Genomic DNA, 144,179 nt, shown 5'->3' on the forward strand with positions numbered 1-144,179 from the left:
TAGACAAATCAACCATGAAGACCAAATTGATCTGAAGGGAAGTACAATATGTATATGAAATTCAGAAATGACTGAATTACTCTTGAAAACTCTGAAGTAACCGGGATAGACTTGATTGCTAAATGAATTAAGTAAACTTAATGACGGATAATTTAGTAAGTGATTGGATGAGTCTGGGAAGACCAATGAACTTGTATGATGTACGGTCTCTATGGGTTATGAACCAAGAATCAATTACATCATCAATTCTTGATATTGTTGTCATGTGGAAAGAAAGTAAAGATTATGGTGATACATGTTTGATTCCTTAAGGTATATTCAGTGATGATTCTGAAAATGGTCAATGGACAAGAATTGTTAGTATTAAAGAGTGGATACCCTGGAAGGGCATTGAATGGACTTGTTGATAAATCCGTAAAAATGTCATATTTGGGACCTTTTCACTTAAGTTATTGATTGTCTAAAAGCTCATATAGGATCATATAGATGCATTTAGGAGCATATAGTTACATGTAGTGGAATTCTGTTTGTCAAGGCATTTTTATTTTGTAATCAGTGCTGCTTTATGGGGAATGTGTTTTGTTTGATGATGTGCAGTATTTGGGAGCAATGATAAGAAAAAGGGAATTGCCATGACATAATGAGACTACTGAGAAAAATATGATTGCCGCGACAAATCGGACGACATTTCTGGGCAGAAAAATTCAAAGAAAATATTTTTAGTAAGAGCCAGCTGTCATGGCATAAAACATGATTTCTGCAATCAGTCATAAATGAGGGGCCAGTTACCATCTTTGCACCGACTCTCATATAAAAGGAATGAACTTTAGGGTACAAATGTAATTTTCACCCAAAACCCTAGGTTCATTCTCCCCTATAAATAGAAGATGAAGCCTAACTTTTTAAGGAGAATTGGAGATTTTTAGATAGCCGCCAAGAGCCTAAAAATTCGAAGAAAAAGTTCTCTATTTTTTTTCCGTCAATCGTTTTTGCCGTAGCATTCCTCCGTTGACAAGCTAGAGGGAGTGGCGAACTAGGCATCTGAGAGGAGCTAGATTGATGGGACAATTCGTGGTGGTTGAAGGAAGCTCCGAAAGTGCACGTCGAAGGCTTTTCCTCATTCCCTTTGCTCTTTGCTTTCATATTTATCTTTTGGGTTGTAACGAACGGATTAACTTGCTTTGTGCTTGCTTATTTCGAACCCCACCATGAACTAGTCCTATTTGGTGGGAGTTTATTTTGGATATTTAAGTTTTGCTTTAATGAATGGTTATTTTCTAAGTTATATTCTGTTTTGTTTATGAAGTTTAGCGCCTTAAGGTTGTAGGAGCTACGAGAGTAGTCGTTCCTTAGGAGATTACTTTGTGGTCGAGAGAATGTCTAGGTAGTACATCCTTAGTGTTCGAGAAAACTAGGGAGGAACCACATAAGCAAGGGGTTCTAGATAGTAACTAGGCCTAATCCACCTTAGAGATAAGGCTAGGATTTCATTCGACTAAAAAGAGTTGTGTATGAGCGATAGGTTAGATGTTAATGCTACCACAAAAAGGTATTGCCGAGACATATCCTGTTATCTGGACCAATAGGATCCCTGCAGTAGCTAACGCCAACTGATTTTGCCAAGGCATCTTCAATCTGTCGAGTTCCTTACTAGAGATAGCATAGGGTACCCTTAGTAAACTCTGCCGGGCAGAGAAGGCATATAAGTAAGACCATTCTGAGAAGTAGACTTAAATTTCCTAAGTAACTCCTATCACTCATTCCCATAGTAGCTTGTCGTGTGAGGAGTCTAAAGTCCTTATAAGCAAATCCAATATTTACAATTTATTTTGTCTTTACATTTTTATTTGTTTGCACTCAGCACAATTCAATTTTCCATAACATCTCAATCTGATACCATATTACCATCAGACAATTTCCACAACATCCATTCATTTTGTCACAACATTTTCATTTGCAAATAACATCACTAACTTTACTTAGTTTACATAATAAAGTGCTTTGATTGAACTTATCAATTTCCTCCAATCCCTGTGGAGACGATACTCACTCATTACTGTATTACTTGTTCGATTGTGTATACTTGCACATATTTCCATACCCATATATAGTACTCGCAAATAGCGAACAAGTTTTTAGCGTCGTTGCCAGGGATTGGCAACTAGAAGTTAATTTGTTTTGTCATAGCATTATTATTTTACTTTTTTATTTTTTTAGATAGTTTTACTTTTTATTTTCCTTATCTTTTTCAGGTTTTTCACGGTGTATGACCAGAAGAAATTCGGACGAGCCATTAGAACTGGTTGAACCTGAGATCGATAGGCTTTTTAGGCAAAGAAGACGTGCTCAACGTTCAAATATGTATCAAATCGGAAATCAAGGCATTGGTCATTAGGATGATCATAATGTCGAGGCAAATCTAAATGCTGGGAATGCAGCCCGACCTCGTGCCAGTCGTGATCACTTAAGCCCGATCTTAGATGGCTTAAATCCTGGAATTGTGGCACCAAAAATTCAGGCAACCCACTTCGAGCTCAAACCTGTCATGTTTAATATGCTGAACTCTATAGGGAAATTTGGGTGCATGCCAAATGAAGATGCCAGGCAGCACATTAGTAACTTCTTGGAGGTGTGCGATTCCTTTCGCCAACAAGGACTGCACGAAGATGTTTTGAGACTAAAGTTATTTCCTTATTCTCTACATGACCGAGCAAGGGCTTGGTTGAGTGGCATTCCAGTGGGTTCAATGGAGTCGTGGAATGTTTTGTGCAAAAAACATTTACTGCGGTATAATCTTCCGAACATGAACACCCAACTGAGGAACAACATTGATTATTTTCGTCAAGCTAATAATGAGTCGATGTATGAGTGTTGGGATCGATACAAAGGATTGCTCCGTAAATGTTCGAATCATGGTTTTCAAGATTAGGCGCAAGTGGTGATGTTCTACAATGGAGTTAATGCACCCACGAGGATGATGCTAGATGCCTCGGAAAATAGGACCTTACTTGACAAATCACCAGCAAAGGCATTTGACATTCTGGATAGGATTCCCACCAATGATTATCAGTTTCCATCCACAAGGCTTGGACTTGGGCGAAAATCACATGGAGGTTTCGAGCTAGACACTAAGGATTTGGTGTCCGCCCAACTTGCTGCTATCACCAATATGCTGAAGAATTTGCAAAGACCAAGCGAATGAGAGAAGTAAAGACAACCCATTCAGCATGTTTATTATGCCATGACAATCACAATGAGAATGACTGCCCGACCAATCAAGAATCCATTAATTATGTAGGCAACTTCAACCGAGGTAACAACAACCCCTATTCTAACACATATAATCTTGGATGGCGTCAACATCCAAACTTTTCGTGGGGAAACCAAGGAACCAACAATGCTCATCAACCAGTTTGGCAGCAGAATTTTAATGACTCCCAAGGTTTTCAATCGAATATTTCGTGGCATAATTCTAACAAGGGAGGGTCATCTTCATGCAACACCAATTTTTTAGAAGCCACGATGCAAGAGTTCATAGCAACAACGAAGACAATTATGCAAGACCATGCAACCTCCATCAAAAACCAAGGGGCTCTACTTTAGAGCCATAGTTTTTCGCTGAGGGCATTAGAGAATCAGGTTGGTCAAACTACCGCGACATTACAAGAACGATGACCAGGACATCTGCCGAGTGACACTGAAGTCACAAAACCTCATGGCAAAGAGCAATGTAGTGTGCTAACTCTATGAAGTGGTACACAAATTAATGTCGAAGATAAGTTTGGGGGAAGATCAAAGGATAATTCACCCCCAGAGACTGTACAAGCTGATCAAGAAGTGCTAGAAGAAGCACCAGAGGAAGAGGATAAGGATGAGAGTTCAACAAGTAAAGTGACTAAGAGAGCAAACAGAAATGCCAAGGAAAATTCTATTCCCACCCCGTCAGTATAGGAAGCAAGAGCCCCACCTCCTTTTCTGCAAAGTATAAAAAAACATAATTAGGATATTCAATTCAAAAAATTTGTTGAAATTCTGAGTCAACTTCTTTTCTAGAGGCTATGGAACAAATGCCTACATATGCTAAGTTCCTCAAGGAGATTATGACCAAGAAAAGAAATGCTAAGTAGTACGAGACAATTACCACGGCAAAAGAATTTTTCTCATCCTTAAGCAAGCTTCCACCGAAGAGACATGATCCGAGCAGTTTATCATCCCATGTTCGATGGGAGACAAATTTGTTGGGAAGGCACTATGTGACCTTGGCTCAAGCGTGAACTTGATGCCTAAGTCAATTTTTGTGAAGCTTGGGATAGGAAATGCAAGACCCACATCTGTCATCTTGCAATTAGTTGATCAATCACATGTGCGTCCTAAAGGGCAAATTGAAGATGTCATCGTACAGGTTGAGAAGTTCGTTTTTCCTGTTGATTTTCTGATTCTGGACTGTGAGGTCGATGCCACAGTACCCATCATCTTGGGGAGACCCTTCCTAGAAACTGGTCGTATTCTCATCGACTGCGAGAGGGGTGAGCTGACCATGAGAGTGGCCAATCAACATGTCACTGTGAATGTCTTTCGATCCCTCAAGTAAATAGATAATTCTGAAGAATGCCAAAGCATTTTAGAAGTGGATACAATAATCACGAAAGAAATAGATCAATTTTGCCAGGGCAACTTCATTCAGCTGGGACCTGACGAGGGGTTATTCGAAGACTTAAAGGCTGGAGAGACTAATAATTTTTCTATTGAGGAACAACATGCTAGCTTCCTCAAACCTAGCCCAGGTACGCATTTTGAACCTTTGAATTTTGAAGAGTTTGTTCCTCCTAAGCCCTCATTACAGCATACTCCTACCCTAGAACTTAAGAATTTGCCACAACATTTTAAATATACTTATCTGGGTAGTAATGAAACTTTGCCTGTGATTATTTTCTCTACCCTTACTCCTAACTAAGAATCTAGTTTGTTAAGTGTTTTGTCACAGCATAAGAGAGCGTTAGGATGGACGATAACAAATCTGAAGGAAATAAGTTCAACTATCTGCATGCACAAAATCCTGCTGGAAGAATGCCATGGCAAATCCATAGAGCCGCATCGAAGATTAAATCCAATCATGAATCAAGTCGTGAAGAAAGAGATTCTCAAATGGCTTGACACTGGAGTGATTTACCACATTTCGGATAGTTCTTGGGTGAGTCCCGTCCAATATGTGCCAAAGAAGGGGGGCACGACCGTGGTGGCAAGCGAAGACAACGAGTTGCTACCTACACACACAGTCACCGGGTGGCGAATCTGCATGGACTACCGCAAGCTCAATAAGGCCACCAAGAATGATCATTTCCCTTTACTGTTCATCGATCAAATACTGGATCGACTTGCTGTCAAGGCATTTTATTGTTTCTTGGATGGATACTCAGGGTATAATCAAGTTGCCATCGCACCAGAGAACCAAGAGAAGATAATGTTCACGTGTCCCTATGGAACTTATGCTTTTCGAAGAATGCCTTTTGGACTCTGTAATGCCCCGACAACTTTTCAGCGCTGCATGTAAGCCATATTTTCAGACATGGTTGAGGATTTTCTGGAAATTTTTATGGATGATTTTTCTGTTTCTGGCGACGACTTTCAAAAATGCCTCGGTAATTTGGAAAAGGTACTAAAGCGATGCGAGGAAGCCGATCTCGTGCTGAACTGGGAAAAATACCATTTCATGGTAACTGAAGGCATTGTTCTAGGCCATAAAATTTCTGCGAAGGGCATTGAGGTAGACAAAGCCAAGAGCAAGGTGATCGAGAAGCTACCCCCACCAACTTCTGTCAAGGCATTCCCTTGGACATGCCATCAAGACTTCTCCACAATATCCAAACCCTTGTGCACCCTACTTCAATAGAACCAACCGTTCGTGTTTGATCATAAATGCCATGGCGCATTCAAAGAGCTGAAGCAAAGACTTATCTCTGCACCAATCGTGGTTACCCCAGATTGGACGACACCATTTGAATTAATATGTGATGCAAGTGATTTTTCCATAGGACCGATGCTTGGGCAACGTATAGGTAAACTTTTTCATGTTATATATTATGCTAGTCGTACCTTGAATGAGGCAAAATTGAACTATACTACCACTGAGAAAGAATTACTTGTCGTGGTATTTGCATTTGATAAGTTTAGGCCGTACTTGATAGGAACCAAGGTCATAGTTCACACTGATCACTCAGTTATAAAATACTTAGTGAACAAGAAAGATGCCAAGCCTAGACTCATTAGGTGGATATTACTATTTCAAGAGTTCGACTTAAAGGTAGTTGATAGGAAAGGTACATAGAACCAAGTTGCAGACCATTTATTTAGGCTAGAAAACATTTCTGAATGCCATGACATTTTTGATGTTAAAGAAGAATTCCCCGATGAGAAAATTTTATATGCCACGATAATTCTGTGGTACGCTGACCTTGTTAAATTTCTTGTTAGTGGTGTTTTTCCTTATAAATTGAACAGCCAGGGCAAGAAGAAGTTTATGCATAAAGCCAAGTTCTATTTTTGGGATGAGCCGTACTTGTTTAAACAATGTATCTATCAAATGATTCAACGGTGTGTCCCCGAAGAGGAGCAACGCGATATCTTACACCATTGCCACATAGCACCCTGTGGAGGGAATTTTGGAGGTGCGAGGACTGCTGTCAAGGTCCTCCAATTAGGCTTCTACAGCCATCGCTATTTAAGGATGCCCACGAATTTTGCAAGGCCTACGACAGATGCCAGCGTACTGGGAACATTTCCAGACGACACGAAATGTCGTTGCAAAATATTTTGAAGATAGAGCTATTCGATGTTTGGGGCATCAATTTTATGGGACCGTTCTCATCTTCTTTTGGAAACTTATACATTTTACTCGCGGTGGACTACGTATCGAAGTGGGTTGAAGCGATTACAATACCAAGGAATGACTCGAAGACAGTTCTCAAGTTCCTTCACACGAACATTTTCACTCGATTTGGAGCACCAAGAGCCATTATCAGTGACGAGGGCACCCACTTTGACAACAAGCTAATTGCCAAGGCATTACAGAAATATGGAGTGCGACATAAAATTGCCACATCATATCACCCACAAAAAAATGGGCAAGCTGAAGTGTCCAACCATGAAGTCAAGCAGATTCTCGAGAAGGTGGTGAACCCCCGAAGGAAATGCTTATCCCCAAAACTCGATGAAGCACTCTAGGCATACCGGACGACATTTAAAACACCTTTGGGAATGTCGCCCTTCAAGATGGTATTTGGAAAAGCCTGCCACCATCCAGTTGAGCTAGAACATAAGGCATACTGGGCAATCAAGAAGCTGAACTTCGACACACAAACTAGCTGGGGAGAAACGTTTGATCGATCTGAATGAGATAGAAGAGTTTCAAGCACAAGCATATGAAAATGCGAAGCTCTACAAGGAAAAAATGAAGAAGTGGCATGACAAAATTATTTTGCCACGGCATTTTCATGTTGGACAGAAAGTGCTCCTGTTTAACTCTAGGCTCAAACTCTTCCCTAGCAAACTGAAGTCACGATAGTCGGGACCATTCTAAGTCCATCATGTTTACTCGTATGGCGCTGTGGATATCAAGAACATGGACGATGGGTCTGTCTTTAAAGTCAATGGCCAGCGCCTGAAGGCATACCAAGGAGTCCCACCATTGCGTGACAAGACTGCACTTTTCTTGCATGAAGTTGATACTGGCCCAACATCTTAAGGATGCCGTGACATTTTAGTTTTACTCCTGTGTATAAATAAATGGTTATTTTGTTAATATTTTTATTTAGTTTCCTTTTAATTTACTATTTTATTTTTATTTACAAGGTTAAGGTCTATCCAAATTTCAACCGTACCAGCATCGAATTCGGAACATTCTAGCCCCACACAATTATGAAAGCGCACATGTCGCACGACCGTCGCACCACCACAAACATGAAGTTGAGGTACCTTGCATTGCATTGCATTTCATAGCATGTAATCTAGTTTTAACTTAGTTTTTAGAAAGCATTGAGGACAATGCTTCTCTCAAGTTTGGGGGAGGTAGGGTTCCCCAAATCATTGCATGATAATATTAGTAGAATGAATATGCCATGACATTAGTAAGTGGTTGAATTGGTTTTCTGGAATAAATTAAGGATGCCCGATGATGATGAATTCTTGATGGCCAGGATTGAATGTACATGAATGTTGAGGATGATAGAACCAACTCTAGGACTTTCTTCTTTGAAACCTTTGAATACATGATTGTATGTTTTTCATGCTTAAGGAACTTAGAAATTTTTTATAAGAGAACTCTTGCATGTCTTGGCATAAACAATGAAAACCCCACTTTGTAAAAAAAATAAAGTTATGAATAAATGCTTCGACGTATCTGTATAGGGACACTCCGCTATGCTATAGCATTTCCTGGAAACTACAAATAAATAAATGAAAGCTATGGTATATGAGTGAATGAAAGTAGTCACGGGATGACTCTACCTTACTAGCTCAGGGGTGGAAGGTATGCTCCCTTTCACCTAGAGTATGGGATGGTATGTGTGATGGGCTTACTCCCCTCGTAGCAGTGTTTAAAAAATAAAAAAGGAAAAGAAAAAGAAAACAATGTGGGAGTAAAAATTGTAAATGTTGTGGCAAAACAAGAAAACTTGCATAGAAAATTTTTAGATTTGTTAAGCATGGACTGGATACAAACACGTACACACCCGCACAAAGAATATTGCCCTAGGGGACAGTACTTGATTTCTCAAACTAGTCTAGCATGTTGAAACCAAATGTTCTTAGGGCTGAAATTCTATCCCATATAATTATTCTGCTTCTGAACTTGCCATGATATTTTTATTTTGCTTAATATTATCCATTGCTTAAGGACAAGCAATAGCTTAAGTTTAGGGGTGTGATAACTCCGTAAAAATGTCATATTTGAGACCTTTTCACTTAAGTTATTGACTGTCTAAAAGCTCATATAGGATCATATAGATGCATTTAGGAGCATATAGTTGCATGTGGTGGAATTCTGTTTGCCGAGGCATTTTTGTTTTGTAATCAGTGCTGCTTTTTGGGGAAGGTGTTTTATTTGATGATGTGTAGGATTTGGGAGCAATGATAAGAAAAAGGGAATTGCCATGACATGATGAGACTACTGAGAAAAATATGATTGCCGCGTAACTCGGAAGACATTTTTGTGTAGAAAAAGTCGAAGAAGTTTTTTTTAGTAAGAGCTAGCTGTCATGGCATAAAACGTGATTTCTGCAATCAGCCATAAAGGAAGGGCCAGTTACCATCTTTGCACTGACTCTCACATAAAAGGGAACTTTAGGGTACTAATATAATTTTAACACAAAACCCTAGGTTCATTCTCCCCTATAAATAGAAGATGAAGCCTTACTTTTTAAGAAGACTTGGAGATTTTTAGACAGCTACCAAGAGCCTAAAATTTTGGAGAAAAAGTTCTCTCTTTTTTCCGTCAATCATTTTTGCCGTGGCATTCCTCCGTTGACAAGCTAGAGGGAGTGGCGAACTAGGCGTCCGAGAGGATCTAGATCGCTGGGACAATTCGTAGTGGCCGAGGGAAGCTCCGACAATGCACATCGAAGGCTTTTCCTCCTTCTCTTTGCTCTTTGCTTTTATATTTATCTTTTGGGTTGTAACGAACGGATTAACTTGCTTTGTGTTTTCTTATTTTGAACCCCACCATGAACTAATCCTATTTAGTGGGAGTTTATTTTGGATATTTAAGTTTTACTTTAATGAATGGTTATTTTTCTATGTTATATTTTGTTTTGTTTATGAAGCTTAGCACCTTAAGGTTGTAGGATCTACAAGAGTAACCATTCTTTAGGAGATTACTTAGTACTTGAGAGAATGTCTAGGTAGCAAATCCTTAGTGTTCGAGATAAACTAGGGAGGAACCACATAAGCAAGGGGTTCTAGATAGTAACTAGGCCTAATCTACCTTAGAGATTAGGCTAGGATTTTATTTGACTAAAAGGAATTGTGTATGAGAGATAGGTTAGATGTTAATGCTGCCGCAAAAAGGTATTGCCGAGACATATCCTGTTATCTATACCAATAGGATCCCTGCAGTAGCGAACGCCGACCGGTTTTGCCAAGACATCTTCAATCTATCGAGTTCCTTACTAGAGATATCATAGGATACCCTTAGTAAACTCTGTCAGGCAGAGAAGGCATAGAAGTAAGACCATTCTGAGAAGTAGACTTAAATTTCCTAAGTAACTCCTATCACTCATTCCCATAGTAGCTTGTCGTGTGAGGAGTCCAAAGTCCTTATAAGCAAATCCAATATTTACAGTTTATTTTGTCTTTACATTTTTATTTGTTTTCATTCATCACAATTCAATTTTCCATAACATCTCAATCTGCTACCATATTACCATCAGACAATTTCCACAACATCCATTCATTTTACCACAGCATTTTCATTTGCAAATAACATCACTAACTTTACTTAGGTGACATAGTAAAGCGCTTTGATTGAACTTATCAATTTCCTCCAATCCCTGTGGAGACGATACTCAATCATCACTGTATTACTTGTTCGATTGTGTATACTTGCACATATTTTCGCACCCATATATAGTACTCACAAATAGCGGACACTTGTCGACATGCATTAGTCTGGGAGTTGTGTAACTCAAGTAGTTTGATAATCCGATTGATCGACATAAATTGTAAATGTCTTGAATCTTCGTTTCTATATCTTCATCTCAAATCACTTCGGTCAGGTCTGAACACACAAGTAACGTTGAAGGATAAGATTCTGAATACCCCATTTGGTTCAATTAGACTAAAATCTTATGAATTCAAAGTATATTCCTGAATACCCGTGATTGTTTGGGTAATGGAATTACACTCAGTAAATCTGAATCTAGAATTATTATGTGTAAAGGTTCCTGAACGTTTTCCTGTTGCACATGAAAACATAGTGGAATTCTAAAGTATCAATCTGAAATGTGTGATTAGATCTGTTAGAAATCGATTCTTCAATAAGGTCTTGCTCTTGTAATTCGATCAAATTGCATAAGTTTTATGTTAACCATACTGATGACTATAAAATGTCTCTGAATAATACTTGGATTCTCTAGTGTGTTCCCTATATATTAATAAATTGTTTTATTGTTTTAACATGTGGTACACTAAAATCTATGGTTATTGTTTTATGGATGCACCGACTTAATGGTGATGGATTATGGATTTGTATCATGGTATAAATCATATCATGGAGATATTTATTTGTAAAGTACAACTCTGATCAAGCTGGAAAATTTTTATGGACCTAATGTGACTCTTAGGTAGGCTCTATAGCCCTGAGATCATTCTCGGGTAGGCCCTACGACCCTAAGATGTGTTCTTAGGTAGGCCCATGGCCCCGAACTTTCTTGGGTAGGCTCTCAGGCCCTGAGATGTTCCCTTAGGTTAACTCTTTATACGATGGTTTTAAACTATGAGTTTAAAAAGCTCTACTACAATATGATTTATGATATATACTGAACTATCATTTGATTAGTGTACCTATTATGATTTTATCGTATTGTTGGAACACACTAGACATCCTATTCGATCTTCTGAAAATGTGATACTATGAAATGTTTCTTATGAACTGAGATTCATGGCTTCTACTCAATGAACTACCAGTGGTACCCCAGCTTATCCCGACAATTGGTATACCTCTGATTCGATAAGGAAATTATATGGATTTCCATTTATCTACATGTCAAGTAGCATCATCTGGTAGTTTTGTATTACTGAGCTTTTCGAAGCTCACTCTGTTACTCACCATTGCAAGTTAAAAGAATCGTACCAGTGCATCTATCGACATCAGTAAAGAAGTTCTTATGGCGTTACTTGCAGAGTATGATACATGTGATTAGGGGGTATGTAATTGTATTTTGTTTTATATATGAGTCTGAAAATTTATTTTTTTAATACTGATAAATTTTATTTGGTACTCATAAATGATTTTATAAGTTTACATGTTTAAAGAAAAGTTTTAAATTTTTCGCTATTTTTACGGTGTGCTCCGGTGGCCCTAATATGATAACCCGGATCGGATCGGACTATCCGCATCGGTTACAATTTGACTCTTTAATGAATAATTGGCCTAAATATTTATGGAAGCTAGAACAAAAAATTAATTGAGGCCATTGGATTTAAGTGGGGGTTCCATCTTCATTTTGGGCCCTTGGATATATGGATAATAAGAGCTTTAGAATTAATGGAAAATATACATTATATGATGGTTTTAAATGAGGGAAAGATTAAAAAATGCTCATCTTCTTTCTCACCCCTACAAGTTATAACCAGTGGTGAGAGAAAGAGAGGTAAATCTCTCTTTATCTTTATTTTTCTCATATTTGAGTGGGATTTAGAGTTACCTTGTGAATGCAAAGTTGGTATTCTTCAAATTCTCTCTATGATAAGTACCTTGTTCAAGGTTTTATCTAGTGAGGGGAAATCCCTAGCAAGCTCCATATGGAATTCTAGAGAGAGTTTAGGGTTTAGAGTGAAAGCATTAAATAGAGTTTATACTAGTTAAGAAATTCATTCCCCTCTATTAATTTCAACTTAAATGTCGTTATTGTGTATATATGTATGTATATACGAATATATATACATATTTATGATATTGTTAGTGGTAAAGTGATTTACTGGTATATTGTGTATTGTGTATGTGTAATGCATTCATAGCTCCAAGAGAAGAAACGAATGTTGGAACCTCTAGAAACAAGAAGTAAGCTGAGAATTAAAAGTTATCTTTAGCCTTATTTTAGGTATTTTGGTATGTAAGTGTAAAGGTGAGTGCATTAGTTGTTTTGATATATGAATTGAGAAATTGGTGGGCTTGTGATAAGCCTTCCATGTATGTGAAATTACCACGGTGTTAAGGTATGAAAACCCATGTCTTTTGTGTTACGAATGAACCCTTGTGTAAAATGTGTTAAGCATGTGAAACCTCAAGTTCATGATCATAAAAGTATGATATTGAGATATTGTTACTTTTGTGGACTAATATGATGTTATTTAATATAAATTGCCCAAGTAAAATTATTAAAAGCATTAGAGTATAGTTGGCATATCAATGACTCTAGCAGTTGTATTGTGGTACATTCGTGTATATTATGGCACTTCAGTGCATTGTGGCACTTCGATGCATTTTGGCACTTCGATGCATTTTGTGGCACTTCAGTGCACCATGGGCATCCGTGTCATTTTCGACACATGTATCCTTGCTAGCTCTACTATGTTACTTCGGGCATTATATTGTGAATAAATCAAATTGAGAATATTAATCATGTTATTGCAAGCTAATGATAATAATGAATGATTATACAATATGGGCATGAGTTCTAACATATCTATGAAGTCGTTATCATATTTGATATATGTTCTTATATATCTTATTATTGTCTCACTAAGTGGACTTAACGTGTGTATGTTTCTTCACACGTAGGTATTTCAAAGGGGTCGTGATTAGTCTTAGATCACTACAATAGTGACAATGCAAATGGTCACTAAAAGCACTAAATTTAGAACTAAGATGCTTAGTGATAAAATTTTCAAGACGTCACTAATAACCCCGTCACTATTACATTAGTGACAATTATTATAAAAATTGTCAAAATTGTTCCTTTTTTTTACCATCTATTCAATAATTATAATAATTTTTTTGACACTAAAATATATTTTGTGACCATCAATATTGCCACACTAGGTATTTTTGTGACCAAATGTTTGATACTATTATCAATAGAAATTGTAATAAATTTATTCGACACTGAAAGTATATTTTGTGACCACCAATGTTATCACAATAAGTGTTTTTAGTGACTAAATGTTCGATACTATTAACAATAACTATGTCACTATTATATTATTAATGACTTTAATGAATTGTCACAATTACTTATATTTTTTTTTAATACGTTTTTTGACACATAAATATTAATAACAACGACGAAAAGTTAGACACTAATATCATCCTTATTAGTGACAAATATTTTATCACAACAACATAACTAAATTAATTAAAAAATTATTATGCAATCAATTATAGTAGATATTATATTTTTAGTTGTATCCATCTTCTTTAGGAATTTGCATTTCTATTATTGTCATCGATTATTTATTTTTCATTAACGATAGATGATGCGACATCTCCACATATTTATTTTTTGTATAATAATCGATATCTAATTTCAGATCAAGTACAACATGTATTGTATTATTTTTGTGATAAATTAACACAATACATGAGATAATCACACCTAAGACCTTCAGGGAAAGAGTGCAACGCCTAGCCACTGTGCTGAAAAAGAAATATATATTATTAACAAAAAAATAATATTTATGTTTCAAAATATTGTTGAAATTAATTTTATTTATTTTAATATATATATATAATATTAATTATTATTATAATAATTTAATTATTTTTATGATTTCTCATATAAAATACATTTGTGGAAGATAAATATAAAAAATAATTAGGTTTATTTTAAAATATAATCATATAAATATTAATATTTAAATTTAAAATAATACCAAACGTTCTTAAATTATATTTTTTTAAAAAAATAAAGTACTAATAATTAACTAGTATTTGCAAAATTCACATATATCTCTATAAAGATCATAAATTACATATAAAAATGCATCAATTATTTTGCAAAAAAACTAATCATAATTGAACATTAAATCACTCTATCAAAGCTTATAGTATCGTCGACCATTTATTTAGTTAATAAAAATAAAATTCATAATAATATAAAGCAATATATTTAAAAATGTTAAGATAATTTTGTTAATCATTTATTATTCATATAGTCATTGTACAATTTGGATTGTTATTGAAATTTAAAATTTTAAAATGTATACAATCTAAAATTGTTCAAATTAGAGCATAAGACTAACAACAAAATTTTACTATTTGACAAACTAGTTTATCTTAACAACAATTTTAATTATTATTGATGTCAATATTTATCACAACAAAAAGTAAAATATTAAATGAGAAACAACTTTATTGTCACAATAAATATCAAATAATATTGATCACTTTATATATCACCACTATCATATCATTTCTCACCAAGGAAATAATTGTGCCAATTTTCGTATTCTAATAGTGTCAAAAATTTTGTGACTTTGAAATTTGTATCACAATTATATACTTATAGGATAATTTAATTGTGAGAAAAATATAATCATTATAATTATTATTATAATAGTGACAAATAAATACATCACACTTATTTTTATTAACAGTTTCGTACAAAATTTTTGTCACTAAAAGTTTAATATTTATGACAAAATTACTAATAGTCACTATCAATTTGCCAGTAAAAACATTTACTCTTGTACTGATACTTGTGACGTAATTTAAGACTGTCACAAGTATGCCATTATAAAATGGTAAACTTACTAGTGAAAAAATTGTTATTGTCACAAGTATGAATAATAATAGTGGTCACTTACTATGTTTTAACTATTCCATCGTTTCTTGTTTAAAAAAAGTGGTGTCAATTCAAGCATTTTTTAATGACTAAATGAAAGTAGGACACAACTATTCACTTCAATAGTGATAAAAATTATTGTCGTAAATATAACAAAATATTTAAGTAATTTTAAGATTTTCTTTGAAAAACATTTTTGAGAATCGATTTTGTAAAATTACTCCCCCTTACTATAACACTTCTTCTCCCCCTTTTTGTTAAATCAAAAAGACACTAAAACATTTTTAAACAAGACTTTGAAAATTTAGCCAATTGATTTTAAATAAATATAGCTTAAGCTACGAAGATCACAATCAAGAGAAAGGTTATTCATAAATAAAGTGAAATAGTAAATTGGTCATATTTATCTAAAATGTAAATGATGCAAAAATTAATAAACCAATATAAATTCAATCAGAATATATAAATATAAGTATTTAAGTTCAAATATCCAAATCATCCAAAACAAGCTCAAACATCCAAAATAAAACAATCCAAAAGCATTCAAAATGTTTTAACAATGAGTCCTTAGTTGATCCAAGAAAACTAAAGCAAGGCAAGATCTAATCATCCAAGGGAGGATCAGGAGGAGGAGGATAATGTGCTCGCGTCTCAAGTGTGAGCTCATCGAAAGTTCGCGCGTCTCCCGTTGAAATTCCAATTGTTTAGCCCCCATAGCGGTTAAATGGGACTCTATGGATGCAAACCTTAGATCAAATGACTCCACAAACGATCGAAAGTAAGGAGACATTTGATCCTCTTTCTATGCTGGCTCGTCTTCAGGTATATGATCGTTGATATCTTGAAATAGCTATTGATGTTTTGGATCATTGTCTGCTGCCGGTGTCGGAGGAAGTGGAGCTCGTGAAGAACTAGCTCCCGGTGTTTGCTCAGTGGATCGAACCCAATGGTCACCTTTCTTTTTTCATCCCGGTTTCTTTAAGGAAGTGAGATTGATTTGGGTTTGGAGAGGGATGAGAATATCAAGCGAGACCTTAAGCCCGAGTTTGATAAACAAATTACTTAGGAGACAGCCGTAAACTAGAGTTTCTACATTTTTGGATGGGACAACGTTTACGATATCTATTAATTCACCAAAAATAATATGTGGCAAATTTATTTTCTTGTTATGTTGGATACAATGTATCCACCATAAATCTATAACTCTAAGAGAATATAACCTACCTTCTGATGGTCTAAACCACCAATAGATCATCAAGTGAAGAAAGCGCTCGTGATGAGTTCTTAGGGTACTTAAACTATCCTTAGATTTATAGGGTGTAGCCACGAATTCTTTTTCATTATCAAGACCCTCATTATCTAGTCCAAAATGGTGAGAGATAGTGTCAGAGTCAATAAAAATGAATTCACCTCAGATATAGGATTGAATTCCTACGGTTACGGTTTGATGCTCATTTTGGACATAGACCGTATTAGAGTAGAAGATACGACTAATTGGTGATAAACAATGAACTGAATTTGAAAATGTTTATCAAACTTCCAAGAACGAAGGATAGGAAGATATTCAAAGTTCATATCGATCATTGCTTGAATAGAGGGAATACGTTCTTCCCTAATTTTGTATAATTGAAAGGAATTAACGAACCTATGATAGAGTTCATCTCTACGACGACCAGGTTGGTTAAAGCAAGAGTTAAGAATGGTTAATTCGGGTTCGTTTAGATTTGGATTTTGTGGTGGATGAGGAATGGAGGTCGGTTTTACTTGAACGACTTGATGACGACCTAGGGCGTTTAGGATTACACATGTTCAAGAAATCGGAAAGATAAGGTAACCTGCAAATTTGAAACACATGTATGCAATATAATCAATCCCAAAACTCAAATGAGTCTGCAATATTCAAGGCTCTCTAAACCGAATCCTAAAGGGCAAAGTTTTGAAAACAATTTTTTTAAATCAATGTTTAAAAAAATTATAATATGTATAGTTTTCATAATATGATATAATTCAATCAAAAACAACAATTTTTTATTTCGAAAATTCTAAAACTTTTGAAAAAATTATGTGTTTTTGATGAAATTAGTTGTAAAATCTAGTTTTTAAACAGTATACAATCAATGCCCGATACTTAGTTCATCCTAGAACTAATCAAAACTAGTACTAAGTTCAAAGTCAATAAAACAGGGGTTTTAGAAAATATTACCTTGAAATTTCATATTGAGTGGAATGTAGTGATATTTTGCACGATTGAATGATCGCTAGCAGGTTTATGAGATGAAAGCTTGTTGAATTCTGACTTAAAACGTTGGATTTGAGAAATTTTTGAGAGTAGGGTGAGAGAGACAGGCGTACGATGTGAGAGAGTTTTGGTTAGGGGTTTTAAAATAAAGAAGAAATCAGGCATTTAAACCCAAAAACCCGATGGGTGTATCGATGCACAGCAGAGTGCATCGATGCACATTCAAGGAATACATCGGTGCATCTTCATGGTGTATCGATGCACATTCAAGGATGCATCGGTACACTCTTTAGTGTATTGATGCATTATGCAAAAAATGTCAAATCCATTTTTAAACACTTAAAATGCTAAATTAATTAGCTCTAGTGGTATTGGCAACTCATATATCAAAAATTAACTATGTTCAATCAAACAAATCTATCCTTAAACATTATTTGAACATATAATTAATTTTCACTAAGAATCATAAACTCCCCCTAACTAAATGCAAAGAATGGAATCAAAAGAGATATTTTTATAAGAATTTTTCAATTTTAATTAAAAGTGCTAAAATTATTTTAAACACTAAGTGAAGATAGGTCAGTTAAACCTAATTCTCTCCTAAGTGTCCAAAATCTTTCTTTATCTAAAGGTTTTGTAAAAATATCCGCTAATTGATGCAAAGTATAAACATATTCTAGAACTATATCTCCTTTAGTGACATGATCACTAATGAAATGATGTCTAATTTCAATGTGCTTAGTTCTAGAGTGTTGGATGGGATTTTTAGTGAGACAAATAGCACTAGTATTGCCACACTTGATAGGTATGGTACCTACTTCAATTCTATAATCTAAAAGTTGTTGTTTCATCCATAAAACTTGTTCACAACAACTACCGGCTGAAACATATTCTGCTACAGTGGTAGATAATGCAACACAATTTTGTTTCTTTGAAAACCATGAAATAAGCATATTTCCTAGGAATTGGCAAGTACTGGAGGTGCTTTTCCTATCTATTTTGCATCCTCCATAATCCGCATCAGAGAAGGCATGCAAGCTAAAGCTAGAGTCTCTAGGATACCAAAGTCCTAAACTAGGAGTGTCCTTAAGGTATCTAAAGATTCTCTTAAAAGATAGTAAATGTGATTCCTTAGGGCACGACTGAAATCTAGCACATAAGCAAACACTAAACATAATGTCCGGTCTACTTGCGGTTAGATAAAGCAACGAACCAATCATTGACCTATATAATTTAACATCAACACATTTACCTCATTTATCTTTGTCAAGATTTGTAGAATAGCTCATTGGAGTGACATGAGGCTTCCCATTTTCCAATCCAAATTTCTTGAGCATATCCTTGATGTATTTTGCTTGATTGATGAAGATGTCATCTTTTCTTTGCTTGATTTGGAGTCCCAAGAAAAATGAGAGCTCCCCCATCATGCTCATCTCAAATTCACTCTGCATTAGCTTAGAGAATTCTTGGCAAAGAGCATCATTAGTAGAACCAAATATTATATCATCAACATAAATTTGAACTACTAATAAATCTTTACCTTTTCTCTTTAAAAAAAAATGTAGTGTTAACATTCCCTTTTGAAAAACCTTTTTCAATTAAAAAATTTGACAATATTTCATACCAAGCTCTAGGAGTTTGTTTTAAACCATAAAGTGTTTTTGTCAGTTTAAAAACATGATCTGGAAATTTTGAATCTTCAAAACCTGGAGGTTGTTCCACATACACTTCTTCTTTTATAAAACCATTAAAAAATGCACTTTTAACTTCCATTTGATATAATTTAAATTCTTTTAAACATGCAAATGCTAATAACATTCTAATTGCTTCTATCCTAGCTACGGGAGCGTATATTTCATCAAAGTTTATTCCTTCTTCTTAAGTATAGCCTTGAGAAACAAGTCTAGCCTTGTTTCTCACTATATTACCACTTTCATCAAGCTTATTCCTAAATACCCATCTAGTACATACATTAAATTTATTACTAGGCCTTTCAACTAATGTTCATACTTCTCTCAAATTGATATAACTCTTCTTGCATAGCCATAATCCAATGTTCATCATTTAATGTTTCTTTAATATTCTTAGGCTCTATGCATGAGATAAATGCAACATAATTACATATATTTCTAAAGAAGATCGAGTTGTTACCCCTTTGGATAGATCACCTATAATCTCACCATCCTTGACATAGTTGTATTCTATTGGGTAAGAAACTTCCCTTTCTTCAATGGTTGGATTCTCGAGAACATCATGAGTTTCCTCATCTTTCACTTCTTCCTTTGATGATGGTTCTCCAACGTCATGTCTAACGTCATTTGTGTTTACAATACCTACATCATCATTCACACAAGAATCCTTCCTCGGAAGGGGATTATCATCAAAAACATGTATAGACTCTTTCACAACAAAAGTTCTTTTATTAAATACCTGATAAGCTTTAGAATTTAAGGAATAACCCAGAAAAATTCCTTTATCACTTTTAGCATCAAATTTGCCAAGATTTTCTTTATCGTTGTTTAAAAAAAATATTTACATCCAAAAGGATGAAAATAACTAATGTTAGGTTTTTTATTTTTGAAAAGTTCATATGGAGTTTTCTTCAAAATTGGCCTAATCATACTCGATTAATAACATAACAAGCGGTATTTGTAGCTTCAGCACAAAATTATTTTGGCAAATTATTTTCACAAAGCATGGTTCTAACCATTTCTTCTAAAGTTCGATTTTTCCTCTCAACAACTCCATTTTGTTGAGGGGTTCTAGGTGCTGAAAATTATGGCTAATACCATTAGAATTACAAAAATTAGTAAATCCAAGATTTTGAAATTCAGTACCATGATTACTCCTAACACTAGTTATGGAGTAACCTTTTTCGTTTTGGATTACTTTTGAAAACGTGATGAATTTTTGTTCGCTATTTGTGAGTATTATATATGGGTGCGAAAATATGTGCAAGTATACACAATTGAACAAGTAATACAGTGATGAGTGAGTATCGTCTCCACAGGGATTGGATGAAATTGATAAGTTCAATCAAAGCGTTTACTATGTCACCTAAATAAAGTTAATGATGTTATTTGCAAATGAAAATGTTGTGGCAAAATGAATGGGTGTTGTGGAAATTGTCTGATGGTAATATGATACCAGATTGGGATGTTATGGCAAATTGAATTGTGCTGAGTGCAAACAAATAAAAATGTAAAGGCAAAATAAATTGTAAATATTGGATTTGCTTATAAGGACTTTAGACTCCTCACACGATAAGCTACTATGAGAATGAGTAATAAGAGTTACTTAGGAAATTTAATTCTACTTCTTATAATGGTCTTACTTCTATGCCTTCTCTGCTCGACAGAGTGTACTAAGGGTGCCCTATGCTATCTCTAGTTAAGGGACTTGACAGATTGAAGATGCCTTGGCAAAACTGATTGGCGTTAGCTACTGCAGGGATCATATTAGCCCAGATAACAGGATATGTCTCGGCAATACCTTTTTTCGGTAGCATTAACAGCTAACCTATCGCTCATGCACAACTCCTTTTAGTCGAATGAAATCCTAGCCTTATCTCTAAGGTGGATTAGGCCTAGTTATTATCTATAACCTCTTTCTTATGTGGTTCCTCCCTAGTTTCTCTGGACTACTAAGGATATGCTACTTAGGCATTCTCTCGAACACTAAGTAATCACCTAAGGAATGGCTACTCTCATAGCTCCTACAACCTTAAGGCATTAAAATTCATAAGCAAAACAGATTATAACATAGAAAAACAATCATTCATTAGAGAAAATCTTAAATATCCAAAATAAACTCCCACCAAATAGGATTAGTTCATGGTGGGGTTCAAAATAAGCAAGCACAAAGCAAGTTAATTTGTTCCTTACAACCCAAAAGATAAACATGAAAGTGAAGAGCAAAGGGAAGGAGGAAAACCTTCGATGTGCAATGTCGAAGCTTCCCTCGGCCACCACGAACTGTCCCAGCGAACTAGCTCCTCTCGGACGTCTAGAACGCCACTCCCGCTAGCTTGTCAGCGGAGGAATGCCACAGCAAAAACGATTGACGGAAAAAAGAGAACTTTTTCTCTGAATTTTTAGGCTCTTGGCGGTTGTCTAAAAATCTCCAAGTCTCTTTAAAAAATCAGGCTTCATCTTCTATTTATAGGGGAGAATGAACCTAGGGTTTTGTGTTAAAATTACATTAGTACCCTAAAGTTTATTCCTTTTATGTGAGAATCGGTGCAAAGATGGTAATTGGCCCCTCCTTCATGGCTGATTGCAGAAATCATGTTTTATGCCATGACAGCTGGCTCTTACTAAAAATATTTTCTTTGACCTTTTCTGCCCAGAAATGTCGTCTGAGTTGTCACGGTAATCACATTTTTCTCAGTAGTCTCATCATGTCATGGAAAATCCCTTTTTCTTATCATTGCTCCCAAATCCTACACATCATCAAACAAAACACCTTCCCCATAAAGCATCACTGATTACAAAATAATCGTAGCAAACAGAATTTCACCACATACAACTATATACTCCTAAATGCATCTATATGAGTTCTTAGACAGTCAATAACTTAAGTGAAAAGTCCCAAATATGACATTTTTATGAAGTTATCACACCCCCAAACATAAGTTATTGGTTGTCCTCAAGCAATGGATAATATTAAGCAAAATAAAAATACCATGGTAAGTTCAGAAGCATAATAGTTACATGGGATAGAATTTCAACCCTCAGAACATTTGGCTTCAACATGCTAGACTAGTTTGAGAAATCAAGTATTGTCCCCTAGGGGAAGATTTTTTGTGTGGGTGTGTGCGTGTTTGTATCCAGTCCATGCGTAACAAACCTAAAATTTTTCTATGAAAGTTTACTTATTTTTCCACGACATTTACAATTTTTACTCCCGCATTGTTTTCGTTTCCTTTTTTCTTTTTTCTTTTTTTTAACACTGCTACGAGGGGAGTCAACCCATCACACCTACCATCCCACACTCTAGGTGAAAGGGAGCATACCTTCTACCCCCGAGCTAGTCAAGTAGAGTCATCCCGTGACTACTTTCATTCACTCATATACCATAGCTCCATTTATTTATTTGTAGTTTCCAGGAAATGCCATGACATAGCGGAGTGTCCCTCCACAGATATACCGAAGCATTTATTCATAACTTCATTTTTTTCTTTTTTTCCTTTTTTCTCTTTTTTTTACAAAGTGGGGTTTTCATCGTTTATGCCAAGACATGCAAGAGTTCTCTTATAAAAAATTTCTAAGTTCCTTAAGCATGAAAAACATACAATCGTGTATTCAAAGGTTTCAAAGAAGCAAGTCCAGAAAACCAATTCAACCACTTACTAATGTCATTGCATATTCATTCTACTAATACTATCATGCAATGATTTGGGAACCCTACCTCCCCCAAACTTGAGAGAAGCATTGTCCTCAATGCTTTCTAAAAACTAAGTTAAAACTAGATTACATGCTATGAAATGCAATGCAATGCAAGGTACCTCGACTTCATGTTTGTGGTGGTGCGGCGGTCGTGTGACATGTGCGTTTTCATAATTGTGTGGGGCTAGAATGTTCAGAATTCGATGTTGGTACGGTTGAAATCTGGATAGACACTAAATTTGTAAATAAAAAAATATTAAATTAAAAGGAAATTGAATAAAAACAGTAACAAAATAACCATTTATTTATGCACAGGAGTAAAACTAAAATGTCACGGCATCCTTAAGATGTTGGTCCAGTATCAACTTAATGCAAGAAAAGTGCAGTCTTGTCACGCAATGGTGGGACTCCTTGGTATGCCTTCAGGCGCTGGCCATTGACTTTAAAGATAGACCCATCGTCCATGTTCTTGATATTCACAGCGCCATATGGGTAAACATGGTGGACTTTGAATGGTCCCGACCATCGTGACTTCAGTTTTCCAGGGAAGAGTTTGAGCCTAGAGTTAAACAGGAGCACTTTCTGTCCAACATGAAAATGCCGTGGCAAAATAATTTTTTCATGCCACTTCTTAGTTTTTTCTTTGTAGAGCTTGGCATTTTCATATCCTTGTGCTCAAAACTCTTTTATCTCATTCAGATCGAGCACTCGTTTCTCCCCAGCTAGTTGTGCGTCGAAGTTCAGCTTCTTGATTGCCCAGTATGCCTTATGTTCTAGCTCAACTGGCAGGTGATAGGCTTTTCCAAATACCATCTTAAAGGATAACAATCCTAAAGGTGTTTTAAATGTCGTCCGGTATGTCCATAGCACTTCATCGAATTTTGGGGACCAGTCTTTCCTTCGGGGGTTCACCACTTTCTCGAGAATCTGCTTGACTTCACGGTTGGACACTTCAGCTTGTCCATTTGTTCGTGGGTGATATGCCATGGCAATTTTATGTTGCACTCCGTATTTCTGTAATGCCTTGGCAATTAGCTTGTTGTCAAAGTGGGTGTCCTCGTCACTGATAATGGCTCTTGGTGCTCCAAATCGAGTGAAAATGTTCTTATGAAGGAACTTGAGCACCGTCTTTGAGTCATTCCTTGGTGTCGCAATCCCTTCAACCCACTTGGATACGTAGTCCACCGCGAGTAAAATGTATAAGTTTCCAAAAGAAGATGGGAACGGTCCCATAAAATCGATGCCCCAAACATCGAATAGCTCTATCTCCAAAATATTTTGCAGCGGCATTTCATGTCGTCTGGAAATGTTCCTAGCACGCTGGCATCTGTTACATGCCTTTTAAAATTCTTGGGCATCCTTCAATAGCAATGGCTAGTAGAAGCCTGATTGGAGGACCTTGGAAGTAGTTCTCGCACCTCCAAAATGCCCTCCACGGGGTGTTGTGTGGCAATGGTGTAAGATATCGCGCTGCTCCTCTTCGGGGACACACCGTTGAATCATTTGATCGGCACATTGTTTAAACAAGTATGGCTCATCCCAAAAATAGAACTTGGCATTATATAGAAACTTATTCTTGCCCTGGCTGTTCAATTAATAAGGAAAAACACCACTAACAAGAAAATTAACAAGGTCAGCGTACCACGGAATTGCCGTGGCATATAAAATTTTCTCGTCATGGAATTCTTCTTTAATATAAAAAATGTCATGGCATTCAGAAATGTTTTCTAGCCTAGATAAATGGTCTGCAACCTGGTTCTCTGTACCTTTCCTATCAACTACCTCTAAGTCGAACTCTTGCAAAGTAATATCCACCTAATGAGTCTAGGCTTGGCATCTTTCTTGTTCACTAAGTATTTTATAGCTGAGTGATCAGTGTGAACTATGACCTTGGTGCCTATCAAGTATGTCCTAAACTTGTCAAATGCAAATACCACGACAAATAATTCTTTCTCAGTGGTAGTATAGTTCAATTATGCCTCATTCAAGGTACGGCTAGCATAATATATAACATGAAAAATTTTACCTCTACGTTACCCAAGCACAACTCCTATGGCAAAATCACTTGCATCACACATTAATTCGAATGGTGTCGTCCAATCTGGGGGAACCACGATCGGTGAAGAGATAAGTCTTTGCTTCAACTCTTTGAATGCGCCATGGAATTTCTGATCGAACACGAACAATTGGTTCTGTTGAAGCAGGGTGCACAAGGGCTTGGATATTATAGAGAAGTCCTTGATGAATCGTCTATAAAATTCAGCATGTCCAAGGAAACTCTGAATTCCCTTGACATAAGTTGGTGGGGGTAGCTTCTCGATCACCTCGATCTTGGCTTTGTCTACCTCAATGCCCTTCGCAAAAATTTTATGGCCTAGAACAATGCCTTCAGTTACCATGAAATGGCATTTTTTCCCAGTTCAGCATGAGATCGGCTTCCTCGCATTGCTTCAATGCCTTTTCCAAATTGCTGAGGCATTTTTGAAAGTCGTCACCGAAAACAAAAAATCATCCATGAAAATTTCCAGGAAATCCTCAACCATGTCAGAAAATATGGCTTGCATGCAGCACTAAAAAGTTGCCAGGGCATTACAGAGTCCAAAAGGCATTCTTTGAAAAGCATACATGTCATAAGGACACGTAAATGTTGTCTTCTCTTGGTCCTTCGGTGCGATAGCAATTTGATTATACCCTGAGTATCCGTCCAAAAACAATAAAATGCCTTGCCAGTAAGTCGATCCAGAATTTGATCGATGAACGACAAAGGGAAACGATCCTTCTTGATGGCCTTGTTGAGCTTGCGGTAGTCCTTACAGATTCGCCACCCAGTGACTGTGCGTGTAGGTAGAAACTCGTTATCTTCGCTTGCCACCACGGTCATGCCTCCCTTCTTTGGCACACATTGGATGGGACTCACCCAAGAACTATCCGAAATGGGGTAAATCACTCCAGCGTCAAGCCATTTGAGAATCTCTTTTATCACGACTTGCTTCATGATTGGATTTAATCTTCCCTGCGGCTCTATGGATTTTCCATGACATTCCTCCAACAGGATTTTGTGCATGCAAATAGTTGGACTTATTCCCTTCAGATCTGTCATCGTCCATCCTAACGTTTTTTATGCTGTGAAAAAACACTTAGCAAACTTTATTCTTGGTTAGGAGTAAGGGCAGAGGAAATAATCACAGGCAAAGTTTTATTACTACCCAGATAAGCATATTTAAGATGTTGTGGCAAATTCTTAAGTTCTAGAGTAGGAGCATGTTGTAATTAGGGCTTGGGAGGAACAAATTCATCAAAATTCAAAGGTTCAAAACGCGTACTTGGGCTACCTTTGAGGAATCTAGCATGTTGTTCCTCGATAGAAAAATCATTAGGCTCTCTAGCCTTTAAGTCTTTCGAATAACCCCTCATCAGGTCCCAGCTGAATGAAGTTGTCCTAGCAAAATTGATCTACTTCTTTCGTGATTATTATATCCATTTCTAAAATGCTTTGGCATTCTTCAGAATCATCTATATACTTGAGGGATCATAAGACATTCATAGTGACATGTTGATCGGCCACTCTCATGGTCAGCTCGCCCCTCTCGCAGTCGATAAGAATACGACCGGTAGCTAGGAAGGGTCTCCCCAAGATGATGGGTGTTGTGGCATCGACCTCACAGTCCAGAATCAAAAAATCAACAGGAAAAACGAATTTGTCAACCCGCACGATGACATCTTCAATTCGCCCCTCAGGATGCACATGTGAATGATCGGCTAATTGTAAGATGACAGTTGTGGGTCTCGCATTTCCTATCCCAAGCTTTACGAAAATTGACTTAGGCATCAAGTTCACACTTGAGCCAAGGTCACATAGTGCCTTCCTAACAAATTTGTCTCCTATCGAACATGGGATGATAAAACTGCCCGGATCATGTCTCTTCGGTGGCAGCTTGCTTAAAGATGAGTAAAATTCTTTTGCCGTGGCAATTGTCTCATACTGCTCAGCCTTTCTTTTCTTGGTCACAATCTCCTTGAGAAATTTAGCATATATAGGTATTTGTTCCATAGCCTCCAGAAAAGGAACATTGATTTGAAGTTGACTCAGAATGTCAACAAACTTTTTAAATTGAATATCCTCGTTATGCTTTTTTAGTCTTTGTGGAAAAGGAGGTGAAGGTCTGGCTTCCTGCACTGACGTGGTGGGAATATAATTTACCTTGGCATTTTTGTTTGCTCCCTCAGTCACTTTACTTGAACTTTTATCCTTATCCTCTTCCTCTGGTGCTTCTTCTAGCACTTCTTGATCAGCTTGTACAGTCTCAGGGGGTGAATTATCCTTCTATCTTCCCCTAAACTTGTCTTTGACATTAATTTGTGTACCACTTTGTAGAGTTAGTACACTACAGTGCTCTTTGCCATGAGGTTTTGTGACTTCAGTGTAACTCGGGAGATGCCCTAGTCGTCGTTCTTGTAATGTCGCAGCAATTTGACCAACCTGATTCTCCAATGTCCTTAGCGACGAACTGTGGCTCTGAAGTAGAGCCCCTTGGTTTTTGATGAAGGTTGCATGGTCTTGCAGCATTGTCTTTGTTGTTGCTATGAACTCTAGCATTGTGGCCTCCAAAGAACTGGTGTTAGATGAAGATGGCCCTCCCTTGTTGGAATTATGCCAGGCATATTCGATTGAAAACCTTGGGAGTCATTGAACTTCTATTGCCAAGCTGGTTGATGAGAATTGTTGGTTCCTTGGTTTTCCCACGAAAAGTTTGGATGTTGACGCCATCCAGGATTATACGTGTTAGAATAGGGGTTGTTGTTGCCTCAGTTAAAGTTGCCTACATAATTGATGGATTCTTGATTGGTCGGGTAGTCACTCTCATTGTGATTGTCATGGAATAATAAAGATGTTGAATGGGTTGCCTTTACTTCTCTCACCTCGCTTGGCCTTTGCAAATTCTTCAGCATATTGGTGATAGCAGCAAGTTGGGAGGACACCGAATCCTTAGTGTCTAGCTCGAAAGCTCCATGTGATTTTCTCCCAAATCCAAGCCTTGTGGATGGAAATTGATAATCATTGGTGGCAATCCTATCCAGAATGTCAAATGCCTCTGCTAGTGATATGTCAAGTAAGGTCACATTTGTCGAGGCATCTAGCATCATCCTCATGGGTGCATTAACTCCATTGTTGAACATCAGAACTTGCATCCAATCTTGAAAACCATGATTCAAACATTTGCGAAGCAATCCTTTGTATCGATCCCAGTACTCATACATCGACTCGCCATCAGCTTGATGAAAAGAAGCAATGTCGTTCCTCAGTTGGGTGTTCATGTTCGGAGGATTATACCGCAGCAAAAAAATTTTGTACAGAACATTCCACGAATCTATTGAACCCGCTGGAATGCCACTCAACCAAGCCCTTGCTCAGTCATGCAGAGAATAAGGAAATAGCTTTAGTTTCAAAACATCTTCGTGCACTCCTTGTTGGCGAAAAGAATCGCACACCTCCAAAAAGTTACGAATGTACTGACTGGCATCTTCATTTGGCATGCCCCCAAATTGCCCTATGGAGTTCAACATATTAAACATGACAGGTTTGAGCTCGAACTGGGCTGCCTGAATTTTTAGTGCCACAATTTCAGGATTTAAGCCATCTAAGATCGGGTTTAAGTGATCACGAATGGCACGAGGTCAGGTTGCATTCCCAGTATTTAGATTTACCTCGGCATTCTGATCATCCTCATGACCAATGCCTTGATTTTCGATTTGATACATATTTGCGTGTTCAGCACGTCTTCTTTGCCTAAAAAGCCTCTCGATCTCAGGTTCAACCGGTTTTAATGGCTCGTCCGAATGTCTTCTGGTCATACACCGCGAAAAACCTAAAAAAAGGAAAATAAAAAGTAAAGCTATCTAAAAAAGTAAAATAAAAATTCTTTGACAAAACAAATTAATTTCAGTTTTCAGTTCCTGGAAACGGCGCCAAAAACTTGTCTGCTATTTGTGAGTACTATATATGGGTGCGAAAATATATGCAAGTATACACAATCGAACAAGTAATACAGTGATGAGTGAGTATCGTCTCCACATGGATTGGAGGAAATTGATAAGTTCAATCAAAGCGCTTTACTATGTCACCTAAGTAAAGTTAATGATGGTATTTGCAAATGAAAATGTTATGGCAAAATGAATGGGTGTTGTGGAAATTGTCTGATGGTAATATGGTAGCAAATTGGAATGTTATGGCAAATTGAATTGTGTTGAGTGAAAACAAATGAAAATGTAAAGGAAAAATAAATTGTAAATATTTGCCTATAAGGACTTTAGACTCCTCATACGACAAGCTACTATGGGAATGAGTGATAGGAGTTATATAGGAAAGTTAAGTCTACTTCTCATAATGGTCTTACTTCTATGCCTTCTCTGCTCGACAGAGTTTACTAAAGGTGTCCTATGTTATCTCTAGTTAAGGGACTTGACAGATTGAAAATGCCTTGGCAAAACCGATTGGTGTTAGCTACTGCAGGGATCCTATTGGTCTAGATAACAGGATATACCTCGGTAATACCTTTTTGCGGCAGCTTTAACATCTAACCTATCGCTCATGCACAACTCCTTTTAGTCGAATAAAATCCTAGCCTTATCTCTAAGGTGGATTAGGCCTAGTTGCTATCTGGAATCCCTTGCTTATGTGGTTCATCCCTAGCTTCTCTTGAATACTAAGGATATGCTACTTAGGCCTTCTCTCGAACACTAAGTAATCACCTAAGGAATAACTACTCTCATAGCTCCTACAACCTTAAAGAATTAAAATTCATAAGCAAAACATATTATAACATAGAAAAACAATAATTCATTAAAGAAAATCTTAAATATCCAAAATAAACTCCCACCAAATAGGATTAGTTCAAGGTGGGGTTCGAAATAAGCAAGCACATAGCAAGTTAATATGTTCCTTATAACACAAAATATAAATATGAAAGCAAAGAGCAAAGGGAAGGAGAAAAAGCCTTCGAAGTGCACTGCCGGAGCTTCCCTCGGCCACCACGAACTGTCCCAGCGAACTAGCTCCTCTCGGACGTCTAGAATGCCACTCCCGCTAGCTTGTCAGCGGAGGAATGCCACGGCAAAAACGATTGACGAAAAAAAGAGAACTTTTTCTCTGAATTTTTAGGCTCTTGGCGGCTGTCTAAAAATCTCCAAGTCTCTTTAAAAAGTCAGACTTCATCTTCTATTTATAGGGGAGAATGAACCTAGGGTTTTGTGTTAAAATTACATTAGTACCCTAAAGTTCATTCCTTTTATGTGAGAGTCGTTGCAAAGATGGTAATTGGCCCCTCCTTTATGGCTGATTGCAGAAATCATGTTTTATGCCATGATAGCTGGCTCTTACTAAAAATATTTTCTTTGACTTTTTCTGCCCAGAAATGTCGTTCAAGTTGTCACGGCAATCACATTTTTCTCAGTTGTCTCATCATGTCATGGAAATTCCCTTTTGCTTATCATTGCTCCCAAATCCTTCACATCATCAAACAAAACACATTCCCTATAAAGCAACACTGATTACAAAATAAAAATGTCGCGGTAAATAGAATTTCACCACATGCAACTATATGCTCCTAAATGTATCTATATGATCCTATATGAGCTCTTAGACAATCAATAACTTAAGTGAAAAGGTCCCAAATATGACCTTTTTACGGAGTTATCAATTTTTCTAATGCTTAATCTTTAGTACTTAAGAATAGAACCCAAGTATATCTAGAATAGTCATCTATCAATACAAAGCAATATTATTTTCCACCCAAGCTAATAGTTCTAATTGGCCCAAAAAGATCTATATGGATCAATTGTAATACTCTACTAGTTGATACATCATTAATGGACTTAAAGGAAGCTCTTTGATGTTTTCCTTCAGCACATGCATCACATATTTTATCCTTGTCAAATTTTAGCTTTGGCAACCCTCTTACTAAATCTCCTTGAATTAGTCTTTGTAAAACACACATGCTAGTATGTCCTAGTCTCCTATGCCATAACCAACTATCATGTTCATCCTTGGCAACTAGTCATAAATTATTCATATTTATGGAATCTAAATGCACCATGTAAATGTTTCATATTCTATGACCAATAAGCATAATCTTGTTAGATACAATGTCAATGACTTTACAACCATTTGTTTCAAATAAGACATTGTATCCTTTATCACAAAATTGACTAATACTCAATAGATTATGCTTTAACCCATTCACATACAATACATTTTTTATTTGTATGGAATAGGTATTACCTATTGTACATATACCTTCAATGTGACCTTTTGAATTATCACCAAAAGTCACCTCTCCTCCATTTTTATCGTTAAGCTCGATGAACTGGCTCTTGTCTCTGGTCATATGTCTTGAGTATCCACTATCAAGGTACCATGAGTTTGAACTTGTATTTTGTGCCTTATAGCAATGTTTTTTTCCTACAAACATAGATTAATTTTTTATTGTTGGTACCCAATTTCTTTTGGGTCCATATTTATTAGTTTCTAAAATCTAGTCCCTTTAGGTATCTATTTGTGTAGGATATCCTTAATTTTAGTAGTAATGAGTTCTTTAGGAACCCATATTTTCCTAACGATTTTACCAGTAGAGGTTCTTTGGGGGCCTCTATGATTGTATTTTTTAAAACTTTTTCTAACAAAGTTGGATTTTGAACTTTCTCCATTTTCAAAATGTTTTGTTCCAACTTTATCAAAAGAAGCTTTAAGATCATCAATTTTCTTTTGATGATCGTCATTAACTCTTGAAAGTAAGTTATGCAAATCGGTATTTTTCTTTTCAAATTCATCTAATTTGATTTGTAATTCTTTCATCTTACTTTCAAGATCGTTGTTGGTCTTGGATATGAGATTATTTTCAATTTTCAGTTTTGAAATATCATTTTTGTATTTTAAATATAATTTCTCATAATCCGAGGCCAACCCAATATATTCCTCTAATAGCCCATCAAAAGAATAATCTTTAAAATTAAATGAGCTAGAGGTTACCTAAGAGCTTTCCCCGATGGCCATCAAGCACAAGTTTTCTACTTCTTGTTCCTCTTCATCAGATTGTTCATCATCGCTCCATGTAGCCGCATGAGCCTTGTGCTTTTTCTTTGATTGGCCCTTTTTCTTCAATTGTGGGCAATCATATTTGACATGTCTCGACTTTTTGCATTTGTAACAAATTATTGGGTCTTTCTCCTTCGATTCAGTTTTAAAGCCTTTATTTCGTTTGAATTTTCTTCCTCGGTTGGGCCCCATCAATTTTCTGAACCGTTTGGAAAATAATGTCATTTCCTCGTCATCTTCATCCGAATCACTCTTATCTCTTGTGGATTTGAGAGTAACTCCTACGTTCTTATTTTTCTCCGTCTCCTTCTTTGTCTCGTTAATCTTCTCGAGGTCTACTTCATCTTGAAGCATCATTTCATGAGTGATGAGACAACCAATTAACTCGTCAAGAGTTAAACTAACTTCCTTACAAACTTCTCATTTGGAATGATCTCTCCATATGATTTGAGACCATTGACAATCATGGAAAATCTATCCGTCGTAGCTTTGATGTCTTCATCTGATTTCATCCTGAAATTTTCATAGCTATGAGTTCGAAGAGTAATTTTAGATTCTTTTACCTCGTCTGTGCCTTCATGAGTGACTTGTAGTTTATCTCATATCTCTTTGGCAGTTGTACAAGATGAAACTCTCCCGTATTCATCTGGTCCAAGAGCACAAAAAATAATATGGATAGCCTTTGAGTTGAGCTGGAACATTCTTGTCTCTCCTTCACTCCACAATGTTGAATGAGTGGAATGAATGATGTATCTGTCTTCTATGATATTCCATGCTCCCATTTCACTTTCTTGAATGAAGTACCTCATTCTATTCATCCAATAAGCATAATTAGCTCCATTGAAGAAAGGAGCCTTGTTGACAGGCATAGAATCAAGACCAAAGTTGGAGTTTGAAATGGAGGCCATTGATGACTTGAATATCGATATAACTCTTCTCGAATCGACTCAAGAGGTGATTAAACCTTCAAATGAGTGAGGCTATGATACCAATTGTTGAGTTAATCGATCGACTAAATAGCCAAGAGGTGGTGAATTGGCAATAAAAATTTTGGTGGAAGGTTTTGTATAATATTGAAAATAATTGCACAATGATTTAGAGTGGTTTGAATTTCCTAACCAAAGTCTACGTCCACTACCTTAGCTATCTACACTAAGGATTTTTTGCAAATTCACTAATTTGTCTTTCTTTTTTAGGACAAAGAGTAACCTTACAAATACCTCAAGAATTATACCCCAAATTCTTAAAAACACTCTCTCCCAAAGAGAACAATACAAATTTCGATAACTTACAGAAAAACCTCACAAGGCAAGATGTTTGCACATTTCTAGAACAAAGAAAGAACACTCAAGAATAATACAATTGATTACAATAAGTGTTCTTGAAAACAAAAATGAATATTGAATTAAATAGGCTTGAAAATGCTCAAACTTGAGGTTTGATGCTTTCTCTTTGATTCTCTAGCTTCTCTTCTTAATTGTTATTGATCAATGGTTCCTAAGCTTGTTTAAATACACCTTGGATCACTTCTGAACGTTGTGGATCATTGGTGAAGTCAATAGAGTCATTATTGTGTAATTATCAATTAATAAAACAGTTGGGAGCTTGTGTGCATCGATGCATAGTCAAAGTGCATCGATACACTGTTTGTATAATTCAAATATTTCGACCGTTATAAGACTTAGTGCATCGGTACACTAATTACATTTGATGTTTCAAAAGAGCCAGGAGTGCATCGATGCATGGTTTGTGCATCCGTACACAAAATGCATTCGATGTTTTAAAATATACAAGAGTGCATCGATGCATGACTTGTGCATCGGAACACAAAATGCATTCGAAATGGGTGTGCATTGATGCATCAATGAGTGCATCGGTACATCCCTTCATAAAATTGATTTTTGGCTCAATTTTGGTTCGAAATACTTTGTAAAATTTGTTTCAAAAATATTTTAAGTTTAAAACACAAGTTTACACTTTAGTAAGGATTGAAATTGATCTTTGAAAAACTTGAAGTAATATTTTGATATTCGAATAATTGAATCGAATATACTTTGAGCAAGATTGAAAAATCTTAAAATTCATTTATACTAAATTTGTTATATAGAAACATCAAAATGTTTTCAACAGTAAGGTTAATAATGTCATTTCCATTATTTAAATTAGTAGTATTTAACAAGGATCATTGAATTTAAATTGATTTTCCATGTTAAATAAGGAATGTTGGATGAAAAATGGCAAGATTGAAATTTGGAAATAGTACAAGGGCAAAGTTGGAAGTTAATAATTTGTTGGTTCATCTTTAACCATGGATGAATAAAATGACATGTGGTTTGGTAATAAACATGTGATATTAAGGGTAAAATGGACATTTAACATTAAAATGAATTTTAAGTGTGTAGTTTAATATATAATATTAACTATATTGTTAGATTCATATTCGAGTAATATTTCTAATGGTCAGAAATCAGGGTAGCAGATTATGATCAAAACAGATTATGTAAGCTATATTAGAAAATTCACCCTAAAATGTATAAGTTAAACTAGAAAGAGTACTTAATATTGTTAGATTCGTATTCGAGTATAGTTTTTAATAGTATAAAGGAAATAAATTTTAAGTGAGTAGTTTAGTACATAATATTAATTCTTTACGGGTGGCGCAAACTGCCAGAATAGGGAGTTGTAATAAATCATGCATTTTATGTTATTTTTAGGTTATATGCTATTTTAAATGTTCAATTTGAGCCCACTATATTATATTGCTATGATGACTATAATGTTAATCATATGATGGATATGATGCTTATATGTTGAAAAGAAAAGTGATTAATGATGTTTTTATAATATATTCATGTTATGTGAAAAATGAAAAATTTCAGGTATGAACTGCCAAATGCATTGTTATATGAGATTTTGATATATTCATATCTATGGATACTTTGACATATGAATGATAATATGATAATTTATCTATGAGTATCGATGGATACTTCCGATGAATGAAAGCTATATAACTTTCATAAAATGCCCATTTTATGCACGTTGCTTGGTATAATTGCCATGCCCATAATATGTGAATTTGGTACTACAGTGTATTATGCCATAGAGGTGGAGTATCATTAGTTTCATGATGCACATAGTAAGTGAATTTGGTACTATTGTGCGTAGCTACAGTGAGTACATGGTAAGTGAATTTGGTACCATGTTACTTTAGGGAATGTAAAACATAGTAAGTGAATTTGGTACTATGGTATTCTCAATTATCAATGCATGACGTTGTGTTCTACAACACTTGTATATTTGCCTGGCACTAAAAGTACAATATGTTGATACTAGAGACTCGAGTTCCATGCATTCCCATTTATCATACATTGGGTTATGGTTTACATGAAAAGTGAAAAGTATAGGTTATATGATCTAAGTGACAAAATATATTTTATTGAGTACTTTGATTTGGCATTATATATCTTATATATGAGAAATGATGTTTTACAGGTTATATGATTAAAGAATGACTTTAATAAGTTAATTTTATATGTTCATTGAAAGTAAATCTTTCATTAAATACTCTGAATTGGCATAAAATGCTATATCTCTAAATTGTTGGTTTACAAGTTATCTGATAAGGCAAAGACTTTGACAAGTTTATTTATACGTTTATACGTTATTATATGATATTTAAAGTATTATGATTTATACGATATTTTATTTTTCCACATGCCTTATTTTATTTACGATAATGCCTCACTAAGTGTATACTTAGCGTGTGATGATTTTCACGCATAGCTAAAAGAGATTGAGCAGGGTAAGGAACTTAGCTTGGCATCGCTTATCAAGGATTATACACCAATAACAATAATGGCATCCTACAGTTATTTTTTATTTTCTATATGGCATGTTGTTAGGATTTTCAGAAGCTCAAATCGACAACCGGAACTGTTTACAAAGAGGGGTCGGAACAGTTTTGTGTTTAGGGAGTAAGGAGATTAAAAGATGGAGAATTGTACAGCAATTTATAGTGGTTCAACTTTATCAACCAAAGTCTACGTCCACTACCTTAGCTCCTCACCAAGGATTTTCCAACAAATTCACTAATTTGTTCTTTCTTTTGAGGAAAAAGAGATAACCTTACAACTCCCTAGTTTTTCCGGGCATTAAAACTAACGTTCAAGGATCCAAAGCAATTTGGATACCAAAAGCTACTTAAATGTCTCTTGTAGGTGTGTGGGAGCAATAGTGATGAAAGTGATGATATTCAAGATGCTCTAGCCACACGTGAAAAAGGAATAGGTAACCTATAAGCTTAATGCTTTTAATTTTGGTTATTTGGTTGCTCATTTATTTTTTAGCATGCATGAGTTTTGGATTTAAATGATTATGTTTTGTTTTAATCTCATGTATGTTAAAAAAAATTGGTATGATGAGCATTTTAATGATTTAATGATCTTACATAATTCTTAGTTCATCATAATGAAATTTTGGTCAAAATGAGTTTTAATGCAAATGATATCTCTCTAACAATTGATATCAATTTATCAAAAACTTTGATTTTACAAATTTTAAATTTTTGACCCAAAATTTAAATGTTTATACATGTGATTTAAATGAAAATGATATCTCTCTAATAATTGATATCAAAATTTTCAAATGCATAACATTTTTGGAAAACTTTATGCATATGCACTTAATTTCAATAATTAATATTGCATAAAGTATTTTAGACTTGGATATATTGAATTTCATGTACTACTAACATTTTTGTTATTCTTTGTTGAAATTCAATTTTGTTTAAGTGTCAAGTTCTTAAAGCTAAATTTTGTTTGGAACGCATTTATTGAGGGGGAGCTTTGATTTTTCAAATAAGTTTTAAAATGTCAAATTTACTACTTACTCTCGAAAGTTATTTTGAACTTCAAAGATTGAATTATTTTTTATATAACAAAAAAGGGGAGAAGTTTGGTTTGAAAAATTCAATTTCTTAATGAAAAAGGGGGAGCTTAACATTTTCATATATTTTCAAACAATTGGTAACAATTGATATCATTTTGTTAACAATTGGTATCGTTTTCATTAAACATTTTATTAAGGGGGGAGTTTTGCCAAAAACAATTTTTCAAATGTTTTTTTATATCAAAAAGGGAGAGATTGTTGAATTATGTTTCGATATAATAAATTTAAAGGCAAAATGTTTTTGGACTTGAATTGAATTTATTCAAAGTTTTAAAAAGGGTTTCAAAAATAATTCAAAGTCCATTAAATTCGGATTTGAGCAAAAATGCTAAAGGGTGTCAAAGTGCATCCATGCACCCCTCCAGTGCATCCATGAACCCCTGCAATGCATCCATGAACCTGCCACTAGTGTATCGATGCACCATGTAGTGCAGCCATGCACTCCATTTCGAATGCAATTAGTGCATCCATGCGCCAAGGCTGCAACGGCTAGTTTATTTGAATTTAATGAAGGGGTGCATGGATGCACTTTGACACCCTTTAGCATTTTTACTCAAATCTGAATTTAATGGACTTTGAATTATTTTTGAAACCTTTTTAAAACTTTGAATAAATTCAATTCAAGTCCAAAAACATTTTTCCTTTAAATTTATTATATCGAAACATAATTCAACAATCTCTCCCTTTTTGATATAACAAAACATTTGAAAAATTGTTTTTGGCAAAACTCCCCCCTTAATAAAATGTTTAATGAAAAAGATACCAATTGTTAACAAAATGATATCAATTGTTACCAATTGTTTGAAAATATATGAAAATGTTAAGCTCCCGCTTTTTCATTAAGAAATTGAATTTTTCAAACCAAACTTCTCCCCTTTTTTGTTATATAAAAAATAATTCAATCTTTGAAGTTCAAAATAACTTTGGAGAGTAAGTAGTAAATTTGATATTTTAAAACTTATTTGAAAAATCAAAGCTCCCCCTCAATAAATGTGTTCCAAACAAAATTTAGCTTTAAGAACTTGACACTTAAACAAAATTGAATTTCAACAAAGAATAACAAACATGTTAGTAGTACATGAAATTCAATATATCCAAGTCTAAAATACTTTATGCAATATTAATTATTGAAATTAAGTGCATATGCATAAAGTTTTCCAAAAATGTTATGCATTTGAAAATTTTGATATCAATTGTTAGAGAGATATCATTTTCATTTAAGTCACATGTATAAACATTTAAATTTTGGGTCAAAAATTTAAAATTTGTAAAATCAAAGTTTTTGAAAAATTGATATCAATTGTTAGAGAGATATCATTTGCATTAAAGCTCATTTTGACCAAAATTTCATTATGATGAACTAAGAATTATGTAAGATCATTAAATCATTAAAATGCTCATCATACCAATTTTTTTTAACATACATGAGATTAAAACAAAACATAATCATTTAAATCCAAAACTCATGCATGCTAAAAAATAAATTAGCAACCAAATAACCAAAATTAAAAGCATTAACCTTATAGGTTACCTGTTCCTTTTTCACGTGTGGCTAGAGCATCTTGAATATCATCACTTTCATCACCATTGCTCCCACACACCTACAAGAGACATTTAAGTAGCTTTTGGTATCCAAATTGCTTTGGATCCTTGAACGTTAGTTTTAATGCCCCTTGTTCCTTTCGGAACCCATACTTGCCTAATTTTAAAACATTTTCCTTTCTTCAAAGGAAAAGTATGTTCCTTATGACCATGATAATGAAAATGTGAGCATATTGTCATTATTGTACTAGATAAATTATTTAAAATGATTTCTTTTTCTTTTGTTAAGCATCCAAGCTTAACTTTTAAATAAAAATTTCCTTTTTCAAAACTTTCAATTTTCATTTTTGAAAACTCTAAATCCTTTTTCAAAATTTCATTTTGGTTTTCAAAATCCATTTTTACTTTCAAAAGAAAATTGTTTTCTTGTTTATATTTTGAAATCATTTTCTTATATTTGGAATTCATGGTCTCAAATCCCAAATACAATTTATTATAAGCATATTGTAACTCATCAAAAGAATATGAATTAAATTCATTTGAGTTAGAAGATACCTCGGGCTCTTCACGGACCATTAAAGACACCACCTTTGTTGGTTCTTCTTTCTTATTTCCATGGATTTCCTCGAGCTTATTCCAAAGCTCCTTGGCACTTGAACATGAAGAAACTCCTTTATAGATTTCAGGACCAAATGCACACAACACCATGTGCATGGCCTTGGCATTAAGTTGAGCTTTATTCCGTTCTTTGTCACTCCTCTTCTTCTCCTTCTTCTTTAAAGAAGAGTAGCCATTCTCGATTATCTCTCATGCATCAAGATCATTGGATTGGATAAATACCTTCATTAATTTCTTCCAATGACGATAGTTGACTCCATTAAAGTATGGAGGCTTGTACGTTGGTAGGGAGTTTACCATGTGGAACGAGCCAGAGGTAGAAGTCATCTTCTCAGTTGTGTCAGGAATTGGTAGAGCTTCTTCGAGGATTGTCTCAAGGTGGTTAAACCTTCTTAACGAGTTAGGCTCTGATGCCAATTGTTGGGATTTTCGGAAGCTCAAATCGACAACCGGAACGGTTTGCAAAGAGGGGTCAGAACGGTTTTGTGTTTAGGGAGTAAGGAGACTGAAAGATAGAGAATTGCATAGCAATTTATAGTGGTTCGACTTTATCAACCAAAGTATACATCCACTACCTTATCTCCTCACCAAGGATTTTCCAACAAATTCACTAATTTGTTCTTTCTTTTAAGGAAAAAGAGATAACCTTACAACTCCCTAGTTTTTCCGGGCCAAACTAAAACATTTCCCCTTTACAAAATGATAAGAAATGTAAACAAGAAAAACCTCTCTAAGGTAGGTGTTTACAAGAATTAAGCTCACACGAACAAAATATTTACAAGAGAAAGATGAAATAAGAATGAAGAACTCTTCTCTTGTGTTTGATTGCTTGGATAGTTGTTCTCTCACTTCTTCAAGTGTCCTTAGCTTGTATTTATAGCTTGGAATGTGTTTGATGTCGTATATAACCGTTGGGGATGTTTTGGAGCCGTTTGGGGATGATATTTCTACTCAAAAAGGCTGCCCATAACATGGTGCATTGGTGCACTATCAAGGTGCATCGATACCCCTTCATTAAATTCAAATAAATTAGCCGTTGCAGCCTTGGTGCATGGATGCACTAATTGCATTCGAAATGGAGTGCATGGCTGCACTACATGGTGCATCGATACACTAGTGGCAGGTGCATGGATGCATTGCAAGGGTGCATGGATGCACTGGAGGGGTGCATGGATGCACTTTGACACCCTTTAGCATTTTTTTCTCAAATCCAAATTTAATGGACTTTGAATTATTTTTGAAACCTTTTTAAAACTTTGAATAAATTTAATTCAAGTCCAAAAACATTTTGCCTTTAAATGTGTTATATCGAAACATAATTCAACACATGTATACATATATAAGTGTTAGTAATATTTTTATATGACTAGATTTAAATGGGTCGCGTACGCTATGATATGTCTATGAAGTTTAAATGGTTTATAATAGTTTATATGTGTGAATCTAGTAAGTAAAAATGGTTATGAATATAGATTAAGTCTTATATTTTCATAAAGTTATATTTTAATAGCATAAAGATGAATTTATATTTAGGCGATTTCACTTAGAGTATGATACAGTATTGAATTGTCATGTTGCTGCCTAAAATCGGATTTTAGTTAGGTGTTAAAGTATTATATTTTGATTTTACGTGATTAAATATTTTTTATGATTGATGTTAAATTTGATGATTTCAAACGATTTTTTTACCAATTTTCGAATAAGAACTATTTTAAAAGTATTATATTACATCTCTGACTTGTATTCGGTGATAGATACGGGAAAGAGGTGTTACAGGACCTATTAGTAACCTAAATGTCATGCTATGTATTTCAATTATTTGGCTCAACTCGTATTTTGACGTGGTTTTTTTAATGTAGCCATATTTAGGGACTCAATTATATTCATAATGATGTGATTTGCAAGCTCCTTCTCATAGGGCCCATAGAAGGGTAAAAAGGTTTTGAAGTGTTGAAAAGTGTTTGATTGTCCTCCAAAAGAGTCTTTAAATTTTTAAATGGATAAGAAATATTTATGGGTCATATAGGTGGAGTTTAGGGATTATGTAATGTATGTTGAGTGTTTTCTGATGTCCAAATTCATATTTTGATGTTACTTAGTGATCATGGGAACAAATAAAGGTCACTTGGAGATGAAAATTACATTTATAGTGAATTAGAGCAGAGGTTTCAAAACCCCCAAAAGAGGTTTTGAAACCATTTCGGCAGAATACTCAAAGTTGATGTGGTTTTGAAACCCCCAGGTGGTTTTCAAACCCTTGATATTAGTATTTTTTGTATAACTTTTGCATATGATGTTAGAATCCATTGTCATTTTTTTGGAATTCTTATTTTTAAAATATATATCTATTAAACTATTATTTAGTAAATAAAAAGGTAAATTTTAAAATAGTCCTCATAAATTTTATATTTACAATATAGTCTCTAAGGTTCATAAATTAGCATTCAACCATCTTCTTCAAATCTAATCGATTTAATTCTTTCAAGGTAGTTTCAAAATGGTTTTAGAAGCTTCACTGATGTGATTAATTGCTTGTTCATGAAATGATGACTAATAAATTATTTTAGACTATATATATTGTTTTTATGTGAATCGCCTATCCAGCTCAGTTGGTAGAGCACAAGGCTCTTAACCTTGGGGTCGTGGGATTGAGTCCCACGGGGGGTAATTCATAATTTGGAGGTCTCCAAGGAAGCTGCTCTCAACCTGGCATTGGGGGCAGCCTACTATCCTACCTCCCCCTTACCCCATTACATATGGGAATAAGGGTCAGCTAATTTATATTGTTTCTATGTCTAGTGTAACACCTCTTGCTTAGTTAAAAACCTAGATCGGGTAAAGGTATTACATTGGTAAGTTCATGCTTCAGATCAGGCTACTGGTTTTAGGCTTATATCATGTTATAGCACTGTGTATAAATGTATTACCAAGATAATGGCAAAAATATTGAAGTTGTGATTTCCATTTATTATTCTTCTTAATAAGAGTGATTTTTCGGTTGGTTAAGAAATTGTGTATGGTTATGGGAGGAGATGTTTGTCATCTAGGTGTGCGTTGAAAATTAATTTAAGGAATGCATTTGAATCTATCAGCTGGAGTTTTATTCTTTAAATTCTTAGGGTGTTGGGTATCCCTAAGCAGTTTAATGGGTGAATTAGAGCTTGTATTACCATGTATAGGTTCTCTGTGAGTTTAAATAGAGGTTTGGTTGGTTATTTTTTCGTTGCCAAAGGAGTTAGATAAAGAGATCCATTTCCTCCTTGTATGTTTATCATGATTATGAATATTCTCTCTTGCTTGATGAATTTGGCAGGAAAACATAATATTTTTATTTTCATCCAAAATGTAGAAAAATTGGTTTAATTCACATTTGTTTTGTTGATGACTTTTTGGTGTTTAAAAAAGATAATATATATTCTGTTTTGGCAGTTCATATAGTTTTGAGAATATTTCGCAAAATGCCTGAGATGCAAATGAACACTTTACAAATGAATTATTTTATTATGGTATGGAGAAATCATATGTTTAAATACTAATAGGGGTGTCAGGGTTTAGAATTGGCTCATTGCCTATGAAATATTTGGGCATACCCTTAGTAACTAAGAATTTATCCTATGCTCACTATAAGGGTTTGGTGTAAAAAATTGTGAAAAAAATTAGAAATTGGTCTGCAAAATGCCTATCATTTGCTTGTAGGTTACAACTTATCCAGGCAGTGGTCTTTAGCATACAAAACTTTTGGAGTAGGATATTGTTTTTCCCTTATAAGGTTATAAAACATGTTATAAGAGTTTGCTTTGTGTTTCTTTGAAATAGAAATGATGTTTCTGTTCGTGAGGCTAGACTAAGTTGGAAGAGAGTTTGTCATCCTAAATATGAAGGAGAATTGTGGATAAAAACTATCTTAGTCTGGAATAGAGATTGTATGATAATGTCACACCATGATTTCGAGGCTACTTTTTTCCCTAATTTAATCTCGAGGATTAAATTGAAATTTTGGTTAATTCGGTGACCAAAATAAATTTTTTAATTAAATTCAGAGCAAAACTTAGAAAATAACAAAATTGAAGGACCTATGGGATGATTTTTTCATTTTTATTTATGGGTGAGTGTAAAAGCTTCCCAAATCTGAAATTTTCCATTCTAGAAACCATAAACTTTATCTCTCTTCAAGCTTTTCTTTTTAAAAAACTTTTCTTGGGAAAACTTTAAACGACGTTTCATCGTCGATCGTTACTCTGTTTTTGAAACCTCTCATATCATCGTGTTGCTTGCATCGTCCCGAGTCCAATGGTGGTCGTCATCTTGTCTTTATTGTTGGTGTGAAAAGAGGTGAGATAGTGTAATTTTTTGATGAAGTATAATCAGGGTTGATATTGACCATTGACCACCGACGTTGATTGTTTACTAACATTGACTGTTAATCGTCGTTGATGTTTTGCAACCTCCTGAGTCTCACTTTATAGTCTGTTTCGCCAAATTCTTACTCAAAAGCCCCAAATCAATCCCTTTAAATTGAAAATGCTTAGTATTTTTAGTATTTCTGCATTTTTTTGGGATTTGATTATGGAATTTATCTGGGATTATATTTTCATGAAGGAACTCGTGATTCCCCTGACTGAGGGTCGACTAGGTTCGATGTTTTCTGTCCAGCAGATCCATATGGTCCAATTTCTTCGGGAGCTACTCGTATGTTTCTATAAATAGTTGAATTGAAGTTTATTATTTATTCTTTTTGGATTTTGATATAATTATTCCAATTAGAAGGATCTAGCGTTGTTGTTGACTGTGATAGGCAAACCAGATAGTAGGTTACCGTACCTGACTTCTCCGATCGATACATGTTTATTCCTATTGATGTTACAATACTATTTTGAGCTATTTGTCTGAACTATTTTAAAATCTTGATTATATTAAATACTTTGACTGCATAATATCTTATTTACCGTATATTTGTGACATGATCTTTGGTTACCTTATTTTTGCATCTGATTTTGGAAAATGTCATGATTTCATGTTTTAAAGTATTAAATTACTGTTTTCACTCAAACATATGCATATTTATTGTCATTGGGGGTATGATAGGTGGAAATATCTCAGCCTTAGTCTATGACTTGTAAGATCTTACTGCAGACTCCTCTGCTTTGTACACATGGTAAATTCTTTCCACAAGCTCTTCTACTTTGTGCACAGGGTAAGTCCTTACTGTAGGCCCTTATGCTATCATTATAAGTTTCTTACCGCGTGTACAGGTGGGCATATGGTTAAGGGGAACCTATACATTCTGCTGATTGGATGGGGTAGTGTTCATGTTTTCAAAACCTATTTTACAAATCAACTTTTACCGAAGTATTTTATCTGTATGTTTTATATACCACAAGGAGCACACTGGACTTTTTAGCTCATTCTTTAATTTTAAACTTTTCAGATAGTACAGGACAGTAGGCTAGTAAACTCAACATTAGGAGGACCGATCTCTCCTCACTTTTGTACCACTGTATATTTTTGTATGTCCTTTTTGTTATACTTTGGTGACACGTGTTTTTACCATTGTCTTCACGCATTTGTATTACCGATATTTTGTTTTCCAACGCTGATATCTCTGTATATTTATCGCATGGACTTTTCTGATGGTTATTTCAGTATTTTACCATTTCATGGATTTAAGGGGTTACAGATGAAGTGTTTGTGGCTAATCTTACTCCAATCTGATTCTCTTTAAGTGGCTTAGATGGAGAAATATATATTGAAGAGTTACTCTATTTGGCAATTTTAGGTTAAAGCTAGATATAGTTGGACTTGAAAAAAGCTAATGAAACTTAGAGATGATTTTACTCTTGTTGGTAATTTGCATGAGAAGTATAAAGCGACGAAGGTGTGGGAGTTGTTTAGGCACAAATAGGATAGGGTGCCTTGGTTCATAATTGTTTGGGGAGGGTTGATCATCCCGCAACACATTTTTTTCTTGGTTGATGGTGTTGGATATGTTGCCAACAAAAAGCAAGATGATAAGATAGGACTACCAAGTGAATTCTAGATGTTTGTTATGTGATGATGCTTTAGGGACGCGCAATCACTTATTTATTGAATGCGATTGTCAAGTTTGACAATTGATCTTGCATGCTTGCAGGTATGTCGGTCTTCACAATTGATGGGTGGCCTTGATGAATTGATTGCAGAAGTTTAGCAAGGGGAAGTCGTTGCAGGTGACTATTGTTCACATAGTTTGATGTGTTTTTAATTATTTCATTTGGTAAAAGGAATAGTAAACAACATGAAAAAGGAGCGCATCAGACTGTTGTTATTTTTTCCTAGATCAAAGATGATACTCGTTAGAGGTTAGTTGGTGATAAAATGGTTTCTAATCCTAATTCTTTTTTTGGCTATTGAATGATATTTTTAGTCGGAACTCTATTTGGTGTTGTTTTGTTCTTTGTATGTTATTGGTTTATTTCTTCAAATTTAGTTGTTTGTTGGTTGTAATGTTTATTTCACTTTGAAGTATTTTTTAGAAGAATAAACAAGATTTATATACGAGTTTAAGTGATAAAGGTTGACATATGTCATTTAGATATTTAAATTCAAATAACATTATTTGTAAAGTATAAAAAAGGATATCAAAAGTAGACTATATTAAAATATTTATTTTCTTATTTATAGCCAGGGGAGTTTGCAACTTTAACCCAGCAACCAACACTTATTTTTTCAATTTCTTCTTTTAAATTTAGCTTGAGCTTACGTGCCTTGAAAGTTGGAAATAATAGAAGTTTATATTCATTAAGTTTTGATAGATTTAGAGATATTAAATTACACAATTAATATACCTTCAAAATATATTTAAAATTAATAAAATTATGTAAGAGAATCTGTCTAACCATAAATAATATAAATTGTAGATTGTATGTAAGATTTAATTCAGGTTGTTTACACCATGATCATTGCGGTTAACTATGATTTAAACTAAAAGAAATATATTAAAAATATTATTGAGATTATTTCATGAGTCAACACTTTCTTAGTTTGGTGAATAACCCTATATGAAAGCATTAGACATTTTCATTTTTTTCATCTGTTAATTTTGCATGCTTCTCTAATTATTCATCAAAACTACAGAGATTTATGAAGAAATGTAAAGAAAAAATAAAGGAAAGAAAGTTCAACTGAATCTCTCTCTCACTATTTGTCTCAGATTCAACGAATGTAGACTTGGTTTGATCCTCAATCTCCTCTTTCAATTTTCCCTCATGATCTCTCCACTGAGACATTTGTAACAATATATGATGATGATGATATGCAGGCTTTGTGGATTGTAAGTTAAACTACTTTCTTGAACTATTCATTGACTTTGCCACTTGTACATATTTATTTGTTTTAATTATTTCTGGGTTTTTGATGTGTGGGTTGGCAACTTTGCATGGTGATTTCACTATGGATGGTGGTTCATGGTTGTGTGCTGAATCAAAACTGAACAAGAACAATATGTTTAATTTGGCTGACTTTTTATTTATATATTTTTTTATTTTGAGAATTGTGGGGTTGTAGTTGGCTAGTTGCTTCCATTTGCGGTCATGCTCCAGAGTTCATACGATGATGAAAGAACAATAAGATTCTCGTTTTATGATTGTTTTTTGGAAAGCTTAGTAGAAACCCAGTTTTACTTTCTTACCTGTTAGATAATATTACAGCAGGAATAATTCTTTGTTTACTAAACATTCATGATGGACTGAAAATTTTAAATTCTCACATATTTTAAATATTTTCTTTATATTTTTTATTGGTAATTTCCTCTCCTCCTAAAATATTACAAGTTCACCCTCAACATAAAATCATATGTTTGTCCCTGTCCACTTTGTTATTGTGTTCTTTTATCAGTCCTTTTACTTGTTTGATAACATATGTAGGAAGAACTGTTTCTTGCTCCAAACATGGATTATTCTTAAATCTCTTTAACTATATCATTATCGAGAAGATGTTCGATGTTCGATGTAATTTTAAGACATAATATTACACCAGAAGAGAATATAGATTCGAATATTAGAGATAACATTAGAAGAGACGATATCAAACCTTAAAAAACTAGTCTTTCATTGAACAGAAAATGTACATGGAATGTATAATGAACAGTACCATTCTTTAAACAAGGAAAAATCTTGATAAAGTATGTGTCACAGCCTCATGAGTTCTCGAAAAGGGGAAACCACTAAGGATGGTGGAGCAGAGAATAGAAAATGCCTGTGATTTTCTTTTACTTGTTCAAATCCGATATTAAATATCCACCACTATTATTTAAAACCTTCTTTTTTTCTCCTTTTTGTTGTAGCAGAAGACAGAATGTTGGCTATATGACTCTAGGCCTTAGCAATTGAGCATCAATTCACAAAGTCAACACTAACAATGGATAGTTTATTTTGATAATATACATGTAACTAATGATTCCTTTCAAACAATACCAAAAACAAATTGTTTATTTCACATGTTCATGGGATTTAGCCTCATTTATATTCAACTTCTTGGGATTTAGCCTCATTGTCTTGCAACTGCTGAGAAATCCCTTTTTTGAAGTTAAACAGTTGACTAATATTGCTCTCCTTGCACTTGTATAAATGGGAAACTCTGTCTCTCTCTTTTCTCCATTGCAGGCACTCTTTAGACCTTTGCCTCTCTTCTTCTGTAATATGGTCATCAATTAGCTGCATTGTTCAATATACAGGCCCTTTTAAGTTAGAATATTTACTGAGTCTTTGGTTTGAAATGCATTTTCTTTACTGGTTTTCTTATGACAACTTGTTCAAATCATGTCCATGTAGGTTATATAATGAGTAAGCGTGTCACCGATGAGCTTGGAAACATGGAGATGGATGTTATTAGTGTTTCTTCATCACGTCGCAGCTCGGAGAATTCGACATATGTTCACAAGGTGGGAAAGCCTCCTAAGAAGACCCTGCTGAAAGAAATTGGATGCATTGTGAAGGAAACTTTCTTTTCCGACGATCCTTTACGCAATTTCAAGGATCAACCGAGGTCGAGAAAGTTTGTGCTAGGCTTACAGGCAGTGTTTCCTATTCTTGAATGGGGAAGGCACTATAGCCTTTCTAAATTCAAAGGTGACTTCATTGCTGGACTTACAATTGCAAGTCTTTGCATTCCGCAGGTATAAACAATGTTTTAGATAATGTAATTGAAGTTTCTGTTTTTTTGCCTTTTGTTTTGATATCTTTTAATTTGCATCAGGACATTGGATATGCAAAGCTCGCCTATCTGCCTCCACAATATGGTTTGTGTAAGCATCTTTCTACATAATAAGATTCGTTTTAATGGTGGAAGCATGAGGGAATTGTACTGATTTTCGTATTGCATTGCAGATAGTAGCTTCATTCCGCCTCTTATTTACGCATTCATGGGAAGCTCACGGGATATTGCCATTGGACCGGTGGCCGTGGTGTCTCTCTTGCTTGGTACTCTCCTGCATAACGAGATTGACCCGTCTAAAAATCCGGTGGATTACCGGCGCCTTGCGTTCACAGCTACATTCTTTGCTGGTGTCACTCAAGCCACAATTGGATTTTTCAGGTACTAAAGCCTGTGTCTTATGAGGAAACTCCGGGCATACATCATATGTGCTAAATGGTTCGTGTGATTGATTTCAGGCTGGGGTTCTTGATAGACTTCCTATCTCACGCTGCCATTGTTGGCTTCATGGCTGGTGCTGCTGTTACCGTTTCCCTTCAACAACTTAAAGGCCTGCTCGGAATAAAAATATTTACGAAGAAAACTGACATCGTCTCAGTCATGCGCTCGGTTTTCTATGCAGCACATCATGGTGTAAGTGACTAGTATTATCTTACATTTGAGATTCTTTTGGTTTTGTGGCATTTAACATATTCTGAATTTGGCTAATCCTAATGGCAACATTGTTTTACAGTGGAATTGGCAAACTATACTAATAGGACTGTCCTTCCTTGCCTTCATTTTGGTTGCAAAATACATTGTAAGATCATAATCCTTCCTTTCATCATTTATGTACAAAGTCTGTTAATGTGATCGAATGATGCTGCATAAAACTGAGCAGGGGAAAAAGAAGAAGAAACTATTTTGGGTGCCAGCAATTGCACCGATGATCTCTATCGTCCTCTCCACCTTTTTCATGTACATCACACGAGCCGACAAGCACGGTGTTCAGATTGTATGTACAACCCTTTCTTCTGTTTGATTATCTCCAAGCTTTGAACAAAGTACAAGTAATGAAGATTCATTTTTCACAATGTTTTCTTCAGGTAAAACATATCAGGAGTGGAATCAACCCACCATCTGTGGATGAAATATTTTTCTCTGGAGAATATCTTGCCAAAGGTTTGAGGATCGGTGTTCTAGCCGGTATGATGGCGTTAACGGTATGTGAATCTGACTTCTTATTCCTTTGATTTGGCTCAATGAGATTAGGCTCTAATCACTACATCTTTTATCATTTAGGAAGCTGTAGCAATTGGAAGAACATTTGCCTCCATGAAGGACTACCAGTTGGATGGAAACAAAGAAATGGTAGCATTAGGAACAATGAATATCGTCGGTTCGATGACATCTTGTTATGTGGCCACAGGTGCGAAAACAGAAAGGCGGCGCATCCGTACCTCTTCTCTGTTTATAAAATCATTCCGATATTAATCATCTAGAATACTCTGCAGGAGGCTTCTCTCGTTCGGCAGTAAACTACATGGCCGGATGCCATACGACGGTATCTAATATAGTGATGTCTGGTGTTGTGCTACTAACATTGGAACTCATAACTCCATTATTCAAGTACACTCCAAATGCTATACTAGCTTCCATTGTTATATCTGCAGTGATTAGCTTAATTGACATTGAAGCAATGACTCTGATATGGAAGATCGATAAATTCGACTTTGTTGCTTGTATGGGAGCCTTCTTTGGTGTAGTTTTCTCTTCTGTTGAGATAGGCCTACTAATTGCGGTGAGGAATTCATGGAGATTGTTGCCACATATCCCAAGTTACAATCGATTTACCACATCAACCTAAATGATCCATTTCTTGTTGCAACAGGTTTTGATATCGTTCGTTAAAATCCTCTTCCAAGTTACGAGACCTCGAACGTCCGTTCTGGGAAAGCTTCCAAGGACAACGGTTTATAGGAACATCCGCATATACCCTGATGCAGCAAAAGTTCCAGGCATCCTCATTGTTAGAGTTGATTCTGCAATTTACTTTTCCAACTCCAACTATATAAAAGAAAGGTTAGCTTTTCCACATAAATGAAGAGCTAAAAGGAAATGAACTCTGTCCAAATATACACATTCATAAAGTTCAAATTTTTTGCAGGATTTTGAGACGGCTGATGGATGAAGAAGAGAAACTGAAAGAAAACTCCCAACCCAGAATTCAGTACCTGGTCGTCGAAATGTCACGTAAGCAATATTTGATTTTCGTTTCCGGTTCATCGATGGACCTTATGACCAAAAGAACTGTTTCTAATGAACTTTACATTGTTTGATCAGCTGTTACTGACATTGACACAAGTGGCATCCATGCCATGGAAGAGCTATTGAGAAGCCTTGAGAAGAGGGATGTTAAGGTAACCTAGTGTAAAAGAACCTCAAACGTTGAACTTGAATGGAAGTTGGGTTTATTATTATGCAAAGTCCATTGTTTTGCAGCTTGTTTTAGCAAATCCAGCGCCAGTTGTGGTGGACAAGCTCCATGCCTCGAAGTTTCATGAGATGATAGGGGAAGATAAGATCTTTCTCACTGTGGAAGACGCAGTAAAAACATGTGCTCCCAAAATGGATTTAGAACCATAAGTTGTTGTCAAACTAATTCTGGAGATTCAAGGCATGGTTCGATGCCGAAGAAGGGGGTGGTGAAGGAGCTTTGAATGTGAATAGTGAATAAAGATGTATATATATATGGAGGGTGATTCAACAAAGTTTGAGTAAAAGTGTAAATTGAAGTTAATTATTAGAGGGCATTTTGAAATTTTTCTTGTATGTCCTTTTCATGTCATTTTATTTTTAGGTGGCATTTGGTTCGCTAAAATCCCTTGGAATTAGGGAGAATTAAAATCTAATTTCATCACTTTCCCATGTTTAGTTCAAGTTTTCAAGTGGGAAATTAGAATCCAATTATATCAAATGAGGAAAAGTAAATTACATCTATAACATGATAGAATTGAAATCTTTTAGAGGAAGGAATGTGAAATTTAACCATACTACCCTCATCATTCTTTTGGTATTCGGGTCAGATTTTTTTTAAAAAAATTCAGAATCGGGTCGGATTTTTTAAAAAAAATTCGGGGTCGGGTCAGGTTTTTTAGGTTTGATATTCGGGTCGGGTTTTTTTAAGTGTGATATTCGGGTCGGGTTCGGGTTGGTTTTTTTTTAAATTTCGGGATCGGGTCGGATTTTTAAAAAAAATCCGGGTTCGGTCGGGTTTTTTAAGTGTGATATTCGGGTTGGTTTAGGGTTTAGCAATAATTACAATAATACCCCTCTATATATAATTTTTTTAATTAAGTCACTGTTTTTATTGAATAAAAATATTTTTTTATTATTTTGTATTAGGTTGGGTTGGGTTTCTAATTTATATATTCGGGTTGGGTTGGGTGAAACTTTATTTTGGTCGGGTCGAGTCTCGGGTGGAGGTTCCCTTGTTCTCGGGTCGGGTCGGGTGGACCAAAAACCCGACCCAACATGACCCATGGTCATCTCTAATTGCGATGATTTTAACTTATGATGTTTATTAGCATAATTTTTATAATTTATTGAAATGAATAATCAATCAATAAAATGAAAATTTAATATTTTTTAAATTTTATAATATATTTCTACATGTAAGTTATAAAACAAACTAAAATAAAGTAAAAAAATAAGAAGGGCAATTCTGTCATTTTACATTACTGAAATCAAATTCATATAACATGTCTGCGAACCAAACAGAATATAGAATTGGATTTCAATTCAATTTCCTGCCAACCAAACATGTTCCATATTCAAATTTCATTTCTTGACAGATTCTAATTCTTTCACATATTCTAATTCTCTCAACAACATTCCAACGAACTAAACGTCGCCTTAATTTCAGCAAAGGTTGTCAGCTTTGAAATGTGTGTGTATGTATATGTATCACACGTGCCCATACGTTTCCCCTCTTAATAGAAGTCAAAGCCTATTTCTTTTCAAGACTTCTTTTACCTTTAGATATCAAGATATACTTAATTTTACAAATATGTTTAATTATAATATTAAATAATAAAAATCAACCACATCAAATAATTTTAGTGGTTAAAAGAATTATTGTTCTCTCTAAAGATTATAAGTTCAAGCCGTTATATTTATAGACGTGTATTATCAATAGCTGAAAAGGATTTTGAATAAGAATCTAGTTTTAACTTATTTTTTTTCTCGATATATTTGTGCTACCTTCCTCTTTCCCCTTGATTAACAAGTAATGACATTAATCTTAATGTTGGTTACCGACACTCAATGATTAATAATTCTCTTGTTTTGTATACTATTTCATTTATTTTCTTTTTTCTTGATTTTTTTTAAATTTTGAATAAGAATCTCTATCATTATAACACATTTTTCTATGTTCTTGTGGTACGTGTTTTCTTTACTATTGTGGCACGATCCTTATGACTTTCGGCACACTTTCACATACATTTGCGGTCGTTTTGATGCTCACACAAAAACCATCATGACATATATTTTTTGATTGGTTTGTTGATGATCACATATAGTTTAATTCGCCGATATAATTAGAATTGAGTAGCGAAACAGAGACAAAGAGTTTGATTCGCTCACCACTCCTTTATCACTTCGTAAAATGTCTCATTCGACAGAGACATAATTTTTATGAAGGTTACCGAGTTCTTTTAATGTTAGTCGTCATTCTCAATAAAATATTTTGTTTTTCTTCGTATCTTTGAGTTTATTATTTTTATTTTTATATAAGTATTTTGATGATTATTGTCTCTAATTTTCTCTCTATACTTACATACATTATAATTTTGATTCATTTCATTATTTTTATAAATGAAATTTAATTGTCATTCTTCAAAAAAAATATTATAATATGATCATTGATGTTATTATTATTAGATTATATCACATATAATTATTAAAAAATATTACTTTTTTATTTAAATATCTAATGTGATTTTATTAAAATATTCAAACTTGTAATATAAGTGCACGAATAAAGTAACATTGATGGTTAAAAAATTACTATTTTTTCAAGTATGGAGTTCAAGCATGATATCTTCGTAATAAAGAAATGTTATAATCTAAGTACTTCAACGTGTTTTTCATTTAAATTTTTAAAAATTGACTTATAACATTGATTAAAAAATATTTAAGGTGCTTGAGTAAGCAAAATTCCTTACTTTAGTACCTATTTTATATTTAAGTAAACAGATAAAAATAATAATATACTTTAAAGTTTAGATAAACCGTAAGAGAACAGAGATGAAAATGGGTAAATTATTATCTATTGTATAAAATTCAAAGATAGTTTCCATTAACCCATCAAAGAGTAACCTACAAAATCACCAGAGCTAAACATCAAACTGGTCTTTCACTCACCCAGAAATTAAACTAACATAACTATGAGGAGCCCTACAACAAGAGATCCCATTGAAACAGAGAGCACCGGTGAGCCTGCTTTACTAGGAGCCGGTGTCGGCGCTGCGTCGCTCGCTCCTCCTGGTCCGGTTGTTGGCGCACCTGCTGTCGGTGATGGTTGCACACCTACAAATTTAGCAGCCAATTTTAAAAATAAGTTCAGTCGTCATCTTAGGTTGATGTTTGTGATTTAGTTTTCTATTTGCAATTTTGAATATGACATAATTTGATCCATCAACATTGATAATGCTAAAGTTATTTTAAGAAAGTTATCATAAATTTTTTTATGATAAGCAACGCTTCAATTTCAGCACTCTAATAACAATTTAAAAACTATAGTAGACTCTACGAATTGGGTGTATGGATTATTTTTTAATCAAGTCGATTTAAATTGAATTAATAAAGATTAATAATTTTCAAATCATTTCAAGTTCATTTTTCTAATTAGGTAATCTTTATTCCTGTTATTTTGAATTTCTTATTAGGATTGTTTTTAGATATATACCAAATTCATATTATTAATAGTTTTTTATTATCAAATGGATTTGGATCAATCAAATATAGTTTTCAAATTTTAGTTAGAATTAACAAATCTAAAGTAGGGTGACCAAATTATCTCAAATTAAAATGAAAAACGGAAATGCAAGTTAAAGCATAGTATAGGGACTAAGAGCATAATTATGCCTTTACAATAGACAGTTTAGATTTATGGGATCATACCTAGCGCAGCAGCAGGCACAAGAGATTCTGCCAAAATAAAAAAGATGAAATCGATTGTTCTTAATTTCTTTTTTCCAGAAGAACACCGGAAAATAACCAAAATTTCCATCAAAATATGGGTTTCGGTAAAAAGAAAAGAAAGTGAAGCGTCACTCACATGCAAATTTAGGGACGGAAGAAACGGTGATACTGCAAACAGCGGGCAAGGTGGAAGCCCCAGTGAGATTCAGAGTAACGCCGAGCGAAGCACTGCTCTTAAACGCCGCGCACAAGCAATCGGCGTCCGTTTGAATCAGTCTTCAAGCCAGTACAGTACGTACTTTCTGGTTTTGACACCTGACTCCCGCTCGACACAAAGCATAGTACTAAATTGCGGCTGCAACGCAGCGTTACGCCTGCATCGTAACTTTTTTAAGGTTATCTCGACACAATATCGATGTAACGCACTAAAGGAACCACATCACGATTGTTGCGGTCAAAAACCGTTACATTTTGCTTTAAATTCATAGAATATATTTCTTTTGAAAGCTGTGAATTAGATACCATGTGGTTATGATCAATTTCTTGAAAATAAAGCATGTCAGGTAAGCATATATGGGTAGGATTGCTATTTAATAAAAGCATGCTCGGGTAGATACCATGATGGGATAGGTGTTATATTCATCTCTGAAGAGCACTTTTATATGTATCGATTATCTTACCTGTACTAACTCATTTTTTTCTAATTTTTTGTGTCATTTTTCATCCATTTTGCATTGCATTTTATCGACATGACGTAATGTGAAATTGTTGATCCGCAAGGAGATATTTAAGTGAAAATTTTCACTATGAGAGATCAAAGTTTTCAATCAAGCAGTCTTATCTACGATCGTTCCATCGCCAATCATCAAGGCATGCCGCATGATTTTAGTACTACATGTGCATTAACCGAGATAGGTTATAGAGCACTTGAGGGGCATAATTTTCAAGGACGACGTTCCAAGATGAAGCATAGACCCCTTGCAAAACCCAGCATCTAAGAGAAATCATGTCTATAAAATGGACTGCCATGTAACGTGAATACTTTTATCTCTGATGAAAATTGTTCTATGGTATTCGTCGTTGGGATCAACATTTTTTGTATTTTCATTTGCATATTTTCATTTCACACCGTCTTTTCATTTATTTAAGCATTTTCACATTCATCATTCATGAAAACATGGGGATTAATTCATGGAGAATTCGATGACAGTGGTACTAATCACGTGACATAATGGAAGTAAAATTTGAGAAACTGAAGAAAGAACTGGAAGAGAAGTTACAAAGGATGCAAACAAATTGGGAAGCTAAAATGGAGCAAGTGCATAAGGTCGTTGTGGATCGTATCTTACAAAACCAAGACAACATGGTAGAGTAAATTGTAGCAAAATTGATTGGTCTCAACCAAGAAAGAGACAAAAAGAAGATTTCCTCGACCATGGAGACCTCTAAGTGTGTATTAGCACATACTAATCTACAACTACTTATTTCACCCGAGAGGCTTCCAAGCCACCAAGCAGGCTCCTCCGTCGCTAAGACTCAAGCAATTGTGATAGATCCTCAGGATAACCCCACTGATTACAACATGTCCGATTCTGATGAGATGAAAAAAGCCAAGAATGAGATCCTAGAGAACTTAAAAAATTGGTGCAGAGAGACATTCAAAAGAATGAGAGAACAAAGCTTTCATGATGAAATTGATGCAAGTGAACTATTCTGGGTTCCTAACTTGGTGCTCCCACCCAAATTCAAAATGTATGATTAAGAAAAGTACAATGGAACCAGTTGCCCTACTACCCATCTCACGATGTTTATTAGGAGGATGATTGGATACACCAACAATGATCAGATGTTGATCCACTGTTTTCAAGACAGTTTGAGTGGACCCGCTTCTAAGTGGTATAATCAACTGAATCGTATTCAAATCCACCCCTGGAAGAATTTGACTCATGCCTTTTTGGGTCAATACAAGCACATGACTGATATGGCCCCTGATCAAACAACGCTATAAAATATGGAGATTAAGCGTAGTTAGAGCTTCTGATGCACAACGATGGAGGGATTTTACATCTCAAGTGCATCCACCAATGATTGAAAGGGAGTTCATCACTTTATTCATTGATACATTAAAATTTCTATATATCAACCACATGTTAGGGGCTACCACTAAGAGATTCTCTGACATCATCATGTGTGGAGAAATGATTGAAAAGGCGATCAAGAATGGTAAACTGAGAAATGCAAGAAGCACTGACACCAAGGAGAAAGCTGAAGTCAGTATAGTGGTAGCCTATTCAGCTTGTCGTAAGGCTGAGCCTTATAGGATGATCCAAGAAAAGAGTCAATTTGACCCAGTTCCAATAACTAATGAGGAATTACTTCCAATACTGATTGAGAAGAACTTGGTGACTCCAGTCTAATCCAAGTCGAATGAGTCGTCATATCCTGAAGGCTATGATGTAAATGTCGTGTGTAGGTATCACATAGGAAGTTCAAGGCATTCCACTGAGAATAGTAACGCACTGAAGCGCAAGATTCAGAATTTGATTAATTCAGGGGCATGGATATTAGAAGAATGATGGGGCATTCTGATGTGGATCGAGAAGTCATTGCATCTACCATGAAACTTTCCTGCAGTTGCATTAAGAGTGCTATCTTATTTGAACTCGTTTTTGTTCTATATTTTGCTTAAATATTTTTTAAATATTTTGATAATTGAACTTATGCTACCTTCTAAGGTTTTGAACAATTGAACGAGTTTTAATCTTGCAGTTCTTTTAATATAATTTGAATAAAAAACTTTCTTGAGAATTAAGATTATGGCCTCTGGGCAAGTGACAAGATTGAACCTTTGTAAAACAAGAACCCTTAATCTTACTCCAAAAGATACACCAGAATACATACCCTTCTCTTGCATGGACCAAGCTAGCCTTCTTCTCGCATGAAGAGACAGTTAAGGGCTTGGCATTAAGGTATATAAGGATGTGAACAAAATGGGGCATCTTGCACATGAGATTGCAAAGTTGATTAGTTTCTACTTTTGTTGATGGCGATCAATGATAATCATGATCTTCACAATGAAATAGTCAAGTAGGTGAATCTAGTTTAGGTCAGTTGCTGGGAAATTGAACTCTAAGGATGAGATTTTCTTACTTTCAACAACACCTGCACTATAACAGGTTCTTCTTAACAAGCTTAAGATATTGAATCAGTATACCCAAAATATAATTATATATGTATACAATAAATCTTAAGATATCCCTCTAGAGTAATTGGTTAAACGCCCTGGTTTTATGGATAAATTCATCTAGCCAAATAAAGACAATTATAAAATATATATGTATAATAAAGTTGAATTCAGCTAGTCAAACAATTTGCAAATTAAATCAAATTTACTAAATCAAGAGTTTCGGTGAAGATGGACTAAGAGAGTTGAGGAACACATGTTATAGTCAATTTCACACGAGCACTCAGGAATTTCATTTGTAGAACGATATTTCTGCACTGCCTTTGTTAGAGGAGTTTACGAAGCTTGAACAAATGGAAGATTTCAAATAACTGAAATAGAAATGTTCTAAAAGGTATAGCAATTGATTATGCTAGTTGCGACATTTTGGTTGCACCCAATTAAATGCCAAGCCAGAAATGAGAGGCATGTATAACATTCCAAAGAGCAGGAACAAGAAGAAGGACTTGATGGTTGAAACCTTAGAAAAAAGGAAGCCAACCTGAAACCAATCCTAATCCTGACATTTTTCAAAGAGCTATAAGTTTGAAGGATTAAGAGAGTAATTAATTCTTTGATGTCAAATGAACTATAGTTTTATGATTTGTCTCAATAGTGAAACCTAGAAAAGGGAATTTTTTTTCAAAAAAAAATTAAACATTTTCAAAATTCTTTTAATTGATCTTTTTCCAATTTTGAAAATAAAAGAAGAAGAAAAACATTTTCAAAAAAGACAATATCTCTGGAGTAGATTTTGGTAGTTGGCACATATCTCCCAAACACGGAAGCTCATGCTTAGAATCAGTGTTGGAGCAAGAAATGATCAATGTTGGGGCATTATTGAAGGCCCATATCTCGAAACAAAGTTTCATCTCGTTTGAGACAGTTTTTCTTGAAACAAAATTGATCTCACTTTATATTGTTTTCCTAAAAACAAATTTCGTCTCACTTGAGTCAGTTTCTCTTGAAACATAAATTTTTGAGATTGTTTCTCTCCAAACAAAGTTTTGTCTCGCTTGAGACAATTTCTTTTGAAACATAAGCCTTCGAGATTGTTTCTCTAAAAAAATCATCTTGCTTGAGACAGTTTTCTCTCGAAACACAAATTTTGAAATTGTTTCACTTGAAACAAAATTGATCTTACTTGAGATTGTTTTTCTAAAAATAAATTTCGTCTCACTTGAGACAGCTTTCCCTCGGAACACAAATTTTGAAATTGTTTCACTTGAAACAAAATTGATCTCACTTGAGAGTGTTTTTCTCATAACAAATTTTGTCTCGCTTGAGATGATTTTCCCTTGAAACGTAAATTTTGAAATTGTTTCACTCGACAGAAAATTTTATCTCACCTGAGATAGCTTCTCTGGAAACAAATTTCATTCCACTCATTTGATTTCGCTCAAATGTTGAATATTTGACAAGAATTCGAGGAGTTAGTAGAGAATTTCATTTCACAAACCCATGTTGAAGAAGAAGATTTCATTTTCAAGGTAATCATTGGCAACCATGACTAGATCTCCTCAACGAGAATGAGTAATGTTATCATTAGATTTGGCACCGAGCAATGATTAGCTCTCCTCAGCATAAAAGAGCAATGTCGTTTTCAAAGTCAAACTATCTTCAGACAATTAGACTCTCTCGGCAAGAAGGAGAAACATTGTCTTCAGATTCACAATCCTTAAAGAACAACTAATTTTCCTCAACAAGAAGGAACCATGTCAAATCAAAACATCAAATTATAGCTAGACATCCTCAACACGAAGGAACAATGCCATCCACTGACTAGATCTTCTCAACGCGAAAGAGCAGTGCCATCCTCAGATAAATAGACTTTCTCAACGTGAAGGAACCGTATTGTCTCCAAAGTATCTCCAAATATGGCTAGACGTCCTTAATATGAAAGAACAATGTTGTTCACCGACCAGATCTCCTCAACGCGAAGGAGCAATGTCATTCTCAGACAATCAGACTTCCTCAACATGAATGAACCATGTTATCTTTAAATTATCCAGATTGACCAGACTTCCTCAATGAAAAGGAACAACGTCATATGAAAGCAGCCAGAACTCTTCGATATGGATAAGCATTGTCATCTTCAACACCAAATTATCTTCAACTTGACTCGACTTCCTCAACAAGAAGGAAAACCGTCATCCGAAAGTGGCTAGAACTCTTTAACATGGATGAGCAGTGTCATCTTCAACTCCAAATTATCTCCAGATTGACTAGATTTCCTCGACAATAAGGAACAACATCATCTTCAGTAAACAATTTATTTGAAAGCGACCAGATCTCTTCAACATGGATGAGCAGTATCATCTCTAACATCAAGTTTCAAAGTGAAAGAGAGAACATGACAAAAAATTGTTGTCTTATTATCTTTGCCCTATTCTTATTAACACAATAATGGGCAAACAGGGACATTTGTAGACACTCATTTTTTCCCGAGCCCAAAGTAAATACCCAACCCGAAGCACAGGAAAGAAGCCCACATATGTGAGACCAAATCCAACTAGGGTTTTCACCCATAACATCTGGCACCACTCAATATCAGTCGTAGGATCTGTGAGAGATCAAATGATCCATACACATCTGCATCTAGGGTTTTGTAACCCTCCCCAACACTGTATCATCCTCAGCAACATGATCTTGACCCATCGAACGGTCCAGATTAGATATGCAAAGCTAGGATTTTAACCCTAAATATCCCAACCAGCCGCCGCCAGTGATGTTAGGCTACCCAACCAGAGCGTGAACCTCACCGTTCGTCTCTCCAGTTACGTGAATCGCCATCAAAATTGTCACTGCCATTGTTGTTTGTTCCAATCACGTCACCGACATCAAGAAAGCAAGTCGATTTAGCCAAAAAGCATAAACTTATAAAATAAAAAACTATTAAAATAACATTGTAAATCCCGAAAAATCTGGAAGTATCAAGTGTTAATCTAGGGAAATCATGCCTTATGTTAGAGGCTCCTTGTTCCACCAAACGTTCTGAAATAAGAAGCATCATATAAAGAAAGCAACAGAGATGGATTAAAAGCGAGCAGAGATCAATGTAAAAAAAGAAGGAACGAAAAAATCAAATGAAATAAATGGGGAGATTTCAAACAAGAGGAGAGATTGAGAGGGAGCTGAAAACTGGGAGAGAAGAAAATAATAAAAATAGACGAAAGAAAGTCCTCACCTTCAGTACAGCAACTGTCGTTGTCTCACTGGAACTAAGGGAATCCTTCATCATAAAAGGTAAAGTTAGGGGTAAAGTTTGGGTTTTTACGCTCAGGTTTTTTGAGGGAAAGAACGAGGGGTTTTTATTTGGTTTTTTTAACCCTCACGGCTTACGGTGGCCATGTTTTTGCCCTTCCCCACTGTGGGGAAATGAGAGGAGAGGAAGGAGTTTAGAGCTTTTGCTCTCTCTCTCTCTCTTAGGCTAAATAAAAGAAATGGGAAATGGGGAATGATGGTCGGTTTTGGTCTTGATTTCAACTATATAAATTTAGCTTCAAAACGAAATCATTTAAGGGTGCATATGTTTGCATGTTCTTTTAGGGGGATAATATCACTTTATGTCCTCTTCGTTTGTAATGTCTTTGTTTTAGCCATTGAATAAAGCTTTGATCTTTTCATTTTGAGTTCATTATTTATATTATGTTGTATTTTAGTCCCTATAGACTTGTTTTATATTTGTTTGTATATTTGAATTTTTACTGTTGATTTCACTTATTATTCACTTTGGTCCTTCATATGTACCAAAATATAGATTGGTGTAATTTATGCTTTAAGCCCTATGTTTAACCTTGTACTCATCTTGGTCATTATCTTTGATTTAGTGTTTAAAGTTTGGGGTTTATTGCTTGTTTAATCATTGCTACTCTGTTTCCTTTAGGATCTAATCCCTGCTGATTGCATGATTTGGTTTTTGGTCATTTTCATTTTCATTTTTACCATATATATATATATATATATATATATATATATATATATATATATATATATATATGTATTTTATATATTATTATCCATCTATTTATGTATATTTTATATACGAATTGATTATATCTTAATGACTTTCTTATTATTTTATTATATATTATGTAAAGGTTACAATATATTGCGATATGTATATATTTAGTTGATGTTTTATGACTCTTATGTATTTATGTATGTATTTTGTTTTTTAGAATCAATATTATGAAGGATTGCGAAATGCTCATTTTACTCGCTAATATTATAATGTATCTTACTCGTATGCTTTTGATAACATTGGTCGTAGAATGGCTATGAATAGCATTACTTTATAGAAGTGGTGTGATTCAAAATGATATTGAAACGAAACGTGAACTCAAAATAAATGAAGTATATTTTTGAAGTAATATTAATTATTTGTTTCTTTGATTCTAACTTTTACATTTACAACATGTGTTACTATATATAGAAAATTATTTTATGTAATTACTGGTATATGTTTATTTTATTCGATTACTATTTTTGATAAATCATGGAGGAATATTCTTTTGCAGACAAGAAATAGAAGAGATAGTCTTCCCATCGGAGGATGTGCGAATCTTGATATTTCTTTTCAAATGAAAAAATTTTCCTTAATAAATAACTCAAAATAAATTAATATTCAATAAATGGATCGTAATTTAATTTTTTATATTCAAATTTATAATTTACATCATTTACGACAATATGTAAGCAATTAGGTATCAGATTTGGGCGTTGTGGGGTGCTAATCATTCCCCACGCGTAGTCGACTCCCAGATCCAAAAAAATGAATCTTCGATAACGCAGACCAATGTTTTTCTTTAAAAAATGATTTTTCTTAAAATTATTTTAGAAGACGTTTCAGGTATTCGATCTGCCTAACCCAAATGTCGATGGAGACTCCTATTCAATTTAATTCAAATTAACTCAAAAATCTCAATTTCTTAATAAAGTAATAATTTTTTTTTTGAAATAATAAAAATAAAACAAAAATGGTTATAACAAAGACAATACCTGAATTGCATCACATTTACAAACCAGAGAAGCTACAATGTAATGAGCCTTCATTACCAGCATCATTTGTAACTTTTCCATTCGATTTTTCGTTGCTGGAGTAGCCAAACGTAGTTCAGCATTGCAAATGGTTGCATGCAATATGCTTGAGTAATGCATCGATTGAGCTAAAGACGGATGAGGATGTTTGGTTTTCTTTTCGTAAGCCGTCGGATAGATATGTTTCTACAGACATAAGGAGGAAAATGTCTAAAAGGACAAAAGTGAATGAACTGTGTTTCCTTTGTTGCGATTAAGAGACAAAAAAGATTATTTTAAAAATAAAATTTAATTTATGTCCTATAACAACAACCAAGAGATATAGATACTGCCCTTCAATAAAAAAAAGATATAGATACTGATTTTTTTAATACATCCAATAAAACAGCTAAACAGCTTCAATCCACTAAGCTACCAAATCAACATGAGGGATCTCCATAATAGCTTCGTTGCACTCTTCTGGTGGCGCTTGGAAGATCGTCATACCATAAGGAATAGACCACGCTAAATTCGTCAAGGTGTCTGTTACTGAATTACACTCACGTGGAACATAAGAAAAAGATAAAACCCAATCCCTCTCACAAAGTTCGAAAATTTTCGGCAACAGAGATGAAGCACCCCTCAGTCTCAGATCCTTAGAGACCAAAGCAAGAGCCTCCTTACTATCCGTCTACACTTTTATCATTCGTATCCCCAATATTCCCCATATCTCTTGCAACTTGCTGCACCTCCAAAACACCCCATAACTGTTGTACAGCACCCAACAGCTTTGGCAAAGCCCGACACCCAGTTCCCCATGTGATCCCTAATAATGCCCCGCACGTAGCTAAACCAGACTCCGTAAGGTCAAAATTTTAAAAATGAACTATGATGAAACTTATATTTTATGTCTACATATATATAAATATGTCAAATTTTAATAATCAAATTGATAATGTATATTATGTATTTTTTTTGTTTTGAATTTATAAATTTTGACTTCTAAATAGAGTATCAATAATTTATACAAGTGGATGGTTATAATTTGATAACATAATTACTCTAGGATTAATGTTTATTGTTCATCTTAACTATGTAAATACAAGAGGATAGATGAAGAATTATATAATTTAGAGAAAAAAAATATTAACCAGCTTTAACACCCAAAAATTTAATTATACTAAAATAATGAGAATTTATGGCCTTTTTTATACTCAAATAATGAGAATTTATGGACTAAGTTAGAAATAGACGTAAGCTAAGAGTCATAATGGTAATGTCTATAAAGTTTGGTGACCTCAGTGCTAATTTACCCATTTATTTGCCTAGGACAAAAATATGTGGTTTGCGTATGAAAAGAATTGAAAGCATATTCTGTAAAGGCAAGGCAACCCAACCCAACCCATGCCTCTACCATTAGACTAGGACACTATTATCTCTTTACAAAGTGTTAAATATATATAATTTTAAGGCTACTTAGGTAAATTGGAAATTCCTAGAACCCATACTCAGAAAATTTTCAGGTTTCATTTAGATAAACCTTTTTGACTTCAAAGTTCTTCACCGTTGATTGTTTTATCGGTCGTTCGTGATATACACTACTACCGTCGTTGTGACCATCGTCGTCCCTCGATCAAAGCCCAGTCGTCCACTCATCGTGAAGTATCGTCGTTTGCTATAGAAATCACTTTGAAGGTCCATTGGAATAAACTAAGCTTTCTCTTCTATTTTTAGTCATTTCATCGTAAAATGGCTGGCAATGGTCAACACCACCAGCATCATCAGCTTCGAAGCGTCGCTGAGCGTCGTTCGGTGATTTCAATTTCATTGTCACTATCGTCGTTTCAAGTAGGGGTTGTTGCCTGCCTAGAGGATTCTAGAGAACCGATCGAACCGGTCTAAACCAGTTGGATCGATCTAGACCATTTGAGCCGAGCCACATGGAGTGAGCCAAGTTGTTTTGCCAAGCCGGGCCATTTAAACGAGTCATTGACTATTGTTGGTCGTTAATCGTCGCTGATCGCCCATTGAATTTTTCTAGGACCACCTATCCTGATATTTTTCTACGTCCTAAATTCATTTTTGGGTCCATTTTGCCAAATTCGAACCCGATAAGATTTGTTTAGCATTTTATCTTCAAATTTGATCCAATTTTTATGTTTAAGATCTATTATTGATGCGATTTGTTTTGGTATGTATCTGAGATATTATTGGACATTGAATCCAAATCTGAGGGCAATTGAATGAAGTCAAAATGGTCAACCAATGTAGCTCAGAAATTGATGTAATACTCTATTACCTTTTGTATGCTTTATGAAACTCGTTGATAATTGATAAACGCATGAATGGAAAATTTTGGGCATGTGCTTATCGATGCTTATTCTGAAACTAGTACTGAATATGGTAAATTAGTTCAAACTCAGTTGACTCGTGTAAAGAACTAGAATACTAATAAGAAATGAATTCAAGTTCAGTGATTAATCACTAAATCAATTAACCTCAGGATCTTTACATTTCGGTTATTTTCATTAAAGCTTTTAATGAAATGTTAAAAAAATATTTTTAAGGTTACTTTGATAGATTGGAAATCCCTAAAACACATACCCAGAAAATTCACAGCTTTTATTTACATAAACCTTTTGACCCCAAAGTTCTTCACTGTCGATCGTCTTTTCGACTGTACGTGGTATGCACCACACCGCCATTGTGACCATTTTTGTCCCTCGATCAAAGCCAAATCATCCTCTCATTGTGAAGTATCGTCATTTACTATAGAAATCACTTTCAAGGTTCGTCGAAAAAACTAAAATTTCCCTTCGATTTTTCATTGTTTCATCGTCAATCGGCCACCAACATCATCAGCTTCAGAGCGTCGTTGAGCATTGATCGGTGGTTTTAGCTTCATCGTCGCCATCACCGTCGCGAGTGGTGGAAGAGGAAACCCTCTGGTTGTTCTTGAAAATGCACCCCTAATATTTTTCATTGTAAACCGAGCATGAGATCTATCTTAAAACCATGAAAATCATAATTCTGGAATTCTTGGTGGTCGTCTAGCCACCGTAGGCCGCCTCACGTTCCCCACGCATCATCCCTCTTGCGTGGGGGTTATCGCCTGCCTAGAGGGTTTTAAAGAACCGGTCTAAACCGATTGGATCGATATGAACCATTTGAGTCAAATCATATGGGTGAGCGAGTCAAGCTGAGCCGTTTAACCGAGTTGAGTTGTTTAGTCGAGCCGAGCCATTTAGTTAAGCTGAGTCATTTAGCCTAGCTGAATCGTTGAGCCCAACTATAATTATGATCATGATTCAAGCACACACACATATATATATATATTAATTAAAATAAAGGGTAAATTACATCGTTCCTCACTGAACTTTGTTATTTCTTCTATTTTACTCGTCGTACTTTTAATTTTTTCTATTTTGCTCACTGAGCTTTATATATTGGATCATTTTTCTCATTCTTTCGTTAACTCTCTAACGGTGTGATGATGTGGCACAAGCATCAAAACGATGTCATTTTGAAAACTCAAATATACATAAAAAGTGACACCGTTTCGAATCCTCTTGTTTCTCCCTATTATTATCTACTTTGCAAATAAGGTAATAGGTTGTTGTCGCCAGCCACCACATCATTTTTCATTCTGACCATCATCTACGTTGTTGATGGTGGACGTTTGGTCTCAAAATTCATGGGTCGGTTCGTCTCGACCCCCTGAGTCCAAATCTAGTGGTTGTTTCACCGAAAATGTAACACCCATCTCCCATATACCTTTCCATACACGAGATATGGATGTAACATCACTTTTTAAAACATTTTGTCATTTGAAAACCCATAAAATTTCATTTCAATTTTAACAACCACAAAGTATGACATTCATAAAAGCAAAATACTAAAACAATCATTTTAAATACATTACAAAATATTTACTTTAGTTCCATCACATGCCAACTAAGTTTTCAAATAAATAAGATTGTAACGTTACTGATGAGTCAACCTTTAATTGTTGAAAGTTGTTACTGCTGCACTCATTACTCGACAAAATCTTGATTGTTCTACGCGTGAAATCAACACACGTTAAGTATTTACTTAGTGAGACATAATACTATAAAGATATCACAATTTATACATAAGTATTTTATGACTATTGAATGATGAATTAAATTTCATAATCCATAAGGACCATATAAGCCTTTCTCAATTAAACCATAATTCTTTCATACAATTATCAAAATTATTCTTAGTAGGCCCAGCATACTTATCTTTCTGTATAATTTCCCCCATTATTCTTTATTTGCCCTGTGTACATTAAATGAGAAAAATACTATACATTATTGCAACAAAGTGCCAATTGATTATGTATCTTTATAATCACCATGGGCGGCACCTTAAATAATGTTAACACACCATTTTGTATTTTCATTTGGGGCATCCTTTCATGCCCATTATGCATTGTTTTTGTTTTCCTTTATGACATCCATTCATACCAATTATGCATTGTTGTACATTATATATATATGGCATCCTTTATACCACTTATGTATCGATTATATCAAAATGCATTATAATTCCTTTGGTCTTTTACCCAAAGGCATTTAGCCTTTCATCTAACTTGCGTGATTAACACTTTTCTGCCAAATGCACAGCTAGGCCATTAATATTTTACTCAAAGGTATTTAACCTTTCATCTAACTGGCATAATTGATTCGTTTCTATCAAATGCACAGCTAGGCCATTAATCTTTTACTCAAAGGTATTTAACCTTTCATCTAACTGGCATAATTGACACCTTTCTGCCAAATGCACAGCTAGGCCATTAATATTTTACTCAAAGGTATTTAACCTTTCATCTAACTGGCATAATTGACACCTTTCTGTCAAATACACAGCTAGGCCATTAATCTTTTACTCAAAGGTATTTAACCTTTCATCAAACTGGCATAATTGACACATTTCTGTCAAATGCACAACTAGGCCATTAATCTTTTACTCAAAGGTATTTAACCTTTCATCTAACTGGCATAATTGACACCTTTCTGCCAAATGCATAGCTAGGTCATTAATCTTTTACTCAAAGGTATTTAACCTTTCATCTAACTGGCACAATTGACACCTTTCTACCAAATGCACAGCTAGGCCATTAATCTTTTACTCAAAGGTATTTAACCTTTAATTTAACTGGCATAATTGATACATTTCTGTCAAATGCACAGCTAAACCATTAATCTTTTACTCAAAGGTATTTAACCTTTCATCTAACTGTCATAATTGACACCTTTCTGCCAAATGCACGGCTAGTCCTTTAATCTTTTACTGAAAGGTATTTAACCTTTCATCTAACTAGCATAATTGACACATTTCTGCCAAATGCACAGCTAGGCCATTAATCTTTTACTCATAGGTATTTAACCTTTCATCTAACTGGCATAATTGACACCTTTTTGCCAAATGCACAACTAGGCCATTAATCTTTTATTTTAGAACAGATCTTACTCTAATAATTATTCATATTATCAATTAACTATTTAATTTCATTATAAATTCTATAGTTTAAACATGTAGTGCCAAAACAGTCATTCCCCAAACATTTCTATAATTTACATAGGTTACACACTGCAATACGGAAATTCATAAACTTATTATGAATTTCTTAGTTTTTGAACTAATTCTTATCATCCATAAGGATTAGAAGTCCCTATTATTGAAACCAAACTTCTTTCATACTATTATAATAAACTTCCTTAGTATGTCCAACATACATTTCTTTCTTATACATTTTTCTTTTCATTTTTCTTTAGTAATTATTCGTTAATTTCATTTATGACATCATTTCATGCCTTAATGCATCCTCTCATGCATTTCATTTATGGCATCCTTTCATGCCTTAATGCATCATTTCATGCATTTTTAGTTATGAATTCGGTTTAGAGCAGTTCATACTCTAAAACTCATTCATAATACTCTTTCCATACACATAATGATAACATAGTCAATACTATAAAACATACATAAATTTAAACATTCTAATTTGAATCTTCTTCATCTCAAATAATTATAATTAGGTATTCACCTGGATTTTCTCGCTATTATATCCAAAACGCAAAGTTGATTACTCAGGTACTTTGCCTTTGCCTTTTGTTTTGCTTGACTCGGGAGCTTGATTTTGATCTACTCAAGCATCCATAAAGACACATATAATATCAATTGATAGTATATTTCCTAACAATTATACTTAAACATTACTCAAGAGTACATATTATTATATTTTCCATAACAATCTTAGCTTATCTTCACATTTTGACTCAATAGTTTCGAACCCCTACCATGGTATCGATACTACTATACTACTATACTATGGTACCAATACTCCATCACGGTACCGATATCATTTCTGCATTCTATTAACAATGGTATCAATACCATCCTCATAGTATCAATACCCCCTCTTGGTATCGATACTACTCAGCGGATTCTATTGATTTTAAGCCTATAGTATCGGTATTGTTCTATCAGTAGCGATACCCTTACCCAAATTTTACATTTTTCAGCCCGAAACTTAAGGAAATTTGGTCAAATTTCCTTATGTTTACCCCCAACAATACTATTAAACTCTTCTCTACTTATCCCAACTAACTTTCCTTCATTTAGATTTTTAAAACATTTAAAATCTCTCAAGCTCACTTGAATCTAAGAGTCACATCATATTTTCTAACTTGTTTTTAAAATCATTCAATGCTTCTAATCTTTTATTTACTTCATTGACAAGTCAAATCTACTAGTAAACATCAATAAACACTCATATCATAACATATCATTACAAAACTCATTTCCTTAAATCTCCCACATCTTTTAGGTTTGATCCTATTTAGTCATTCCTTAAACCTCTATAATATTCAATGCTTCAAAGACCAACCAAAAATGGAAGAAGAAACTATCCAAATAAAACCTCACCTTTGCTATGAGGGAGAGCTTTTCCACGGGAAAAAAGAGAAAAGAGATAGCTTACTTTCCTCTTTTTACCCCTTTTAAATCCCTAATAGGGATATATTTTAATTTTAATTTCCCTCTTAAAAGACCAAAGTACCCTCTTTATTCATCTTTCTATACATTTTAGTTCAAAACACTATTCCAAATCATTTTCTCATCTTTTAGCATTTATTCAAATAAATCCCCAAATTTGAAATCTTTTCAATAAAGTCCCTTATCCAATATTTGGGGTATTACAGGAAATGTCCTAAAATCCATGAATCTCGATTTAAATGTCTCAACTTCCTCACTTTCGATCTTCAATTTGTGGACTTCAAAGCAAATTCTGACAAAATAGAGGTCGGATTCAGACTCAAGGTGTCGAGGCGAAGCGATCCATGCAATTTGGGACCGAAAAGCCACTATCTACGACGGTCAACAGTGGCATCCGATCACCTTATATAGTTAGGTGAGCAAAATAGGAATGAGAGTAAAGTTTGATGAGAAACAATGTAATTTACCCTTTATATTTTCAATTATTTTATATTAAATAATAAAAAAAATGGCACGTCATCACACCTTAGAGAGTTAACGGAATAGTGACAAAATGATTCAATATGTAAAATTCAGTGAGCGAAATAGAAAATTTGAAAATAAGATGAGTAAAATTTAGTGAGGAACGATTTAATTTCCCTAAAATAAAATATCTCTTATTTGAATCGAGCATATGCAAAAAATGCTACATTCGTTTATTGGAACAATAGCATGTCTAATTAAACTTCAAATTCATACAAAACATAATCCACAACAATATAGGGATCAAATTGAATTGTATACAGTCAAAAACTTAAATAAATTAATCATTAATTAATATAAATATTGATATTGGGCATATGGTCGATATTTTTGACTTGACATTGATACTAAACTAATTATCAATATCAAATTGGAGTTCGGCTTTTTTTTTTTTAAATAAATAAAACAATACTTAAATATTGATACTTGATTTATAGTATCGAAGTTAATACTATGATATGAATTTCGATATCTGGCCCATGATATTGTTACTTATTTTAAGTTTGAAGTTTTAAAAATTTCGATTTTAAAATAAGATATCAATACCTTTATTATGGTATCGATTTCCTAATATCAATATATATATATATATATATATATATATATTAAAATTTTAATTGTCTTTAAACTTATTCAAATCATTCTCAAACCAAGTGCAGCCTACATGAGCATGTTTCATACATAATTTGTAACTTATCGAATTCATCAAATTCAATAGTTGAAGAAAGTATTATTCTCCCTTTATATTTTAAGCTCGAACAGCTGCGTTTATCAGGTGTATGGTTGCTATAACTAAAAATATCTTAAACATATACTACATTGTAATCACATCAAATTTTATTTATGGGCACCAAAAACAAGAGAAGCAAGTTTTGTATCATCATAATGTGTCAACTTTCATATTAATTGTGTCATTGTAAAAGAATGTGTATATCATGTGAATTAACTCAAACATGGAAATTTATATGAACATGCATATTTAGTCATTTAAGCATAATACCATCAACCATACTAGTATCCATGTACAAACCAACTATGATAGTACTAACTCATTGATGCTAATTTTTTTATGTACACGTCACTATTAAAAGGGAAAAGTATCTTAGTGTGCCTTTTCAATCAGTAATCCCCTGTTTAGAACTCGAATTTGTACATAAAAAATAAATTACACACTAAATGACTCGTAATTTAGTGTTTCCAAAATATACATAATAATGATACTATTATATCGTAACTTAAAAATATACATACATTTATTATATTGATTATAAAGATATAAATTTCGAAGATAATATAGAGATGAATTACAATTAAATCCGATCTCAATTTGAATTAAGTTTCAGTCTAAGGTGAAAAGTCTGATCTAATATAATATTATAATTAAATATTATATATTTAACAATAATTATAATAATGATTTTTATTTATTTATTTTCACTTGGGTACATATTTTAACGAAGCGCTTTTTTTCTCATATTAGGAGCAAGGGTTTAATGGTCATTTTCTATTTAGGTTAAACCCCCAAATGACTGAGAATTTGGACAGATCAGGATTGTGGAATGAAATTTTGTGAGTTTTCTGTTCTTTCTTAACCGTTTCCTTCTGTTTTTCTTCTGCTCTCTAATCTTTCTATTTCTTCTAGCTTTCTCTGTTAGTTTTTCTGCTATTTTCTTTAGTTTTCTGTTTGAACCGTTACATTTTTTTCTTGGATTCCTATCTTTTCTTGATTGCCTTTGTCGACGGTGGATTTCTGGAGACTCGAAGTTTCTGTAATCTCTTGACTCGTAATAGATGGAATCGACCCCCATTGTTGAACGTGTTCGCTTCTAAGAAAAACGATTAGAATCATCTGATTCTCTGAACTCTTAGGGCTTTGTATAAAAATTATATATTACAAATTCGATTTCGTTTGATAATAATGGCAGTTATGACTTCAATTCGACAGATTAGCCGGCAATTTACATTCTCTGTCAAAAGGTTTGCTCTATTTTATTTTGAGTTTTAATTTAGTTTCATGCATTCTGAGAAATATGTGAATTTAATGGAAATTTTTTTATTACTTATTTTTATTTTTGCCTTAATCTTGCTCATTTTTATTATGTTTTCTTTTAATTTTTCAGTTTTTTTTTTCATATGATTTTGTGAATATTTATATTTAGTGTTAGATAATTTGAATGCCAAGTTTTCATGAGATTTGCTGCAATTCAGAGGCGGAAGAGAGGATTTTGAAACTACTCCTATAACAACAATCAATAGATATAGAAGATGGACTATAATGAAACATGTAGTTTGTGTCTGCTAAGGAAAATAAATGTCTCTACTCTCTAGTAGCATATATTTTTCTCAAATAGATATTGTGAGCTCTAATCTGTCAAAATTGACAGATTATTTTTCCTTTTATTGCAGGGATTATTTACTCAAGTTCTGTTGTTTTATCCAAAATGAGTCCTTTTGGTCTAGACAATGCCTTAATTGCGTCACATTTGCAAACCAGAGAAGCTACAGTGTTATGAGGGATTCATTACATGCACCATATGTAGCCTTTCCTTTTGATTTTTCGTTGCTGGTGAAGCCGAACGTATTTCAGCATCACAACATTCTTTGCAAATGGTTGCATGCAAGATATTTGAGTAATGCATCAATTGAGCTAAAGACGGATGAGAATGTTATCAGGTTTTCTCTTCATAAGCCACCGGGTAGATATCTTTATACAAACAGAAAAAGAAAAATGTCTAAAAGGGCAAAAGTCAATGAACTGCGTTTCTATCGTTTAAAGGCTAAAAAGAAGATGAATTCACCAAATCCCGAAGTTAGGATTAGATATAAACTCGAAAAGGTCAGATAGCTTCTCATTTTAACTATAGTTTACATTTTGGTTAACTTTTTGTGGACGTGAGCTTTCTTAGTAGTCACTAGTACAAGGGAATGTTGTGATTGTAATGCCTAGCATGTGGAGATTTTTTTTTTCAATCTGAGTTTAATTTTCTGATTTTTTTCCCTAAAAGCCATTAATTTGATTGTTATCTTTGTAAATACATCAGGCCAAAAGAAAAGAAGCATGGTTGGTTGAAAAACTGAGAAAATTCGAGATTCCCAAGGCCCCAGCTGAAGCATATGATCCTGAAATTTTAACTGAGGAAGAGAAACACTATCTAAAGCGTACTGGCGAGAAGAAAAAGAATTATGTTCAAGTTGGGAGAAGAGGAGTATTCGGAGGTGTTGTTCTCAATATGCACCTGCATTGGAAGAAACATGAAACTGTGAAGGTCACTTGCAAGCCTTGTAAACCAGGACAGGTTCAGGAATATGCTGAAGAACTTGCTCGACTTAGCAAAGGCATTGTGATTGACATCAAGCCTAACAATTCTATAATTTTTTACCGAGGAAAGAATTATGTGCAGCCGAAAACTATGTCTCGGCAGATACCCTATCTAAAAGCAAAGTAATAGTTCTCGGCTTTCTTTAATAATTTGTTTGTTGCTTTATCAGAAGTTTTCTAAAGATTCCTCTTTTAGAGTTAGTTGGTGGTGTTCTGAGTGATTTCTGTTGTTCCCTTTCATCTGTGCTTGCATCGGTGCATGGAGCTCTTATGTTTCCTAATGCGTGCAAACAGTTAATTAGTCTTTTATTTGAATGCATGATGTCAATATAATATTAGCTTTTCCTGTTTGAATATTTCAGGCTTTGGAAAAATACAAGTACGAACAATCCCTTGATCATACAAGTGAATTCATTGAGAAGTTGGAGAAAGAGCTGGAAGAGTATCTTGAGCATAAAGCTCGGTACAAGAAAGCCAAAGAGAGTGAACCACAGGATTTGCAGTAAGTATGTTACAGCATCCCACAAAAAAATTGTCGCATTTCAGTTTCCGTAGAGTGTCCTTATGATTGGATTTTGACTTTTGGTTCCAAATAGTTTTATGTTGCTGCTGTTATATGTGCATTGGCATCTATATGGTTCACTGTATGTGTTTTATTTGGCATCTATAATTCTCGATTATATATATTAGTGAAGGAAAACATGTCGACTATGACCGGTGCCTAATATTTGTTATAATATTCCGTTTTTCTCATTTGCTTTAATTTAAAGAGGCCGGGTTTAGATTATATCTACCTGTTAATTGTTTAATTTAGTTGATACATTTGACACATATTGCATGCCAATAAAGAGGCCGGGTAGAGCGCAAGGCTCTTAACCTTGTGGTCGTGGGATCTAGTCCACGGTGGGCAATTCATAATTCTGACTGCCGGAGGTCTTCTATAGAAGCTGCTCTCAACCTGGCGTTGGGAGCCTACTATCCTATCTCCCCCTCACCCCATTACATATGGGAATAGGGTCAGCTAATTAATGAATCTTTTTATTCAGCTCAATGCCTTTCCCCACCTTTGATCAAAGTTTTGTCTATTTTGATGCAGGACAATAATGGTTACAACTCACCTTTAAGTGGATGATATGATTGTGTTTTATTTGGCTCATATGGTCAACACATTTCTCATGCCATAAGCATTTGGTCAACTACATAAAATGCATATGAAACTCCAGGCATGAACTATGAATTGTTTAGCTTCATCTTCCATTGCCCCTTCAATTGCTCTTGCACATTGATTGGGGAAGCTGCCATTTGCGTAAGTGCTCTGCTTTAGATGTTCCAAATAATCCCATTCCTGCCATGGGTATGGAAAAGATGGCACTTGGACATCCATCCGGCAACCATCCCCTCTACTCCAGCATGTACACATTTTATACAAAAGAATCAGTTCGATGGCAATATGTATGCTTTTGTGATGCTTTCACTGACCTTGCCAGCCAAAACAGATACGAAATTTTAAGAAGTTTTTCTTTGATAAACATATATGCAGCTTTTCCATCTTGAGAAATTGCCATCCATGGTGATCAAGGATTTGTTCATGCTTTTGATATTTTCAAGTGAATGCAGGGTTGGAGTACTTATGTCTTGGGTGAAATGTATTGTTATATAATGGCCTTTTTACTTGCAGCACTTAAATTGACATCTTTATATCTGGCTGTGGACCTTTGGAACACTTTGGGAGAGACTATCTGGATCTCTAGCATAGTTTTAGGGGGTGATCACAATAACTCAGCGTGAGGTGACAGTTCCAGGTCTAGGAAGCAGTGTAGAGGTTTATCTTGGTCTGTCACAAATTTGTTCTCATGTATATTTTCTTTGTTTTCAGTCCATAATTCTACGTTATTAGACTCCGGGTCTATCTTTTCAAACAATTGTAGTGAGAATGTAACATGATTCGGGTATCTAGTACGCTGGGGCTTAACACGGGTAGGACCAGGATTGTCGGATTGAGATCTAGGGTAGACTCGTCCTAGTGGAGTTACAATCCCAAGCTTTGATGCAATCTTGACAAATTTACTTTCAGGCAATGCCTCACCAGCACAATAATTATATTTTACTACTGAAATAAGTTTTCTAATTGATACGACAACAATTATATAATCATACTTCATTACAACAATATTCTATTGCACAACTTCAATCTTAGACTCTTACTTTTAGAAATTTAAGATTCATATGAGTAATGAAACTTTAAATGTTTTAGACGTTAAGTTTATGGGATTTGAATTTTTTAGCTTGTTTTTATTAAAAACATATTTCAAGTTTTTTCTATTTTTTGAACTTTTAATAAATTTTTATAATTTAAAAAAAATACATGATAACATCATCATTAATACGTGATACAATCATATACTAACAACACATCATCAAAAGCTTAACATTGTTAATAGAAAATACTAAAACAGTTAATGCAATTAAAATTCAAATACCAACATGGGAGCAAAAATTCTTTAAATACCAACTTGAAAGATGTTTAGTTCAAATACCACTTTTGGTGCAAAAGTCTTTAAGTACCAACTTTGGAAGGTGCCTAGTTCAGGTACCAAATATATAATAAAACTATTTAGAATATTATTATACAAGGAAACCAAATTAAAAAAAACGTACCATTTAAAATGTTATGTAAATGAAATGACTGGCTCACTTTCGATAGAAAAACCTAAAATAGAAGCAAACGATTTGAATAACATGAAGAATATTGTTCCATGTTGGAAAAACCTTGGAACAACAGACTTTTCAGTTCCCACAACTCTCAAACTGCATAAATGTTGTAACTTGTCGAACTTAACTAAAATCGGAACATCTTTCACCGAGTTTTATTCATGGAAACAGTTGAAAACTATTCATTACCAATCATCTAGGTATTTGAATAACAATCAATAGTCCTCACAAGATCGGAAGATTAAGGGCAGTTTCATTCATTGGCAGTCCCACCCTCTGGTTGAGCACTCCCTTCATCTACATGATGGCATGATTAATAGAATTTGATTTAAGCACCAAAAAAGAAAGAAAAAAAAGGAACGTTGATGCAGAAAAAAAAAGGAACGTTGATGCAATAAGAACATTAATCACTAGGAGTTTGCTATGTCAATAACTCGGCATACCTTCACCGTCTGATGGAGCACAAGGCGACTTCCTATATCGTGTTTGTTGTTGTGTGGGCTGAAAACAGAGCAAAAATAATCATAGGCAGCATAAGAGTACTAAACAATAGTGTGAAAAGACATTAACTCGCAGAACAAGAAGATGGACTTAATATAAGTTATCATCGGTACACTTCCAGAACACACATCGGGAAAAGAATGAACGGGAAGAAAAGGTAATCTATGAGTCCATTACCAACATACCATCCTCAAACCCTTTTATTTTTCTATCTCCTAAAAGTGAAGGGTTTGAAATTACAAACTTCATTACAACATTATTCTGGATATATCATATAACAGTTCTAGTCACTTTGAAACAATTATGAGGCCTATGAGTGACCAAATTAAAGAGGCTGACTAAAATACATCAGATTGATTTTAACTTGGGACCAGTTAGAGAATCCTAAACATGTGGACCAAATTGCTTTAAGCTTTCCTTGAACAAACCCATCTTCCAGCACTAGCCACTGGGTTTCTCTCCCCTAATCATAGGCATTCACTACAAATCTTAAAATGCATGCTTTCGGTGTAAATCCAGGGTATCTCCAAGCCACATTGGACTTAGAACCTTTCTTCCTCTAGTCATACCTGTGTGGGATACACTTGTATTTGATACTTACACCTGAGTCCAAGTAACATAACTTTGGACTAATCACAGTCAGGCCTTTAGTCACATAACTTTGGCATAGAATTAATACCTGCAATTTGGGACGGAGGGCTTGAAGTGGTCCTTTGGGCTTGTCAACACCTTGCTGTTAGCATCCAAAAAATCAAATGATATTAAAAACTTCAGTTTAATCTGGAATCATTAGCATTGCTTAGCTAAAATAACAAAACCACAGTAGAAAAAGGTCAGATTCATAGGGGGAGTGGGAATCATTAAAGTGCCTTTCCAAGTGCCCAATCAGCAGAATCAAAATAGGCACGTTCATGGTCCTGAGATAAAAAACGGAAAACATAAATGAGAAATTGCACAAGCCAGAGAAAACCAAAACTTTTCAATTTTCCAAGAAATTACCTTAGATATGAGTGGCGGTTTCTTGGGCATAATCCCTCCATATTTTTTCTTCATAGCTGCCTAAAATAGATACATAAAGAAATAAGTAAATCATTGCAACTATAGAACTCTTCAGAAAATATGTAATCCAGTACATGGCTTAGATATTTGATCAATCAACATTCCACAATGAAGAACAGAACCTCCACTTCAGATGGTGGTGGCACAGAATGTTCAGGCACCTGTGCAACATTGTCATCTACTTGTTTCTGCTCATTGGCATCCTCCATGCCTGAGATTAGCTACTTGTAACCACCCAACCAATAGCACCTACGGTGGCACACAAATAATCTGCATAAAACTTAAGTAATGCTAAACCTTAGCCAGATTGCAGGCACCAGCATAAAAGAATAGAAAAAACACTTATTCGGTTGTTCTCATTAAATAAATGAGGTTTCCAGTGTAGAATAAAAATTATGAAATCTTCACAAACCTGAGGAAAGCATCGTCCAGAAGACTATGATGCAAGTAAATACAGCTCCAAGAGAATATCCATATCTACTTAATACCAATTATTATCATAACCAAAAAGGTATTGGGCAACTCCTAGTGCATGAGCACCGAATAATGATTAAAGGAGTTCGACACAGAAATTCATATTCAAAGGGGGGAAAACCCTTCAAATCCATAAAATGCATACATATACATATTGATAACAAATACAAAGCATTAAATTTAATTAATTTGACGCACCTAAAAGGAGATCCTTACTTGAGCTAGAAAATTTAATTAAGAACCTATGAAACCCATACCTATCAGTTAATCAAACCAAAATATATTCTCTAACTAATTAAAAACAAGCCTAAATTAAAAAAAAACCTAGGTGCTAATAATAATTGTTTTACAAATAATCAGCGAATAAATGAGAACAAATTCGTATTAAAAGGAAAGAACAGGGGAAATTGAAAAAGACTGGGTACCTAAAATATTGAGCTCTCTGCGGAGATCGGAAATTCAAAGGGAAAATTTTGAAATTGGCGTTTAAGATGTGAAATACTCTGTTGGCGTTGTTGAAATTTGTGGTATTGTTTATATTAAGTTTTCATGATAAGGGCATCCATATTTTTGGTTTCTTCTATTTTTAGCTATTTCTTTTAAGAGTAAAGTATAGTAATGGTCACTGAATTTTTCTAAAGTTTACATTTAGGTCTACTAACTTTTAAAACTTGTAATACAGTCTCTAATATTTAGTTTGTTTGCAATATGGTCTCTGACGTAACCGACCGTTTGATGTCGTTTGCAATATGGTCACTAAATTTTCCAAACGCTTGCATTTAGGTCCCCCAACTTTTAAAACTTACAATATTATAACACCCCCAACCCGTATCCAACCCAGATCCGAGTCCGAGGTGTCACATTGACTTTTCAAAACATTTACTTGTATAAAATAGTGAGTAAATTTAACATTTTTATAATATATAACTTATTCAAAACGTTTACAGAACTATTCAGAGCTTATACACTATATTCTTTTGAGTACATGCCAACTAGAACTTTATATATTAAAATACATATTATTCACCTCTCTTCTGATCTGACCTTCGTGTTAGGATTTTTGGAAGCTCGAATTGACAACCGGAACGATTTGCAAAGAGGGGTCGGAACGGTTTTGTGTTTAGGGAGTAAGGAGATTGAAAGATAGAGAATTGCACAGCGATTTATAGTGGTTTGGCTTTCTCAATCAAAGTCTACGTCCACTACCTTAGCTCCTCACCAAGGATTTTCCAACAAATTCACTAATTTGTTCTTTCTTTTGAGGATAAAGAGTAACCTTACAAACTCCCTAGTTTTTCCGGGTTAAACTAGAATATTTCCCTAGCTTTTACACGGGATTATCTAGAACCTTTCCCCTTTACAAAAGGATAAAAGATGTAAACAAGAAAACCTCTCTAAGGTAGGTGTTTACATGATTGAGCTCACAAGAACAAAATATATACAAGAGAAAGATGAAATAAGAATGAAAAACTCTTCTCTTGTGTTTGATTGCTTGGATAGTTGTTCTCTTACTTCTTCAAGTGTCATTAGCTTGTATTTATAGCTTGCAATGTGTTTGAAGTCATATCTAGCCGTTGGGGATGTTTTGGAGCCGTTTGGGAATGATTTTTCTGCAAAAATAGGCTGCCCAAAATGGGGGGAATCGGTACCCCTTCATAGGGAATCGATACCCCTTCATAATATTCAAAAATTATGACCGTTGGGCTGATGAACAGTGAGGGAATCGGTACCCTCAAGGGGGGAATCGATTCCCTTCGAGTAATTTGTTATTTCTCGAAGCCAAACCATGCAGGGGGAATCTGTACCCGGGGAATCGATACCCCTGAGGGGAATCTGTTCCCGGGGAATCGATACCCCCTGGGGGGAATCTGTTCCCTCTGGGCAATCTGGTTTTTCTTGCTAAAATCCGATTTTAATGAACTTTGAATTATTTTTGAAACCTTTTGAAAACATTGAATAAATTCAATTCAAGTCCAAAAACATTTTGCCTTTAAATTTGTTATATCAAAACATATTTCAACAATCTCCCCCTTTTTGATATAACAAAACATTTGAAAAATTATTTTTGGCAAAACTCCCCCTTAATAAAATGTTTAATGAAAAAGATACCAATTGTTTAAAAATATATGAAAATGTTAAGCTCCCCCTTTTTCATTAAGAAATTGAATTTTTAAAACAACCAAACTTCTCCCCCTTTTTGTTATATCAAAAATAATTCAATCTTTTAAAGTTCTAAAATAACATTGGAGAGTAAGTGGTAAATTTGACATTTAAAAATTTATTTAAAAAATCAAAAACTCCCCCTCAATAAATGCATTCCAAATAAAATTTAGCTTTAAGAACTTGACACTTAAACAAAATTGAATTTCAACAAAGAATAAAAAACATGTTAGTAGCACATGAAATTCAATATATCCAAGTCTAAAATACTTTATGCAATACCAATTGTTGAAATTTGATATTAATACCAATTGTTTAAAATTAAGTGCATTTGCATAAAGTTCCCAAAAATGTTATGCATTTTGAAAATTTTGATATCAATTGTTAGAGAAATATCATTTTCATTTAAACCATACGCATAATCATTTAAATTTAGGTCAAAAATTTAAAATTTGTAAATTCAAAACATTTGAAAATTTAATATCAATTGTTAGAGAGATATCATTTGCATTTAAAACCAATTTTGACCAAAATTTTATTATGATGAACTAAAATTCTTAAAAATATATAACTTTAAAATGTTCATCATAATCATCTTTTCAACATACATGAGATTAAAACAATGATGCATAATCATTTAAAAACAAAACTCATGCATGTTTAAAATCAAATAAGCAACCAAATAACCAAAATTAAAAGCATTAAGCTTAGAGGTTACCCATTCCTTTTTCATGTGTAGCTAGAGCATCTTGAATATCATCACTCTCATCACCATTGCTCCCACACACCTACAAGAGACATTTAAGTAGATTTTGGTATCCAAATTGCTTTGGATCCTTGGACGTTAGTTTCAATGCCCCTTGTTCCTTTTGGAACCCATACTTGCCTAATTTTAAAATGTTTTCCTTTCTTCAAAGGATAAGTATGTTCCAAATGACCATGATAATGACAATGTGAGCATATTGTCATTATTGAACTAAATGAATTATTTAAAATGATTTCTTTTTCTTTTGTTAAGCATTCAAGCTTAACTTTTAAATCAAAATTTTGTTTTTCAAAACTATCAATTTTTATTTTTGAAAGCTCTAAATCCTTTTTCAAAATTTCATTTTGGCTTTCAAAATCTAATTTTGTTTTCAAAAGAAAATCGTTTTCAATTTTAAATTTTGAAATCATTTTCTTATATTTGGAGTTCATGGTCTCAAACGTAGAATATAGCCTATTAAAAGCATCTTGTAACTCATCAAATGTATATGAATTAAATTCATTTGAGTTAGAAGATACCTCGGGCTCTTCATAAGCCATTAGAGACACTACCTTTGTTGGTTCTTCTTTCTTGTTTCCATGGATTTCCTCGAGCTTATTCCAATGCTCCTTGGCACTTGAACATGAAGAAACCCCTTCATAGATTTCAGGACCAAATGCACAAAACAACATGTGCATGGCCTTGGCATTAAGTTGAGCTTTCTTCCGTTCTTTGTCACTCCGCTTCTTCTCCTTCTTCTTTGGAGAAGAGTAGTCATTCTCGATTATCTCCCATACATCAAGATCATTGGATTGGATGAATACCTTCATTAATTTCTTCCAATGACGATAGTTGTCTCCATTGAAGTATGGAGGATTGTCCGTTGGTAGGGAGTCTTCCATGTGGAACGAGCCGGAGGTGGAAGCCATCTTCTCAGTTGTATAGGGAATTGGTAGAGCTTCTTCTAGGATCGTCTCAAGGTGGTTAAACCTTCTTAACGAGTTAGGCTCTAATACCAATTGTTAGGATTTTCGGAATCTCGAATTGACAACCGGAACGATTTGCAAAGAGGGGTCGGAACGGTTTTGTGTTTAGGGAGTAAGGAGATTGAAAGATAGAGAATTGCACATCGATTTATAGTGGTTCGACTTTCTCAATCAAAGTCTACGTCTACTACCTTAGCTCCTCACCAAGGATTTTCCAACAAATTCACTAATTTGTTCTTTCTTTTGAGGATAAAGAGTAACCTTACAAACTTCATAGTTTTTTGGGCTAAACTAGAACCTTTCCCTAGATTTTACACAGGATTAGCTAAAACCTTTCCCCTTTACAAAAGGATAAAAGATGTAAACAAGAAAACCTCTCTAAGGTAGGTGTTTACAAGATTGAGCTCACAAGAACAAAATATATACAAGAGATATATGAAATAAGAATGAAAAACTCTTCTCTTGTATTTTGATTGTTTGGATAGTTGTTCTCTTACTTCTTCAAGTGTCCTTAGCTTGTATTTATAGCTTGGAATGTGTTTGAAGTCATATCTAGCCGTTGGGGATGTTTTGGAGCCTTTTGGGAATGATTTTTCTGCAAAAATAGGCTGCCCAGAATGGGGGGAATCGGTAACCCTTCATAGGGAATCGATACCCCTTCATAATATTCAAATATTATGACTGTTGGGCTGATGAACAATGAGGGAATCGGTACCCTCAAGGGGGGAATCGGTTCCCTCCGAGTAATTTGTTATTTCTCGGAGCCAAACCATGCAGGGGGAATATGTACCCGGGGAATTGATACCCCTGGGGAGAATCTGTTCCCGGGGAATCGATACCCCCTGGGGGGAATCTGTTCCCTCTGGGCAATCTGGTTTTTCTTGCTAAAATCTGATTTTAATGAACTTTGAATTATTTTTGAAACCTTTTGAAAACTTTGAATAAATTCAATTCAAGTCCAAAAACATTTTGCCTTTAAATTTGTTATATCGAAACATATTTCAACACTTCGGTAAGGAGAACTGACCTGTCTTGCTCCACATTGCTCTTTACTCTTCTTCTCGTTTCTGTAACCTACGTGTGAAACAATCACACGCTAAGTCTATGACTTAGTGAGGCAATAAACATATACTGTAAACTATAACTTGTAATCATATTATTACCATTCATATTTCTATTCTCATGTTTATATGATCCATTATGTTCATATCATATATCTTATAACATATACAATGATCACTAACACACAACACACATATATCATATCATATAATTCATATCAAAACACATATATATATCACATATATTTTATTCAATGTTATCTCTTATTATCTCATGTACACATGTCACTAATTCTTTTTATCGTATAAACATATACTAAACATTTCTATACACATCATGGTACACATATATCAGTTCACAACCGAACACACATCGTATCATATCAATTGATTTATTTACTCTTCTTGAAAGTCTATGTATTAACCCATGTATACTTTTGAGAACTTAAGGTATGTGAGTACATTGAGGTTGTGCACCACTATGATGTCACCACATCTCGTATAAATGTCCCGAATGACCTATACAGAGGTCATAAAGAACCTCGACAACTGTCCATAGATCCCGAAGAACCTAGGTAAACTGGCCATATGTTCCTTAGAACATATGTATACTGTCCATATGTCTCGAAAGACATAGGTAATTATGTCCATATGTTCCATAGAACATAGGTAAACCCTCGACTCTTGGCATGCCAACTATACCCCTAGCTCTCATATCACCTAACATGGGCATTATACTCATATCACTTCTCTTATTATCACATGTTCATTTTCTTCTGTCACATACCATATGTATGTGTAAAATTCTATATCATTTCTCATTTGTTCATGTACTTATGTCATATCAATACGTAATTCATTGTCCCATATCACATAGCTTATATCGCATAACTTGTATCACATATACACATTCATATCACATGTTCATATAAGCTCCTAACTTCTTTCACATTTACATATAATCATGTAACTTCTTTTTACGTAGTTCATGTCACTTTTCATATCATTCATTTATCACATATAACATGGCTTAATATATGTTTGTATTCTTTTTCACCTAATCACATCTACCTCTTCTCATATATCTCATACATAATCTCTATCATATATACATTTCTTCACTTATCTTATAGTTATGTATCATATTACATAATTTAACTTATATCGTATTATCATATGTACATATATCATGGACACTTAACATATATCATATAAACATGTATTCACACCTATCATTAACACATGCAACAATCAATAACACACATGTAACATATCAACCATATGCTCATATTAATGAATTCATGTATTTTACTATAGGAAATAGGCTTGTCACAAGTCTTATTTCCATTAAATATAATACACTATCTAATATGCACTCACCTTGGCCTCACTAAGTTCCAATCCACTTTTATGATTTCCTCTCTTTCGATCAAATCTTAACTTGATAATCGTTCTAAAACTTGTTCCTGTTTGATATCTATATAATCATACATTGATTTATATCAGTATCTAATTGATATATTCTAATCTATCATTTCTTATACCAAAAGAAAGGTATAATTCTATTTTCCCTTGAAGTGCATCGATACATTCTACAGTGTATCGATGCATTCTTTAACATGTGCATCGATGCACTACCCATGCATCGATACACAAATCACCTTCGATGTTTTCATTTTAAGGGGGTGCATCGATGCACTAACTGTGCATCGGTACACTCAAGGCATTCGATGTTTCTTTTTTAAAGAGTGCATCGGTACACATTGAATGTGCATCGATACACTTTGCCCAGAATTTGTACTTTACGCCCGAAAATCATCAACTCTTCATTCAATTCTTCTATTTTAAGCCCCTATCATGTCATTAAACTCAACTACCATTACTTAAACCAACTTGTATTCGTATAAACCATCTTTATCTTCCATATCTCATCATGATTCTTAAAATTAAGAATCTTACTAAACTTTCAACTTTGTTATTAATCCTTTCTAACTTTATAAATCTCTTATTCTTATTGTCCTTCTCAAATTTCATTTATTAACTATTTCCCAGAAATTCATCTAAAAACTCATTTTCTTTAATCTCTTCTATATATTTCATCTTGTTGTTTTAGAACAAATTAAGCTTTTCTTAAGCTTAATTATCATCTAATGATCATAACCCAACCTTAAAATAAACAATTAATCAACAAACACATAAACTCGCCTTTGAGCTTGGAGATACGGGAGGAGGAAGAAGAAGAAAGAAAACTCCGGAGAATTCTCTCCTTTCCCACGTGGTTCCCTTATCTTGTAAAAGGAATATAAAATTTTCCTTGTCAAATGACCATTTTGCCCTTTAATTCCTTTAATAATTACTAATAACTTCTAGGAAATATTTCCAGATAAATCATTAAATATTCAATTATTCTACTTTAATCACCATAAAATATTTTAATTTGGTCACTAACCTAGTATTGAGGATGTTACAAATATAGTCCTCAATATCATTATAAACCCTAAATTCTAAAATAATTCAATTATATTTTAAACCCTAAATTCTAAAATACTTTAATTTAAGGTTTAGAATATAATTAAAGTATTTTGGAATTTGGGGTTTAGAATGTAATAAGTGTTTTGGAATTTTGAACATGAATTTGCTATTTGGCAGTGTTTACTTCAATATAAATTTGAGGTTTATTGCATGCACATCCAACGGTTGCCGCACTTTGAACATGAAAAGTGCACCTATCACGGTTATTGCATAAACCGTTGGAGTAAAAGTAACAAGGCTAATTTGTCTTGTTCGTAGTTGTCACACTTTGGTATGACAATCTAATAGGTTTGGATGGAACTTGAGCATGCACATCCAACGGCTGCGAAAATAGTAAAGAGTTTTAGTTCATAGGACTACAACATACATCTTAGCAATAACTAAAATAAACCAATAATATCAATTAATAACTCATTCAAAATGAGGACTTAATAAATAAAGGGAAAGAGGTTTGGTCATAGTCACTCCAAAATCTAAGGTGTCAAATGGGTTGTTTAAGATAGACATTAGATGTCAAATACAACATTATCAGTTGCAAATTCAGTAATGACCTACCCTTTTAACATATACTTGCTTTTAATGCTTCACGTTTAATGTTCCTCAATAGCCAAACATGAGGAGAATCTAAAGCAGATAGTGGAACTAAAATCATAAGTCCCCATAATTCTTGTAAATTTATGGCATGACATCAATAAATGACATTGCAAAGCATAGATGACACTGCAACAAATATATATATGCCAGAAATGAAGGTGAAAATGTGCAATGACCGGGCAACATATCAAGTAGTTGCTCCAAATATACTATCATATCATGATGCTTTTCGAGTTGTGTGTATGCAGAATTATCTTCTAAAGCTATAATTTAATACAGATTCAACTGTAAAATTTCCAAAACATGTAAAAAATTTCAATTCGTTCTCGATATATCAGTCTCATAATCAACTTTTAAAACATATTAAAAAGAATACGAACTCATAGGACGCAAAAAACCATAGGTCAGATCAATACAATTCCCAGTAAACTAGTACCAGCAATCTATCAGATTGAGCCTGGCGATTTCACTATGTCAACACTCACAACCAATTCCCTGATTTAAAGAAAAACCAAACAAGAAGATAATTTTTTTTTAGCCTATGACCCTATTTCACTTCTATTATGATGGATTGAATATCTTTCATAAGGAGTACTACAAGTTTTGATTAAGAAGAAATAAATAAAATTAGATGGTTTTGGTTCAAAACTAACACTGAATATCCAGATCCTTGACATGCAGTTCCAGAAACATAAAAAATTCAACAAAAACACACAATGCGAGCTGAAAATGGGAAAATGCGAAAGAGAAAAAACTTACTTCTGGATAACCCAAAAGATAAAATAATTACCTTCTTGCAAGTGAGGAGAGAGGCTAAGAAATAAATGCAATCGGTGTTGCGTTCCAGCAATTCTTCCTCTATTTTTTCTTTTGTAAATAAAAAACTGAAAGACAGAGCACTGCCTGGGTTTACAATTTTACATGGCGGAAAACTGAAGAACAAAAACCAAACGAGAATGCATGTGAGCGAAAGAGACTGAGAGGTGAAGGCGTTGTTTAGGATTTCATTATATTTGATCATCTACTGGAAAATCTTTAACCATAAGGATTAAACGAAGAAATTATTATATGTCATTTATACAAAATAATTTCAACTTTGTTGGTGACTTTCAACAATGATACTTAGTTCATTTTAGTAGTATTTGTCAACTCTGTATTTCTAACCCCATTTTTTTCTCACAAGCATTTCATCGAACATCTATGCTTTACTTGATATGACATGTATATAACATTACACCTTGAATCGTTGATGGTCCCGATTGTCCCTTGGTCGGGTCTTCTCTCAATGGACCCTTATTCAAGTTAACACCTCCACAGAATTCAAAGTTAGATTAGAATTTCCCATGCATCCCCGACTGAAAAGTTACGCTAGAAATGAGAAGAGAGAAGCAAAAAAGGAAATGTGAGATCGAAAAGGAATTTATGGTTTAGAATAAAATTGAGGGTTATGTTGCAAGTTTTAAAAGTTGAGGGACCTAAATGCAAGCACCTGAAAAGTTCAGTAACCATATTGCATACGACGTCAAATGGCCGGTTACGTCAGGGACCATGTTACAAATAGACTAAATGTTGAAGGACTGTATTGCAAGTTTTAAAAGTTGGGGGACCTAAATGCAAGCTTTAGAAAAGTTCAGTAACTATTACTATACTTTACCCTTCTTTTAATTTACCCATTTAATTGTACCAATAATTTATCCTTTTTAGAGTAATTAAATAAAGGGTAAATTATATCATATACCGTTGAATTTAAGGTCGTGTATTGTTTACACAATTAACTTTAAATTTTTTTAATTATAATACTAAACTTGGTTTTAACTTCAATTATGTCGTTGGACTATTAAATTTTAACAACACGATGATGTGGACAAGTCTTTTTTTTATTTTGATGAGATGGGTAAAACAAATCATTTTGGCGATAATTATTTATGTCCAAAATGATGTTATTTTAGACACTGAAGTTTAGAGATGTATCGATTCTGTCACTAAACTTTTAAACAGATCTATTTTTTACACTACATTTTTCAATCATCGACGATATCCAATTATCTCTTATCATCGATCATCTTTAATGGCAATATTAGTACTAAAAAATCCGCATTTCACTCCTCTTTCTTCTCTTAGGATTAGTTTTCGATAAAACCCACTCAAAATCAATAAGAATATATTTAAAAGTTCGACGTGTTGATACTCTAATCTCTTTTGTTGATCATCCCTAAAAATAATTTTATAGAATAGTGTTCAACTTTTAGAAATAACAATTCTCACCATTCGAATTTTTGAACAGACACCCAAAATCTCTCAAATCTAAGAAAGCCCTCGGGCCCTAAAAATGATATTTTTATTTAATTTCATCAAATTTTGAGTGAGTTTCATGAACAATCAAACCTATGAGAATAAAGAGAACTGAAATACGAACATTTTTGTACCAATCTTGTCACAAAAGATCAATCGTTGACAGGTGGTGATTGACTGTTTACAATGGTCGAAAAAAATAAATGTCAAAAATAAAAGTTTAAAAGTTTAGTGATAAAATCGATATACCCCTAAATTCAATGCCTAAGATGGTGTCATTTTAGACATCAATAGTTACATCTAAATGATATCGTTTTGTTTATATTTAGATTTTAACGGAAAAAATGACATAATTTAAGTTAAAACCAAAGTTTAGTGCTATAATTGGAGAAATTAAAAGTTTAATGATATAATCGATGCACCACTTAAAATTCAAAGATATATAATATAGTTTTAACACTAAACTTTAAGCATTGTATCATTTATATCATTAACCTTTAGGGGGCGTTTGGATGGGGGAATATGGGATTCCCCCTGGAATGGAATTCATATTCCCCCGTTTGGTTTGGCCGGGAATGTCATTTCCGGTAATGTTTTATTACCAATAATGGATTTTTTTGAGTATATTACCGGGAATGTCATTACCTCTCTTCCCTTAGGTATAACATTACCGTCGTTTTGGACTAAAATGCCCTTAAATTTTTATTTTTTTCCAAAAATATCATTCTTCTGTTATTGAATAATAAAAATTCTACGAAGGTTAAATTATAAATTTATCCTTAAATTATTTTAGATTTACAAAAAAAATCTATAATTAAAATTTTATATGAAGTTCAGGGGTTAAAATAAAATTTTACCCTTTCATTAAACCTTTTTTATATTTTTAATTTTGTAAAAAAAATTATATAAATATTATGAATTTAATTTTTAAAGAAAATATATAAATATTTTACAACTTGTAATATTATACAAATATATAATAAGGACAATTTGGTCAATTATACATTCCAATAATCTTTTATTCCTTTAACCAAACACGGTAATCTTACATTCCTGCTAAACCAACCAAACACAAAATACAACATTCCTAGTAATTCTATTCCCCAGTAATCTTTTATTCCCACTGGTAATCTTACATTCCTGCTAAACTAATCAAACACAAAATACAACATTCTCAGTAATCCTATTCCCTGATAATATTTTATTCTCACTGGTAATCTTACATTCCGTGAACCAAACGCACCCTTAATTTCTTCCAATTATAACATTTAATTTTAATTTTTTTTGTTAAATTATTAATGACGACTCACAGTTGTTAGTGTCATTGGTACACTAATATTTTGATGTGATTATTTTAATATTTATAAATTCAAAATGACCTCCTTTTACTAAAAAATAATTGTTACATCATTACATTTGTTCTTCTAGTAGACCTAATTTATTTTATTCATTCCTATCATATTTTCGCATCAATTTAGCCATCAAAGTTGTTTAATTACATCATCCTCCTCCTAATTTAACTCGAGTCAAAAAAATATATATTTTTTCACCCGATTTTGATCTGACCCGAATTTTTAGAGTATAAATCCAATCTGATATGATTCTTATTTTTTATCAGGTCAAATCAAATTGGATTAGATTTATACTTTAAAAATTCAGGTCGGATCAAAATCGAATGTATTATATATATTTTTTTGAGTTGAATCAGATCGGATGAATGATTATAAAATTTTGAGATCAGATTAGATTCAAGAGTAGAATATATATTTACGGATCAGGTTAACCTGACCCTAACCTCATCCGTTGTTATCCCTAATCGGGAATCACCCAATATTGATTAACGAATTATACCATAAATTAAATAATGTAAGAGCAATATGCCTTTTTTTGAAAGGAAAAAAAAAATAGAGGGGAGACTAGTGCAGTGCTTGCGTCTCCCCATATTTTAATTTCATTTATTTATTTTCAAAATTGGAAGCGCATAGAACCTAATGCGTCACCGGCTTCTATTTTATGAAATAATTTTAAAGAAAGATTATTTGATATTTTTTTTCATAACATTATTGTAAAATTTTAGTCCGTTAATAGTGATAGTTACGGAAAGAGAAGAATTGAAGGAGCGGATAAGAATAATTGCCCCGTTAAAAAAATAAAATTATGATATATTTTATTTTTTTTATATATTTCTATCGGAATATATTTTTGTCTCTAATTTTATAAGTTCTATCTCTTTTTAAATTTTAAAAATTCATCTCCAAACATAAAATTTTGCGTTTCGCCCATATTTACATATATGGTGAGAGCAATAATCACGCACCTAATATTTTTCATAAAAAAGTAGAATGAAAATTAAAAATTTTAATTACACATTATAATTAAATAACATTGATTCAAATAAGAGCTCGTGAGCTGTTTGAATTCAATTTGTTCAATACTTGATTTAAGTTGATTCGGTTTGAACTCGAAATCGACTCAAGATCTTAACGAGTTAACTCGAGCAAGGTCTACCTCGATTCAGTTTGCGAACAATTCGTTAATTTTTTTATATAATTTTTTTGGTAGTTACCTTAAAATTATTATATTAAGAAATAAAATTTAAATAATAATTATTAATTTACTAATAGATAATAAGAAATATTTTAAATTATTAATTAATATATACTATTAATTTATTAATATATTAATTTTCTAATAAATAATAAAAATTAAATTATTAATTAATAATTATTAATTTACTACACCAAAAAATTAAACTCTAATTATCCTACTATAAATTCTAGTGAGCTTAATGAGCAACAAATTGAGCAATAATTTCTTTTTATGAGCACAAGTCGAGTCGAACAACAAAATCTATTAACGAACACGAGTCAAGCATTACTCAATTTACAATCGACTCACTCGATAGATTAAAGATAATATTAAAGTGATTAAACTTCCTTTAATAGAGTCAACAATCTAATTTCACGATAAAAAGAATTCAAGTGAGGTTCATTAAGAAATTGGTCGAATCGCACATTCAACTCATTTTTAGCTCTCATCTTCGTATGTTAAATATAGAAAATCCACCAATATATTTCACAATCATTGTTTTTACAACTTTGAAGAAAAATAAATTTTATATACAATAACACATCTCACTTATCTGCACAGCGTTTGTAGTTAAACGGTTAGGATAATATCCTTCCAAACAATAGAACTGGATTCGACTCTTGGCAAACGCAATTCTTTTTAAATTACTGATCGAATTAAACTTAAACAACAAAGATTAGTGTTAGCTCATTGACAAACAAAGCGTTTGTAGTCTAACGATTAGGATAATTGTCTTTTAAGCAATAGACCTGGCTTTGACTCCTGGAAAACGCAATTTTTTTTAAACTATTGAGCGAATTAAATGAACAACAAACTTAAAATTAGCTCAGAATGACCAACAAAGCGTTTGTAGTTCTAGGATAATTGCCTTCCAAGGAATAGACTCGGATTAGACTCCCTGCAAGTGCAATTATTTTTAAATTACTGATCGAATTAAATTTAAACAACAAAATTTATTAGTAGCTCAAAATGATCAGCAAACCTTCCAAGCAATAGATCCGGGTTCGACTCCCGGCAAACACAATTCCTTTTAAATTACTGATAGAATTAAAATTAAAACAACAAATAGTAGTGTTAGCTCAGAAAACCAAACAAGCGTTTGTAGTCCAACGGTTAGGATAATTGCCTTCCAAGCAATAGACCGGGTTCGACTCCCGGCAAACGCAGTTCTTTTAAATTACTGAGCGAATTACACTTAAAACAACAAAGGTTAGAGTTAGCTCAGAATGACCAACAGAGCGTTTGTGGTTCAATGGTTAGGAAAATTGTCTTCAATGCAATAGGGTTGTGACTCCCCGCAAGCGCATTCCTTTTAATTTTCTGAGCCAATTCAAACCATCACGGTTCACCCTACTACATTTTGAGGCAGGTAAAAACTATTTTACAGTTTTGATTTCGTTGGGCATTTGGCACCAAGGGACTTGAGCAAAGCTATCTAAGAATTGCTTGTCTTGTACTGTTAATACATATAACAGCTGTATTTGCATAATCTCAACATCATCTTTCTGTAACTTATCTTCATTACCTGCTATTTTATACACGTTGCTCATTATCTGTTATTGGTTTTCATTCTGTTTTCCGGTGTTGCCGTTACGAAGATCATTGTAACTATGTGTTTCCACAACACTAAATAGTATCAGTAGGTCACAGTTATCTGCCATGATTTTAGAACTGATTGGTGTTAGTAAGAATTAAATCCAGTGTTGCCGTTACGAAGATCATTGTCACTTTGTGTTTCCACGACACTAAATAGTATCAGTAGGTGCACACTGCACAGTTGTCTGCCATGATTTTAGAACTGATTGGTGTTAGTAAGAATTAAAACAAGAAAATCAATTACAATTTACAGGTGCATAGGCAATAGATTCTTTTTCTGTAAATGTATCAGGTCGATCAAGCAGTTTCAACAACGATTCAAGGACTACTATGTTGTCATACAGACCGGCATGTAAACAGCAGCATCAATCCATTTGCAAGCACGATTATCATCCGAACCATCGGAAAACTCGAAAAAAACTGTGTTGAAAGCCAAGGTAATGCTTTTTTTTTTCCTTTTTAAGCCAAGGTAACGTCTGTGAATAAGAGGAGAAATCATCCGAATTTTCAGATTTCAGCCTTGACCTTTCTTTGACCATGATATACAAACGAGTCGATGATCCTCGCAACTGTGAAGATACCTAAACGAGAAGTAACACAATCTTTGTCACTTTAAACGAACAACGATGCATCAGGTAAAGCCAAGCCAATGCATTAGGAAATAAAGGATCGGATCATTCTAATAGAAACTATATGTACCTCCAATTACAGGGGAAGATGAAAACCAGTGTTGTATCATCTTTTTCTAGATGTTTTCGAGTTAATATCTAAGCAATTCAAAAATGGATTGTGTTTCCCTCCTTACTTTTCAACACATTTAATTACCTATACTATCATGAAACTATGCAACAGATATCTGATTAAGAATATAATGAACCTACCTTGATTGGAGAAAAGTCATAAAAGAAGAAAACTCCAGGATGAGAATTAGAACTAATGAACTCCAAATCCTTGAAATGCTCCGTCACGGAATACTGTGCCATAGGAATGCAAGCACATCTCAGAACACGATCCAATAAATATGCTAAAATAACGTAATTCATATTCTCAATGAGCCAACTTTCAAGCAGTACCTGATTCGAGTTAACAGTGTGGCCTCTGATATCGGTATATATTGTGGGTACTACCTGCAAAATTATACAAGAAATCAGTTGTGACAAGTCCATACATTGGCTCCATGAATGAGGTGCACCTAGAGCCTAAAATTATATTCACGCCAAAATCGATTTCCCCCAACCCGCCACCGTGGGCATGAAAATGAAAGCGAAGTCACGGGAAACCGTTAAAAGAGCTTAAAAACAAGGAACATTCATAGATCCTTTAAAATACCAACCTTGATGAAATACTGGTACATTCCGTTTGAGGTTTTATGTGTCCATTGTGCCCGCCCTGAAATAGCAATATGAATCAACCATTAAAAATTTTCATTTTGAAAACAAAACATACCAAAAGAGTAAACAAGTCTTTAATGCCATGAAGAAAAAGAACTATTACCCATCAAGAGGATTTACCACACCAGGGAAGTATTCACCAAAAGCTAACTTATTAATTCTGTGATCTGTTTTAAACACCACAAATGTAAAATATCATTACCATTGAAATTTGCAGCAAAAGTAAAGCATATATATATATATATATATGGAATATAACAGTTCCAGTAAGAAAGGAGCTTAAATACAAAGATGAGCCTTACAGTATAACTGTCCTTCTGGAAAGTTATCAAAGTCATCGAAAAAAAAGTTGGATTGATGAAAACTTTTGCCTGCTGCAAAATGAAAATTTCCTTTCAAAAGATCCATGGATGTTGCATCCTTCACCATCCTCCTGTTTTATCCTTTCAAAAAAGCCTTCTCTTTTGCACTGGCAAGCCAAAAAAAATATGTAAACAACAGAGTAAACATCAAGCCACAAAGTAGGATTTGCTTTCCCAGTGTAGGAAGCAAAATGATAAAATTTTGCAGAATCTACTTAGGCAAAGAACTTGCAAAGAAACCTGGTCATCAAGTCTGCATTAGTCATAGGCTCATAGCCCACCCTTTTCGCCGATACGCATCTCGAACCTCTTCACATGAGTTAGAACAGTCATCATCCGACAGGGAAGTTATGTTACGAGACGGTTAAAAAATGACTAAAAAAAATGTGACTGGTTAAATAAATGATCAATAAAAAACGGCTAATAATATAAACAGTAAAAAAAATAGGCTAGTAAACGGTAAAATAAAATAGGTGTTATATATTATATTAAAATACCTACCGATTTTTTTAAGGTTACTAATGATATAAACGGTAAAAAAATAGGCGCTACCTATTACATTAAAATACCTACCGGGGTTTTTTAAGGTTGCTAATAATATAAACAGTAAAAAAAAATAGACGCTGCCTATTATATTAAACTACATACCGATTTTTTTAAGGTTGTTAATAATGTAAACGGTAAAACAAATAGACGCTACTTATTAGATTAAAATACCTATTGGTTTGTTTAAAGATTGCTAATAATGTAAATGATAAAATAAAATAGGCGTTACCTATTACATTAAAATACATACCGGTTTTTTTTAACATTGTTAATAATCTAAACGGTAAAAAAAATAAGAGCTACCTATTATATTAAAATACCTACCGGTTTTTTTTAAGGTTGCTAATAATGTAAACGGTAAAAAAAATAAGTGCTACCTATTATATTAAACTACATACCGAACATGTTGAAAGTATCGATTCCATTTAAATAAGTATCAACACTTTTGGAATTTAAAAGAAAAACAGTAATAGCACCTATAAAGTATCGAATCTTTATAAAAATATATCGATTCATAACAATATAACATGTTAAAATATGACAAAACCAGTTTCATTATGACAAAACCAGTAAAGAGCTACCAGATATGTTGAAAGTATCATTACTTTATAAAAATGTATCGATACATAACAATATAACAGGTAAAAATATGAAAAACCAGTTTCATTATGACAAAATCGGCAATAAACTACCGAATATGTTGAAAGTATCGATACTTTTTGTACATGTATCGATACTTTGTTGAAAGTTATGTAATTTATGTTTCAAAAGTTTTTAATAGTGCTTCATGTTTTCCACTACAATATCAATTTAATAATTTCATTTACACAAAAATTATTTGATTGTTTAAATATTTTATAAAATATTATTTAGAATTTAAATTTAACAATTTTAATCGAAGATAATAATAAATATGTAATATCTATGTTTATTATTTTAATTTAATAATAAATATGTAATATCTATGTAACACCCATAACCCGTATAATTATACCTATGCAAATTATAGATGTCACCCGAATTTTCGAAAATCATTTCCAATTTTAAAAGTGATTTAAAATTTATTTTCTTAAAATAATAAATGATATTATAAAAATATCATATCATATGAATTGTGTTTTTTTATAACAAATTTAAAACAAAATATTTTTTTATGAATAGTGAACAGTACCCGTGAACAGTGAATATTGTATCGATGCACTGCTACAGTAACGTGAACAGTGTATCGATGCACAAAACTTTCGAACAAAAAATGTGTATCGATGCACAGCTACAGTACTGCTACAGTACTTCTGAAAATTACATATAAAACTCATAAAAATCAACCTTTCATCACTATCAATTTACCAATTTGTTTCCAAATTAATTCAACAAAACAAATTAAACATTTTCAAATTACATGCCACTATCTATATCAAATTCCATCATAGGATGTCTTACTGATATTGAAATATACTCCTCGATGCTTGATGTCATTCCGAACTCTTTATTCCACTACTGACTTTTTACCTACGCGTGAAAATCATCACAAGTTAAGAATAAACTTAGTGAGACAATTAAAACAATATATAGTGCAATACAATTCATGCATGAATTTCAACGACAAATTCAAAATGCCATAAAATCATGTTATTTTCATATCCAATATTTTACCATGATCAAAATAATATAAAATCTCTTACTATTTATCCCATAAGCTCGTAAGCTTATTTTACCAATATACTTACCATTTAATACCATAAACTCGTAAGCTTATTTTACCAATATACTTACCATTTGTTCCATAAGCTCGTAAGCTTATTTTACCAATACACTTGCCATTATTTCCATAACCATATACCATAGAAATAGCCCAATATACAACCCTGAGGACCCTAGGTACACGAGTCAAATATAAGCACCGTAGTGCTAATCCGTATGACACATAAGGTCGTGTCCACCATCTGTACAAGGTATCCTTAAGTACAGTCCCGTATGGCACATAAGGTCGTACCCACCATATACACTAGGTATCCTTTAGTGTATCCCGTATGTAGCTTGCTGCTGGACTCTATGGCATGCCAACTATACTCTGTCCCTCAATAACTGACATGGGCATACAGTCTATTTTATTTGATCATCCATGGCAAAGTATATTATCATAATTTAACATTGGACAATTCATACCCGAAATAATATTCATGGTAAAATATCACAATTTTCATAATCAATGCATTATATTTTCAACCTTTGACATATTTTAAAATATGTCAAATATATGGTAAATGATATAAATATCATGTCAACATAAACAAGGTTGACTTATCGCAAGTCTTCCTGATGATGTATAAAACATCCATGTATAATGTCATGCATGTATTGCACTCACCTTGACACTTTAAATTTTCCAAAATATGAGTCTCACTATTGTCCACAATAACTCTTTTCTTTTATACTCGAATTGTTTTGAACACCGGTTAAATCACGATCTGTACAAAATATATATTCATATCCATATATATGTTAGTATTGTACTAACATAAATACATTTCCAAATAAATTCCATAATCATACTTGAAACTCATTTTCTATCAAAATACTCAATACTTAATAATTCATTTTTGTTAGAGTATGCCCAGAGATCAATCATATGACCATTGTAATAATACTTTTATTTACTGATTTTATTGAATAAAGGCATTGCTACTATTATTTTCATTTATATATGTGTTTAACATAAACTGGAAGATAATAAAGTCCATATAATGATATAATTGTTATTATTAAAAGATCCCTAGTCAAGTATTATTATGGGCATGGACAACAATGTCGAGAATATCTAAATTAAATATTAGGATTGTTAACTAGATATTTTATTCTGTCAGTTATTAGATAGGATCAGTTTTAATTAGATAGAATCAATTTTTTATTCTGTTAGTTATTAGATAGGATCAGTTTTAATTAGATAGAATCAGTTTTATTCTGTTGCTAATTTTATGCATCTTTTTATGTAAAGTTGTTACATTGTAAACTCTATTTAAGTCAGCCATATTCGGTAGAAATAAAATAGATTCATTCGGAACAAGTTTTTTTTCGACTTTATGGTATCCGAGCCAGAAATGGCCAAACCCTACGATGATACCTCTGGTATCACCCTAAACACTGAATCCTTCCAAAACATATCCATCACTTCTCATAAGTTGAATGGAAATAATTTCTTACAGTGGTCACAATCTGTGAAACTGTTTATTTGTGGCCATGGAAAATTCGGCTATCTCTCAGGTACCACTACGAAACCTGCTGAAGAAGATGAAGAATCTGAAAGATGGGAGGCAGAAAACTCGATGATTATGTCTTGGCTCATAAATTCCATAGATCCGAGTGTAGGGAGAACTTATCTCTTCCTACCTATTGCTCATGACATTTGGAATGCTGTGAACGAGACATATTCTGATCTCGGGAACGTAGGACAATGGTTTGAGCTAAAAACTCAGTTATGGAGGCTAAAACAAGGAGAAAAAACTGTCACTCAATACTACACCGACCTCAAGACTTTGTGGCAAGAGGTTGACATGTTCAGCGACTATGAATGGAGCTGTGCTAAGGACAGGGCTCTATTCCATAAGATGGTGGAAAAAGAACGCGTCTTCGAATTCCTAGTCGGCCTTAACAAGGAATTGGATGAAGTTAGAGGGCGCATTCTTGGTAGTGAACCACTACCAAGCACAAGAGAAGTCTTCTTCGAAGTCAGACGAGAGGAGAGTCGGCGGACAGTCATGCTTTGGAGGCCACTCACCAAATCCCACCGAGTCTTCTGCCTCAGCCACCACGTCGTAACGATCGTCGGAACGACAGAGATCGACCAATTTGCGAGCACTGCAACAAGCCGGTACACACTAAAGCCAAGTGTCGGAAGCTACACGGGAAGCCATCCTAGAATTTTTTAGCCAATCGGAATTTTCGTAATGCAAAGGGATTCCATGCCTCATCTGAAGATGCTTTTGAAGATCCGAAACCTGCCTCAGAACCGTCTGCCTTCAGCAAAGAACAACTAGAGAAATTGTATCAACTAATGAGTTCTCATTCCATACCCAACACTCCTAACTCATCATCTTATATTGCCTCTTGATCAATAGCCCAGAAAGGTACATATCCTACAGCTTTCATATCCAGTTCTAAATCAAATCCTTGGATCATAGATTCAGGGGCAACAAATCACATGACCGATAGTTCCTCCATATTCTCATCTTATTTTCCTTTATCTGGTAATCTGAAAGTAAAAATTGTTGATGGTTCCCTAACCTCTATAGATGGAAAATGCTTTATCATTATTTCTCCATCTCTCACATTACTAAATGTCCTACATCTCCCAAAGCTCTCTTGCAATCTCATATATGTTAATCATATTATTCATGATTGCAAATGCATTGCTACAATAACATTTGTTGTATTTGAATTTCAGGACCCTTGTTCGGGAAAGATGATTGGCAATGCTAAGGAAGTTGATGGACTCTATCACTTGGTCACGGAAAATCCTTCAGATAAACAAGTTCAGAAACCAAGATGCTTTACTACCTTGTCTTGTGAGAATGCAATAATGTTGTGGCATTATAGGTTAGGCCATCCTAGCTTTAATTACTTGAAATATTTGTTTCCAAATCTTTTCAAAAAAAAAGGACAGTTTTTCTTTTCAGTGTGAAGTTTGTGAATTGGCAAAACATCATAGATCTGTTTATCCATCTTTAAAGTATATACCATCAAAACCTTTTTCTCTTGTGCATAGTGATATTTGGGGCCCTTCACGAGTAAAAACAGCCTCAGGATCTAGATGGTTCATCACATTCATTGATGATCACACTAGAGTCACGTGGATTTATTTACTAAAAGAAAAACCCGAGGCAACAAGTGTTTTCAAAAATTTTCACTCACTGATCAATACTCAGTTTCAAGCAAATATTCAAGTTCTTAGAACCGATAATGGCCAAGAATATTTTAATGCAATCTTAGGTGATTTTTTGAAACAAAAAGGAATTATCCATCACAGTTCTTGCGTTGATACTCCCCAACAAAATGGAGTTGCTGAAAGAAAAAATAGGCATTTATTAGAGGTGGCTAGGGCTTTACTGTTTGCTATGAATGTTCCTAATCATTTTTAGAATGAAGCACTCTTAACAGCGTCTTATTTGATAAATTGAATGCCTACAAGAGTTCTTAATTATATCACTTCTTTGCAAGCTCTAAAGAATATGTTTCCTGAAAATAGATCTTTCACTGATTTAACACCTAAAATTTTTGGTTGCATTGCTTTTGTTCATATACACGGCCAAAATAGAGGAAAACTTGATCCCCAAGCACATAAATGCATTTTTCTAGGTTTTTCACCAACATAAAAAGGGTATAAATGCTTTGATCCTAAATCTGGGAAAGTATTATGAGTATGGATGTCACTTTTTTGAAAAACAACCTTTTTTGACAAAAAATCTCTTCGGGGGAGAATGACTCTGAAATGAGTTTTTGGGAACAAACATCCTTGCCAAAATTGGTTATAAATAGCTCGGTGGAACCAATTCATATTCCTGTAACTAATCTAGGATTTCACAACCTATAAATTCACAACCTCGTGAGACTCAGGTAGAAACCGACATGGAACCAGAACTTTGTGCTTATTCTAGAAGGATGACTCGACCAAGTAATGTTCCACCGGCCTCTAAGGTATGCCAACCATTGGACTCGACTATGGTCCAAGGTACGACTATGATCCCCGAGCACATAAATGCATATTTCTAGGTTTTTCACCAACACAAAAAAGGTATAAATGCTTTGATCCTAAATCTGGGAAGTATTATGTGAGTATGGATATCACGTTTTTTGAAAAACAACCTTTTTTGACAAAAACACTCTTCCGGGGGAGAATGACTCTGAAATGAGTTTTTGGGAACAAACATCCTTACCAAAATTGATTGTAAATAGCTCAGTGGAACCAATTCATATTCCTGTAACTAATCCTAGGATTTCACAACCTATAAATTCACAACCTCGTGAGACCTCGTGAGACTCGGGTAAAACCGACATGGAACCACCTACTGAACTTCGTGCTTATTCTAAAGGATGACTCGACCAAGTAATGTTCCACCGGCCTCCAAGGTATGCCAACCATCGGACTCGACTATGGTCCAAGGTATGACTTCTCTTTCTCTTATTTCTTCTCCAAATTTAGAGCCTTCTACAGAATTCTTTGAACCCATAGCCTTGCGCAAATGTGTCAGATCATGTACCACAAAACATCCAATATCCAATTTCGTGTCTTATCATAAACTCTCTCCAGATTTCAAAGATTTTTCCACCAGGATTATGGATGATGAACTACCTAAGTCGATACATGAAGCTCTAGAGGTTCTGAGATGGAGAGAGGCGGTTTTTGAGGAGTTAAAGGCCCTGAAGAAGAATGACATATGGGATCTAACTCCTTTACCTGAGGGGAAACGATCTATAGGCAGCAAGTGAGTGTTCACCATCAAATACCATACAGATGACTCGGTCGAGAGATACAAAGCAAGACTCGAAGCACGAGGCTTCACTCAGTTATACGACCTTGACTACGAGGAAACCTTCGCTCATGTGGCCAAACTAACATCGTACGTGTCCTACTCTCACTAACCGCCAATCTGGATTGGACTCTCAGACAATTTGATGTGAAGAATGCGTTCCTAAACAGTGAGCTAGAAGAAGAGGTGTTTATGAAAGTTCCTCCAGGCTTTGATGAATTGAAGAAGGATGGCAGGGTCTGCAAGCTAAAGAAATCCATTTATGGATTGAAACAATCTCTGAGAGCCTGGTTCGAGAGATTTACGAGAGCTATGAAACAACATGGTTACACTCAGGCCCAATCCGATCATACTATGTTCTACAAACACAATAATGGTAAAATTGCTATTTTAATTGTGTATGTAGATGACATTGTTATGACAGGAGATGACACAGTAGAGTTGGAGTCGCTGAAGAACTTCTTATCCAACCAGTTTGAAGTCAAAGATCTAGGACAACTCAAATATTTCCTTGGAATGGAGGCGGCTAGATCCTCAAAAGGTATAATTATCTCGCAAAGGAAATATGTCCTCGATATCTTGAAAGAGACCGGATTAATCGGATGTAAACCAGTGGCGACTCCTATTGATCCAAATCAAAAACTCGAAAAAGAAGATGGTGCTGAGCCTATGGACAAGAATCGATATCAGAAGCTTGTGGGGAAACTGATTTATTTGGCTCATACGAGACCATATATTGTATTTGCTATGAGCTTGGTTAGTCAGTTTATGCATTTTCCCTAAAAAAAACGCTTCAAGGCTATTTACCGGATTCTTCATTACTTGAAATGGAGTTCGGGTAAAGGAATCATGTTTTCGAAGAATGAAAGTCGAAGAGTGGAGATCTTCACTGATGCTGATTGGGGCGGAAGTTCTACAGACAAAAGATCTACCACCGGTTATTGCTCCTTTGTCTGGGGTAACTTAGTTACTTGGAGAAGCAAGAAGCAACTAGTTGTCTCTAAAAATAGTGCGGAGGCCAAGTTCAGAGCCATGGAACAAGGAGTATGTGAGCTGTTATGGCTTAGGAGAATCTTGGAGGAGCTGAAGGTTGAAGGAGATAAATCGATGAAGTTATATTACAACAACAAATCGGCAATCAATATTGCTCAGAATCTTGTACAGCATGACAAGACCAAACATGTCGAAATAGATCGATATTTCATCAAGGATAGGCTAGAAAATGGCGATATTTGCATACCATTTGTTCCATCATCAGAGCAGCTCGCTGATGTTCTCACCAAGGGACTGTTTACTACAATGTTCGAAGGATTTCTGTCCAAGCTGGGAATGATCGATATCTATTCTCCAGCTTGAGGGGGGTGTCGAGAATATCTAAATTAAATATTGGGATTGTTAACTAGATATTTTATTCTGTCAGTTATTAGATAGGATCAGTTTTAATTAGATAGAATCAGTTTTTTATTCTGTTAGTTATTAGATAGGATCATTTTTAATTAGATAGAATCAGTTTTATTCTGTTGCTAATTTAATGCATCTTTTTATGTAAAGTTGTTACATTGTAAACTCTATTTAAGTCAGCCATATTCGGCAGAAATAAAATAGATTCATTCGGAACAAGTTTTTTTTTCGACTTTAAATAATAATATGCTTAAGACTAACATGTTATTGATTGATGAAAATGAGTTGTCATTGACATAGAGATGTCAGAATTGATACATTATTATATTGTTAGAGAACAATGTATTGGATTGACCGACCATGAGCATATGTCTTGGATTATTATGTGGCAGTCATAACATTGCTCATGGTGATGACTATATGTATGATCCTCAGACATGAGATCAATACTATCCCAACATATATTGTTGTATGTTTTGATGCAGCTAAACAAGCTTCGTAACTGGTTGCTCTATAAAGACTGTTATTGAATATATCTCAATATATGTAGTGGGTGTGTATGATTAAGATAGGATTTGTCCTTCCTACATAATAGGAAATATATCACAGGCTACTTGATTGAGTAAGACTAGAAACGCATGGCCATGCTCGAATAAGTTGATATGAGATATCATAAACTATTCGTTAATTAAATTCTACTCTAGATATCAAGAAACAATAGATGGGCTATACAAGTGTGACTATTCCAAGACTTGTGCCTATTCTAGATATAAAGGACATAAGGATGTAATACATAAAATTGTAATCACCAAGATGATATGTCGATTCATATTTTCTTGTAACTTAGGTGACAATGATATATTGCTAGATGTCACTCATTGTATGTAATATTAGAATTGTTCTAATAATTAATGCTAACGTTACAAGAACCTACAAGGTCACACCCTAGGATTGAAACGAGCAAAGATGTACAATTTGTTATACGTTACTAAAATATATATATCTAGATGTTAATTAAATATATGTTTTAATAATCCTGAATATTTAATTTCAATTAATTAAATATAGATTTAATTAATTTGAAATAATAAAATCCCCAATATGATTAGGGTAACTTGGATATAAGAGGATTATTAAATTCCAATTAATTAAATATAGATTTAATAAATTTGAAATAATAAAACCCTAATATGATTAGGGTAAATTGGCTATAAAAGGGTGTGTTAGGTCTAGCAGCCGTTTTTGCAACACACACACAAACCCTTCAGCCGTTTTCTCTCAAAACAGTTTTGTGGAAAACAAATATTGCTCTCAATCGGGTGAACTGAGTTGAGGCCGAGACATGATTTGGTGGAGGCTTTCGGTTTGAATCGATCTACACTACCGTATTCACTGTTGTTCTTGCTGTTTTCAAGGAACCCACTGTAAGTATTCACATCTCTTCCTCCGATTTCAGTTTTTCGTACTTGGATCGCTGGTGAGACCGTCGAGTTTTGTTTCCACTACGCCATGGGGTGCGCCGACAGTCCCAACACTTTTAACATTGGAACCAAGTTTTCCAATTTACACAAAATGGTCCTTCACCATTTAACCACTTAAATTCTTAAATTTCCATATTCAGACAATTCGCACTACCTTTCAAGAATCTGTATTATGTATTGATATACATACTGTAATTCTATTCCGTTTATTCCGTTGGAAACTAGACTCAAATACTAATATATCCATATAAAGAACTCCTTCTAATTCATCATTTACAATTTATGGTGAATTTTCAAAGTTGACAAACAGAATCTGTTTTGTAGAATCTACTGTCCGATTTTTCTGACCTTTCTTTGGTTAAAAATTTATATCTTTTTGTATACACCTTGAAATTGATCCCCGTTTGTTTTAAACAAAACTAGATCGATATAAGAACACAAATATATAAAAATAACCTCCAAATTATGTTTATATAATTTCTGGTAAATTTTCAAACTCACTTCTAATTTCAAAATATAAACTGTTTTATTTAACCTCATCCTTAGGTTCTTCATCAATTCTTAAAACCAATTCTTTAAAATCATTTAACTCTTCATAACCCTTAAAATACAAGAATCAACATCTCCTTAATCATTTCCAGCCCATATATAATTTTTCCATAATTTTTCTCACTGAACAATCCATGGCCGAAATTCAAAGAACAAGTTCTAGAAAGATTAAACATGTTATAATCATCATACATGCTTGAATATGAATCTACTACCTCCCAAAAATTCATATTCATCATCAATTTCGTGATCCCTTATATGAACACAAACCCTTAGATTTGGGATTTTTGAAAACCAACAAGATTATCATACAATATTGGTATCAAAAGATATTGTTTTTCACATATAACAATTTTCTTTTTACAACATACTCAAAATCCTAAGTAAATATGCTTGAAAATTGAGTTGAAGTTTTCTCTCACATTTGAAGAACACCCACGACAGCTTGGAGAAGAAGATGAACTGAAAATGCTCCTCCATCATTGATATTCTAATGTTAAATAATCTAGCACATGGCTTAATATATTATAATGGAATTGTTTATTAAATTCAATAGGAAATTCCATTTTTGCCATTAATGAATCTTCATATTCACCATAAAACCATGACAACTCATCCTTATCATCTTTCAAAGTCAAAGATGAATTATTTTGACTTTGACTCATGAAATTGCCCATCAATTTTCAAAAATTATGTTTTAGTCATTAAATTCCACTGTTTCGATCAAATCTGAAAAATTGCACATTTCCAAACCAAATTTATATGATCCAAAATATTAAAATAAATTTCCAAACATTTTATAACATCCTTCAAATTTTTGTAAAGTTCCAATTCGATCTGAAATTACCGATTCCTTATCGGCTTTAACCCTTTCTAATTTTTCTTTACTAAAATTCCAAATCCAAAAATAAGATTTCTAAAAAACTCCACTCTCAAGAGTAAACCATCTATTTATGGAATAAAATTCTTTTTAGGAAATTATCACTTAATTCCCTTAACTTTTTCCAAATTTTATATTTTGACCATCAAACTTTCAAAATTTTCATTTTGGTCATTGTCTAAATTTTTGGGGTATTACAATCTATGTTTATTATTTTTAATTTAATAATAATATATATCGTAACATAAAAATAAATCATTAGACGCGTATAATTAATAAATTAATATCTTAAAACTCACTCAAAAGAAAACCTTAAATTAATGTTTTCCACATTGAAATAAGTATGAACACTTATATATGTATCGTTACCTACCAATAACCAAAGTTTACCGGTTACCAAATATTTTAATAGTTTTTCATGTTTTCTACCTACAACATTATGAGTCTGTCAACATAATAGGTAGCGCTTTACCGAATTTAGTAATTATCTTATTAAGTTTTCGGTCATGCTATTTTTTAACCGTATATTAGTCCGCCTTTTTTGAGACAGCCCCCATCTGCATGATAAAGAGGAAAAAGAAAGTACATTTTCTTATCTTTCAACTTTTCCCTTGTAGTTTTCTCAAAATGACAATCTTACCATTTTAATCCAACGGTCTTGATTTAACATAAAAAATCAACTTAAATCCAATGATACATGTCAAATTTTACTAAATTAAAATATGGAAATGACATTATTAACCTTCTAATGCCATCCTTCAAAATTTCCTAAATTTTCGATTTAATCCGATTATCAGAAATCTGAAACCCACATAAATATTATTCTTGGGGAGAGCTATTCATTTACGGGATAAAATTTCTTGTTACGAAAATTACCACTTTGGTCTCTAAAATTTTCCCAAGTTTACATATTGGCTACTAGACTTTCAAAATTTACATTTTGGTCACTTACCAAAGTTTTGGGATATTACAGGAACCATTGGGAACTTAGATGAACTTTGAATTGTTGAACTTTTAATAAATGTGGCATGTTAATTGGACTTTAGATTTGAAATGAAGTATGATGTTGCTTTAATGTTGTTGTTGAAGATGTTGAATTCATATGAATGTGTAGTTGAATGCTAAGTTGGTCAAATGTTGTATTATGCCTTAATGAAGTGTTTGATGTGGTTGGAAAAGTGACACCAAGTGTAATAAATGTGTTAGACTCATGGGATGCATGAAATGACCCAAAATGCATAATTGGACTAGGTGACTTGTGTTAAAAGTGGACATTTATGCAATATTTGACTCATGATGCTAGATCCTTGTATGATGTGTTGACTTGTGTTATAAAGCATGCTACAAGTGTATTTTGACATGTATGAGGTGGTATGAAGGTGTCCAAGCATGTATCTAGTCCCTAGGATTGATTATGTGAAGATTTGATGGCTTATTTATGCATGTTCTTGAGAATTTTACACTTTTCCATAAAAAGGATCGATCTCTTAAGGGAAATGATCGATCCCTTGCTTCAAAAGATCGATCTCAAACTTATTGTTTTGCAAATGATCGATCCCTCGTGAAAATGGATCAATCCCTTTGTTGTGTGCTCCATGAAAAATGGTAAAATTGTGTTCATAGTGTCCCTAGGTCTTAGTTTGACCCCATGAAGCTTATATAAGTTTAAATTGGTCTAGAAATTGAATTGCTAATTAATATTAGACCCTAAATTGAAATTTAACGAGACTTGTTTTGTCACTATTAAATATAATGAATTTCATAATAAAGGAGTCAATTGCATGATTGTTGTTTTAATGTGACTTTTGAATTGTTTACGTTTTAGTCCTCAGAAAAACATGTTCGATTAGGTCTCTATTTGGTGTTCGATTAATCTAGAATTTTACATATAACTAATTAGGGATTAATAATGAGTATTGGTAAACTTAATTTAGTATTTCTAGATACTTCTTTTAGATGATGTGAAATTATTGATTTACCCTTGCATAGTTAATAGTGTATATCTTACAATGCATCAATAATTAAATTATGTTAAATTGTTGTTTTCTTATCCGCTGCCATGTGTAGTATGATGTATGTTTTAAATTCAAATGCTTTCATATAGTATGCATGGTTAGGGTTTCTATTATGTCCGACAAGTTCAGAATCTAATGTACACTTAAGTATTCAGGTTGTTCTTTGTGATTGGGTTTGAGGTGTTACAGTCTTGTTTTAGTAGCATTGGGAGTCTTGAGTAGCATTGGGAGAGGGAAAATAGAGGCTGGACTTAGCATAATTGACCTTTTGACCAAAAAGCATCTCATATAAGGCAAGTGTGTCCCATATCTGGGTAAAGTCAGAGTCCGAGTTGAGCAAAAAGAGGAGGAGGTCATCGCTATATAAAAGATGGGTGTTACAGGGACCAAATCGACTAACTCGAAGCCCTTGGATTCGACGGTGCTATTGTTCATAGTGCAGCAAAGAAAACAACCCTTGAGCACATAGAACAAATAAAAATCGTGATAAATAGTCACCCTGACGAAGCCCGCGGGAAGGACTAGCCTTCAGGCATACAACCATTAATGTGGACTTGGTATGAAACTGTGGAAACACACGACATTACCATATAGACTCACTAAGCATTAAATCCGATTCGAAGAAGCATAGCCTCCAAAAATGGCCACTCAATTATATCGTAAGCTTTTTCCATATCAAACTTTAAAATTGCACCCCGCGGACAAGTAGGATTGCCATGTTTTAAATAATTGGAAAGTTTATGGGCAATGAGAACATTGTCAGTAATTAGCCTGCCAGGAACAAAAACGCCTTGGTTGTCATCAATGCAGTCAGTTAATATAGGGAGAAGGCGATTAACCAGTACTTTAGCAACAATTTTATAAATTACAGTGCATAAAGCAATAAGGCGAAATTGTGACATCAACTCATGCTTTTTTATTTTAGGAATAAGCACCAACACAATGCGATTTACAATGACAAAAGATTCACGACCCGTAAGAAGGTCGAAACAAAGCTTAATTACATCATCACCTATCAGAGGCCAAAATGATCGATAGAAACTCCCAGGTAAGCCATCTATTCCTGGAGCTTTGTGGGGATGAACTTGTAAAAAAATAGTGCGGACCTCATCAAAAGTATATGGGGGAGTAAGTCTATCCGGTGGAGGGGATGATGTTGTAAAAAGCGTTGAGAAATAAGTCACCTCCATAGCATGGATATTTTCAATATTGTCGACCCATGCACCGAAATCTGTATAAATTCCATGTACTGTATTTCTCTTGCATTGATCGGAGGACCGAGCATGGAAATACTTGGTATTCTTATCTCCACAGGCAAGCCACTGAACACGTAAGCGTTGACGCCAATAATGTTCTTCGAAAGTGAGTCGTCGATGAAGTTCTTTCTTGAGACTACGAAATTGTTGAAGATGCGCATTAGTCATTGGGCCCGCCGGAGTCTATTGATTTGCTCCTTGATATCAACAATGCGCCCCTTATTAGAAACAAATTGGGCATGTTTCCATTCATACAAGATATAGCCAACTCCTTCAAGTTTTGACACATGGAAGCATCAGTTTTAGACCAATTGTCTTGCACCTTAGCCAACAAACATGATCTTTACCCCAACATTCATCATATTTGAAAAAATCATGTTGAGTGCGACTAGAAGAAGCCGGTGGTGGAGATGTATCAAGAAGAATAAAATAGTGATCCGAAGCTGAAACAAGGTCACTGGAAACTGAGCCTAATGGGCACAGAGCATGCCAATCAGAGGTGGATACAAAGCGTTAAGTCGTTCACAAATCTGAGAGGAAGTGGAAGAACATTTATGCCAAGTGAACCACCCACAGATAGGTCGCATGTCCTATAGATCAAGCATAATCTCATTGAAATCCCCAACAAGGCAAAGAAGAGTGAGATCAGAGATGATCAAGCAAAGCCCATGTCTCACAATGACCGTGACAATCACTACAACCATGAAGACTAATAGACCGGAAGGTACAAGAATTCCCATCAATCACAACATCAATGTGTAAATCAGAATACGCCACTAGCTGAACCGAGAGAGAAAAGTGCCACAGCAACACTAATCCAGAGCAAAACAACCCTTCATATCCAAACGACACTTCAACAATTCTATACTCGGTTGTTGTAAACGTGTTTCACAGAGAAAACCCAGAGTAGGGTCCTTTCAAGCAAGGCGCTCTAGAGATTTAATTGTACGTGGGTTCCCAAGCCTATGACAGTTCCAACTTAAGATTTTCATAACGAAAAGCGGGGCTGGTGTTATGTTTGGCTTGAAAAATTAGCAAATTTGAAAGTTGGCAAAATTGAAAGTTGGCAAAGTTGACATCTTTGGTTGGTGGCTAACTTGTACACATTGGAAAAGTTTTTGGTAGGTGGCCAACTTATTTTTCATCTTTGATCCCTAAAATATTAGGTTATTTATAAGTTTAGGCCTTAAAACTCAACTATAAATATGCCTAAGTATTTCATTAGAAATCATCCAAAAACAAGTTATCTCTTCCTCTTATTTTATTCATTCTCTCACTTTGGGAATTCTAAAGAATTCCATTTGTTGTAATATTTGTTGATAGTGAAGTTATCATCCGGTGTGGTGCCCGAGGAGGAGACGATATTCTCGTCGAACCTCGTAAATTTGGTGTGTTCTCTCTTTTATTGTTCTTTATTCGATTTTCCATTGTGTTTCAATATTCAATAGTTTGTCGGGTTTATCCGCTATGAAACCTTTGGTGGTTTTTATCTTGACATTTTAGGTCAATTTTGAAACTACGTTCATGTGGGAAATAACTCGTTTCCCCAATTGGCATCAGAGCTTCGGTTGAGGTTATCCTGATGGTTCCGTTGCTGAAAATATATAGTTTGTGATATTGAATATTGTTCGTTAGAATTAAAATGCCAAAATACGGATCAGTTGAGACATCAAGCTCTTCATTTGGACCGGTGAGGAGGCTGATGTCAAATGCAAATTTCTCGGTGGAGTTGTTCGATGGATCCGATCATTTTGGCATGTCGCAAGGCGAGGTGTTAGACGCTTTATTCCAACAAGGTCTAGATATCGCCATAGAGGAAGAAAAGCCTGAATATATGGAGGAGAAAGAATGGGGAACAATCAATCGTTTGGCGTGCAACAAGATTCGATCTTGTCTTTCCAGTGAGCAGAAGTATGGCTACAAGAATGAGACTTCTGCAAGTAAGATGTGGAAAGCATTGGAGAAAAATTCCTAAAGAAAAGTTCTCAGAATCGTCTCCACATGAAGAAAAGATTGTTCAGATTTGATTATCAACCAGGCACCAGTATGAATGAACACATTACTGCGTTCAATGAGCTAGTGGCAGGCTTATTGGGCATGGATGAAACCTTCAAAGATGAAGATTTGGCCTTGATGTTGTTGTCATCTCTTCCAGATGAATTTGAGCACCTTGAGACAAAGTTACTTCATGGTAAGGATAATGTTACCCTTAAAGATGTAATTGCTGCCTTGTATAGTTATAAGCTCAGGAAGAAAACTAAAAAGGAGAGCAAGTACGAAGCAGCGGAGGCCATGGTGGCAAGAGGTCGCTCGAAAAGTCAAAAGCAAAGTGGAGAGGGAGATCAAAGTCGAAGTCCAGACTGGAAAAGATGATGTGCCTTTTATCATGAGAAAGACCATTGGAAGAAAGATTGTCTGAAGCTGAAGAAGAAAGGAAAAACTGCTCCAGGTGCATGTGTTGCAGAGCATGATGCAAATGACTCTGACATATCATTGGCCGCTTCATCAACAACATTCCATTCAGATGAACGGATATTATATTCGGGTTGCACCTATCATATGCCCCTAATCGGGAGTAGTTCTATGATTTAGTAGAACTAAATACATGAGTTGTTTATATGGGCAATGAAAATGCCTGTAAAACTGTTGGGATAGGTTCAATTCGATTGAAGAATCAAGATGGATCAACCAGAGTTCTGGCTGATGTCCGATACGTGCCCAGTTTGAAGAAAAATCTCATCTCGTTGGGAGCCTTGGAATCCAAAGGCTCAGTAGTCACATGAGAGATGGAGTTTTAAAAGTCACATATGGCGCACTTGTGATGATGAAGGGCATCAGGAAAAATAATTTGTATTACTACCATGGTAGTACAATTATTGGAGCAGTTGCACCAGCTTCCAGAGGTGATGATTTAGACGCAACCGTGGCATATGCAGTTAGGACATGCTGGAGAGAAATCCTTGCAAATTCTGGCAAAGAAAGGATTGTTCAAAGGTGCAAAGTCTTGCAAATTGAACTTTTGCGAGCATTGTGTTCTGAGAAAGCAGAAGAGAGTGAAGTTTGGCACCACTATACATAATACAAAAGGTATTGTGGATTATATTCACTCAGATGTATGAGGTTCTTCAAAGACATCGTCTTTGGGAGGAAACCATTATTTTGTAACTTTTGTAGATAACTTTTCCAGAAGAGTTTGGGTGTATCCGATGAAGTGCTTTGAATTTTCCTGAAATGGAAAAATATGATCTAGAACCAGAATGGTAGAAAGATCAAACGTCTTAGGACGGACAATGGAGGGGAATATAAAAGTGACACATTCTTTGACGTTTAACATGAGTATGGTATTGTTCGACACTTCACTGTTAGAAATAAACCATAATAGAATGGGGTGGCAGAGCGTATGAATCGAACACTATTGGAGAAAGTTTGATATATGTTGTCTAATGCTGTGTTAGGTAAGACATTTTGGGCTGAGGCTGCGACATATGCTGGCCATCTCATCAATCGTCTGCCATCATCAGCGATAGGAGGAAAAACACCATTGGAGGTATGGTCTGGAAAACCTGCTACTGATTATGATTCCTTACATGTTTTTGGATCCACAACTTATTATCATATGAAGGAATCCAAGCTTGATCCGAGAGCAAAGAATGCTCTCTTTATGGGAATCACCCATGGAGTGAAGGGATTCCACCTTTGGTGTTTAGACACCAAGAAGATAATTTGTAGTAGAGATGTTACCTTTGATGAATATGCCCTAGTAAAGAAGGTAACAAATGAAGATGTCCAGACAACTAGTACTCCACAGTAGGTGGAGTTCAAACAGACGATGGTCCCAGAAGTTGATGCAGCTGATTCTTCAACTCCAATAGAAGAATCAGAAGATGAAGAGGTTCAAACCTAAGAACCATTGGACACACTAGAACCACTTGCAGTTACAAATCCAAAAAGAGAAATTCGTAGACCTGCTCGATTTGTTGATATGGTGGCCTATGCTCTTCCAGTTGTTGATGATGATATCCCTGTCACTTTCCATGAAGCAATACAAAGCTTGGAAAGTGATAAGTGGAAAAGTGCCATGGATGAAGAAATGCAATCTATCCAAAAGAACAACACTTGGAAGCTGGCACAATTACCGAAAGGTAAAAGAGCAATTGGATGCAAGTGGGTATTTGGAAAGAAAGAAGGATCTCATAGCAAGAAAGATGTTCGCTATAAGGCACGGTTGGTAGCTAAAGGCTACGCTCAAAAGGAGGGAATCGACTACAATGAAGTATTTTTCCCTGTTGTGAAGAATTCCTCCATTAGAATATTCTTGGCCTTGGTAGCACAGTTGAATTTGGAGCTAACTCAACTTGATGTAAAGATGACTTTCTTGCACAGTGATTTAGAAGAGGAGGTATATATGACTCAGCCAGAAGGATATAAAGATTGTGGTTGTGAGAAATGGGTTTGTAAGCTAAACAAATCGCTATATGGATTGAAGCAATCTCCGAGACAGTGGTACAAGCGATTTGATAGCTTTATAAGGAGGAAGAAGTACACTAGAAGCAAATATGATCATTGTGTGTATTTGCAAAAGCTCAAAGATGGATATTTCATTTATCTTTTCTTGTACGTTGACAATATGTTGATAGCTTCGAAGAATCTAAAGGAGATACACAAATTAAAGGCTCAATTAAATCAAGAGTTTGAGATGAAAGATCTAGGTGAGGCCAAGAAGATTCTTGGTATGGAGATAAGCAGAGATAGACAGAGAGGGAAGCTTTGTTTAACACAGAAGCAGTATCTGAGAAAGGTATTACAATGTTTTGGCATGAATGAAAATACCAAACATGTAAGTATCCCATTGGCTTCTTATTTGAAACTTAGTTCTCAATTATCACCTAAAACTAACGAAGAACGAGAGTATATGTCAAAAGTTCCATATGCTAATGAAATTAGGAGCTTGATATATGCAATGGTGTGTACGCGTCCTGACATTTCACAAGCAGTTGGAGTTGTGAGCAGGTACACGCATGATCCTGGAGAAGGACATTGGCAAGCTGTGGAATGGATTCTACGGTATCTCCAACAAACCGTGGATGTTGGTTTAGTTTTTGAAGAGGATGAAGCAGTTGGTCAGTGTGTGGTTGGATATGTTGATTCCGACTATGCTGGTGATTTGGATAAGCGTCGATCAACTACTGTGTATTTGTTTACTTTTGCTAAAGCCCAGTAAGTTGGTAGTCTACTTTGCAATCTACGGTGGCTTTGTCAACTACAGAGGCAGAATACATGGCAGTTTCAGAAGCTGTGAAGGAAGCAATTTGGCTTAACAGGTTGATGGAAGACTTGAGAGTTGTTCAAAGTCACATTAATCTCTATTGTGACAGTCAGAGCGCTATTCAATTAGCGAAAAATCAAGTCTACCATTCAAGGATCAAGCATATCGACGTGAGGTATCACTTTGTGCGGGAGATCTTTGAAGAAGGAAAGATTATACTTCAGAAAATTGCGACATCAGAAAATCCTGCAGATATGATGATCAAGGTGGTAACAGTAATCAAGTTCAATCATTGTTTGAACTTGATTAACATCCTGAAAGTTTGAGCACTTTCGGGTGTATGGCACTTGTGAGCGCAATTAGAGGCACTACATTAAAAGAGCTTCATGAAATTTGGGGAGTTGAAGAAATTGAGTAAGCTTGGTAATTTCAATCCAAGGTGGAGATTTGTTATGTTTGGCTTGAAAAATTAGCAAAGTTGAAAGTTGGCAAAATTGAAAGTTGGCAAATTTGAAAGTTGGTAAAATTGAAAGTTGACAAAGTTGACATCTTTGGTTGGTGGCTAACTTGTACACATTGGAAAATTCTTTGGTAGGTTGCCAACTTATTTTTCATCTTTGATCCCTAAAATATTAGGTTATTTATAAGTTTAGTCCTTAAAACTCAACTATAAATAGGCCTAAGTATTTCATTAGAAAGCATCCCAAAACAAGTTCTCTCTTCCTCTTGTTTTCTTCATTCTCTCACTTTGGGAATTCTAAAGAATTTCATTTGTTGTAATATTTGTTGATAGTGAAGTTATCATCCAGTGTGGTGCCCGAGGAGTAGATGATATTCTCATCGAACCTCGTAAATTTGGTGTGTTCTCTCCTTTATTGTTCTTTATTCGGTTTTTCCATTGTGTTTCAATATTCAATAGTTTGACGGATTTATCGGCTGTGCAACATTAGGTGGTTTTGATCTTGACATTTTATGTCAATTTTGAAACTACGTTCGTGTGAGAAATAACCCAGTTTCCCCAACACTGGTCACCAACCTCCCCTGAACAATCATTTGTTGTGGAAGAAACATGTCTCATAGAAGCTGAATGAGGGATATCAGACTGTCACACTCTCACATGCTTTTCTTGTATCAGTGCTTCCCTAGAGGAAGAAGATGAGAGAGGTCGTTTGAAGGAACGAGACCCTTTTGTCGTTGGACCAGTAACCCGCCCATTAGCATGAGAGTGAGTAGACTTCGGGACGGTAGTGGTCATAGTGAACGACCCAGCTCCATCAGATGGAATAGATGACGGTGGCGCAACAATCGGTGTAGCAACTAAAGATTTAGTAGCAAATGGTGAAACAACTGAAGATTCTCCAGAATTAATCATAACTAAACCAAGACGAGCACGTGCATAAGGAAGTAAACCTGGAGGTGCAGAGACCCGCAGACAGTCACCAAATTATGATGTTGAACTAGGATCAGTCAGACAGCAGAACATGAAGATAATACGTGCCCAATGACCCAACACTGAAAACAAAAATTTGGCAGTCGTTCATACTTCAGAAGATATAAACGAAGCATCCAATCAGGTCACCGACCAACAGCCAAGTAACGGTGGAGGGGTTGAGTAATGTTAAGGATCACCCAAACCCGAAGATAAGTGTCCCCACGACCGGCCCACGGACGTAAATCAACAGCAAGGGGTATTCCAAGACGGTTTCCAATCAACATACCCATCTCGACAGTCACCCACCCCAAAGGCACATCATACACACGGAGCCAGATTTGTAGAAGGTTGAAATTGAAATCAGTAAGGCTACACTGTGGGTCATAAGAAACAAGAGCAAATAAATCTCCATTGAAAGACCATGGGGATCGTTCAACAACAAAAGTACGAGCCTCCTCGGAGAGAAAAGAAACAAGGAACTGATTCACTAAGAGCAGATATAGCCAACACACGAGAAGATCTCCAAATACTACGAAAGACTCTGATCACAACATTGGAGTCGACTTACCCGTAGAGAATAGATGGCCAATAAGAGTAAAGTCAGAAGATGGTGGCAGAGATGAACCATAGTACTAAATTGATATCGCAACGCAGCGTAACGCCCGCATCATAATTTTTTTAAGGTTACTGTGATGTAATATCAACGCAACGCGATAAGGGAATCACACCACAATTGTTGCGGTAAAAAACCGTTACGTAACACTGCAACACGTTATAAATTGCGTCGCAACGCTGCAACAAACTTTAAATCATCTGAAATATAAAATTACATTGATGAATTGTTCTAATTTAATTCTTAAAACTGAATTATAAATATGTATCATTAATAATATCGTAATAGTTATGTTTAAAATTAATTACTTAAATTTGAATTAATTAAATTAATTATTAATGTTATTTTAAAATTAATTTAATTTAAATTTAAATTAAATTTTTCTTATATCTAAAATTGACGTGATTAATTTTAAATTAAATTTTTATATTAACATTAGGTATCATAATTATGTTTTTATTTATTATTATATAAATTTTGTATAAGAGATGAATTCAATTTATAATATTATAATAGTATATGCATTTGATCTATTTACTATGAAACTATAAAATTTTATCTAATCTATTTTACTATAAAATTTTATAATACAACATGTTTCCTACCAGTGATGAATCTTATGATACCACATAATGTGATGTCTTCTTTACATGGAATAGGAAGAAATCAAAACCAAGACAATGACGAAAATAAAAATGCTTTAGATTCGCCACACCATTCATTTTGGTGGTGAACTGTAAGATATATAATTTTTATATTTATAGTTATGTTTTTTCTTTCTTTCTTTCTTTCTAAGTTATGTAAAATCAACATTTTTATGTTACCATATAAAAAAATTGATATGATTTTAGTGATATTGTTTATATGTTATTCATTAACATTATAATTGTTATAACCCATTATTCAGTATGGTAGCACTTCTATGGTTTATATTTGTTTTTAATAAATTTTTATATATGAAATTAAATTTTTATTTTCAAAATAAAATATTAAAAGAGTATGTTAATATTAGTATGTTAAAAGATAACTGTAAAATGTATAAATATAATATTTTAGATATATTGTGATTTTTGAGAAAGAGATCACGCCATTGACAGCCGCAACATGTTACGTAACATCTACAGCATCCGTAATCACGACACCGCAACCGCAATTTGATACTATGAGATGAACTCGATGAGCCAAGTTGGAGAACATCACTTACTTCATCAGCAATGAAATGAAGTTGAGCAAGCAGGTTATTAACTTCTTCAGCCATATCACTAAAATTAGAGGGATGAAAATAGATGTTACAACAGGCCACTCGGAAGAGATAAACCAAACTAGGAGAGAGCAGGGATAATAAGATGAAAGTATTCAAAAGTCTGTTTGTATCATAGAAAATCAACTCCCAGGAAATACGATGCCCGTGACATGGAGTTAAGAGTAACTATTGTATGAGCCATGCAACCGCCATGATCCACGTAGAGAAAACCACCACCAGAATTTCGGGCTTGAGATAGAAACTGTCAGAAACCAACTATGGAGTGGAACGACGAAGAATAACTGAACCCACAATAATGTCATCTCAGACAAAACAGTATCAGGCAACGGACGTTGTCGAAAGGAAACAACTACTGTTCTAGTAAGATTGGGGCACCAAAAACGACGTGAAACCAACAGATGAAGGATAACCGCACAATAATGCAATGCAAATGCAGTAAAGAGGGAAGCAAAACAGACCAAGAACAAGCCAAAAACATGGGAGAGTGAACTGAGATGATAAAACCATTACCAGGACCTGCATCGGAGAGAGAGGGCAGTCACCGATAGCCGTGACACCCTCCTTCAAAGGAAGGGCCGAGAGAGACCAAAGTCATTTCTATAATTTTTACTAGTAATACAATTAACTTTGTTTTTTAGGGATATGTATTATATTTAATTAATCACATTATACATCAACATCATGCAATTAGTCAATATATATTATTCATGATGAATAATGTAGATTCATTGAATCAGAAAATTTATCTTTAAATTAATAAAATATTAATTTAAAGATTAATTAATACCTCTTTAAATTAATAAAATTACATGGTCTCGGCGTTATTAATTTATAGAGGTTTAACTGTAATATTGTTGTTAGAATAAACTAGGACAGTAAATGAGTCGAGTTCAAGTAGTGTTGAGATCAATTTGACTCAAAAAGTTTAAAGCTGAGCTAGACTTGATTTGAAATTTCGTGAGCCTAAAATTGTCAAGTTCTATTCAAACTGAAAATATAAATTTGAAGCTCGACTCGAAAACTCACCAGCTTAAAATTTTAAAGCTCAACTCGAAACTAAAAAATGAAGCTCAACTCGAGCTCGAAAAAACTTGAACTCAAAATATTCTTAAACTTAGTTCGATTGAAGCTCAAACTCGAGTTCAAAATTGAACCTTAAGTACAATAAAAACCTTGAACTGTATTTTTCTAAAAATCATATAATTATTAATACTATTAATAATTTAATTTAATTTAAAAATTAAAAATTTAATAAATAATATTTTTCAAGTTACTTGCGAACTTTTTGAATCAATATTAAGTAGTTGATTTCGACTAGTTAAGAACTCAAATCGAGTTCAATCTCAAACCAAATCTATTTTTAAATATTAACTAAATTTTAGTCGAATCGAACTCAAGATACTCGTGATCTATCTCATCTCATTTACGTACGTAGAATAGAAAACTTCTCGGTTATATACTTATGATTGTAGACCTATGACTATCCATGTTTGAGTCAATTAATTGAATATGGGTGTTGCAATTTTACATCACTTTAGGTAACACGTTATTTGAATTAAAATATATATTTTTAATTTAGAGTGATTATAAGAATGATAAAATTAAGTTTTGCAACAGCTAGAAAAATGGAACCAGAATGTTCCGTCCGTAACCTCGAAGCCAAAGATCCCCCTCATGGAACTCTGGCAACCGACGACGCTACCAAAAAAGTTCGCCTTAAATCTCCTGATGACGTGATCATTAATGATCTAGACATGGAAACAGCATATCCGGATCCGCTAGCACCCTTGTATGCCGTCATCTTAACCGGGGCAAAGCCGATAGAAGATCCTCAATCCCATAACGTAGAAGATTTTGAAATCACCGATGATGATATCATTACAGGTACTCACCTTAGTCTGCCCTCTATAACATTTTTCGGACTGCGCTTACAAATTAATAGAAGCAAGTATAGCTAAAACGGTTATCCTCAAACTGTTGGATCGAAACATAGGTATCAACGCCCTCACCATAGAACCTACTCATTATGGCGACCATCCCAATCATTCACTCTGATGGACCTTGAAAACGGATATTTCCTAGAACGTTTTCAGAATGATGAAGATTATATGAAGGTGTTATCTCCTGGACAATGGATCATCTATGGAATTCAGAACCTCCCAACCTTATCCCACTACCGTTATCTCCTGGATTCTGTTAGGAAATAAACCGAGTACGAGTAATTTTCCTATAGTCAGATTAGTGAGAATACGAAATAAAAGCGGAAAAATAATACCAGAAAAATTGATAACGGAGTTCAGCCAATTGTGCTTATGTCTCCGGACTGTTGCAGATCTTTTACTAAAGAGAAAAAATTACAGGTGTTTACAAAACACACTTGAGAGAGAATTGGAAGATTTTGGGATGATTTTGAAGCTAAATGAGATAGGGTATTTATAGTTGAAACTTAGGGACTAATCTTTGAAAATACCCTAAAGTGCAATGACTCAATTTTGTAATTATACCTGTTACAAAATAATAAACAAATTTGCCGCCCATGTGTTTGCCAAAATTCAATAATTTTGGCTGCTTAAATTCCAGCTGCCCAAGTTTAAATTCAACAAAATTCAGCTTCAACAAATCCAACTTTGAATTTTCAACAATCTCCCACTTGAAGATTGATTTTAATCTATCTTCACACCTTGATCAATGCAACAGCATTTCTGGTCTTGTTATTCTAGCATGGCAACTGAAGCTGAACACAACTTCAGTTTGTTCGTAGTCACCGTCTTTGTCAACATGTTTGCTGGATTTTGAGCTCCACTGATCTTTTCAAGTTTCAAAATCCCATCTTCCAGAAGAGACTGGATAAAATGATATCGCAATTGTATGTGCTTTATCCTGGAATGAAAAGACGGATTCTTCGCTAGATGGATAGCACTTTGACTGTCACAATACAAGACATTATTTTCTTGTTTCTTTCCTAACTCTTCCAAGAAACTTTGAAGCCAAACCATCTCCTTGCTGGCTTCCGTAACATCGACATATTCTGCTTCAGTTGTGGAGAGAGCAACTATCTTCTATAGTTGAGAAACTCAACTCACTGCAGTACCTCCTAGAGTATAGACATACCCTGTAGTGCTCCTTCTGATGTCAACATTTCAGCTAAGTCAGCATCTACATAGCCTGTCAGTATCGTATCTCCACCTTTGAAACAAAGTGTTTTGTTTGTAGTACCCCGCAGATATCTGAGGATCCATTTGACAGCTTCCCAGTGTACTTTGCCCGGATTATTCATGTACCGCTAACGGCTCCCACTGCATGAGAAATATCTGGTCTGATACAAACCATGGCATACATCAGACTTCCAATTGCTGAGGCATACGGCACCTTCACCATGTGTGCACGTTCTTCCTCCGTCTTTGGTGACTGTTCTTTGGAGAGTCTAAAATGAACACATAAAGGTGTACTTACTGGTTTAGCATCTTGCATGTTGAACATGGAGAGTACTTTGTTGATGTACTCAACCTGTGATAACATCAAATTCCCCGACTTTGTGTCTCTCTTTGATCCTCATCCCAAGAATTTGCTTTGCTGCACCCAGATCTTTCATTGCAAACTGCTTTGACAATTTTTGCTTCAAGTTTATAATCTCTTGCATGTCTGAGCATGCAACGAGCATGTCATCAACGTACAACAATAAAATAATGAAGCTATTGTCGAACCTCTTGATGTAGCAACAATGATCTGCTTGGTATCTGGTAAAACCACTGCTACTCATGAAGCTATCGAACTTCTTGTACCACTGTCTAGGAGCTTGTTTTAAACTATACAAGCTCTTCTTCAACCTGCATACCAGGTTTTTCTTGCCTGCCTCTATGAAGCCTTCTGGCTTCCTCATATAGATTTCTTTCTCTAAATCATCATGAAGGAAAGCTGTCTTTACATCTAACTGCTCAAGATGTAGATTTTCTGCAGCTACAATTTTCAACACCAGTCTGATAGTAGACAGTTTCACGACTGGAGAGAAAATTTCATTGTAGTCAATACCTTCTTTTTGCTGAAAACCTTTGACAACCAATCTCGCTTTGTAACGTTTGCTCCCATCGTGCTCTTCTTTGATCCTGTAAATCCACTTGTTGTGAAGCGCTTTCTTGCCTGGTGGTAATTCAGCTAATTCTCACGTTTGATTTGACATAAGCGAGTCCATCTCATCTTTCATGGAAGACTCCCACTTGACTGAATCCTCTACTTACATTACTTCATCATAGCACTCTGGTTCACCATTGTCAGTCAACAACAAGTAGTGCAAAGAAGGAGAATACCGTTGGGTTGGTTTAGGAATTCTGGAGGAGCGTCTTAGTTCCGGTGTGCCCTGGTTCTTCTTGAACTGTTTCAGGACTGATCTGAACATCATTTCCAGAAATATCCTCGAACTCAACAAATTCCTTTGTTTCAGCTTTGGTATTTGAACTGCTTGATTCTACAGTTGACCTATCTTTGTACATCACATTCTTATTGAAAATGACATCTCTATTTCTGATGATCTTCCGATTTTCATAGTCCCAAAACCGGTAACCGAACTCATCACTGCCATAACCAACAAAGGCACATTTGTTGGACTTAGCATCAATTTACTTCTTTCAACAGAGTCTATGTGTACATAAGAAATACAACCAAATACTCTTAAGTGTGAAAGGTTTATTTCTTTCTTGCTCCAAACTTCCTCTGGTATTCTGCCATCCAAAGGAACTGAGGGCCCACGATTGATCAGGTAAGCTGCAGTGTTGATAGCTTCAACCCATAGAAATTTGGGTAATCCGGCATGTATCCTCATGCTTCTGGCACGTTTATTCAGAGTTATGTTCATGCGCTCTGCTACGCCATTGTGCTGCGGTGTCATGGGAACTGTTTCCTCCATCTTGATCCCATTGTTTGCGCATAAATCTTTGAATCTCCTATTTTTGTACTCTCCTCCATTGTCAGACCTCAACCGCTTGACTTTCAGACCAGTCTCATTTTCCACCATGACCTTCCATTTTCTGAAGGTATCAAAGACTTTTGATTTCTTCTTCAGAAAATAAACCCACACATTCCTTGTAGAATCATCGATGAAGGTGACATAATATAATGAGCCTGCAAGAGATGGAACTGGAGATGGTCCCTATACACCAGTGTGAACCAACTCTAACTTTTCAGCCTTGGGTGTCTTACCAATCTTTGCAAAGCTGACTTTCTTTTGTTTGCCAAAGATGCAATCCTCGCATAGTCTGACATCTACATTCTTTAGATTTGACAACTTCCCCTTTGACAAAAGTGTCTTCATCCCTTTCTCGCTCATATGACCAAGCCTTTGGTGCCATAGGTTTGATTTTCCATCAGCATCTGTTACTGCAATGATATTCTCTAAATTTGAGGTTATATAGAGAGTACCAGTTTTCTTACCACGAGCAATGACAAGTGCTCCTTTAGTAATCTTCCATTCACAGCCTGAAAAGGTTGTGCTAAATCATTCACCATCAAGCTGTCCTATAGAAATCAAATTTCTTTTGAGGCCATGAATATGTCTCACTCCTTTCAGCGTCCAGGTGGTCTGGTTTGGCAACTTTAATCGGATGTCTCCTTTTCCGACGATCTTCAAGGTTTCATCATCGGCTAGATGAACCTTCCCAAAATCACCACTGACATAGTTCTCCATGATTTCTCGGTATGGGGTGGAGTGGAAAGATGCTCTTGAATCCAAGATCCATGATTCAATCGGACTGTTGACGCTTAGAATCATCGCATCACCTGCCTCCTCTGTCATGTTGGCAGATCCCTGTGCGCCGATATCTTTCTTCAGTGCTCGGCAGTCTCTTTTAAAGTGACCATTCTTGCCACAATTATAACAAGTAAAATCTTTCTTTCCTGTTCTTGATTTTCCCGTTCTAGATTTGGATCTGCCACGATTTGAATTTCTTTCTGACGTTCTTCCTCTGGACTCCGTGTGCAAGGCTGAGGAGGTTGATGCTTCACCCGATTCTCTCCGTCGAATTTCTTCACTCAATACCAGATCTCGAACATCGTCGAATTTTAATTTGCTGTTTCCCGACGAGCTGCTGACTGCTGTAACAGTAGCATTCCAACTGTCTGGTAGAGATGATAAGATAATTAAAGCTCGAACTTCATCATCGAATTCAATTTCCACGGAACTCAACTGGGTTGTGATAGTGTTGAGTTCATTTAGGTGTTGAGCCATTGATGCCCCTTCCGCCATCCGTAAATTGAATAATCGCCTCATCAAGTGAACTTTGTTTGAGGCTGATGCTTCTCATACATACTGGAGAGAGCCGCCATAAGACTCACCGTGGTCTTTTCCTTTGCTATGTTGAAAGCAACATTGCGGGATAACGTCAGTCGGATAACTCCGAGGGCTTGTCTGTCGAGAAGAGCTCAGTCTTCATTCTTCATGCCCTCTGGTTGCTTTCCTGAGAGGGGTTGATATAGTTTTTTCTGGTACAGAAAATCTTCAATCTGCATCTTCCAAAAGCCAAAGTCCGCACCATCGAACTTTTCAATTTTCACATTCCCTTCGTCTGCAGCCATCGCTCCCACTCGAATCTGGATTAGTTTGGATCGTTTCTGACAATTCTTGCGAACCACCGTGTATTAAAACACCTCCGTCGATAAATTCGTATCGCCGACAAAATTTTATTATTCACGAATTTTACTATTCACGTAAATAGTAACCTTGCAAAAAATTGACAAAATTCATAATCAAAAGCTCTGATACCAATTGTTAAAAAATAAACCGAGTACGAGTAATTTCCCTATAGCTATATTAGTTAGAATACGAAATAAAAGCGGAAAAATAATACCCGAAAAATTGATAACGGAGTTCAGCCAATTATGCTTACGTCTCTAGACTGCTGCAGATCTTTTACTAAAGGGAAAAAATTACAGGTGTTTACAAAACACACTTGAGAGAGAACTGGAAGATTTTGGGATGATTTTGAAGCTAAATGAGCTAGGGTATTTATAATTGAAACTTAGGGACTAATCTTTGAAAATACCCTAAAGTGCAATGACTCAATTTTGTAATTATACCTATTACAAAATAATAAAAACAAATTTGCCGCCCATGTGTTTTCCAAAATTCAATAATTTTGGCTGCCTAAATTCCAGCTGCCCAAGTTTAAATTCAACAAAATTCAGCTTCAACAAATCCAACTTTGAATTTTCAACAGATTCGTCTACTGGGGCTTCTCGAGTATATATATATAACAAAAACAATCATGTATAGCATTGGTGGACTCGTCGACTGAGTTGCTAAACTGGACTTCCACAAGAAAAATGGTTGTCCCTTGTTCCCATATGTAATGGGGTAAGGGGAGGTAAGATAGTAGGTTGCCCCCAGCATTTGGTTGAGAGCAGCTTCCGTAGGAGACCTCCGAATTATGTAATGCCCTCCATGAGACTCGATCCCACAACCTCAAGGTTAAGAACCTTGTGCTACTTCCACAAGGATACCAGTAATAGGAGGAGATTTTCCAAAATTGTCGTCTATGTTGGATTTAAAATGACTGTCCCTTGTTCTCATATGTAATGGAGTAAGAGGATGTAAAGATAGTAAGTTTCCCCCAACACTAGGTAGGAGACCTCCAAATTATGAAATGCCCTCCATGGGACTCGATCTCACGACCTCAAGGTTAAGAACCTTGTGCTCTACCAACTGAACTGGATGGTCATTTCTCTATGTGGATTTAACAAAATCGTTAATTTCAAAGGTGGTTGTTTGGAGCAAAATTCAAATGGTGGAATACAAAAACCTTCCCTCGATTTGTTTTTTCCTGTGGTCATTTTGGACACATGAAGAAAGCTTGCCTATCTATCCCTCAAACCAAGGACCTTAATCCCAGTGAAGCTATTCCTCCCACGAACAAGCCTCCAGTCTTAGAGGTTGTTACTGACAAATCAGAAAACCCAGAAAATGGCCTCTACGGACCTTGGATGATAGTGGAAAGGCGTCACCGAAAAAACTTAACTGATAAGGCTAGAGATTCGATGGTCGTCCACGACCCCAAAATCGCGGGATCCCGATTTACTGCTTTGAATACTGGTTCCCAAAATATCGGGGAAAACTCAGTCACACCCGTGATTAATGGTAGAGAATCTCCTGTTAACATCGCTCTTGCCCATATTTCCAAAAATACTAAGTTTCCCAAATCCTCACCAACAAATCACCCAGTCATTCCCTTGTCCTCGCCCAACCCCACCCCTAATAACAAGATTACTGACGGAAATCATGGTTGAAGATCGCAAAACCAGGGAAAAATTAAAAGTAAACTTTGAAGAATGACTTTGAAGACCATCAACACTTTAGTGGGACCCACATCATGGAATCCATGCATGGTGGTATTGATAAAAACTCCATGCAAATACCCATCTTGAACACTCCCTTGCAGGCTTCAAAAGTGATTATATCCATGCAAATTCCTACCCTAGATCAACCTAGTGGCAAGCACAGGTTTCCCCGCATTCTTAAGGAATATGCGCAGAAGCACAAACCCCATTTGGTGGCGCTTTTAGAAACTCGTGTTAGCGGAACAAACACAGACTGTGTCACTACCAAAACTGGTTTTGAAAATTCGTTCAGAGTGGAGGCTACCGGCTTCTCGGGAGGAATCTGACTCCACTAGAATAGTCCCCTCTCAGTGTAAATAATTGTCGGACATCCCCAATTTATCCAGACAAGAATCACCTGGTCCACTCCCCCTAATCAGTTCTTCGTTACCATAATTTATGGAAGCCTAGACAAGACTAAACGAATGACTCTTTGGAGAGATCTCCATGTTAACCAGGCTTCTAGAGGATATCCTTGGGTGTTAGCCGAATATTTCAATGTCATTTTTAGTGGTGAAGAGAAGAGAGGCAGAAGTGTTAGTTTTTGGCAAAAATTGGCCAAATCCCACATTGGAAATGAACAAAGGATGAAAAAATTCTTAGCCTATAAATAGAACATTTCCCTTTGGTTAAATATATGTCAATCACCAAAATACAAGTGGTGTACTAGAAAGCTATTAGCTATACTAGTAGAGAATTTAAAGGGAAATTCTCTTGGGGTGTACTTTAGCTTTTGGGCATGTGTGAGAGTTAAATATTTTGTAGTGTGGTTGTAATAATTTTCCACATAGTAAATATTTTTTTTCTTGGTTGTTTTTTGACAACGCTTGTGGTTTTTCTCCATTTGAGAGTTTTCCACGTTAAATTATTGTGTTTTCTCTCTTTTATTTTTCAAGTATTTTTGTTAATGTTGTGATCTAAAGGGATTGTTGGATTACAAGAGGTCTATTTTCCCAACAATTGGTATCGGAGTCAATGGTTTGTAAAAGATAAACTTCAAGGCGGGGTAAGAATTTCTTTAAAATTCTTAGTATGCTCTGTGGTTGCGGCTTTGTCCGATCTTCTACATCAGAAAAGATTTTTTAGAAATTGTTGTGGTCCAACTGGAGGTCCTTTAAATACGTTATTGTGTTTATTGAGTGTGGTATTGTGTAAGTAAGTGCAGCCAAGAAAGTTTTGTCACAAATGCTATAATCGCCTAAGGAGGTTGGGACTTAAGCGGTACCATTTGTGTCCCCCCAATCTTTCCTGGAAACTTTCTTAGTGCATTTTGTAGACACAATTGTTCACTCATTATTCACGTGTGAGATCACTGGAGCATTGTTGAGCAAAAATGAGTTTCAGATTTGATATTGAGAAATTTGATGGGAGAATTAATTTTGGGTTGTGGCAAGTACAAGTCAAGGATATACTAATCCAGTCTGGATTGTATAAGGCCTTAAAGGGAAAGCCAGCTTCTTTGTCCGAAGGAAAGGAACCAGATAAACCTAGTGACAGCAGTGGAGACAAGGGAAAATCCAAGATGAGTGAAGAAGAATGGGAGGAGTTAGACATGAGAGCAGCAAGTCAGATTCGTCTCTGTCTAGCAAAAAATGTTCTTGCTAATGTTGCTAGATGGTCATCAACAAAGGAGCTTTGGGAAAAGCTTGAGGAAATGTATCAAGCTAAAAGTCTTTCAAATAGGTTATATTTGAAGGAGAAATTTCACAAATTGCAAATGGAAGAAGGTACAAAAATTTCTGACCACCTTAGTGCACTCAATGGGATTGTTTCTGAACTGGAATCTATTGGAGTGGATATTGATGATGAAGATAAAGCATTGAGACTTATTTGGTCTCTTCCATCTTCCTATGAGCACATGCAAACCGTTTTAATGTACGGGAAAGAGAATGTGAATTTTTCAGAAGTGACAAGTAAGCTGATTTCGGAAGAAAGAAGGCTGAAAAATGGAGAGAACAAATCTTCTGAAAGTGGAGCATTGTCGGTTTGTGGAAATAGGAAGAAGTATAAAGGCTCCAAAAAGAAAATTATCTGTTGGGGATGTGGGCAACCTGGACATCTAAAGAAGGATTGCAAAAACGGTGGAGCTAATTTGGCTAATGGCTCCAAAAGTGATGCTACTAATGTAGTCGTCTTTGAAAATGAAGACGATGAATTTGTTTTTTAAAGTAAGATATATATCCTCATGGCATGATAGCTACCAATTGAGTTGCCATGAACCTCTGTTGTTTTTATGGTGAAGAATTGTATGGAATTTTTGCCAAGGTGGAGATTTGTTAGTTTTTGGCAAAAATTGGCCAAATCCCACATTGGAAATGAACAAAGGATGAAAAAATTCTTAGCCTATAAATAAAACATTTCCCTTTGGTTAAATATATGTCAATCACCAAAATACAAGTGGTGTACTAGAAAGCTATTAGCTATACTAGTAGAGAATTTAAAGGGAAATTCTCTTGGGGTGTACTTTAGTTTTTGGGCATGTGTGAGAGTTAAATATTTTGTAGTGTGGTTTAATAATTTTCCACATAGTAAATATTTTTTTTCTTGGTTGTTTTTTGACAACGCTTGTGGTTTTTCTCCATTTGAGAGTTTTCCACGTTAAATTATTGTGTTTTCTCTCTTTTATTTTTCAAGTATTTTTGTTAATGTTGTGATCTAAAGGGATTGTTGGATTACAAGAGGTCTATTTTCCCAACAAGAAGAAGATGCAAACGATGTCAACAATTTATTGAGGATCATAATCTTACTGACTGGGTTTTAAAGGGCCGAAATTCACTTGGTGTGGCGCGGTGTCCAGAACGACTTGATCCTATGACCTCCAATAATGAATGGCACGTTTGGCTCTAATGGGCGTAGTCAAACATCTCCTCCAGATCAAATCTGACCATAGACTTCTTCTCTTCTCAGCCTCTGGAAACTCCACGTCATTTTTTCCCCGACCTTTCTGGTTCATAGCAGGGTGGACCAAACACCCGTAATTCAACCGCTTCATTAGTGATAATTACGTCACGGAAGGTGCCATTTCTAACTCTTTGCATATTATTTCTAATTCCCTTCAATCTTGGAATAGAGATATGTATGGAAACATCCAATAAGAAAAGTGCAAGCTCAAGCAGCAACTCTCCATGATCCAAGCTTTGTTGGACCAAAATTTTAGCGACTATCTACTCGATAAAGAGTTGGACATTCGTAATAAGCTTGAGGATGTCCTCAACCATGAAGAATTTCTTTGGCAACAAAAAGCTCCAAGCGCTTGGATTATGGAAGGCGATCGGAACACCAAATACTTCCACTCTAAAGCAGTAACTCGACGAAAAGTAAATCAAATTCAAGCCTTGAAGCTGGATGATGGAAACTGGTGTTTTGAAGATGATGTCCTGTGCAAGAAGGCCTCCAATTTTTTCTCTAAACTTTACTTCGAAGATAGACACCGAAGAAGCCAATTCCCGATTAAAGGGTGTTTCCCTCACCTTTCTCAATCGGATCTCCAAAAGCTTCACGCTACTATCTCTAAAAACCAGTTGTTCGACATGAATCCTCTCAGGTATAGATGTTCTTCATGCCCTTTTCTTTCAAAGTCAATGGGAAACGGTGGGTACATCTGTCTGCGTGAAAGGTATTTTCAATTGTAATGCCTTCACCTCAATCGAACCCTTCTTATTCTTGTTCCTAAGGTTAAAAACCCCGAATCTTTTATTAAATTTTGCACTATTAGTTTATGTTATGTTCTTTATAAACTGGTTATGAAAGTTATCACTAACAAATTCAAAGCAGTATTTCCAAAAAATTATTGCTCCAAACCAAGCTAGTTTTATTGCAGGGTGTAACATAACGGACAATATTCTCGTGGCTCAGGAGCCGGTACACTCTATGAGACAAAAAAAATAAAAGGAAAATTCAATAAATGACCGTTTTGGCTGGGATTTCCTTTCGGATTCCTTACTAGGATGAGTTGCCCGAAAAATATCCAACGTATTATTATAGAGTTTGTGTTGGGAAATAACACAGTAATTTTCTTATAATTATATTAGTGAGAATGCGAAATAAAAATGGAAAAATATTACCCGAAATTGATAACGGAGTTCAGTCAATTTTACCTACGTCTCCTGACTGCTGTAGATCTTTTACTAAATTGAGAAAATTTACAGGTGTTTACAAAACACTCACAAGAAAGTTCTCTAGTATTGGGTGAAAGAAATGATTTGGGATGAATTTGAAGCTAAATGGGTAAGGGTATTTATAGTTGAAACTTAGGGACTAACCTTGTAAATACCCTAAAAAATGCAGAGACTAAAGTGCAATATTCCTATTTTCATTTTCAATAAAAATAGCACCGAAATCGGTGCATTAATTCACCGAAAATTCCCAGCCAAAATTGTTGAAAGTTTTGGCTCATGCTTGACTTTTCAACAATCTCCCACTTGAAGACTGATTTTAATCTGTCTTCACACCTCGATCGATGCAACAGTATTTGTGGTTTTGTTATTCTAGCATGCCAACTGAAGCTGAACACAACTTCAGTTTGTCTGTAGTCACCGCCCTGTAAAACCACTTGTTATTGGGCAGTTTCTACGTGGTTGCCTTGTCCCTCAACGTCTTGGCTTCCTTCGACTCTTGTCTACTAGTATTTGAAGGATTGTTTCTCACTTGAACATCCTCGGCAAGCCCTTGCTTCGACCCTTCTCTTAAGATGGTCTCTGAAGCCATGTTCTCTACACGAACATGATCGACAAACTCCTTGGACACGGACAACTCCTCCTGCACTTGGCTTCTACTCGCCTTGGCAGAAATGAACCTTATTGAGCCAACTCTTAACGCCTCTTCAATCCTGTGTTCATCCTCTTCTCTGGACAACTCGATCCTGGGCTCATCCATAACCTTGGATGACTCGGCTCCCCTCGGGTAATTTTGCAACACTTCTGGCATCTTAAGTCTACGCCCCCTCGTTTGCTCGACTCTTACCCTCGGCTTAGCATCTTTGACACTCGAACTTGTGCCAAGACTGCACACATCTTCCCTAGACTCACCACCTGGTTCATCATTGAGTGGACTTTCTCTGCCACTCGAGGAACAACATTCCTCATCCTTTGACTTGCTTTCATCATGGATTCGCTTGCCATTACCCTTGGTTTTCGGCTTTTTTTTTGGAAGTCTTGTTTTTCTTGACTCCAAATTCTTTGATGGACTCAGCGGTTGTCAAGGCTTTAGACAACTCCTTGACTTTCATTCGCTCCAATACTGTCTTCGCCCATGGCTTCAATCCGAACATGAAGGTGAAGAATCCATCTTCTTCAGTCAAACTTGGGACTTTGAGCATGAGTTTTCTGAATCGACTCACATACTCCTTAAGTGTCCCTTTATGCCTGAGACGCCTCAACTTGGACCACGCCTTCATCCTGGTATACTGTGAGCAAACTTGCTCACTTTGCACCCTCGGCTTGACAGCTTTATCTCTTGTTATCGCATCGAGTCCTTTATTGTGCTCGATTGCTTTGACACATGCAGTCTTGTCACGTTTTCTTCCGGGTTCGGTTGCTTCAACATCAACAGCCTTGCCTCGTCTCGATCCTTGCTTGGCCGCAGTGATCCCCTCAATCAGACCAAGTCGTTTTCCTGGCTTGGTAGCTTTAACTTGTGACTGCGCCAATTTCCGCTACTTCTCCTTCTCCCATCCTCTTCATGATGGTTGTAAGACGACGCTTCTCGAGACATTCTCTAATCAAATGAGGACCATCACAGAAGTAGGACTTAAGCTTTTCCGTGCTCACCTTCTTCTTTACCTCAGACTTATCCTTGTCATTCTTTCCCGATGGCATTCCTTGGCTACGACCAGTCGATGGCTCTCATTGGCCATTCGAAGAGCTTTCTCTACCATCTCCCTGCTGGACCTTTTCCCGGTCTCCCCCACTATTGCCACTATCTCTGGGTATGGGCCTGAACGACACATCGCTACTTGGCTTGTCACCTGCAATCTCAATCAGCTTTCCGGCTACAACTATGGCCTCCGAAAGTCTCTGGGCATCTCCTTGCTCTCCCTCGAGCATCGCCCCTGGTCTAAGTCCTTCCAAGAAGGTCTTGAGTGCATCCCATTCACTCATTGCTCCCTTGCATATGAGCAGCTCCCTCTTGAGTCAACTTTGTTTCTCAATGTAACACCCATAACCCATATAATTATACCTATACAGATTATAGATGTCACCCGAATTATTAAAACCCATTTTCCAAATCAAAAGTGAGTTAATTTTTTTTAAAAATTTGTAAATGATATTATAAAAATATCAAATCATATAAATTATGTTTCGTTGTAACCAATTTAATTCAAAAGATTTTTTTAAATGAATAGTAAATAGTACCCGTTAACAGTGAATAGTGTACAATGGCGATGAACAGTAGGGAATCGATTCCCTATTGGAGGGAATCGGTACCCCAAATGCATTCTAGAAAATTTTGCTTAATATCGTGATTATTGTTCATGCTACAGTACTGATACAGTAACTTCCGAAAATACATATAAATTCATAAAAATTAACCTTTTATCACAATAAAAATTTCCAAAATTTATTCAACAAATAAATTGAACATTTTCAAATTACATGCCACTATCTAAAATCAAATTCTATCGTAGGATGTCTTACTGATATTGAAATATACCTCTCAATGCTTGATGTCACTTTGAACACTTTAATCCAATATTGGCTTTTTACCTACGCGTAAAAATCATCACACGCTAAGTATATACTTAGTGAGGTAATTAAAACAATAACATTGCAATACAACTCATGCATGATTTTCAATGTCAAAAATCGAGTTTCCATAAAATCAGTTTACTAACATAAATAATATTTTACCATGATCAAAATAATATAAAATCTCTTACCATTTATCCCATAAGCTCGTAAGCTTATTTTACCAAAATACTTACCATTTAAATCCCATAAGCTCATAAGCTTATTTTATCAATATACTTGCCATTATTCCATAACCATATACCATAGAAAATAACCATAAACAATAGACAATAGCCCAATATACAATCCTGAGGACCCTGGGTACACGAGACAAATATAAGCACCGTAGTGCTATCCCGAGTATGACACACAAGGTCCCGTCCACCATCTGTACTAGGTATCCTTAAGTACAGTCCCGTATGGCACATAAGGTTGTACCCACCATATACACTAGGTATCCTTTAGTGTATTCCCGAATATGCAGCCTGCTGCTGGACTCTATGGCATGCCAACTATACCATGTCCCTCAATTACTTACTTGGACATACAATCTATTTTATTTGATCCATCCATGGCAAAGTATATTATCAATATTTAAGAATAGGGCAGTTCATACCCGAAATAATATTCATGGTACAAATCATATGAAAAAATCAGTGATCAATGCATTTTAATTTCATACTCTGACATATCAATGTCAATTTATAAAAAATGATATAAAATCATGCCGATATAAACAAGGTCGACTTATCTCAAGTCTTCCTGATGATGTATAAAACATCCATGTATAATTTCATGCATGTATTGCACTCACCTTGACACTTTATAATTTTTCCAAATTTGTGCCTCACTATTGTCCACAATAAACCTTTCCTTCTATACTCGAATCACTTTGAACACCGAGTAAATCATGATCTGTACAAAATATAGATTCATACCTATATATATGTTAGTATTGTACTAACATAAATATATTTCCAAAATAAATTCCATAATCATACTTCAAACTATTCACCACCAAATACTTTAACACTTATTAATTCTTTTTAGTATTGGAACTAACTTTTCCAATTTACTCAAAATGATCCTTCACCATTTTACCACTTAAATTCTTAATACCAATAATTCCCTCATTGAAATTATTTCCATTCAAATGCTTTCACAAAAGCCTAATTATCTTTAAGTACCCTAACTATACAAATGTTGTACTTAAACCACAAATCTTTTTAAACTTCCAAAACAGTCATATATCACATCTAACTCTCATTTTAATTCCAAAACAACATTTTCCAGCATAGTATATCAATTATACAACACTTACACAACAACCTATCAATTTTACATATTCAGACAATTCGCACTACCTTTAAAGAATCAATACTCTGTATTGATATACACACTGGAATTCAATTCTGTTTTTTCCATTAGAAACTAGATTCGAATATGAATCTATCCATATAAATAACTCCTTCTAATTCATTCTGTACAATTTATGGTGAATTTTCAAAGTTGACCAACAAAATCTGTTTTACAGAATCTGCTGTCTGATTTTTCTGACCTTTCCTTGGTTAAAAATTCATATTTTTTGTGTACAACTAGAAATTGATCCCCGTTTATTTTAAAAAAAAACTAGATCAATATATGAAAATAGTAAATAAAAATAATCTCCAAATTATTTTTATATAATTTCTGGTGAATTTTCGAACCTATTGCCAGATTCAAAATCCAAACTGTTTTCTTGAACTTCATTCTTAGGTTCTTCATCAATTCTTACAACCAATTCTTTAAAATCACTTAACTCATCAAAACCCATAAACACAAGAATTAAAATCCCCTTCATCAACTCAAGATGAACTTGAACATGAAACCCTAGTAATATTCATGTCAAAATGTAGAGAATTGAACGTAGAACATTTTTCCTAACCACACTGACTCAAATTCTCAAGAAATCGCTTCAAAATTCAAACTAAAAATGCTTACCTTTTTTTCTTGAAAGTGTCGGCCCTTGGAGGAAGAAGAAGCTGAAATGTTCCCCCAATATTGTTATTCTAATATTAATTATATCTATCACATGCTAATATAATATCCTAATGGAATTTTTTATTCCATTCCATAAGAATTTCTATTTTTGCCCTTAATGAATCTCCATAATCACCATAAAACCAAGCCATCTTATCATTATCATATTAAAAAGTCAAACATGAATTATTTTAACTTTTATTTCCTAAATTCACCTTGAATTTTCAAAATTTTTGTTTTAGTCACTAAATTACACTATTTCGATTAAATCTGAAAAATTGCATATTTTCAAATCAAATTTCTCTGATCCAAAATATTAAAATAATATTTCCAACCATATTATAACATCCTTCAAATTTTCGTAAAATTCCAACTCGATCTGAAATACCGATTTTCTTAACGGCTTTGTCCCTTTTAATTTTTCTTTACCAAAATTCCAAATCCAAAAATATGATTTCTATAAAAAAATCCATTCTCAAGAGTAAACCATCTATTTATGGAATAAAATTCTTTTTAGGAAATTATCACTTAATTCCCTAAAATATTTCCAAAATTTCTACTTTGACCATCAAACTTTCAAAATTTTCATTTTGGTCATTGTCTAAATTTTTTAGGTATTATAATTCTCCCCTCCTTAAGAAAATTCATCCTCGAATTTTAAAACTTTCCATGAAAACACTAACTCCCTTTTTATAAAGAAGTTTATCCAATATGAATCCCACCAAAATAGGGATTTTTTTTAAACTCACATCTTTCTCTAAAGATAAGAATAATTCAATAGTCTTTTAATCATCACTAAATTCTTTTTCCCTTGAAAATTCATAACCTTAACATTATGATTTTGCTAAATCACTATGACTAGTGAAATCGTCTTGTTATGCAATTCTTTGATTTCTCGAGCTAAGATCCAAATTGATTATTCTTCATAAATCAAATCTATTCAAATTCCAATTTCCTCTATTGAAATGACATATAAAAGCTCTGGTCGATACTTTCCAAGCATCGACACATGAAAAATATTGTGTGCTTTTTCCAACTCTAGATCTCAATTACCTCCATAGTTAATGCTAATTGATAAGCCATCAGTCCAATTCTTTTTAATATCTCATAAGGTCCAATAAATCTTAAACTTATTTTTCCTTTGCGTTTTGGGCGCAAAATATTTTTTTTCAAGGAAATACTTTAAGAAAATTTTATTACCTCTATAAAATTCAATCTCTTTTCACTTCAAGTCTGCATAAGACTTTTGTCAATCAAATATCATCTTGAGATTATCTTTACTTTATCTCCAACCTATTTCAATAAATCTGGCCAACAAGATTTCGATCTTTTAACTCGAACCAATTTAATAGTGTTTGACATCTTCTCCCATATAAAGCTTCATACGGATCCATCTTATTACTCAATTGATAACCATCATTATAGAAATATTTTACCAAAATCAAATATTTTTCCATGATTCCTTGGAATCCATCACAACTGCACTCAACATATCTTCTAATACCAGAATAGTACTTTTTGATTTACCATCCGTCTATGGTTGAAAAATCGTACTGAAATTTAATCAAGTACCCAAAACTTTATGCAAATATTTCCAAAATCTTAAAGTGAACTTTGGATCCCTGTCAGATATAATGGATATTGATACTCCTTGTAATAGAACTATTTTCTTGATATACAACTCTATGTATTTATCCAATACATAATCTATTCACCTCGGAATGAAATATATCGATTTAATTAACTGGGCACTGTCACCTTACTGGAATCCTTTTTATTTGATGTCAAAGGTAGTCTAGTAACAAAATCCATAGTAACTCTTTACTATTTCCACTCTGGAATAGAAATCAATTGCAACAATTACGAAAGCACTTTATGCTCAGCTTTTACTTGTTGACATGTCAAACATGTAGCAACAACTCAGTAATGTTTCTTTTCATTCCTGACCACCAAAATGACTCTTTACATCTTGATACATTTTATCCCCACTTGTATGCATAGTTAGTGGACAATAATGTGCCTGAGAAAGAATATCTATCTTCAACTCATCATTATGAGGAATACACACTCTTCCTCGATAAAATAGACATTCATCAGACTTGACTTCAAAGTCTATAGTCTCACAAAGCTACAAAAGTTTTTCGACTAAGTGCATTTGCTATAACATTTGTCTTACCTGAATGATAATCAATGATCAAATCAAAGTCCTTTAAAAGTTCTATCCATCTTCGTTGTCTCAAATTTAGCTCTTTTTGAGTCAACAAATATTTCAAACTCTTATGATCTATGTAGATGTGGCATCTCTCACCATACAAATAATGCCGCCAAATCTTTAAAGCAAAAACAACCGATGCTAACTCAAGATCATGAGTAGGATAATTCCTCTCATGCATCTTTAATTGTTACAAAAACATATGATACCACCTTACCTTTTTGTAAAAGTACACAACCCAAACCATTACGAGATGTATCACTATACACCACATACTCTTTGTCTGATTCCGGTTATACCAACATTGGTGCTTCCGTTAAAAACTTCTTTAAAGTTTCAAAATTCTCTTGACATTTCTCAGTCCAAGTAAATGAAACATTCTTTCGTAAGAGCTTGGTCAAAGGAGAAGCAACCATCAAAAAGTTTTTTTTCACAAACCTTCGATAATAACCAACAAGTCCCAAAAACTTCAGAATTCTCTGGAGGTTTTCACTCCAATATTGCTTGATTGTTTTTCATACCTTCTATCGAGACAACATAACTAAGAAAAGCAACTTCTGATAGCCAAAACTCACACTTTGACATTTTGGCATATAATTTTTTTACCTTTAAGTATCTCGAGCACAATACGAATATGAACATCATGCTCTATCTTTGTATTCGAGTATACTCGAATGTCATCAATACAAACCACCTCAAATTGATCTAAGTAAGGTTGAAATACTTGATTCATCAAAATCCATGAATGCTACCTGAGCATTTTTCAAACCAAACGACATTACTACGAACTCGTAGTGTCTATACCGTGTTCTGAAAACTATCCTTGGAACATCTTCCACTTTAATCTTTAATTGATGATATCCCATTCGAATATCAATTTTAGAGAACATTGCTGCTCCTTTTTAAGTTGATCAAGCAAGTCATAAATCCTCAAAATAGGATATTTGTTCTTGATAGTTATTATATTTAACCATCGATAATTTATGCATAATCGCACATATCCAATTTTTTTAAACAATACCGGTTTACCCCAATGTGAACTAGTCGGTCTAATGCATCCTCAATCTTTCAATTCTTGCAATTGGTTCTTTATTCTCTTATCTTAATTGCAACCATTCGATACGAACCCATAGATACATGATTAATGCCTTGATAATCATTAATATTGAATTCCACCTCTTAATCTAGAGGTAACCCATAATAATAAATCTAAAAAGACATATGGAAATTCCCAAGTTATGGAAATATCATTTGATCTTACTTCAGATACTTAAGTATCTCTCACCTTAGCTACAAAAGCTATTCTTCCTTTTTATATCATCTAAATCGCAACCATTGCTTATATCACGTTAGTGATAATTTCACTTTTTCATCAATTATTAAAATTATTAACTTCTCCGCATTTTTATAAATTAATCGCTTCTTGTGACCATTAACCCAACCTTAATGCAGAGACAACCAACTCATGATTAAAATGATCCTAAAACGTTTTAATGATAATCCCATCGGATTCATCAGAAACATAAGCTCTTGAATCTTTATCGAACCTTTACTATTTGTCCCTCTAACACTTGTATCATGACCGTGACCTATAGGTCTTCTGCTATAATATCACTCGATATCAAGTAGAATTGAATATTTCTCCTTTAGAATTCCTTATTTCCTTCTTAAGGAAATCTGTATAAGTTTTCCAGATCCATAGAAATTATTCTCAAGCAATTGAAACATTTTTCATCTCAAATAAAAGTCTAAATGTCCATGTCATTTAAAGAAGACTTGAGAAAATGTAGCAATAACTTCATAGTAGTTAATGCTAAATTCACACTAGTAAACAAATTTACTCTTTTTTTTTCTTATCATTTCGGAATCGACAATTTTCAAGTTCTTGAGAATCCATCTCAATCTATACAATAATTCATTGCAGCATGAAATGGTTAGACAACTCATTTTCGCATATTTACCTTTCCAAGATAACTCTATCCAATTTTATGGAATTGATATCCATTCTCAAACCAACTCATAACCATTTGATTCACTAATAATTCAACTTTCTTTAAACTTTTAGCGGAAATCATATTTACCGCTTACTCAATTTCTCGTACTCAATCAACAATGCTTTAAACAATTTAATGCTTAGCTTAAATATTTCTCACTTATTTAAGCTTACCTGGAGAAACCTTAAAATCATCACTAGATTTATTAATCTCCTCTGGATTCGTATCATATTCGACTTTTCTTGTAAGTCGTTCAAACTTTTTAATCAATTCTTCCACAAAATGGAGAAATATCTCTTACAACAATCCACCATTCTAAGGTGTTTTACATAAGTCATGCCGGGTCCCTTTTTGTCGATTTCAATCTGAACCTTCTTTTCAATAATTTTGACTTTCTTACCTTTGTCTTTAATTCCAACATCTGAACATAGTCAGAATCATCATACTTTAGTAAAGAGTAACTTTACTCCCTATAACATCATCACAGTATATATACAAATATCAGTAACTCTTGACATCCTAGTGGCATGTATACACTTTTTAACTCAAAATAACCTCGATTTAGTCCTAGAATCGGCTAAACCTGTAGCTTTGATGCCAATAAATGTAACACCCATAACCCGTATAATTATACCTATACAGATTATAGATGTCACCCGAATTATTAACACCCATTCTCCAAATCAAAAGCGAGTTAATTTTTTATAAAATAGTAAATGATATTATAAAAATATCAAATCATATAAATTATGTTTCGTTGTAACCAATTTAATTCAAAAGATTTTTTTAAATGAATAGTGAACAGTACCCGTTAACAGTGAATAGTGTACAGTGGCGATGAACAGTAAGGAATCGGTTCCCTGTTGGGAGGAATCGGTACCCCAAATGCATTCTGAAATATTTTGCTTAAAACCGTGTTTACTGTTCATGCTACAGTACTGGTACAACAACTTCCGAAAATACATATAAATTCATAAAAATTAACCTTTCATCACTATAAAAATTTCCAAAATTTATTCAACAAATAAATTGAACATTTTCAAATTACATGCCACTATTTAAAATCAAATTCCATTGTAGGATGTCTTACTGATATTGAAATATACCTCTCAATGCTTGATGTCACTTTGAACACTTTAATCCAATATTGGCTTTTTACCTACGCGTGAAAATCATCACACGCTAAGTATATACTTAGTGAGGTAATTAAAACAATAACAGTGCAATACAACTCATGCATGATTTTCAATGTCAAAAATTGAGTTTCCATAAAATCAATTTACTAACATAAATAATATTTTACCATGATCAAAATAATATAAAATCCCTTATCATTTATCCTATAAGCTCGTAAGCTTATTTTACCAAAATACTTACCATTTAAATCCCATAAGCTCATAAGCTTATTTTATCAATATACTTGCCATTATTCCATAACCATATACCATAGAAAATAATCATAAACAATAGACAATAGCCCAATATACAACCCTGAGGACCCTGGGTGCACGAGTCAAATATAAGCACCGTAGTGATATCCCGAGTATGACACATAAGGTCGTGTCCACCATCTGTACTAGGTATCCTTAAGTACAGTCACGTATGGCACATAAGGTTGTACCCACCATATACACTAGGTATCCTTTAGTGTATTCCCGAATATGCAGTCTGCTGCTGGACTCTATGGCATGCCAACTATACCCTGTCCCTCAATGACTTACTTGGACATACAGTCTATTTTATTTGATCCATCCATGGCAAAGTATATTATCAATATTTAACAATAGGGCAGTTCATAACCGAAATAACATTCATGGTAAAAATCATATGCAAAAATCAGTGATCAATGCATTTTAATTTCATACTCTGACATATCAATGTCAATTTATAAAAAATGATATAAAATCATGCCGATATAAACAAGGTCGACGTATCGCAAGTCTTCCTGATGATGTATAAAACATCCATGTATAATTTCATGCATGTATTGCACTCACCTTGACACTTTATAATTTTTCCAAATTTGTGCCTCACTATTGTCCACAATAAACCTTTCCTTCTATACTCAAATTGCTTTGAACACCGAGTAAATCATGATCTGTACAAAATATAGATTCATACCTATATATATGTTAGTATTGTACTAACATAAATATATTTCCAAAATAAATTCCATAATCATACTTCAAACTATTCACCACCAAATACTTTAACACTTATTAATTCTTTTTAGTATTGGAACTAACTTTTCCAATTTACTCAAAATGATCCTTCACCATTTTACCACTTAAATTCTTAATACCAATAATTCCCTCATTGAAATTATTTCCATTCAAATGCTTTCACAAAAGCCTAATTATCTTTAAGTACCCAACTATACAAATGTTGTACTTAAACCACAAATCTTTTTAAACTTCCAAAACAGTCATATATCACATCTAACTCTCATTTTAATTCCAAAACAACATTTTCCAGCATAGTATATCAATTATACAACACTTACACAACAACCTATCAATTTTCCATATTCAGACAATTCGCACTACCTTTAAAGAATCAATACTTTGTATTGATATACACACTGGAATTCAATTCCGTTTTTTCCATTAGAAACTAAACTCAAATATGAATCTATCCATATAAATAACTTTTTCTAATTCATTCTGTACAATTTATGGTGAATTTTCAAAGTTGACCAACAGAATCTGTTTTGCAGAATCTGCTGTCCTATTTTTCTGACATTTCCTTGGTTAAAAATTCATATTTTTTGTGTACAACTTGAAATTGATTTCCGTTTGTTTTAAACAAAACTAGATCGATATATGAAAATAATAAATAAAAATAATCCCCAAATTATTTTTATATAATTTCTGGTGAATTTTCGAACCTACTGCCAGATTCAAAATCCAAACTGTTTTCTTTAACTTCATTCTTAGTGATACGATCCAAACAAGCTCTAACTTTCTCCATGACTTGAACACACCATGGATGTTCTTCAAAGATGTTTCTAAGGGAGTTCTTCATTACCCTATCTTATACTATATCATTTATATATTCTATTCTATCATAAGCATGCATTCACATGTTAGTATAAATTATCATATTATTATCCTATTCTTATTCGATCATGTTTTTCATATTATTCAAATATATGTTATGATTACATATCATTTCTTAGGATATTATTATTACATGTTTCCATTTATCATTTATGAATACCATATTATATGATATTCATGCATTCACATCTTTATAATTGATGCACAATGTTATTTCAAGTATGTTAAGTATGTTATATTAGTCTTGCATTCATTTAAGCATGATTCAATTCATTCGTGAAATGGCAGAATGCTTAATCATTCATTTGTTAGCTCACGTGCATTCATTCTAGCTCCTAGGTCTTATACATTAGCTTACATATGTTATATCATTATGTACTTAGCTCATGACATGCATTCATAGCTCATATCACTCAAACACCTCAAGGCAGCATGCAATTTACCTTAAATGAGCTCACACATTGCTTATTTTATTTGTTTGGTGATTCCTATAGGTGAAACACAAAACAAGGCATATTATGGTAGCTTGGCTAGCTAAAAGGACAAGCACATCAGCTCACACTAGCTCATGAACATTATGGCAGCTCATTTCATCACATAAGGAGCTTAAACTTAGCTGGAGGAGCTAGCATGTAGCTAAACATAGCTGGAGGAGAGCTTTAGACCAAATTACTGAAAAGTGGACTAGAGGTAGCTTGAAGTAGCTGCGAGAGTAGCTGAGGAGTTGAGAAGACCAAAGCTAACTTGCTTGAGTTCATCAAGCTATAACTCACCTAGTTAGCTACCAAGACACTCACCTAGCTTACCTTGAAGCTAGTTCATCTCTAGGTTGCCCAATGGATGCCATGTCACCTAGATGCATGTTGGAAGCTAATTCACGCCTAGTTGTTGCCTATCTTCATTCCATGGACTTCAAGACATCATCCTATGGTTGCAACCTCATCAAAGCATAACAATAAGACCCATGTGCAGGCTGCCATGTGCATCATTCAAGCATGTGCACTCCATGTGACATCAAATTGGCGCCAAAACACCAAGGGATGCTTCCTATTCGGCCAAAGACTCTTTCCTCTTCATTTTGGCGCCCAAATAACTTCCAAATACATTCAAATCATCCTTAGGGTCGAACCAACACATAACCATTCGGCCAAGAGCATGTATTTTCATTAAAGTCTTGTTTTTTCATTAAAAATATGTCATTTTAGGAAGGTAAAAGGGCTGGCCGAACCAACATGTACCTATTCGGCCAAGTCTTTTCAAAAACTATAAATAGGTCATTATATTTCATTTGTAATCAGACCTTTTATTTTAATTGAAGTGAGATTATTCTCTTTCTTAAGTCCTGGTGACTTTTTATCGACTTATCAAGTATTTTATACTTGTGGCGTCAACCCTCTTCTTTCATCTTGATACTTCTAGTTCCTAGTTCATATAACTAGTGGGTCAAAGTACTTAACACCACCCCTTGAAGAAACAATATAAAGATTGGGTCTTTGCTCTCTATAGCATTGGTTCTTCTTTGAGCATTCTTCAAGATACTATCCTCACCACCATCCTTTTGTTTCATCGTCATAACCATAACCATTCAATCATCTTCCGCTTCTATCTCTCATTTATTAAATAGCCTACCTATTAAACCATACGTTTACCACCCTTATTCATTCTGCTTTGAGCCATTCACTTGTGCAGGTTGTTTTGCTTCCTTCCTAGATCCACAATCAAA

At 34.5% G+C, this 144,179-nt stretch overlaps 2 protein-coding genes, 2 long non-coding RNA genes, 1 other non-coding gene and 1 pseudogene across 7 annotated transcripts; 3 read left to right on the plus strand and 3 right to left on the minus strand.

The window, feature by feature from the left end:
• Nucleotides 1–42,931: 42,931 nt before the first annotated feature.
• Nucleotides 42,932–54,921, minus strand: LOC120132193. The gene is made up of 5 exons (XR_005516979.1): nucleotides 54,833–54,921; nucleotides 54,676–54,702; nucleotides 53,913–54,081; nucleotides 46,135–46,145; nucleotides 42,932–42,942 (listed from the first exon to the last, which is right to left on the minus strand). It is a non-coding gene; the product is annotated as an uncharacterized LOC120132193 (long non-coding RNA).
• Nucleotides 48,007–51,255, plus strand: LOC120132172 (sulfate transporter 1.2-like). Its single transcript, XM_039148995.1, has 13 exons — nucleotides 48,007–48,472; nucleotides 48,553–48,601; nucleotides 48,684–48,891; nucleotides 48,969–49,143; nucleotides 49,244–49,309; nucleotides 49,391–49,504; nucleotides 49,596–49,712; nucleotides 49,792–49,918; nucleotides 50,004–50,290; nucleotides 50,381–50,571; nucleotides 50,657–50,742; nucleotides 50,833–50,909; nucleotides 50,992–51,255. Exons 1-13 carry the CDS (start codon nucleotides 48,098–48,100, stop codon nucleotides 51,133–51,135), a joined length of 2,016 nt encoding a protein of 671 aa, XP_039004926.1. The 5' UTR covers nucleotides 48,007–48,097; the 3' UTR covers nucleotides 51,136–51,255.
• Nucleotides 54,922–72,171: 17,250 nt separating the features above from the next.
• On the plus strand, nucleotides 72,172–75,875 carry LOC120132200 (annotated as a pseudogene).
• Nucleotides 75,876–76,541: 666 nt separating this feature from the next.
• Nucleotides 76,542–79,076, minus strand: LOC120132210. Of its 3 annotated transcripts, XM_039149034.1 has the most exons (7): nucleotides 78,974–79,076; nucleotides 78,236–78,354; nucleotides 78,015–78,074; nucleotides 77,885–77,932; nucleotides 77,695–77,748; nucleotides 76,958–77,015; nucleotides 76,542–76,811 (listed from the first exon to the last, which is right to left on the minus strand). In XM_039149034.1, exons 2-7 carry the CDS (start codon nucleotides 78,281–78,283, stop codon nucleotides 76,768–76,770), a joined length of 312 nt encoding a protein of 103 aa, XP_039004965.1. In that variant the 5' UTR covers nucleotides 78,284–78,354; nucleotides 78,974–79,076; the 3' UTR covers nucleotides 76,542–76,767. The 3 variants fall into 3 exon arrangements, 2 of the variants coding, with proteins under 2 accessions (XP_039004965.1, XP_039004956.1); XR_005516983.1 differs by lacking the exon at nucleotides 78,974–79,076 and having other exon boundaries at nucleotides 76,594–76,833; nucleotides 76,886–77,015; nucleotides 78,197–78,336; XM_039149025.1 differs by lacking the exon at nucleotides 78,974–79,076 and having other exon boundaries at nucleotides 76,594–76,811; nucleotides 78,197–78,336.
• Nucleotides 79,077–92,602: 13,526 nt separating this feature from the next.
• Nucleotides 92,603–92,673, plus strand: TRNAG-UCC. The gene has a single exon. It is a non-coding gene; the product is annotated as a tRNA-Gly (tRNA).
• Nucleotides 92,674–93,917: 1,244 nt separating this feature from the next.
• Nucleotides 93,918–94,464, minus strand: LOC120131779. The gene is made up of 3 exons (XR_005516955.1): nucleotides 94,437–94,464; nucleotides 94,177–94,230; nucleotides 93,918–94,077 (listed from the first exon to the last, which is right to left on the minus strand). It is a non-coding gene; the product is annotated as an uncharacterized LOC120131779 (long non-coding RNA).
• Nucleotides 94,465–144,179: the final 49,715 nt, after the last annotated feature.

This window comes from Hibiscus syriacus, unplaced genomic scaffold (assembly GCF_006381635.1).
Source record: "Hibiscus syriacus cultivar Baekdansim isolate YM2019G1 unplaced genomic scaffold, ASM638163v2 tig00001713_pilon, whole genome shotgun sequence".
Taxonomy (NCBI): Eukaryota; Viridiplantae; Streptophyta; class Magnoliopsida; order Malvales; family Malvaceae; genus Hibiscus; species Hibiscus syriacus.

Bases quoted from the DNA above. Each gene is read 5' to 3' on its own strand.
- LOC120132172 (XM_039148995.1), top strand. From the start codon at position 48,098: ATGACAACTTGTTCAAATCATGTCCATGTAGGTTATATAATGAGTAAG. The intron at 49,713-49,791 runs GTATGTGAATCT...TTTATCATTTAG, and splicing joins CCGGTATGATGGCGTTAACG to GAAGCTGTAGCAATTGGAAG. The intron at 50,291-50,380 runs GTGAGGAATTCA...TTGTTGCAACAG, and splicing joins AGATAGGCCTACTAATTGCG to GTTTTGATATCGTTCGTTAA.
- LOC120132210 (XM_039149025.1), bottom strand. From the start codon at position 78,283: ATGGAGGATGCCAATGAGCAGAAACAAGTAGATGACAATGTTGCACAG. The intron at 77,749-77,884 runs GCACTTTAATGA...GGATGCTAACAG, and splicing joins CTGATTGGGCACTTGGAAAG to CAAGGTGTTGACAAGCCCAA. The intron at 76,812-76,957 runs GTATGCCGAGTT...GCCATCATGTAG, and splicing joins TGCTCCATCAGACGGTGAAG to ATGAAGGGAGTGCTCAACCA.